Here is a 144,179-nt window from a genome sequence, read left to right on the forward strand (position 1 = left end):
CAACTGGATTTCCTTTTCTAAAACTGTTCTTTTATTTAAAAAAAATAATATTTGCTTTTGCTTTGGGGTTTGAACTAAGTAATATTGCTTTAAAAAAGCAATATGATTTTTGCAAACTAAAATTTCAAGAACATTTATTTCAATATAGGAATGCTAATCAAAAGGACCAAGGATTATAAAGTGGAAGGTACACCATTCATGCTTAAAGGACAGGGCCAGTGCGGCTTCCCATTGGCTGATATGATTTTTAGATTAGTCTACACTTTAGATAAATTCTCAAGACTTCATTTAATCCTACAATTATGTGATACTGAAAATACCATTCAGATATGTCAGGAGAACCTAATGCAATTTCCTCAAGCACAAACCAAAGAAGGGTGCGTGTGCATGTGTGTGTGTGTGTGTGCGCGTGTGCATGTGTGTGTGTTTGTATGCACATGCACGCATGTGTGCATGTATGTGCAAGTGTGTGTTTTAAGCAGTTCAACACTAGATGGCTCTAGTTACAAAACCAATAACTTGTCAGAAGTCTACAGTCCCGGAATATGGCATTTAAAGAACAGATGGGTTCTAATCCACTGAATCAAATTCGACTGTCTTCTAAAGTCTTGCACGCCTTAATAGCATCAGGCTTCTAGGCCTGACATGTTCTAAATCTCTAAAAGAGCAGGCTTAAAATCCTGGAAGACCATGTATTTCATAGATTAAAACAACAAGCTGCACTGACATAACCTCAAGTGTGTAATTTCATCTGCTCTGTAATCATTCTACTCTTCTATTTTCAAATCATTTTCACATATACTTTGACCCTCTCAATAATCAGTGAGGTAGATAAGGGAGGTAGAGGTTTGCCTCGTTAAAGGCAGGGACGCAGGCTCAGACAAGGGGCAGGAACCTGCTCAGGGTCAAGTAGCTCATGAGTGATAGCATCAGGCCTGGATTCCTCAGGCACCAGCTCCATGCTTAAAGCTCTTTCTACATCATAGACAAGAAAAGACAATTAAGCTTGTGCCCTAGGTAATGTGACCAACATGGCTCTTACATTATCTAGAATGCTCCCTTCCAGGGAATTAAGTAACTCCACCAACCTATCAGACATCCAAGATAAATTTTGCATTCCTAAGAAATGGAGAACATTTGTATTAAGGTAGGAGAGGGAAGATTATGAGTGGGACTAAAGCTTCTTACACTTGGTAACCTTTGGCTTTGAAGTGAAGTGAAGTCGCTCAGTCGTGTCCGACTCTTTGCGACCCCATGGACAGTAACCCACCAGGCTCCGCCATCCATGGGATTTTCCAGGCAAGAATACTGGAGTGGGCTGCCATTTCCTTCTCCAGGGGATCTTCCCAACCCAGGGATTGGACCTGGGTTTCCTGCATTGCAGACAGACGCTTTTTACCATCTAAGCCAATTGTATCTTAAATTTTTTAAAACTTTCGTTTTACCTAAGTCAGCAATTATCAGCAAATTTTGCATAAGTATGCCAGCTCTGCTAGGTGGCAAAGTTATCTGATATTAAAGGCAACATTATTTAAAATCCACAAGCCAGAGAGCAAATGATGGATAACAGCTCCTATTTAATAAGCAGTTCTATGGACCTGATGGCTACAGTCCACTTCACAAAGCTTTTACTCTTATTCCATTCTTTCTTGCTTCAGTGCCACTGTCCTAATCTTTACCACCATGAAGTCTATTAGATGCTTTTCCTCCCTCAAATCCAAATGACTAACTCTTATTTAAATACATACATGAATCAAACAATTCTAAGAGAAGCAGATTTTTATTTTAAAAAGGATAAACTAATATAATATCATATATCAGTTATATATGACCTGACTCATTGGAAAAGACTCTAATGCTGGGAGAGATTGAAGGCAAAAGGAGATCACCAACTCACTGGACATGAATTTGAGTAAGCTCTGGCAGATTATGGAGGAGAACAGAGCCTGGCGTGCTGCGGTCCATGGGGTTGCAAAGAATCGGACAGGACTTAACGACTGAACAGCAGGAACATATCAATTATACCTCAATTTTTTTTAATAAAAAAGAGATAGGTAGACAGTATCATCTCATGACAATTTTTTTCTCAACTCTATACCCGAAATATACACAAATAGAGAATGTGATTCATCTTAGAACTCTTCACTGACTTTCCCTTGCTGGAAATCTGTAACACCACATACACGGCCCTTTAGGGGCCACTTTCCCCCACCACCTCCCTCTCACTCCTCACAACTGGCTTTCTACCAGTTATTTGAATGTGCCACCCTCAGGGCATTCAGTTCAGTTCAGTTCAGTTGCTCAGTCGTGTCTGACTCTTTGCAACCCCATGAATCGCAGCACGCCAGGCCTCCCTGTCCATCACCAACTCCCGGAGTTCACCCAGACTCACATCCATCGAGTGAGTGATGCCATCCAGCCATCTCATCTGCTGTCGTCCCCTTCGCCTCCTGCCCCCAATCCCTCCCAGCATGAGAGTCTTTTCCAATGAGTCAACTCTTCGCATGAGGTGGCCAAAGTACTGGTGTTTCAGCTTTAGCATCATTCCTTCCAAAGAAATCCCAGGGCTGATCCCCTTGAGAATGGACTGGTTGGATCTCCTTGAAGTCCAAGGGACTCTCAGGAGTCTTCTCCAACAACACAGTTCAAAAGCATCAATTCTTCGGAGCTCAGCCTTCATCATAGCCCAACTCTCACATCCATACGTGATCACAGGAAAAACCATAGCCTTGACTAGACAGACGTTTGTTGGCAAAATAATGTCTCTGCTTTTGAATATGCTATCTAGGTTGGTCATAACTTTCCTTCCAAGGAGTAAGAGTCTTTTAATTTCATGGCTGCAGTCACCATCTGCAGTGATTTTGGAGCCCAGAAAAATAAAGTCTGACACTGTTTCCACTGTTTCCCCATCTATTTCCCATGAAGTGGTGGGACCGGACGTCATGATCTTCATTTTCTGAATGTTGAGCTTTAAGCCAACTTTTTCACTCTCCTCTTTCACTTTCATCAAGAGGCTTTTTAGTTCCTCTTCACTTTCTGCCATAAGGGTGGTGTCATCTGCATATCTTTGGCTATTGATATTTCTCCCGGCAATCTTTTTTTTTTTTTTTCTTCGGCGCTCAGCCTTCTTCACAGTCCAACTCTCACATCCATACATGACCACTGGAAAAACCATAGCCTTGTCTAGATGGACCTTTGTTGCCAAAGTGATGTCTCTGCTTTTGAATATGCTATCTAGGTTGGTCATAACTTTCCTTCCAAGGAATAAGCGTCTTTTAATTTCATGGCTGCAGTCACCATCTGCAGTGATTTTGGAGCCCCAAAAAATAAAGTCTGACACTCTTTCCACTGTTTCCCCATCTATTTGCCATGAAGTGATGGGACCAGATGCCATGATCTTCGTTTTCTGAGCTTTAAGCCAACTTTTCCACTCTCCTCTTTCTTTTTTTTTTTTTTTTTACTGTAGGGCACAGGTGTTATTCTTTTTTTTTTTTTTTTAGACTGGTTCCAAATAGGTAAAGGAGTATGTCAAGGCTGAATATTGTCACCGTGTTTATTTAACTTCTTTTTTTTTTTTTTTTTGAGTTTCTCTCAGTTTCTTTTTTTTTTTTTTAATTTTTTTTAATTTTTATTTTTTTATGTTAATAAACTTCTGTTTGATTTTGTCCTGCTATTCTGTCATTTCTTACAGAGATCCTCAGCTAAGAACTCAAAAGGGTAAAGGGAAATAAGCCTCTATGTCACCCTAAGTCAGCTTCAATAATTGCCATAGTGAGCAGTCTTTTTTTGGGGGGGGGGATGAAATGTCCTATAGATATCAATTAGGTCTAACTGGTCTATTGTATCGTTTAACGTTTGTGTTTCCTTGTTAATTTTCTGTTTAGTTGATCTATCCATAGGTGTGAGTGGGGTATTAAAGTCTCCCACTATTATTGTGTTATTGTTAATTTCTCCTTTCATACTTGTTAGCATTTGTCTTACATACTGCGGTGCTCCCATGTTGGGTGCATATATATTTATAATTGTTATATCTTCTTCTTGGATTGATCCTTTGATCATTATGTAGTGACCTTCTTTGTCTCTTTTCACAGCCTTTGTTTTAAAGTCTAATTTATCTGATACGAGTATTGTGACTCCTGCTTTCTTTTGGTCCCTATTTGCATGGAAAATCTTCTTCCAGCCCTTCACTTTCAGTCTGTATGTGTCCCCTGTTTTGAGGTGGGTCTCTTGTAGACAACATATGTAGGGGTCTTGTTTTTGTATCCATTCAGCCAGTCTCTGTCTTTTGGTTGGGGCATTCAACCCATTTACGTTTAAGGTAATTACTGATAAGTATGATCCCATTGCCATTTACTTTATTGTTTTGGGTTCGAGTTTATACACCATTTTTGTGTTTCCTGTCTAGAGAATATCCTTTAGTATTTGTTGGAGAGCTGGTTTGGTGGTGCAGAATTCTCTCAGCTTTTGCTTGTCTGAAAAGCTTTTGATTTCTCCTTCATACTTGAATAAGATCCTTGCTGGGTACAATAATCTGGGCTGTAGGTTATTTTCTTTCATCATTTTAAGTATGTCTTGCCATTCCCTCCTGGCTTGAAGAGTTTCTATTGAAAGATCAGCTGTTATCCTTATGGGAATTCCCTTGTGTGTTATTTGTTGTTTTTCCCTTGCTACTTTTAATATTTGTTCTTTGTGTTTGATCTTTGTTAATTTGATTAATATGTGTCTTCGGGTTTTGTGTGTCATCTGCATATCTTTGGCTATTGATATTTCTCCCGGCAATCTTGATTCCAGTTTGTGTTTCTTTCAGTCCAGCGTTTCTCATGATGTACTCTGCATATAAGTTAAATAAGCAGGGGGACAATGTACAGCCTTGATGTACTCCTTTTTCAATTTGGAACCAGTCTGTTGTTCCATGTCCAGTTCTAACTGTTGCTTCCTACCTACATATAGATTTCTCAAGAGGCAGGTCAGGTGCTCTAGTATTCCTATCTCTTTCAGAATTTTCCACAGTTTATTGTGATCCACACAGTCAAAGGCTTTGGCATAGTCAATAAAGCAGAAATAGATGTTTTTCTGGAACTCTCTTGCTTTTGCCATGATCCAGCGGATGTTGGCAATTTGATCTCTGGTTCCTCTGCCTTTTCTAAAACCAGCTTGAACATCAGGAAGTTCACGGTTCACATATTGCTGAAGCCTGGCTTGGAGTATTTTGAGCAATATTTTACCAGCGTGTGAGATGAGTGCAAATGTGTGGTAGTTTGAGCATTCTTTGGCATTGCCTTTCTTTGGGATTGGAATGAAAACCGACCTTTTCCAGTCCTGTGGCCACTGCTGAGTTTTCCAAATTTGCTGGCATATTGAGTGCAGCACTTTCACACCAACATCTTTCAGGATTTGAGATAGCTCAACTGGAATTCCATCACCTCCACTAGCTTTGTTCGTAGTGATGCTTTCTAAGGCCCACTTGACTTCACATTCCAGGATGTCTGGCTCTAGGTCAGTGATTGCACCATCGTGATTATCTGGGTCGTGAAGATCTTTTTTGTACAGTTCTTCTGTGTATTCTTGCCATCTCTTCTTAATATCTTCTGCTTCTGTTAGGTCCATACCATTTCTGTCCTTTATCGAGCCCATCTTTGCATGAAATGTTCCCTTGGTATCTCTATTTTCTTGAAGAGATCCCTAGTCTTTCCCATTCTGTTGTTTTCCTCTATTTCTTTGCATTGATCACTGAAGAAGGCTTTCTTATCTCTTCTTGCTATTCTTTGGAACTCTGTATTCAGATGCTTATATCTTTCCTTTTCTCCTTTGCTTTTCGCTTCTCTTCTTTTCACAGCTATTTGTAAGGCCTCCCCAGACAGCCATTTTCCTTTTTTTGCATTTCTTTTCCACAGGGATGGTCTTGATCCCTGTCTCCTGTACAATGTCACGAACCTCATTCCATAGTTCATCAGGCATAGCACGTGCTATTTCCTTGTACTAGAATGCCCATCCTCCACTCACACATGCCTTGGGTCTCAGTTTAAACAGTTGCTGTTCTGAAAGGCTTTCCTCACTCCCACCCAGTCCCACACTAGGTTAGGTTTCTGTGTTGGTGGTGCTGCTTCTGTTTCTTTTTAAAATGATTATTAACAAGTGATAGCAATGAATATCCATCATCTCATATAGGTACAAAATTGAATGGAAAATTTTCTTGTGATGACAACTCTTAGGGTTCACCCTCTTAACAAATCCATATACAACACACAGTAGTGTTCATTGTATTTATCATGTTGTACATTACATCCCTAGTACTTTTATAACTGAAAGTTTGCACCTTTTGACTGCCTTTATCCCATTTCCTCATGCCCGCCTCTGGTAACCACAAATCTGATCTCTTTTTCTAGGAATGTGTTTGTTTTTTAGGTATCATTGCAGATCCCCGTGTTTTGTTCTGTTTAGCACCCTGTACTTCTTTTTCATGATACTTATGACTCAGTCAGTCACTGGGGGGTAGATTTGCTCAGTGCATATACCCTGTATCTGGTTTGTTAACCACTGAATACCTAAAGACTAACACAGCATTCTGCAAGCTTTTCAAACTGTGCTTCACAATACAAAAAAATAAAATTTATATCAAAAACAACACACACACATATATATAACTGAAACAAAAGTTTCAAGAACACTACATACCCTTTGTAGATGCAATTCACTTTGTATTTTCTATTATATTCTGGCTTGAATATGTTGTATACGACTCAGTATCCTGATTTTACAGTCTACTAATAAATTCAACCCTCATTTTAAAAAATTACTCATCTAATCTACTGGGACTACCTTGGATAAAGTAGAAAAAGACCAACATTCTATGCTTAATATATAAAAAACTACATATATGGATCATAAAAAGTAGAGATGGTATGATATGTCTTAAGAATAATTAGCCTTATCATTATTATCATTAGTATTTTATATTCTACTAAGGCTGGAAGAGAAGTTTATTTTTAAAAATTTACAAGTTTAAATGTAAAAAAATAATAACTCGACACCTTAGTCAATGAATCCTACACTAGCCATGGAAATCAATTAACTAGTATCAGTGTGCTCATACATGCCCTTTTATAGCAGTTTTATGGTATTCTGAAAACTGTACTTGTAATAAAATGTGAGAAACTAAATAAACAAATGTCCATCTATGCTTGGCAAATTGTAGGTCTTTAGGTAATTGAAGAATAAACAAATCAAAAATATTTACCAATCACTATTTATTTTATTTGTTTATTTAATTTTATTTTATTTTTTAACTTTACAACATTGTATTGGTTTTGCCATATAGCAAAATGAATCCGCCACAGGTATACATGTGTTCCCGATCCTGAACCCTCCTCCCTCCTCCCTCCCCATACCATCCCTCTGGGTCGTCCCAGTGCACCAGCCCCAAGCATCCAGTATCGTGCATCGAACCTGGACTGGCGACTCGTTTCATATATGATACTATACATGTTTAAATGCCATTCTCCCAAATCACCCCACCCTCTCCCTCTCCCACAGAGTCCAAAAGACTGTTCTATACATCAGTGTCTCTTTTGCTGTCTCGTATACCAGTCACTATTTAAACCGAATTTGTTTGTTTATATTGTATAACATTTTGATCATTGCTTTATCTCTCCTAGGATAAGGAGGCCCCAGGAAGGCTAACCTAGGTTTATTTTTACATAATGAAAGCAAGCCTTGCCATTCAAGGAACTTCATTCCCCAAGATTAGACAGATGAGATCAAGGTCATCTATTTGATCTCATTCTGATCAGTTGGTTTTTCTTTGTCCCAAGGCCACAGAGAATGCCAGGACCCCTCAAATAGGAAACTGATACATTTTTAAATAATTAGTTAATGTAATGCCTTCTTTTACTGTCATATTTGGTACTCCATGAGATACCTCAAACCTCTGGCTTTCTTTTCATCATCTCCACTCCTCACCATCCAGGCACCAACCATACCAAGCGACCAACAAATCCTCCCAGGCCGACCATCTCACAGTAGTGACAGTTCTCTGCAGCACCAGGTGAATCCAGGGTAAGATTTCCCCACACGTTGGGAAATCATACACACCCAGACTGAGCCTTCACTACGAAAACCAAAAAACCTGCCTGGTGAGGGGCGTCCACTCCCGAGGAGGTTGTGGAGAGATGCAGTACTTAGAGAGCTGTCAGCTGGGAGGGGCCTGATGCCTCCCTCAGGATTCATTCCAATGTCACAATTCCAGGGCAAAGCAACAGTTCCAGGAGTGTTTTTGCTTAACTTTGTCAGGCATTGCTCTGGGAAAAGTCTAGGAATATCTAGACTTCCTTGTGTTTGAGAGCTGAAAACTGTGGGCAGAACTAGCATTCCAACAGTACGCTTTATATTACCAGATGTCATTATGGAATGACTGACTGTAAAATAAAATAAAACACAGAATGAACAAGCACTTCTGTTAGTAGTTGCTTCCTAGAAAAGCAGACTCCTCGTATTAGAACTGAAGCTAAGCATGTCCTCTAATTTCAGTGTTGGGGCCTGTGGTTTATAAACCCTTACAATTTACTCAAAATTAGGAGGGTCTTTATTTTTTTCAGTGGGCTTTATGACTCTTAGAAATTTCCTCCATAGACTGGAGCTCTTATCAGAGAATTGAGAATGTTGAGTTTATATCTTTGGAAATACATTTGCCTGTTCTTTAATAAACACAGTTGCCACTGAGATTGCAAGCAACGAACAGCCTTGGCTCTCAAATTACCTCAGTACATGGCTGATTACATGGCTCTCTTCAAATCTGAATGAGCAGCTTATATAAAAAGAAGCCTGCTTTCCCCAACATGATCTGACACTATTTATTTGGTTATGTAAATACCTTATGTGTTCTATTTTTCTAAGCCTGCATTTATCTGCATACTTGACCTAAAACTCCACACTTTATTCCATGTAATACAATGATATAAGGAGTGTGAAACATTCTCTTAAATTACCATAGGCTTAATATCATTTTGGCATAGCAGAAAACAAGGGACTTAATATAAAAGAAAGCTTAGTTATCCAAATTGCAGTGAGTTCTACTTTTTAAAATATATGTCACTTAAAACACATCAAAATAATATTCACCTCAATGATTTTTAATACAAAATTCATGTTAATATGGTAAAGAAATGACAACAGTAATTTTGTAGATTCTGCTTGGGTTGTAGTGACCCAATTATCTGGTCAAAGGGCTGCATGGATGCAAGAGACAGGGTGAGTTAAAGTTTAACTCCCAGGAATTGTAAACCAAACCTAAAGCCACTGAACCTTTGGAGTTTGATATGATGATTAGAGCATAACCAGAGTGACACGTTGAATTCGCCATAATCAAGGAAACCTTTTCCGGGTGGGAATCTCTGAAATCACTCAGGTATGGTTCATGTGTTTTGATTTTTCTATTTCAACTCTGTGAAACTGTGCCATGTGGATCAGTGGGAATGCAGTGAAACAGCTTTTACGCGCTTCCACAAGAGAGCTGAATTCAGGGATATTTCTAGTTTGCTTTTATACTGATAAAGCCATCTGAAAACAAAAGAAAATATTAGAATGATCATATAATCTCAAAATGAGACAACAGCCCGCTTTTGTTCTTTGAGTTAATCGATTTCTGAGGGTAAAAAAATCATGTAGATTTATCACATCAGGTTCAAGAGTCAGGCTAATGTTTCTGAGAAATGTATTTAGCAATAGCCAGACAGCCGGGAGTGTTGTGGTTGACTGTCTGTTCTGGTCCTCGGATCCGGGGAAGCATAAAAGTGTAATTAACAAGAGAAATGGTATTAACAGCAATGACAGATTCTGCGTTCTCTGTGGGGGTCATAATTTCTACCATATTTTAGATTTCACATATTCATTTATCTCCCTTCCTTTCCTCCTTTATCCTGCACCACCACCAAAAACATAAGAAAACAAAACAAAAGCAGTCATGGAAAATTTTTGGTCTTGAGTGTATTAAATCTCTACCTTCAGATGGCTTAATTATTAGATCTTTTCCTTTCAGGATGGTTTGGGCAGCTGTGCTGCAGTGGATATATTTCACGTGACCATTTTGTTCACTCCGAAAAGATGATTCACAATCAGACTATGATGGTATTCTATCTAAAAAAGGAAATCAATCAGGGCACTTACCAGGAATATCCCATTCCTCCCAGAAATCTCTTAAATATTCTAATTGAAATAGTTTTGTTCTATAATTGTCAGAGTAAGTTCCAGGGAGAATGGTAAAGAAGCGTGTTCCAAGTCAAATACGTTTTTTGGACTGTTCACCTGGGTACTGTGTGTCTTTAAGAAGATGACTAACATAGCATTATTTTGCATTGGGCAGGATTCGTGTTTTGTAAAACATGCATTGGCAAATTTAACTCTTGCTATAATTTAGGAGCATCAAAGATGTGGTAGTCTGGCCTGAAAAATTCTTTATTATATGTGCTGAGATGCATACAACAGAGCATAGGTTAAGAAATAAAAGTGAAATCACTTATTTTAAAGCACTGAAGCATTCCTCTGCTAAATATAGGTAATAAACAAATGACTTACAGGTTCATTTTTAAGGACCATATTTTCTGGAATAGTATGGATACTCTCCATTTGAGAAAATTCTCACATTTTACTGTTTCCGTTTATTATTTATCAAATGTAAGGGAAGGGGAAAGATGGTTGTCCAAAAAAAAAAGAAAGAAAGAAATTAGTTATCATGGACAAACCTAAAGTAACATAGTGGATATGAAAACATCGAATATTTAGTTATTATGCTCACCTGGGCTAATACCAAGTTGGTTTTGTGTCATTTCAAATGTAACCTTCCCTACACTGTATTCAGTGGATGTTAATACATGTGGCTTCCAAAGGGGGACTGTGTTGTTAAGTAAGTTGAGGAAATGGCAATTAGACAATTAAAGCAGGTCTTGTTACTACATGAGTATTTTGAGTAATAATAATGATAACAGACATTTATTAAGCATATGGCCAAGTGCACGTCTAAGTACTTTTCATGCATTTATCTCAAGCTATTCTTAGAATAGCCATATATGTTAGATACTACTATCACATTTTACAACTGAGGCATGAATAAGTTACCAAATGGGCTGAACATCACCCAATTAGGAGGTGGCAGAGCTAAGCGCCCCAATCAGGTGTTCCGACTCCAGAGCCCAAGCATAAAACCATGAGACTGTCCTCACAAGATTTATTCTATGTATAAATAGCTTCCTTGGTGGCTCAATGGTAAAGAACATGCCTACCAATGCAGGAAACGTGGGTTCAATCCCTGGGTTGGAAAGATCCCCTAAAGAAGGAAATGGCAACCCACATCAGTACTCTTGCCTGGGAAATCCCATGGACAGAGGAGCCTGGTGGGCTACCATTCACAGGGTCACACAGAATAGGACATGACTGAACAACTAAACAGCAACAAAAAAATATGTTCATTCATTGTGATTATCTAGGAGAGTAGGCAATGTTTTGTTTCCTAAGCTTAATTTACAAGAGTGCATCTTCTTTTGGTGACATTATCTCAGAAATGGTACTCCTCAGAACACAAATGAAGACAGAACAAATCAATTTTTTAGTCCATGTCCAGCATCCATAGCAACCAGAATTGACTGAAACCATCACTATTTCAATCATCATGATCAAAACTCTAAGGCAATTTAGAGTCTAACCATCTTCCGTCAAACAGGAGCATGTTTATCTTAGAGATTTTTCAAATTAATTATAGATAGAACACTGGACTTTTCTCCTGACAGAGCTAGGCTGGAATGCCTGTTCCCAAATTCCTTAGGTTTGTGACCTTAGGCATGATATTCAACTCTGAATCTCAGATTCTTCAAATGTAAAAGTGAAGTGAAAGTTGCTCAGTCACGTCTGACTCTTTGCGACCCCATGGACAGTCGCCTGCCAGGCCCCTCTGTTGGTGGGATTCTCTAGGCAAGAATACTGGAGTGGGTTGCCATTCCCTTCTCCAGGGATTGAACCCAGGTCTCCCATATTGCAGGCGGATTTTTTTACCATCTGAGCCACCAGGGAAGCCCCTTCAAATATAAAATGGGGGTTAAATCTGTCCTGCAGAATTTAGTAAAGATCACAGGAGGTGACAAAGCAAAACTAATTAAGCATAGTCCTTGGCAATGTGAATTTAAAAATTCAGCAAAACTCTCTTCCCTGTCCATTTCCCTATTGGTATAAACCTCCAATAGTTTCCTAAAACTTTCCAGAGTTTCTTAAAACTTTCCAAACTTCCCCATTAGTTCCTCTTTGTCAAAACAATGCTGCTGCTGCTGCTAAGTCGCTTCAGTCATGTCCGACTCTGTGCGACCCCATAGACGGCAGCCCACCAGGCTCCCCCATCCCTGGGATTCTCCAGGCAAGAACACTGGAGTGGGTTGCCATTTCCTTCTCTAATGCATGAAAGTGAAAAGTGAAAGTGAAGTCGCTCAGTTGTGTCTGACTCTTAGCGACCCCATGGACTGCAGCCCACCAGGCTCCTCCGTCCATGGGATTTTCCAGGCAAGAGCACTGGAGTGGGGTGCCATTGCCTTCGCCCCAAAACAATGCTAATATCATTTAAATCAAACACTGTACATAAACAATGAAGTTTTGATGAGTCACAAAGAGAAATCCTATTTGTTCAGAAAATAAGAGAGTTTATCATTTTCTTTTATTCCAAAAAACAAGCATCATATACCATTTTTATTTTAGAGAATGTTTCTCAAGAAGACTCTTAGTTAAGAATCCAAAGCCTTTTCCACTGAAACCCACAGGACATTTTGTCACAGTGTGTGTTCGTTTCATCATTCAGCCAGTTGATGTTACAAATCTGTTTCAATAACTGTCTTTTAAAATGCTGTCATCCCTCGGGACGCTGGGTACTACGCTGGGTACTATTGCACAATGGTTTTCATTACCTTCTGTGTCTCTAAATGACTCAATAAGTTCAAACAAGATGGTATTGATCCACAGAGGATAAACACCATTTTATCTTATTCATGGAAACAGTAACCAGGCTCCTCTAAAGTGCAGTCCTCACAGTCCAAACTCCCCCCAGGGAAAGCACCTGGAAAAGGAGCAGCAGGACTGCAGTGACCTTCTATACAGAAATCTAAGGCCCATCTGCTTCTTGGCCTGATAAGGTAAAATCCAGGCAGTAATTAACAAATATTTACTGCTGATTCAATCAGCAGTTTTTCATTTTATCCCATTAAACCTTATCCAACTAGGTGGTCAGCTTTAAAAACTATTTTACATTTTTAATTTAATACATTGACATTTTGTGGTGAATAGTTTGGATGGATCCAAATCCAAAATTAAAATATTTCCCTTTATAAAAATGGCTGTCTTGACTAAAATATGCTGGTTTCTTAAGCTCTCTAATTTTATTTTCTTTTAAGGTTGTATAAACTAAGCTTGTTTTTTTTTCCCCCCTTATTCGGATATATATGTGGAATTTTATATTTGTAGGTGTTAACAATCATATGGAAAATATTTTCCAGATTCATCCCTGCTAATATTAAGAGGAAAGTAAGAAGAAGAATTAAGATAACTGCCTCTAGTTTGCAAGAGTATATACAGGGTTCTGCTACAGTCAATAGTATGGCTAAGGAGACGTATGACATATGACAATTTGGCCACATGGAATGACTAAGTGAGCAAACCGGTTTGCAATTCTATAAAAAACATTCCTTCCTTCAATGACATAATAATGTCTTTTATTCCTGGAGCAGTTAAAAAGCCACCAGTTTTTGGAATGCTGAATTGACTTAAGAATATGAGGTTTATTGATACATAGCAGAATTAACAACTATGCTACCTTATTTCTATAGATTATTCTAGCATGGAATACAGAAGAATTTAGATTTTTTAAAGAAACTTTCTTCACAGTCAACTTAGTAATCTTAGTTTCTTCAAGGTTATTGTCATTATTCATCATTGAATGATCTCTCACCTAGAGTCTATAAGCCCAGCTCTGTTTATGTAGCAATAATGCAGACTACGTTGGGAGCCTTCAACTGCTGTCCTGGGCATTTACTGATTTGTCTATGAATGAATTCAGAAGTGTGATGAAACTGTGAAGAGAAGGCATAAGGAACCCCATGGAAGGTGAGGGGAGAATCAGTTCCACGCAGGTCCCAGAAGAAAACAATCCTGGAAAGATTTAAACCAGTGCAGATGCCGCAACTAACATAGTGAAGGAAGCAAAGAAGGGACAAATCTGTAACATCTGAAAAACTGATGGAAAAACTGGCAGGCTATTAGGTATACATGCAACTGATTTTCCTTCCTATTAACTCATCTTTAGTATAATTCTATCCAGCTTGTCTCTTAGGTTTATATTTAGTGCTAAGCTGGGGCCTTCTTCGTGAAGTGAATTGACTTGTTAGCCTAAAACCTCTGCTTACCTGCAGTGGAAGTCAGAAATCAGAATCTGATACCATGGAGGAGAAAACTGTGTTGGCACATACAAATGCTCACTTCATGAATCCTCTTTTCAATCTTCTGTCCTGAAGAACCCTAACACTGTCTCACAGTTTAAGCATTTACTACCAACCATTTGATACCCTATGATAACAAGGATGAGAGCAAGGATATTAATAACAGTTCTTATATCCTGACATAGCTTATGCCATATGCCAAACACACAGATGAACTCATTTAACCCTCTGGAATCCTCTGGAATGGATACCAATGCAATACCCACCTTTCAAACAAGAGGTGAGGTCTCAGAGACGAGGAAAACCTTGCCCAAGATCACCCAGTTAATCAGTGGTAGAAACAGGAGTGAACTCCAGCAGTCTGGCACAGGGATCTTGTAAAAAGAGTAAAAATGGAACACTGAGAAGCCTTGAGTCTTGGAGTGAGAAGAAAACTTTGAGGTCCTTTATTTAACAGAGAAAAAGCTAAGTGAGTGTCCCAAGGATAAAAGACACTTTTTATTAGAGTGAGAACCCATATGCAGGACTCCAGTCCTCAGGCAGGTCCTTTCCGTTGGACCACCACCCACTGGATAGCATTTCTAATTCGGCTGGATTCTCTATACACATTCTTAGAGAAAGAGTAATAAGACTTCCACGATTATGAGAAATATTCCCTCCATTCTGAGTCTTCCTCTCCCCACTCTGCTCAGATTCACAGATGACACAGCAGAGACCCATCTTGTGAATGAAGGGACAGCGAGGCCCAGATCACAGAGGAAATACATGCAGGCACAGGCCAGGAATACAGTGGAGATATCTCTAGAAATATATAGTAATTGTCCTGAAGGACTTGGCTGCCTTACACTAGATTTCTCTTAGTGTCTGAAGAGGACATAGCACCTCGCACCTAGAGGGCACACCCTTCTCCCCAGGGAAAGAATAATTGGGTCTATGAATGCTAAGGGAATCCCATATTTAAACTGACCTAATTTGGAGCTTTAAATGGAGACCCAGATGCACCCAAATAGCAGTTCCACCAGCCTCAAGAGAGTTTTTCATTTAGCTTAAAAAGAATATATTTTCAGAAGTTCCTTTTTAAGATACAAATTAGTTGGGATATAGAGTGAGAGTGATCAGGGCACTTTGAGGTGTTAACATTCAGGAACACTGTAGCCTAAAACCATCAAGCATAGTTACCAGCCTGGTAAAGTGTTAGTCGCTCAGTTGTGTCCAACTCTTTGCAACCCTATGGACTGTAGCCCAACAGGCTCCTCTGTCCATGGGATTCTCCAGGCAAGAATACTGGAGTGAGTAGCCATTCCCTTCTCCAGAAGATCTTCCAGGGATTGAATGTGGGTCTCCTGCATTGGAGGCAGATTCTTTACCTAGTCTGAGCCACCAGGTAAGACTAAAGTCACCTAGCGTGGTCACCAGCCTGGTAAAGTCTTATGGAAAGAGGACTTAGGACAAGTCAGTTTCAATGGTGGGGAAGAGAAGATGTTGAGAAGATATGGCTCAGGGTGGAAGTGTCATGGCTAATCAGAGGACAAGGGATCTGAATGGTATTTGATTTTTGAGAAAGAATTTACTTATTAAACAATTTTGATTTATTATTAAAGTCATTTGAGCATCATGCCTACCACATACTAATTCCTCCATCTCTCCCTCATTTCAAAACAGTTATTTAATACAAGTGCATTTACTTACATTGGAATCAATCAGAGAATGCCATTATGTGGTCCCAGAGGAGAATAAAGATAAGAGAAAGTCTTATAATGTCTACAAACTCTCATTTTTATTTGCCTTTCAAAATAAGCCATAAAATCAAATATTTACTATAATAATAATAACTCAGTTTAATACTTCCAATAATAATAATTCAAGATTTCAAAGTATTCCCACAATTCTGATGAAAACAAGAAAGCTGATTCATGGTGCTGGCATGGCCAAGAGGAAGATGATTCCAATGTTAAAGCAGAGGGCTTCTGGACCCAGAAGGTCTGGGCTCAAATCCTAGCTTCACCACTTACTATCCTTGTGACTTTTAGCAAGGTAATTTCTCTGTGCTTGTTTCCTCTGCTGTAAAATCAGGGTTGCTTTGAGACTGGATCAGAAATTACACATGAAGTTCTCAGAACAATGCCAAGTAAGTGTACACAAACCTCAGCTACTACAGCTGTAATTCTCATCTCATTTCTGTGTTGATTACACAATGCTTTACCAAGATAATGGTTAGGAGAGAGAGAGGCTATGAAGTCAACATGTAGAAAGTGTTTTAGCGTGGAAGTCAGTGACTTAGAAATTATCTATCCCCATGACTGGCTTGCTTTGTAAATGGGGAGCGATTTTCTCCCTGACTCTGTGATATCTTTTCCAAGGCAGAGACGTTCTCTATCACAGGCAGGGCCTCTTAATAAAGTCAGGATAGAGTGATTTAAAGGGACCTGGGTAATTACCAAGGGCAGAAGCCTAAAAATCTGATCTGAAATCACCCCAGAGAACAAACCTCTCAGGTTCTATTATTTTCATAGTTAATACAACAACAATTATCAAAGTATTCAAATGCACTTATAAAGGTTCAGATTGCTGAATGATGGTCATTAGCACAGCAAAAAAGCAAGCATGAGCTAATATAAACTGCCCCCAAATCAGTCCCCTGCACAGGCATGATAACAGACACTTGAAGAGGAAATTGTATGTGGAGGAGCTTTGGGGCATCAGCACTGCCATGGAAGGGATTGGTGTCAGTGTTCATTTTAAGGGAAGTGGCAAGCTGAAAGGGTGCCAGGAAGATTATAATGTTAATGTACCCACTGGGAATTGATTTACTGAGACTTTGTTGAGTTCACCATTCTTTTAGATGTTGCGTTGGATACAAAGATATATTGTACATTTGTCCCTAAAATCAAGGAACCCATGAAGGATTCTCCAGAGCTCCCACAGTAGCTCTGGGATAATTAATCACTCCCTTCTTCAAGGCCTCTTACTTTGTTTGAAATAAGTATTATTTACAAAATTAGGAGTTTCTGAAAGGCAAGAAAAGTATCCTATTTAATTTCCAAACCTAAAAGTGTTATATAGATGCATAACAGCTGCATAATACTGTCTATTGAATAAAACAGCCACCTAATTGGGGAAGAAGGAGAAGAGGTTAGAAGAGGTAAAGGAAAACATTAGTGAGTGCCATGTACCAGGCTGTGCACTCATCCAGTCACTTTGGATCACTATAACAACCCAACAAGGCAGGCATCATCATCCCACATTTTGAAATTAATAAACTGGGACTTGGTTAAATAACTTAAACCAAGTTTGCAAAGTTCTTAAGGGATGAAACTCAACATCTGAACCCAAGTCAGTATGAATTTGTGATCCCATAGTTTTTTGTTCATGACTATGATACCCTTAGACTTATGAACCAATAATGAACAACATAGAGCAAAATATTGTATATTCTAAGATCATGTGGTGAAACTAGAAAGTTAAAGAGCACAATCTGGAGTAGCCAGAGAGGTTATATAAAATTTCCATTCTGTTCAGCGAATATGTATGAAGTGACACTAAGAATGAGGCTAAAGGCTAAGAAGATGAGTGTATATCCTTGGGGAGTTTAGGGCCCTCCTTCTCTTCACGCTACATTTATTCCTCAACTATAGTTCTGCCCCCTTTTCCCCATCTGTCTCTAAACTAGTCTTTCTGCCTTTAAACTATCCTCAAGATAATGCATCAGGCTTCCCTCATGGTTCAGTGGGTAAAGAATCTGCCTGCAATGCAGGAGACACAGTCGATGTGGGTTTGATCCCTGGGTTAGCTTCCCTGGTGGCTCAGAGGTTAAAGCGTCTGCCTGCAATGCAGGAGACCCGGGTTCAATCCCTGGGTCAGGAAGATCCCTTGGAGAAGGAAATGGCAACCCACTCCAGTATTCTTGCCTGGAGAATCCCATGGATGGAGGAGCCTGGTTGGCTACAGTCCACAGGGTCACAAAGAGTTGGACACAACTGAGTGACTTCACTTCACTCACTTAGGAAGATCCCCTAGAGGAGAAAATGGCAACCAACTCCAGTATTCTTGCCTGGAAAATTCCATGGACAGAGGAGCCTGCCAGGCCACAGTCCATGGGGTCACAAAGAGTTGAACACGACTGAGCAACAAGGCATGCATGCATGCAAGAAAACTCAAGAGTTCTCTTTCTAAAGTACACAGGGTCCTAGAATTCTTCCAAGGTGATCTCAGTGGCTTCATAATACAACAAGAACGCTCTATTATGCCAATAGATACATTGATTTAATTCTTGCCTGCCTTACCAGCCTTATCTACTGTCACTCTCATTCTCTTCCCCTATTCTATTTAGGCCCTCAGTTGATTAGATGAGGCATACTCACATTAGGAAGAGCAATCTGCTTTATTCAGTCTATGGATTCAAGCATTCATATCATCCAGAAACATCCTCAAAGACACACCTCAAGAAAACCCTCCCTAAATTGTACTCAACATTCTAATCATACTCAACTTCTCAACCATCCATAACATTTCACTTACATCCTGTCCCCTAGAGTTCCTTTCTCCTCTTCTCCCTTCACCTAACTCCTAGCCATCCTTCAATTGGCCTGAGTGAGGGAAGGTATATGCTGGAAATTAATATGGAGTACAACTTAATATAAAGTATTAGAGATGTTTGATAGGTAACAAAATAGAAAATTTGACATTGATAGTTATACAAGGCCATTGAAATTATGTTAATAGAAGAGTAATATTAAAGAGATATTTAAGAAAATGAACCAGTGTTACACAGATGGCATTAAAGTTAGAAAAACTATGGGTTGAATTGCAACAGTGATCTAGATATTAGATAAGGGTTGCATAAATGAAAATTAATGGCCATGGGAATTCAAAAGAAAGCTAAATATCAGAACGTGATGGCTGATTAGAAATAAGGAGACAACAATTTAATGAGGGAATTTTACACCAATACATGTAAGTTAGAATAAAATCAGAATTTATGTAAGCTGCTTTTTAAAGGGAAACATAAGGTTGTCCTTTACTGCAAGTGTCAGATTGCCTCAGGGTCACTGTAGTACAGAGCTTTAGATAGTTGATTTTGTAAGATTCTCTTCAGGATTGAATGTATCCCATTAGTCAGTGATGGGCAGCTTTGGTAAGAATTGAGTTTTCAACTTATTTTTTCCAAATTGGTCTGAGGATACCAGATGCAGCAAATGAGTTCAAAAGGACAATCTCAACAAAAATAAAAAGACACATGATAACACCAGATCTCACCAGCTAATCAGATTTCTGTAATCTGCCACACCAATAACTGGTCCCAGGACTATTGGGTAAGTATCTGCCTTTAAGCTGAGGGATGTCTACATTGTATGCTGATTACCACTTTACCAATTTCTAAGTCAACTTAGAAATTAAACATACATGCAAGGAAATTCGGGGCTTCCCTGGTAGTTCAGTTGGTAAATAGTTTGCCTGCAATGCAGGAGATCTTGGTCCAATTCCTGGGTGTACGAATTGATGCTTTTGATCTGTGGTGTTGGAGAAGACTCTTGAGGGTCGCTTGGATTGCAAGGAGATCCATCCAGTCAATCCTAAAGGAAATCAGTCAGTCCTGAATATTCATTGGAAGGACTGATGTTGAAGCTGAAGCTCCAATACTTTGGTCACCTGTTGTGAAGATCTGACTCATTGGAAAAGACCCTGGTGCTGGGAAAGATTGAAGGCAGGAGGAGAAGGGGACAACAGAGGATGAGATGGTTGGATGGCATCATCAATTCGATGACTATGAGTTTGAGCAAGCTCCAGAAGTTGGAGATGGACAGGAAAGCTTGGCATGCTGCAGTCCACGGGGTCTCAAAGAGTGACTGACTCTCACAAAGAGTTGGACGTGACTGAGCAACTGAACTAAACTGCAAGGAAATTCTACTCTTGTTAGGTTATGTAATTCTAGAATTTCTAAACTCTGCCAGTTCTCTTTCCCAGGGATCTTTGAGAAAGTCAGGCATAGGATCAGAGTTGAAGATTATTATTGAGTGACGGTAACATGATAGCCATCTGATGATGGCTGATACTCTGATGTTAAATGTACCAGGACAATAACAACACCAAAACCATGTATGTATATGTGTTAACCAGAGTTCTCCAGGGAAACAGAACCAATATTCCAATTGGAATCTTAATTGGCTAATACATGTACATGATTTTAGTGTTGTCAGTGTTCTGGTATCTATAAGATATATATAAATCTGTTTATCTGTCAATAGATAAAGAGATTTATTATGAAGAACTGGCTCATCTCATTGTGGAGACACGTAAGTCCCAAGATCTGCAGCTGGCAATCTGGAGACCCAGGACAGCCAACATGTAATTCCTATCTGGAAGCCAGAGGCCTAGAGACCCAAGAAAAACCAACATTTCAGTTCAACTTTGAATGTAGGAAAAGACTGCTGTCCCAACTCAAGCACTCAGGCTGGGCAGAATTCCCTTTATTTAGCCTTTATTCTATTCAGGTCTTCAGTGGATTAGGTGAGGCCTACCCACATTAGAAGAGCAATCTGCTCTACTCAGTCTACAGATTCAAATATCTGTCTCATCCAGAAACATCCTCAAAGACACACCCAGAATAATGCTTGGCCAAATGTCTGGGTACTGTGTGACCCAGTCAAGTTGACACACAAAATTAACCATCAAAATATAACCTTAAGGGCATAGAAAGTACCTATGCTGTCTGGTCTTAAGAATCTCCATTTCCTCTCTATTACCCACTCCCTCCTTCAATACATGCACAGTTTCTGTCTGTCGTTAAAATATTTCAATGTCTTTTTTGGATTAAAAAACTTAATCATCTTCAGTGGTGTCAAATACAGATCACTTATAAGGATCTCTACTTCAGAGTTTCTGATATTCTTATCCAAGTTAAGCAGAGGCTGGAGGATTTGTAAGGGAATGGTGGTGTCAGAACCAGCTATGAAAGGAAACTTTCTGTGTGATGTTGTGTGGTCAACACTGGTCACCAGGAGTTTATTCACCCTTGTGTATATATACATATTCATAGCCACACATGTGTGCTTGTGCATTCCTATATATGTACAACCACACACAATCTGATGGTACAGGCATAAATTCATCTCAGCCAGGGAAAGTGTGAAAGTGAGGGTGGGGACTCCAGCACATGGAAAATGGGGAACAAGTACAAAGAAACCTAAGAAGTAAGAAGTCGCTGATGTATCTGGGAGACCTGATGGGCTTGAGCACAGAACAGCTCTAGAAAGGCACTGAAAGATAGTCAGCAAAGTAGAGTGAGGGCCAGATCATGGTGGATGTTGGATATCAGGCTAAGGAACTGGACTATTTCTTCATAGTTAGTGATGAGACCAATGAAGAATATTAGAAGGGATATTTTAGGAAGATCGATCTAGCAGTGGTAGACAGTAACTAGGGGTAGGAAGCAGTGAAATTTCTTTCTAGTTTGGCTAAGTCTAGTAATGGAAGACAGGGTGAAGGATGGCAACAGGGGTAAGAAAAACAACAAGTATGGATACATATGTATAGTGAGCAAAAAAAAAAATCAACATCCAGACTCCATGAGGAGCCTATCCTGGAGATTGTTCTGGATGAAGAGGCCTTAAGGACTTCAGCTGTAGGGATTCATAGACCTGCTAAGTTGCTTCACTGTTCTCTTGACGCAGCTACTTTTTACAACTGCTCCTCTCTCTTCGAAAAGCCATCCTGACTTTCTACCCACTATCCGTTCTCTACCTCACAGCTTTTGCTTCCTCTCCATATATAGAGCCATGACCTAGAGTTTTATGCATACAGTGGTAATACGAATACCTTATTGGTTGGTCCTCATGGAAATGGATTTGGATACAAATCACCTATGCCAGACTCTAGGAAGAATGTGGGGGGTTTTGATATTTAAAGGATATTATTTCTAAATGCTGGCAATTATAAAAACATTTACTCATTGAAAGTAATGAGAATGTAGACAGGACAAATATTAAAGACAATTTTGAATTATTTTCTTTCTCCTGTAACCTAGTCTCTGCCTTTCTTTTATAGAATTGTTTAGTAATTTTTTAAAATGTGTATATCCCAACTATTTGGCAGGTGGAATAAATTACTCTCATATTTCATTTTGTTTGACATTTAACAAATATAGACTAGAGTTTAATTCAGAAGTTCTAAACTTGGTTGCATATTATTACCTGAGGAGGCTTCAGACCATACCATTTTAGACTATCCTAAGTTCCATTCCAAACAAGTTGAATCATAATTCTTATAGAGGTGGTAAGGATGATTACCAAATACAGGTGAATATGCCATGAGGCTAGGTAGGGAATCTGTTCTTTCTCTATCAGTTCAGTTCAGTTCAGTCATTCAGTCGTGTCCGACTCTTTGCGACCCCATGAATCGCAGCATGCCAGGCCTCCCTGTCCATCACCAACTCCCGGAGTTCACTCAGACTCACGTCCATCGAGTCAGTGATGCCATCCAGCCATTTCATCTGCTGTCGTCCCCTTTTCCTCCTGCCCCCAATTCCTCCCAGCATCAGAGTCTTTTCCAATGAGTCAACTCTTCGCATGAGGTGGCCAAAGTACTGCAGTTTCAGCTTTAGCATCATTCCTTCCAAAGAAATCCCAGGGCTGATCTCCTTCAGAATGGACTGGTTGGATCTCCTTGTAGTCCAAGGGACTCTCAGGAGTCTTCTCCAACACCACAGTTCAAAAGCATCAATTCTTCAGTGTTCAGCTTTCTTCACAGTCCAACTCTCACATCCATATGTGACCACAGGAAAAACCATAGCCTTGACTAGACGAACCTTTGTTGGCAAAGTAACGTCTATGCTTTTGAATATGCTATCTAGGTTGGTCATAACTTTCCTTCCAAGGAGTAAGCGTCTTTTAATTTCATGGCTGCAGTCATCATCTGCAGTGATTTTGGAGCCCAAAAAATAAAGTCTGACACTGTTTCCACTGTTTCCCCATCTATTTCCCATGAAGTGATGGGACCAGATGCCATGATCTTTGTTTTCTGAATGTTAAGCTATAGTTTCTGCTAAAATGCGGAACATTTGCAGTTAAATCTCAAAGTCCTAATTTGACAAGACACGCATAGGTTAACACTTCCTCTCCTGTCTTTCCTCATGTAATTTATAGTTTCAAGCTAAATTCCAGGGATTTAAAGACTCTTTGTTGATATTTAAAGGGTATTTGAAGCAAATAAATGATGAAATATCTTTTGAAGAAGATAAAATGTACCTCTGTAATACGCACTTAATGAGAATATGCTAAATGGCAGGTGTTTCTACTGGACCATAAATTTTGTGGTTTTAAACAGACTTTTAAAGTGAAGGCTGAGCGCCGAAGAATTGATGCTTTTGAACTGTGGTGTTGGAGAAGACTCTTGAGAGTCCCTTGGACTGCAAGGAGATCCAACCAGTCCATCTAAAGGAGATCAGCCCTGGGATTTCTTTGGAAGGAATGATGCTGAAGCTGAAACTCCAGTACTTTGGCCACCTCATGCGAAGAGTTGACTCATTGGAAAAGACTCTGATGCTGGGAGGAATTGGGGGCAGGAGGAGAAGGGGTTGACAGAGGATGAGATGGCTGGATGGCATCACTGACTCGATGGACGTGAGTCTGAGTGAACTCCGGGAGTTGGTGATGGACAGGGAGGCCTGGCGTGCTTCGATTCATGGGGTCTCAAAGAGTCAGACATGACTGAGCAACTGAACTGAACTGAAAGAGAAAATAAAAATTTTGACTATTTGAAATGACTTTTTCCTCAAACGAAACAAGAAGGATTTCTAGATGTCAGGACTATTTTGCAGTAATAATGATCTGTGGGCCAGATGAATGTGCTTAACTTTCCCAAGAGTCTGGCTAGTCTTATCTTTTCAAAAGAGATTGTGTGTGATTCCTGATTTTTAATTATTAAAACAAAAGTTGAAGATACATGCCTTCTCATCACCCAAATGTTCATAATGCTCTGATTTAGTCCAGGTGTAAGTATATACACAAAGAAATGTACACAAACCGCAATCCAATCATTTGTCTATTATATTTCTGCTGCTGCTTTTTTTTCTGATAAATTCTTAGTTGGTAGCCCCAACAGTATTTTTTCTCTGATACAGTTTTATTTTTCTCCATAGATATTTTTACTGTAGTGCAATTTTCCCGGTATCTTAGGATTTGCTATTTCAAGTTACTCTATTTAGGACTCGGAATGACTCCAAGTAGGATGGTGTATGGATTTAAACATCAACAAACAGTAATCAAAGTATCAGCTGGGCCTATACATCTTTGCAAAAATAGCCGTTTATTTAGAAATGGTGTCTGTCAGCATTGCTTCTCTACAACTGTTAATAACTTGTCTTAAAAATATGGTATACCTTCTAGATGCAATCAGCAACTTCTTTAGCCATTGGTGTCACCAAAGGAGCAGGAGAGAGAATAAAGTACAGGATTAAAGAGTGGAAGACAGCAAGAGAAAGGAAAAGGAAAACAGTAGTTAAATGGATGTTTAAAGGAGGAAGGAAAGGAGGGAGGAGGAGGGAGACAGAAAGAAGAAGAGAGAAGACCCTGTTACCAAAATAGTTGTGTTTGGTGCCTATTAGAAGTACTTGTGGCTTTGGTTACCCACCACTGCACTACTGCATCAGATACTTGGTCCATAGCTGACACCCTCCTCTCTGACTTCCTACAATCCAAAAAAGCTAAAGATCAAATGAGAAACCAATAATGCTTTAATTTAAATATAGGAATAGAAATTAACATGAAATTCCAGTCAGATCCTGTCAAATGATACATGACTTGGTCACATGTGAAGACTCCACACTTTGTCAAAGAGTAATGTTTTAGTGACGTATGACCAAGTACATAACAGAGGGCTGGTGAGGACCATGTGTCCATTCTGGATTATGTCCAGCAGGTGTTAGATTCTAAATGCATCCACCTGAACCATCAGACTGTCCATCCACAGCACTATGTAAAAATTAGAACAATAGCTCATTTCATTCAAGCAAAGAGACTAACTTACCATATTGCTTAAATGACCAATAACATCTGTCCCCGTGGAAGAGAACACAGACTCACAGTATCACCTTCATCAGTTATATCATGGTGTAGTTTTCACACTCTAAGGGAGGCTAGTAGATATAATCTCCCTCTTCTCCCTGTCACAACTTGCCTAATATTTCTGAGATGTTGCTGATGTTTAGTTACTAAATCATGTCTGACTCTGCAACCCCATTGACTGCAGCACTCCAGGCTAGCCTGTCCTTCACTATCTCCTGGAGTTTGCTCAAAATCATGTTCACTGAGCCAATGATGCCATCCAATCATCTCATCCTCTGTCATCCCCTTATCCTCTTGCCCTCAATTTTTCCCAGCATCAGGGTCTTTTCCAATGAGTCAACTCTTCATATCATGTGGCCAAAGTAGGTGAGAAGTCAAATTTAGTCATTAAGAGCACAGATGCTAGGTCCAGGCTACTTAGATTCAAGTCAGAGTTGTGCTTAGTCCCTCAGTCGTGTCTGACTCTTTGCGACCCCATGAACTGTAGCTCGCCAAGCTCCTCTGTCCATGGTGATTCTCCAGGCAAGAATACTGGAGTGGGTTTCCATGCCCTCCTCCAGGGGATCTTCCCAACACAGGGACTAAACTCAGATCTCCCGCATTGTAGGTGAATTCTTTACCATCCAAATCACCAGGGAAGCACAGATTCAGGTCATAGTTCTTCCACTTATTACCAAGTAACCTTGGGCTCATTAACCTTACATGGTTTATTACCTATATCATAGGAATAATACCTACCCCACTGAGTTTTAATATGGATTAAATAAATTATATATTAAACTTTTAGAACATCAGTTCAGTTCAGTCGCTCATTCGTGTCCGACTCTTTGCAACCCCATGAATCGCAGCACACCAGGCCTCCCTGTCCATCACCAACTCCTGGAGTCCACTCAGACTCATGTCCATTGAGTGAGTGATGCAATCCAGCCATCTCAACTTCTGTCGTCCCCTTCTCCTCCTGCCCCCAATCCCTCCCAGCATCAGAGTCTTTTCCAATGAGTCAACTCTTCACATGAGGTGGCCAAAGTACTGGAGTTTCAGCTTTAGCATCAGTCCTTCCAAAGAAATCCCAGGGCTGATCTCCTTCAGAATGGACTGGTTGGATCTCTTTGCAGTCCAAGGGACTCTCAAGAGTCTTCTCCAGCACCACAGTTCAAAAGCATCAATTCGTCGGTTCTCAGCCTTCTTCACAGTCCAACTCTCACATCCATACATGACCACAGGAAAAACCATAGCCTTGACTAGACGAACCTTTGTTGGCAAAGTAATGTCTCTGCTTTTGAATGCTATCTAGGTTGGTCATAACTTTCCTTCCAAGGAGTAAGTGTCTTTTAATTTCATGGCTGCAGTCACCATCTGCAGTGATTTTGGAGCCCAAAAAATAAAGTCTGACACTGTTTCCACTGTTTCCCCATCTATTTCCCATGAAGTGATGGGACTGGATGACATGATCTTTGTTTTCTGAATGTTGAGCTTTAAGCCAACTTTTTCACTCTCCACTTTCACTTTCATCAAGAGGCTTTTTAGTTCCTCTTCTCTTTCTGCCATAAGGGTGGTGTCATCTGCATATCTGAGGCTATTGATATTTCTCCTGGCAATCTTGATTCCAGCTTGTGCTTCTTCCAGTCCAGCGTTTCTCATGATGTACTCTGCATATAAGCTAAATAAGCAGGGTGACAATATACAGCCTTGATGTACTCCTTTTCCTATTTGGAACCAGTCTGTTGTTCTATGTCCAGTTCTAACTGTTGCTTCCTGACCTGCATACAAATTTCTTAAGAGGCAGATCAGGTGGTCTAGTATTCCCATCTCTTTCAGAATTTTCCACAGTTTATTGTGATCCACACAGTCAAAGGCTTTGGCTTAGTCAATAAAGCAGAAGTAGATGCTTTTCTGGAACTCTCTTGCTTTTTCCATGATCCAGCGGATGTTGGCAATTTGATCTCTGGTTCCTCTGCCTTTCCTAAAACCAGCTTGCACATCAGGAAGTTCACGGTTCACATATTGCTGAAGCCTGGCTTGGAGAATTTTGAGCATTACTTTACTAGCGTGTGAGCTGAGTGCAATTGTGTGGTAGTTTGAGCATTCTTTGGCATTGCCTTTCTTTGGGATTGGAATGAAAACTGACCTTTTCCAGTCCTATGGCCACTGCTGAGTTTTCCAAATTTGCTGGCATATTGAGTGCAGCACTTTCACACCATCATCTTTCAGGATTTGAAATAGCTCAACTGGAATTCCATCACCTCCACTAGCTTTGTTCGTAGTGATGCTTTCTAAGGCCCACTTGACTTCACATTCCAGGATGTCTGGCTCTAGGTCAGTGATCACACCATCATGATTATCTGGGCCGTGAAGATCTTTTTTGTACAGTTCTTCTGTGTATTCTTGCCATCTCTTCTTAATATCTTCTGCTTCTGTTACGTCCATACCATTTCTGTCTTTTATCGAGCCCATCTTTGCATGAAATGTTCCCTTGGTATCTCTAATTTTCTTGAAGAGATCTCTAGTCTTTCCCATTCTGTTGTTTTCCTCTATTTCTTTGCATTGATCGCTGAAGAAGGCTTTCTTATGTCTTCTTGCTACTCTTTGGAACTCTGCATTCAGATACTTATATCTTTCCTTTTCTCCTTTGCTTTTTGCTTCTCTTCTTTTCACAGCTATTTGTAAGGCCTCCCCAGACAGTCATTATGCTTTTTTGCATTTCTTTTCCATGGGTATGGTCTTGATCCCTGTCTCCTGTACAATGTCACGAACCTCATTCCATAGTTCATCAGGCACTCTATCTATCAGATCTAGGCCCTTAAATCTATTTCTCACTTCCACTGTATAATCATAAGGGATTTGATTTAGGTCATACCTGAATGGTCTGGTGGTTTTCCCTACTTTCTTCAATTTAAATCTGAATTTGGCAAAAAGGAGTTCATGATCTGAGCCACAGTCAGCTTCCGGTCTTTTTTTTTTTTTTTGCTGATTGTATAGAGCTTCTCCATCTTTGGCTGCAAAGAGTATAATCAATCTGATTTCGGTGTTGACCATCTATAGAGTGATGTCCACATGTAGAGTCTTCTCTTGCGATGTTGGAAGAGGGTGTTTGCTATGACCAGTGCGTTCTCTTGACAAAACTCTACTAGCATTTGCCCTTCTTCATTCTGTATTCCAAGGCCAAATTTGCCAGGTGTTTCTTGACTTCCTACTTTTGCATTCCAGTCCCCTATAATGAAAAGGACATCTTTTTTGGGTGTTAGTTCTAAAAGGTCTTGTAGGTCTTCATAGAACTGTTCAACTCAGCTTCTTCAGTGTTACTGGTTGGGGCATAGGCTTGGATCACCGTGATATTGAATGGTTTTCCTTGGAAACGAACAGAGATCATTCTGTCATTTTTGAGATTGCATCCAAGTACTGCATTTCAGACTCACTTTGTTGACCGTGATGGCTACTCCATTTCTTCTAAGGAGAAGATATAGTAGTAGTATACTATATAGTATAGTAGTAGTAGTAGTACAGTAGCCCACTGTAGTAGATATAATAGTCATCTGAGTTAAATTCACCCATTCCAGTCCATTTTAGTTTGCTTATTCCTAGAATGTAGACGTTCACTCTTGCCATCTCCTGTTTGATCACTTCCAATTTGCCTTGATTCGTGGACCTAATATTCCAGGTTCCTATGCAATATTTCTCTTTACAGCATTGGACCCTGTTTCTATCACCAGTCACATCCACAATGGGTATTGTTTTTGCTTTGGCTCCATCCCTTCATTCTTTCTGGAGTTATTTCTCCACTGACCTCCTCTAGCATGTTGGCCACCTACTGACCTGGGGAGTTTGTCTTTCAGTATCCTATCATTTTGCCTTTTCATACTGCTCATGGGGTTCTCAAGGAAAGAATACTGAAGTGGTTTGCCATTTCCTTCTCCAGTGGACCACATTTTGTCAGACCTCTCCACCGTGAACCATCCGTCTTGGGTGGCCCCACATGGCATGGCTTAGTCTCAGTGAGTTAGACAAGGCTGTGGTCCGTGTGATCAGATTGGCTACTTTTCTGTGATTATAGTTTCAGTGTGTCTGCCCTCTGATGCCCTCTCACAACACCTACTCTCTCACTTGGGTTTCTCTTACCTTGGACGTGGGGTTTCTCTTCACAGCTGCTCCAGCGAAGCACAGCCACTGCTCCTTACCTTGGACGAGGTCACACCTCCTGACCTTGAATGTGGAGTAGCAACTGCTTCTGCCTTGCGAAAGACAGCTTTTTCTATGACACAGCTTCCAGCAAACCAGAGGTCCTGCAGTGGGGTGATGGCATATCTAGGGGACAAGAGGCTGCTTCTCCGGACTTGAGATCAGAGCACCAGAAAGGCAAGAGGAGAAAGAGAAGGAGGGAATAGGGATTTTAAATACTCTTTGTATATTACAGATATGAATTTTCTGTGTATTATGTAAGTAGCAATCATTTTCTTCTAGATTGTGGCTTCTTAACTTTACTTTGCCATTGCATATATTTGTAATTTTTACTTCAGTTCAGTTCAGTCGCTCAGTCGTGTCTGACTCTTTGCGACCCCATGAATCATAGCACACCAGGCCTCCCTGTCCATCACCAACTCCCGGAGTTCACTCAGACTCACGTCTATCAAGTTGGTGATGCCATGCAGCCATCTCATCTGCTGTCGTCCCCTTCTCCTCCTGCCCCCAATCCCTCCCAGCATCAGAGTCTTTTCCAATGAGTCAACTCTTCACATGAGGTGGCCAAAGTACTGGAGTTTCAGCTTTAGCATCAGTCCTTCCAAAGAAATCCCAGGGCTGATCTCCTTCAGAATGGACTGGTTGGATCTCCTTGCAGTCCAAGGGACTCTCAAGAGTCTTCTCCAGCACCACAGTTCAAAAGCATCAATTCTTCGGCACTCAGCCTTCTTCACAGTCCAACTCTCACATCCATACATGAACACTGGAAAAACCATAGCCTTGACTAGATGGACCTTTGTTGGCAAAGTAATGTCTCTGCTTTTGAATATGCTATCTAGGTTGGTCATAACTTTTCTTCCAAGGAGTAAGTGTCTTTTAATTTCATGGCTGCAGTCACCATCGGCAATGATTTTGGAGCCCAAAAAATAAAGTCAGCCACTGTTTCCACTGTTTCCCCATCTATTTCCCATGAAGTGGTGGGACCAAGTGCCATGATCTTCGTTTTCTGAATGTTGAGTTTTAAGCCAACTTTTTCACTCTCCTCCTTCACTTTCATCAAGAGTCTTTTTAGTTCCTCTTCACTTTCTGCCATAAGGGTGGTGTCATCTGCATATCTGAGGTTACTGATAAATTTCCCGGCAATCTTGATTCCAGCTTGTGTTTCTTCCAGCCCAGCGTTTCTCATGATGTACTTTGCATATAAGTTAAATAAGCAGGGTGACAATATACAGCCTTGATGTACTCCTTTTCCTATTTGGAACCAGTCACATCTATTAGTCTTTTCATTTCCGGCTTTCAATATGCTTAGTTAGGAAGACTTTCCACATTGCAAAATTATAAAAATGTTCTCCCATACTTTCTTCTAGCAGTTATACAGTGTTTATAAAGGTTATTTCTTTTCCACTTAGAATCCAGGTATATGCTGTGAGATGGTATGCCAACTTCGTCTTTGTCTCAAATTGTCTATGATCTCCCTATGATTACACCTATTGGCAGTTCCAGTACAAACATAACTATGGGGCTAGATATTTTTTAACATGCCATTGATCTATTTGTTTATTCCTGTGCCTATTTTAATTATTTTTGTTGAAGTATAATTGATCTATAACCCTATGTTAATTCTATGTACATGCTATGCATGCATACTAAGTCACTTCAGTAGTGTCCGACTCTGTGTGATCCCACGGCACACAACATGGTAATTCAATATTTCTGTGCATTAGCAGATGATCACCATTGCCTGTTTTAACTTCTGATTGGGCTATAGCTCCAAGTAACTTTACACTTTCAACACACGCTGTGATATATGTTGTCATTTTTCTTGCCGGGTGAACTTAAAGTCAGTTTGTCAATTTATTGGAATTTAAATTGGTATTGCACTAGTTTAATTTTAGAAGAATTAATCTTTATAATAAGACCTCCATTTACCAAGGCTTTTAGATCCTTCAGTAGAATTTCATATTTTCTTCATATGGATTTTGGATATTTCACATTGTTTATTTTTATTTTAAAATTTTTGTTTATATTTTTAGATACTCATTTGTTTCTTTCTTCCTAAGTATGAAACATTTTTATAACTGTCTTTGTAGTATTCTTTATTAGCTCTAAGTTTTATATAGTTGATTTACTTATTTTTACTGAGAATGAATTATTGCAGTATTTCACTATTTAGTATAATGTTTGCTGAATGTCTCTGATAGATACTCTATTAATTTAAGAATTACTATTCTAAGAGTTTTCTCCTTTTTTTAAACCAATAGTGTGTGTTGAATTTATGTTTACTGGGACGTTCATATTTTTTCTTCTTTAAATCAATGAAATGAATTAAACTAATAGAATCCCTGATGCTGAATAACCTTGTAGTCTTGTAATAAACCCATGTTTATTGTATATTAATCTTTTGATATTTTGCTTCAAATTCATATCTATCTATGCATATCTATGCATATCTATCTTTGCTTCAGTTCATACCTATACTTGTGATATTGGTCTATAGTTTTCTGTTTTGTGATAGATATATTTGGCTTTGTATAAGACATATGCTAAATCTGTCAAAATTTCACACGTTTTCTGTTATTACTCTATGCTTCAAAATCTTTCTATAATAATATATATTTCTTAAATGAGTCTGTAAAACTCATTTAAGAAAATTTAAACTTTATAACAGGTGGCACAGTGGTAAAGAACCCACCTGCCAATGCAGGAGATACAAGAGACACAGGTTTGATCCCTGGGTTGGGAAGATCCCCTGCAGGAGGAAATGGCAACCCACTCCAGTATTCTTGCCTAGGAAATCCCATGAATAGAGGAGCCTGGTGGGCTACAGTCCATGGTGTCACAGAGTCGGACATGAATGAGGATGCACAGACACATTCAAAGTTTATAAAACTTGCCTAATAAAGCCACTTGGATGTGTGTTATTTGGGAAGAATACAATCATTTTTTTCAATACAGTTTACAGTCATTGGTATATTCAAATTTTTAACTTACCCTTGAAGCAGATTTAAAAATTCACAGTTTCCAAGGTAATTGACTACTGCATTTTTCAATTTATTGATAAAACATTCTCTTTAAAAGTCTCTTGCTCTGTGGTTATATTCATTTCTCCCCTTGTTTTTAAAACAGTTTTCTTTATCTTTTCAAGATTGCCAGAGATGTGCTAATTTACCATCTCTTCAATCAGCTCTTACATGTATTTATCTACAAATTTTTTTTTATTAATTTACTTTTATATTTAATTCCTTCCTTAGTCTATGTTGCTCTTTTCCTAGCCTCTTTGGTGAAATGATTATCACTTAGAAAAATGCTGAAAATAAACAGCTTCCTCAGAACAGAATCTTGACCATATCACATAGTTTTTGATGATTTGCTTTTTGATGATTTGCTTACATTGACATTCATTTATTAATATAGTTTAACTTTTTAAAATTAGAGTAAGAGCTGTATGCCATAGATAGCTAAGATAGTTAAATAAGCAAGAATGATGAAATAATTTTTAATTAACCACCCAGATATAATCAGTTAGCCTTTTATAGTCAGTCTGATGATTACAATACAAAAATTAACACAAATGAAATCAGCCTATACAGAGTTTTATAACCTGACAGTTTTTTTACTTTATTATATTTTACAAATATCTGCTTCCGTTCAGTTCAGTCACTCAGTCGTGTCCAACTCTTTGCAACCCCATGAATTGCAGCACGCCAGGCCTCCCTGTCCATCACAAACTGTTCACTCAAACTCACATCCATCGAGTCGGTGATGCCATCCAGCTATTTCATCCTCTGTCGTCCCCTTTTCCTCCTGACCCCAATCCCTCCCAGCATCAGAGTCTTTTCCAATGAGTCAACTCTTCACATGAGGTGGCCAAAGTACTGGAGTTTCAGCTTTAGCATCATTCCTTCCAAAGAAATCCCAGGGCTGATCTCCTTTAGAATGGACTGGTTGGATCTCCTTGCAGTCCAAGGGACTCTCAAGAGTCTTCTCCTTGTCTTGTTCCTGACTTTAGAGGAAATGCTTTCAATTTTTCACCATTGAGGATAATGTTTGCTGTGGGTTTGTCATATATAGCTTTTATTATGTTGAGGTATGTTCCTTCTATTCCTGCTTTCTGGAGAGTTCTTATCATAAATGGATGTTGAATTTTGTCAAAGGCTTTCTCTGCATCTCTTGAGATTATCATATGGTTTTTATTTTTCAATTTGTTAATGTGGTGTATTACATTGATTGATTTTCGGATATTGAAGAATCCTTGCATCCCTGGGATAAAGCCCACTTGGTCATGGTGTATGATCTTTTTAATGTGTTGTTGGATTCTGATTGCTAGAATTTTGTTAAGGATTTTTGCATCTATGTTCATCAGTGATATTGGCCTGTAGTTTTCTTTTTTTGTGGCAACTTTGTCAGGTTTTGGTATTAGGGTGATGGTGGCCTCATAGAATGAGTTTGGAAGTTTACCTTCCTCTGCAATTTTCTGGAAGAGTTTGAGCAGGATAGGTGTTAGCTCTTCTCTAAATTTTTGGTAGAATTCAGCTGTGAAGCCGTCTGGACCTGGGCTTTTGTTTGCTGGAAGATTTTTGATTACAGTTTCAATTTCCATGCTTGTGATGGGTCTGTTAAGATTTTCTATTTCTTCCTGGTCCAGTTTTGGAAAGTTGTACTTTTCTAAGAATTTGTCCATTTCTTCCAAGTTGTCCATTTTATTGGCATATAATTGTTGATAGTCTCTTATGATCCTTTGTATTTCTGTGTTGTCTGTTGTGATCTCTCCATTTTCATTTCTAATTTTATTGATTTGATTTTTCTCCCTTTGTTTCTTGATGAGTCTGGCTAATGGTTTGTCAATTTTATTTATCCTTTCAAAGAACCAGCTTTTGGCTTTGTTGATTTTTGCTATGGTCTCTTTTGTTTCTTTTGCATTTATTTCTGCCCTAATTTTTAAGATTTCTTTCCTTCTACTAACCCTGGAGTTCTTCATTTCTTCCTTTTCTAGTTGCTTTAGGTGTAGGGTTAGGTTATTTATTTGACTTTTTTCTTGTTTCTTGAGGTATGCCTGTATTGCTATGAACTTTCCCCTTAGGACTGCTTTTAAAGTGTCCCACAGGTTTTGGGTTGTTGTGTTTTCATTTTCATTAGTTTCTATGCAAATTTTGATTTCTTTTTTGATTTCTTCTGTGATTTGTTAGTTATTCAGCAGCGTGTTGTTCAGCCTCCATATGTTGGAATTTTTAATAGTTTTTCTCCTGTAATTGAGATCTAATCTTACTGCATTGTGGTCAGAAAAGATGCTTGGAATGACTTCTATTTTTTTGAATTTTCCAAGGCTAGATTTATGGCCCAGGATGTGATCTATCCTGGAGAAGGTTCCATGTGTGCTTGAGAAAAAGGTGAAATTCATTGTTTTGGGATGAAATGTCCTATAGATATCAATTAGGTCTAACTGGTCTATTGTATTGTTTAATGTTTGTGTTTCCTTGTTAATTTTCTGTTTAGTTGATCTATCCATAGGTGTGAGTGGGGTATTAAAGTCTCCCACTATTATTGTGTTATTGTTAATTTCTCCTTTCATACTTGTTAGCATTTGTCTTACATATTGTGCCGCTCCCGTGTTGGGTGCATATATATTTATAATTGTTATATCTTCTTCTTGGATTGATCCTTTGATCATTATGTAGTGACCATCTTTGTCTCTTTTCACAGCCTTTGTTTTAAAGTCTATTTTACCTGATATGAGTATTGCTACTCCTGCTTTCTTTTGGTCCCTATTTGCATGGAAAATCTTTTTCCAGCCCTTCACTTTCAGTCTGTATGTGTCCCCTGTTTTGAGGTGGGTCTCTTGTAGACAACATATGTAGGGGTCTTGTTTTTGTATCCATTCAGCCAGTCTTTGTCTTTTGGTTGGGGCATTCAACCCATTTACGTTTAAGGTAATTCCTGATAAGTATGATCCCATTGCCATTTACTTTATTGTTTTGGGTTCGAGTTTATACACCGTTTTTGTGTTTCCCGTCTAGAGAATATCCTTTAGTATTTGTTGGAGAGCTGGTTTGGTGATGCTGAATTCTCTCAGCTTTTGCTTGTCTGTGAAGCTTTTGATTTCTCCTTCATAATTGAATGAGATCCTTGCTGGGTACAATAATCTGGGCTGTAGGTTATTTTCTTTCATCACTTTAAGTATGTCTTGCCATTCCCTCCTGGCTTGAAGAGTTTATTGAAAGATCAGCTGTTAGCCTTATGGGAATTCCCTTGTGTGTTATTTGTTGTTTTTCCCTTGCTGCTTTTAATATTTGTTCTTTGTGTTTGATCTTTGTTAATTTGATTAATATGCATCTTGGGGTGTTTCGCCTTGGGTTTATCCTGTTTGGGACCCTCTGGGTTTCTTGGACTTGGGTGATTATTTCCTTCCCCATTTTAGGGAAGTTTTCAACTATTATCTCTTCAAGTATTTTCTCATGGTCTTTCTTTTTGTCTTCTTCTTCTGGGACCCCTATGATTCGAATGTTGTAGCGTTTAATATTGTCCTGGAGGTCTCTGAGATTGTCCTCATTTCTTTTAATTTGTTTTTCTTTTATCTTCTCTGATTCATTTATTTCTACCATTCTATCTTCTAATTCACTAATCCTATCTTCTGCCTCTGTTATTCTACTATTTGTTGCCTCCAGAGTGTTTTTAATTTCATTTATTGCATTATTCATTATATATTGAACTCTCTTTTATTTCTTCTAGGTCCTTGTAAAACCTTTCTTGCATCTTCTCAATCTTTGTCTCCAAGCTATTTATCTGTGATTCCATTTTGATTTCAAGATTTTGGATCAATTTCACTATCATTATTCGGAATTCTTTATCAGGTAGATTCCCTATCTCTTCCTCTTTTGTTTGGTTTGGTGGGCATTTATCCTGTTCCTTTATCTGCTGGGTATTCCTCTGTCTCTTCATCTTGTTTACATTGCTGAGTTTGGGGTGTCCTTTCTGTATTCTGGCAGTTTGTGGAGTTCTCTTTATTGTGGCATTTCCTCGCTCTGTGTGGGTTTGTACAGGAGGCTTGTCAAGGTTTCTTGGTTAGGGAAGCTTGTGTCAGTGTTCTGTTGGGTGGAGCTGTATTTCTTCTCTCTGGAGTGCAGTGAAATGTCCAGTAATGAGATATAGGATGTCTATGGTTTTGGGGTGGCTTTGGGCTGCCTGTATCTTGGAGCTCAGGGCTGTGTTCCTTGCTGCTGGAGAATTTGCTTGGTATGTCTTGCCCTGAAACTTGTTTCACCCAGAGAGGTTTACAGCGTTATATGGAGAAGAGAAGAGTGAGGAGGGAGTTAGAGGTGACCCGAATGAGATGAGGTGGAATCAATAGAGGAGAGAGTGGGCTATTCAGTAATCTCTTCCTTATGTGCATTCCACAACTGGCCCGCTCAGAGTTGTTCACAGAGTTATACAGAGAAGAGAAGGAGGAGGAAGGTGGCAGAGGTGGCCAGGAGGATAAATGGGGGGAATGAAAAGGAGGGAGACAGATCCAGCCAGTAATCAGTTCCCTAAGTGTTCTCCACTGTCTGGAACACACAGAAATTCACAGAGTTGGGTAGAGTAGAGAGGGGTTAGGGAGGAGACACAGGCGACCTGGTGGAGAAAAAGGAGAGTCTAAAGGGAGAGAGCACAGTTAAGCCAGTAATCCCGCTCCCTAGTGAAAAATGGGTACTGAAGATTGGGTTCTTAAAGGTACAAAATTGGTAACAAACACATAAAAGCAAAAATTAAAAATCTAGAGTAGAGTTTGGAATTTCAAAAATATGATGTTAAAGAAAAGAAGAAGGAAAAGAAAGAGAGAAAAAACAAACAAACAAAAACAAACAAGGTTGCGAAAATTATAAAGAAAATATAGGTACAAAATTGATAACTAATACCAAAAAGCAAAAGTTAAAAATCTAGAGTAGAGTTTGGAATTTCAAAAATACAATGTTAAAAAAAGAAGAAGAAAAAGAAAGAGAGAGAAAAAAAAAACAAACAAGAACAAAGTCACATAAATTACAAAAAAAAAAAAAAAATACAGGTACAAAATTGAAAACAAATACCAAAAAGCATAAATTAAAAATCTAGAGTAGAGTTTGAAATTTCAGATATACAATGTTATTTAAAAGAAGAAGAGAAACAGAGAAAAAGAAAAATAAAAAATAAAAAAGGTCACAGAAATTATTTAAAAAAAAAAAACTATAGGTACAAAATTGATAACAAATACCAAAAAGCTAAAATTAAAAATCTAGAGTAGAGTTTGGAATTTCAAAAATACAATGTTAAAGAAAAGAAGGGGAAAAAAAAAGGTCAAAAAAAAATATATATATATATATGAAGTTTGCTTTAAAAAGAAATAGGGTCCTCTTTTTTTTTTTTTTTGCAAAGTAATTGGTTATAAAAGTGGAAATAATAGAGGACTTAAAAAATTTTTTTAATAAAAAAAATAATTAAAAAAAAAAAGAAAGAATGATCGTACAAATAGTAAAACTATATCTAGGACTTTCTCCGGTTTTGTTGTGAGTATTGTGGGTTCAGTTCATTTTTGGCTAGTTCCTTGGTCCGACTTATATTTATCAAGATCTATAGGCCCCTTCCTATGTAGTTGGTAGTAACCACAGGGTTTTAATCTATTGCCTGTAGCTTCCAGGGCGTTTCCCTCTGTTATAGCTTCTTCTGTTTGCTGGTCTCTTCAGTGTCTGGTTTCCGCCCTGACACAAAGGGGACCATGGAGGACAGTTTTTTTTTTTTTTTTTTAGGCTCACTTGTTCAGTCGCGCTGAGGGGAGGGAGGGAGGGATGCTGCAAACAAATAACACTGGCGTGTGTTCACAGTGCCTCAGCCACACTGGGCAGACACTGGGTCTGCCCCCGCTCACGGCACGTGTAGCCTCTCTGCCCATGCTGCTCAGGCTCTAGGTTGCTCCGCCGGGAACCATCCATGGCTAGCCCTGGGCTGCCTGTACTTCCCAGGTCCAAGCTGCTCAGGTTCAGGCACTCGGGTAGTCCTCAGAGGCGCAGACTCTCGGTTGGGCCTGCATTTTGTGCCCTTCCCAGGTCCGAGCAGCTCAGGTGATGAGGTGTTTTGCGCGCGCGATTGCTGCGACTTATCACCTCCCCACCGCTCGGTTATCTAGGTGTGCACCGGCACACCTTCTCAGGCAGATGTTGACCGTCCAGATCCCGAAGAAGTTTTAGTTAGCAAAGAAGCCTGCTTACAGTTTTATAGATAATGTCTATCTGGGGCTGCAATTGTCCCCTTCCGGCTCTGGCTGCCTATCACCGGAGGGGGAAGGTCTGCAGCCGGCTATCTCTGTTCAGTCCTTTGTTCCATGCGCGGGCCTGGCGGTGTCTTAGGTTGGGGCTGGCTTTTCGCGTGGTAGATATCCCACAGTCTGGTTTGCTAGCCCAAATTATTTCGCTCAGATAGCGCTCAGGGTATTCGGGCCAGATTCTTACTCTAAGCAATGCAGCCCCCGCCGTGCCTCCCTGCCCAGCCCCTGCTTGCTAATGGCAGATGCAGGCGTCTGCGCTGCTTCTCCGCTGGGGGAGTTACCATAGGGCTCGCAATGTGCGGGTTTTAATTGTTTATTTATTTTTCCTCCCTGTTATGTTGCCCTCTGTGCTTCCAAGGCTCGGCACAGATTCAGCAGTGAGAAGGTTTCCTGGTGTTTGGAAACTTCTCTCTTTTTAAGACTCCCTTCCTGGGACGGAACTCCGTCCCTCCCTCTTTTGTCCCTTTTTTTGTCTTTTATATTTTTTCCTACCTCCTTTTGAAGACTTGGGTTGCTCTCCTGGGTGCCTGATGTCCTCTGCCGGCATTCAGATGTTGTTTTGTTGAATTTACTCGGCATTTAAATGTTCTTTTGATGAATTTGTGGGGGAGAAAGTGTTCTCCTCGTCCTACTCCTCTGCCATCTTAGCTCCTCCTCCGCCACCTCTTCTTAATATCTTCTGCTTCTGTTAGGTGCATACCATTTCTGTCCTTTATCGAGCCCAACTTTGCATGAAATGTTCCCTTGGTATCTCCAATTTTCTTGAAGAGATCCCTGCTGCTGCTGCTAAGTTGCTTCAGTCATGTCTGACTCTGTGTGACCCCATAGACAGGAGCCCACCAGGCTCTGCCATGTCTGGGATTCTCCAGGCAAGAACACTGGAGTGGGTTGCCATGTCCTTCTCCAATGCATGAAAGTGAAAAGTGAAAGTGAAGTCGCTAAGTCGTTCCAACTCTTCGCGACCCCATGGACTGCAGCCTACTAGGCTCGTCCGTCCATGGGATTTTCCAAGCAAGAGTACTGGAGTGAAGAGATCTCTAGTCTTTCCCATTCTGTTGTTTTCCTCTATTTCTTTGCACTGATCCTTGAGGAAGGCTTTCTTATCTCTTCTTGGTATTCTTTGGAACTCTGCATTCAGATGCTTATATCTTTCCTTTTCTCCTTTGCTTTTTGCTTCTCTTCTTTTCACAGCTATTTGTAAGGCCTCCCCAGACAGCCATTTTGCTTTTTTGCATTTCTTTTCCATGGGGATGGTCTTGATCCCTGTCTCCTGTACAGTGTCAAGAACCTCAGTCCATAGTTCATCAGGTACTATATCTATCAGATCTAGGCCCTTAAATCTATTTCTCACTTTCACTGTATAATCATAAGGGATTTGATTTCAGTTATACCTGAATGGTCTAGTGGTTTTCCCTACTTTGTTCAATTTAAGTCTGAATTTGGCAATAAGGAGTTCATGACCTGAGCCACAGTCAGCTCCTGGTCTTGTTTTTGCTGACTTTATAGAGCTTCTCCCTCTTTGGCTGCAATGTGCTCTGTAAGACATCACACATACACACACACACTAGCACACACACACTGAGGACCCTGAAGATTTTTCCTACTGATACATGAAGGCCAGTAAATGAAACAACTAGATTATTAAGAAGAGGAAGTAAGAAAGCAGGAAGAAAGAAGTCAAGATAATATAGTACATTTAAAACTGCACTTCTCTTCCCCTCAGTTTCTAGAAAGGAGAATAACCATTCAGAGAGCCACAGACCATGATGGCTAAAAAGTCAGCCAAACCAGCAGATAAGGAACAAATAAGGAATGCTTATTAAGTGTCTTCTGTATGCCAGGCACATTGTAAGATGCTCTCATATCCATGATCTGATTTATTTAATCCTGTGTTTAAAAAAACAAAGGAAAGAAAAACATGTAAGTACCTATGTTCCTATTCTTTTCTTAAAATAGGAAATAGTGTCTCAGAAGAATGAAAATCATGGTGCAGAACTGAAATTTAAACGCAAACTTGTCTTTCTCTAAAAATGTGCAGGCTGCTCTAAAAGGAGGATTTTGTCAGTATTTACCAGTAAAATTAATATAACTACTATGAACAAGTTTTTATTATTTTATGTTAAGCTTTGCCTAAGCTCAAACTGACCATGCCCAACTAAATGCATAAGTCATTACTAATGCCTGAAAAAAATAGAAGGCATTCTGGTTAATTTGATTTTTTTGTTTATATATGTTGTTTTTAAAAATAAGATGCCAAGTATTAGGACTTTGTGAGATGCTGTTGTGGCTACACTCTGGAATTTTATGTATGCATATTCTGCATTAATTTTGTTACCATTCATGATTCATGGCCAAATAAAGAGCTATCACATTAATTCACTTCCAAAATGAGCTTAAGACTAATTGTAAACACTTTTCCAAAGAGATGTTTAGAGTTAATTTAAATTATTTTATCAAGCAATACAGAGTAATTTTTACTGAATCTCATTAGGCAAATATGTAAACTTTGGTCATAAATCCTTCACAAACCATTTCAGTACAATTTGAAACTCCTGTGTAAGATTCCCAGGGGATACTAGAAGGCTGAAATTCATGATAAAATTATTTGTACAACTTGCATGTTGCCTAAGAGTTATGTCCAACCTGGTGTGTTAGTAGCTCAGTCATGTCAGACTCTTTGTGACCCCATGGACTATAGCCCACCAGGCTCCTCTGTCCGTGAGACTTTCCAGGCAACAATCCTAGAGTGGGTTGTCATTTCCTTCTCCAGTGGATCTTCCCAATCCAGGGGTCGAACCCATGTCTCCCCCATTGCAGGCAGATTCTTTACCATCTGAGCCACAAGACCTACATCATGCAACAATAAGACTTTGGGGGAAGACTGGATTTGGTTTGGAGAGGTCCAGCAGCAAGTGAAGCTCCCGTCAATCTGATGTGCACATGGCACACTGTTAGTATAGGACCCCCTGAATCCTCAGTCACAAAGAACCGCTTAACACTATTCCTATCCATTCTCTTCAGAAAAAAGGCAAAACACAAAACAAATAAGATAGAAATAAATGAACAAAACTACTCCATTTGCTAACTCTAAATCGTCTAGCCCAATGCCTGCAATTATACGTTTGCAACAGATATCAAGTATTTGTCGGCCTCTTGGTTGAAGTTGAGGATAATTACTTCATTTAGTTTTTCACCAAGAAATCTTCTAACTTGAGTTCTGTCTTTGTCCTTCACCTGCTTTTTGTTCCTCTCTGCCTCTCACTCACAGCTACCATTTCAGCTTTTGCTGAGCCATTCTTTCTTCGTCCTGTAAGTGTGCTTTTCCATCATGCACGTCTCTTACCTTTGTCTCATGCCTTGTTCAGTTTACTGTTTTGAGAGACTTTAAAAGCAAACAAACAAAAAACGTATTTTCCCACTTTCTCTGTTTCCCTGGTAGCCACCAGGGCACTAAGATCTTCCCATATTGTTATAACTTCAGGCGAATCTAGATACAAATATCACCTAAATTCCCCTCATATTCTCATATTTTTCCTTCAACAACTAGGTTCTCTATGTGAGCCCAATTTTTATGTTCAACTTTTATGTATGCTTTTCTTTACAGATTAGGGTTCTAATTCAGAAGCAGCATACAAGGAGAAACAAGAGCGTCGTACAGTGTATTTCTGACAGCTCTAGATCTGGAAAAGTCATGATCTTCCCCTCTTACCTGCTTCTTTCTTCCAGCTTATTTCTTATCTCTGCTCCCTGCTGCCTTCCCTGAGTTGGACCCAGTGGCATTCGAGGCCATCAAGGTCAAAGGTCAGGAACAGCAGCTCTGATCTTGTCCAATAGTGAACTCTGGAAATTTCTATCAATCAGTTTCAGCCAAATGATGAGGTGATTGCTCATTCCAATCCACCTGTGACTTTCAGGCAGGCAGAAACCTTGATCCCCCAATAACTTCCAGGTTCACTTTATGTTTTTCAAATAGGCACTAACATTGCAAATATAAAACCAGAAATGCCTGAGAATAAAATTAAATCCAAACATACGCTCTTATTTTTCAATCACTTTGCACTCAAACTTTTTTTTAATATAAATTTATTTATTTTAATTGGAGGCTAATTACTTTACAATATTGTATTGGTTTTGCCATACATCAACATGAATCCGCCACGGGTGTACATGTGTTCCCCATCCTGAACCCCACCTCCCACCTCCCTCCCCGTACCATCCCTCTGGGTCATCCCAGTGCACCACCCCCAAGCATCCTGTATCCTGCATCGAACCTGGACTGGCGATTCGTTTCTTACATGATATTGTACATGTTTTAATGCCATTCTCCCAAATCATCCCACTCTCTCCCTCTCCCACAGAGTCCAAAAGACTGTTCTATATATCTGTGTCTCTTTTGCTGTCTCGCATACAGGATTATTGTTACCATCTTTCTAATTTTATAAAACTGTATTCTCCCAGATATGATGACTCATTCATAAATGCAGAGAAACCTGCAAATCAATTCCTACATAAAGCAAATTCATTCTAGGATAGAACTTTCAGGAAGTGACTGGAACAAGCATAATAATAAGTATTAGGAAATTAGATGCAGACTCATTTTACTTCCGATCAGTGCAAGTCACTACAGTTTATAAAATGTCCATGCAAAGTCCTTCTTTTGTTCCACAGGCATTTACTAAGCACTAAGCATAAAGTCAGGCTAAACCTTCTGGACAAAGATGAATACAACATACTCCTTATGTTCAGGACGTTCACAATTTAGTTAAGTAAGCAAATAATTATAGTACTATCTCCAACAACCGAAGCAGGTACCAGCTTTCATGAGAGAATTAAGAATGTGGAATCTAACATTATCAATAGAGAGGATCAAAGAAATCACCACAGGGCAGACAATATTTCAGTAGTCTGGAAGGATGAACAGGGCAGATGCAGTCAGGTGAAATGCAAGAAGGGAATGGTAGGAAAGAGAAGGGAAGAGAAAGAAAGAGCATTTGAAACAGAGAGCTCAGAAGTATCAATATAAGAAAACAAGGGAATTCCCAGCAGCAGGGTCTCTGAGTGACACTGGAAGGGGAATCTGGGAGCTGGTCCTGAATATACGATGTATCATCCTAAGGACTTGGGACTTTATCCTCCCAGAAAGTGGTTTTGCAACTCTACCCCTTGCAATTAGAGATTAATTATAATCACAATTAAATAATAAAATAGCAAACACTTTCTGGGCAGTTTTTAAATGTCAGTAGCCATTTTAAATATGAATACATTTAAAATACTTAATCCTTAAAAACAACCCTATGAAGTAGGAACTAATACTATCCTAAATTTTAAGTATTAGGAAACTGAGACTCAGTTTCCACTGAATGGAAGAATAAAAGAGGGCAGCATATTTATGTAGCAGGTTTGGTGGTGAGCATACGCTTGAACAAAGTTTTCCTTTGCTAAGAAAAAACAGGATGAGGGGGCTTGAGGGCAGATTAATGAAAGTTGGCAGAGCTGGAACAGACCTCTGGTTTTTCATACTATTAGCCCCTCCTTCACCTCATTTTCATAATGAATAAGGAAGGAGGAGAAGGAAGCGCTGTCATGTTGAGAAAGACCTTTCAGCAATCTCTTTGCTGTTCCCATCCTCTGCTTCTCCCTTCCAACATGAGTAATTAGCAGCGACAGAAAGGCAGGTGGGAGTACCTAGTGTGCTGATCTAATTCAACACTTCATAGATGTTTTCTCATTTCATCTCTACAACAGCAATGTCACAACCTGCCTTTTATCCTGATTCACAAATAAGCAAACTGATGCTGTGGGGAGGGGATCCATGATTCTTTCCCTTATTCTTTCCTAATATTTCCCATATAATCTCTCTCTCTATCCAACTTCCATTTCTTTGCCCCTTTCTTCTCTGTTCTCATCTAGGTAACCAACTGTCCCACGAACCTCTGGAATTTCTTACAATTTCTTAAAATCTCTGAGAAGTTGGGGTGATTGCCTCTTCTTTTTTTTCCTTTTCTATTTTTACTTATCTGTGCCCAACACGAATCCAGCACTTGCTGCATTCCAGGAACTCTTCCGAAGCCCTCCCAAAATCTTTACTCATGTAATACTCACCCAGTGATCCCCAGAGAAAGACCATTGCTCCCTGAGTGGAAGATTCTGAGTGACCAAGAAGTTAAGGAAATTTTCCAGGGCACAGAGTAAGAGGCAGAATGGAATCCAGGAGCTCTAGCTTCAGGATCTGTATCCCTATTCAAGCTTCATCTTAGTTGCTTTCTTGGCACACCTGACCAGGCACTTGATCTCAAAATCCTTTTTGTTTCCTCCTTGGCTTCCAATTCTTCTCTCTCACCTGGTTCACCTTCTACCTGTCTGACTATTTCATCTCATTTCCCTTTGCTGATTCCTCTTTGATCCCTGGCTTCCAAAAGTTGGAGTACCCCAGAGATTAGTCTTTTGACCTGTTTTCTAACACCCGGTCCCTACTGATCTCATACAATTTCACAGCTTAAGCATCATCTCTAGGCAGATTGTAGCCAAATTGGTATCGTCTGTCTATAAATCTCCTATAACATTCTGACTTATATATCTAACTGTGCACTGAACCTCTTCACATGGCTACCTAATGGGCATCTTGAAATCAATGTTGCCTTCAACTGAGTTCCTGCTCTTTTTTCACAAACTCCTTATTTCTCATCTCAGTAAAATGGCAACTCCATTTCTCTAGCTGCCCAGGCCAAAGAACAGTATCATCTTCAATCTCTCGTTTTTCTCTCTCCCAGTGCATACAACTCATCTGTAAGATATATTCCACAATTTGACCACTTTCACCACACCCACTAGCACCATCCTACCACAAGCCACTATTCTCTCTTACCTGGATGTCATAGTGTTTCTAACTGCTCTCCTTGCTTCTCCTCTCAACCTTTCCAACCAGAGCAAGGGAAGCAAGGCCCTGTCTTAAATGCAAAATGTAAGAGGCATCATAAAACTCAGTAGTTAAGACAAATGATAAACTAATGGAATATTTTTTAAAAAATCAAAATCAGTGAAAAGAATTCATGGTGAACAAAATGGCAGATTTTAAATGAAAACAGAACCAGATTGTTTGCTTTGACTCCCTTGCCTCACCCTCACCTAGGCCTGTCTGACTCCCTTCAATGTATTTTCTTACCTTTTTTTTTTATATAATTGGAGTATAATTGCTTTACAATGCTGAGCTAGTTTCTGCTATACAACAAAGTGAATAAGCTATATGAATACATATATCCTTTTCCTCTTGAGCCTCTTTGACAAAGGATTAATCTGCAAAATGTAGAAGCAGTTCATGCAGCTCACTATATACAAAACACCCAATCAAAAACTGGACAGAAGACTTAAATAGACACTTCTCCAAAGAAGATATACAGATGGCAACATTTGATGCTCAACATTGAAAAGATGCTCAGCATTGCTCATTATTAGAGAAATGCAAATCAATGTGTTCTTGATGGTTAGAACTATTCCATTAAACATGAGTCACATCTTCACATCTCGAGACAAGAGCCAAGTTCCTTCCTATGAACTGCAAGATCCTTCACAACCTGGCCCGCCATCATCTCTCTGATACCAGATCCCATTTCTCTAGTAATTCACTCAGCTGCACCCTCTCCACCTAGGCCTCCACTGTTTCATCAACAAGCTCGCACCTCAGGGCCCTCATCCCTGCCAAGCCCTCTTCTTGGAATGCTCTCTCCCAAATACCTCCCTCCCTTCAGCCGGGTCCCTTCCCAGATTCACTATGTCAGGATAACACCATCTAAAATTCCATGCCCTTCCCAACACATATACTTCACATGCCTTTTCCATTCTTTTTTTCTTCTCTGAAATGAACATAATAAGCACAGTGCATATTTTGCCTATTTGTCTTGCCTACTATTGTCTATCACACCCACTATAGAACTTCATGAGATTTGGGGCAGAGAGGGATTTGTTTTGCTCTCTGCTTTATCCCTAGTATCTCAAAAATTCTTGGATGACAGTAGGTACAGAGGAGCCTGATGGGTTATAGCCCACAGGGTCGCAAAGTGTCTGACATGACAGAACCGACTTGGTATGCGTGCATGCACCCAGTATACAACTTTTGAATGAATAAGTGATACATGTTTATGAGTGCTTTTTGTTTAGCTCTGAATGTCTGCTATGTATAGGTTTTGAATTCTATTGCCTCAATAAATTATACTGGAAATTACTCTTTCAAAATTCAGAAGCTCAGATCTGATGTATTTATAAGATATGCTGCCGCTGCTATTAAGTCACTTCAGTCGTGTCCGACTCTATGCATTAGAAAATGTATTGCAAAGCCTTTTTTTCAAATTGACCAAATTTTTTAACAAAAGTTTGACTTGCTTAAGAATATATTTATCTTGGATTTGAGTTCACTGCTTAGCTTAGGTCAGTGTTGAAAGGGGATTGTTTTTGAGGAATAAGCATTGAAGATCAAGGGTCTCTTGTCCAAATTTTGAATTTTATTTTCATGTCCTAATTTCCAAAGACTTGATACTATGTTGAGATATTCTACAGATTTTCTCAATAATATCGGAGTGAACCTGTATGTGATCAAAAGGCCATTCTGATATCAAATGTTTAATCACCTTTACTAATAATTAACCAAAACTAAAGGTAAGTTTTGCAGATAAAACTTGTCATTTCACCACAAATCGTTATTTCCTGATGGAGAAGATGAAGTTTAGCAAAAAGTAAACTTACATCTTGGCTAGAAGACAACAGACTTTGCCTTCTAACATCTGTAACACACACAAGACTAACCTCATCAGACCCCAGTCCATCCATGACCTCTTTGCTCTTAGGGGTTAAATCTAGCACTGTGGGATCATTTGAGAATATCTGGATGAAAAGGCAACTTTAGTAACATTTGGGAAAAGTGAACAAGTTAGAATTAGTCTTAACAACTAGCTTTTTCTTTCTGAATCTTCAAAATCCCTTTTGGGGATTTTTAACATAAGTTTTTGAGATATAGTTGATTTACAATGCTGTATTAGTTTCAGATACACATCATGGTGATCAGTTTTATACACACACACACACACATATAACTGAATATATAGAGAATATATATATTCTTTTCAGATTATTTTCCCTTACAGGTTCTTACAAAATATTGAGTATAGTTCTCTTTGTTATAGAGTAGGTTCTTGTTGGTTATCTATTTTACATACGGTAATGTGTATATGTTAATCCCAAACTTCTCATTTATCCCTCTCCCCTCTTTTCCCCTTTGGTAACCATAAGTTTATTTTCTACGTCTCTGGGTCTATTTCTGTTTTGAATATAAGTTCACTTGTATCATTTTTTTTAGATTCCACATATAAATGATAACATATGATATTTGTCTTTGTCTGGCTTACTTCACTTAGTATAATTTCTAGGTTCATCTGTGTTGCTGCCAAAGGCACAAAATGCCTTTTTTTACATATATAAAATGCCTTTGTAGTTTTATTTTTTGAGATGATTTATATTGTTTCATAGAAACTTCTATAACTATTTCACCAGCAGTTTAGAATTATAAACTAAATATAGGTCTCATTTTATGCCTACTTTGTAGTATGCATAGAAATTATTTACACTATAAATGTATCAGTAAAGCTACAAGTCATTCTGAATTGCTGCATATATATATATATATATATATATATATATATATATATATATATCAAACCACCACTATCAGAAAATACATTCAGTTTGTCTTAGCCAAGATACAAAATTAAAATGGAAACAAACAAAGCTGTTCCTTTTGTAAAGTAACAAACAGAGAAACTTAGTCAACTGTCCATGGAACACAATGCCATAAAGCTGGGCAGAAAATGAAGCTGGCATACAGACAACACTAACTAATTGCTTCTTGAGAGAATGAATGAATGAGCACTGAATTGATCTGGGTCAGAAGCAGGCAAGAATTATGAGAAAATTCTGGGCAAGAATGGCCATGCTTATATACAGAACAAGAAACTGTTCTATCCTTTTAACAGCTAATGAATATTCTCGCTGGAATATTGATTGAGTTTTCTTTCTTTTTTTTTTTAATTTTATTTTTAAACTTTACAATGTTGTATTAGTTTTGCCAAATATCGAAATGAATCCGCCACAGGTATACCTGTGTTCCCCATCCTGAACCCTCCTCCCTCTTCCCTCCCCATACCCTCCCTCTGGGTCGTCCCAGTGCACCAGCCCCAAGCATCCAGTATGGTGCATCGAACCTGGACTGGCGACTCGTTTCATACATGATATTATACATGTTTCAATGCCATTCTCCCAAATCTCCCCACCCTCTCCGTCTCCCACAGAGTCCATAAGACTGATCTATATTACATTCTAGAAAATGTTGGTCTATTAATTGGGGAACATTTTTATTTTATTACTTTTAATAATAGAATACTTAAGCTGCATTTTACTCAAATGATGATCTCAGCTCCACTTTTGGCACCTAATTTTTTACCCATTCCCTGTATTGTTAATGGTACATTTACTCTGAATCTTTAAATGAAAACCAAAGTCGTATAGGAAACCCCAGTGCACAGGACAGAGAAGTTTTTAGAGGGCCTTCAGTGAAATGCATAATATTTGCATGTGATTCAAATCAGTGTGAAACAAGCTTCCTCTGTCCTGGCTGGCAGAGTACATCAGGCAGAATGAAAATCCAGCACAGAAGCTTCACTGAGTCACTCCCGCTCATTCCTTTCTGAACACGAAAACCTCCAGGGCCTCTCACCACTGTGAACTGGGACCTTCACCATGGATGTGTCCTTGCCCTGGGAATCTGTAGATTTGAGCAACCATCAAATTGGGAATGGAGCTCAAATAATGTTCCCAAATAGAAAGTATAGATAATGAAATGCTGAAGTTTCCTATTGGTAGCTACATAGGTCAGCATGTGTGCTCAGTCAGTCGCGCCCGTATCTTCACAATCCTATGGACTGTAGCCCACCAAGCTCCTCTGTCCATGGGACTCCCCAGGCTGGAATACTGGAGTGGGCTGCCATGTCCTTCTCCGAGGAATCTTCCCGACCCAGAGATCGAACCCGTGTCTCTTGCACCGGCAGGCAAGTTCTTTACCACTGAGCCAGGGAAGCCCACATAGATCAACACTGACATATGCAAATTTCTGTAATTTCTTAGATTTTACAAGGGCTCACATCCTTTCCTGAGTGGTCCATGTCGTATGTGATCCAGGTGTCAGTAGGCATTTCCAGCACCACTCAAAAGGATCCATTGTCCTTGCTCTGCTAAACCCCACGTGACACTTTTATTACAGAGTAGTTTGCGTGGCTTTTCTATATCTGGTACCAGCACACTCTGGTCTAGAAATTTATCTTTGAAGAATAAGTTGGTAAATGTCCTAGGTAACAGAACAGATAAATGAAATTGACACTTTCAGGCTCTTCATACCATATTCTAGTTGCTTTGACTTGGTAACAGTGCTCTTTCCCCACATTTGCAAGGACCACTCGACATATTCTTTTAATTGGTAAGAACGAATTTGTTTTTGAGCATTTGGTGACATTCTGGGATAATTGGATTGAGAAATACTGGTCTGTCGTCTAAGTGTAAAAAAAAGATATTATTCAATTTTTACTTCTAAATTTCAACTAAAATTGAACATTTTTAAAAAACTCTTTTTTAACGAGGACATTTAACTGGTCTGGTTTGTGGGTGACTATTAGTTACTCTATCCTTAGTGACGCATTTATAGAGAATGTTTCCTGAAGATGTCCTTCATGAAAGGGACACGTTTGGACTAGGTAATAGTAATTTACTTAATTTATCTTAAATTTGGTTTCAGTGAGCAACCCTAATTAACCTGATTTTTTGCTGATAATCACTCTCAATGGAATCAAATCACAAATCCGGGGATGGATTGAGCGGAACCCAGAAGGAAGCAGCTCTTCGCGCACTGGTCCAGCGCACAGGATATAGCTTGGTCCAGGTAGGAATTTCTCGTGCCATCTGCTGAGGCTCACCACTGAACTCAGAGTGGTGGGAATATCAGTGATCCTAGCATGTAAAATGTGACTGGTCAGTTGTGTAACTCTTAAGGTGGACATTCCTTTCCTGGGGCAGAGGAAGTTGGATCCTTTTGGTCTTGCAGGGGACCTTACAAGTGATATTCTCTCTACTCTGGGTTATCAACTCAATTTTGCCTTGTCATTTGGAGGCTGAACTAGTGTTCACAGTCATGAAGACTATCACAGTTCTGAAAGGCCAATTTAGAATAAGAAAAGGCATCTGGAATTCACCACCGAGAGCAGTCAGTGAAGTAGAACCAAGTTGGTGTTTCAAGAAATCAGCAGAAAACAAACTATCCAGAGACTTGCTTTGATTTCCAGAGAGATTTCTGACTATGGATGTATGACAACTTGTAGATGAAGGATCTAAGAACTGATCATTTGGTCAGCATAGCTATTCCGGGATGTTTTCTCAAAACAACTACTCAAGCCGTTTAGGATGTATAATAATTTCTCTCCATGTCCAGCATTTTTGTAAAAGAAAGGAGAAAAAATATCCTAAAGCTAACTATTCATAGTCACTAGTTGTTCAGAATTATCTGCATATTATTGTCCTTATGATAACCTCTGTTAGAGAGTTTATGATACATTGAAAAGCAAACTAGTATTATACATATAAATTATCTTATCTGAAGAAATAATGTGCTCTTTTTTAATGTTGCTCTTTTTACAGTAAAACAAAGTGTTAATATTTTAATTCTCAGCTGTTATCTTTTTCCTACATACTTCCCTGACTTAACCAAAACTTTGTGCTATTATGAAAATGAAAGTCATAAGTGGATAACAATAAAATATATAGTAGTGTCCTTTATTGCAAGTTCCTTTGTCAGATCAGTTGAAAACTAAATGTAGCACACTTTGTAATAACCTTATGAGTCGTGGTACACTTTGTTAGAGATAATGCTCAAAGTTATTTTTAATTTTTCATCCTAACGAAGAGTATTTATTTAGTCTTTTTTAAGATTTCAGAAAGTATTATGTCACAGAAGACTCCTAAAAGTTTAAGACAAGGGGGGATACTAATGCATTATTAGTTTTTAATACTTAATAAAAGTCTATTTTAGGATCATTAATAATCTAAATGCCTTTATCTCCAAATTTAATGTGCTTCAAAATTAATGTCTGACTGAAATTTTTTATGCAGTCTTTTCCTACATAAAGGGGTTTTCATAAGCCACAGAAAAAATTCAATAGCATTTACAGTCTATAAACCAGAAATATTTAGAATAATTTTTTACATTTGCTTAGGTATGGTTAGCTGAAAAAAAACGTTCTTTTTCTTTTGTAAACAGCAGTCTCATAAATGTTATAAAATCAATAATTTTTAAATCAGTTTATCTTTTTAACTTCTTTGTATCTGAAACACTCATATAAGAACAGTGATAGTGAAAAGCACTTAAACCCTTGTCAATATTCATACATAAGGGTATTCTCCTTGTGGAAACAAACCTCTAATGATCTGAAATATAATGATGAAAATATATATAAACATTTCTAGTGTGACACTATTTCTAATATCAACGTCTTAACTGTGAATATATAATTACCCTCAACAAGCAGAAGTTTATGAAAATTACCTTAAAACAATATAAATTGTCCATTTAAGTTTATTCTGGGCACTGATTCTTTCATTTCCCCTAGATGAAATTCAGGGCAAGTCTCATGACTTTTCTGGTAACTTTCAGCTAATAAAAGATCAGCCGCTAAATAATGAATATGTCTAGTCCAGTAGAATAAAAACTTAACTTCATTCAAAGTGAAAGCTATTTCCCTTTCCCACGCATATCAGGGTAGAAGGCAATTTCTATTTTTTTTCTCTTTATGCTCTCAGAAGCATAGTTCCCTACACCAGTTTACTAACTAGAATTCCTGACTCAACGGAAACAGAAGAAAGGGATGAAAGTAAAGGAGAGGGGCAGGAAAGTTTTCGCTTGCCTGCTTTTGGCATTGCTCTCTGGGCCTGGCAGCTGTGTAAAGCTCCTAGGGTACTCTCTACAGTCATCAGAGACACCCTGAATTCCACTGCCAGGGGTCCCTCTAGCTAGAGGCTACTTCCCTGAGACCCAGTCTCCTTCGACAGAGCTCTTTTTAACACTCCTAGCATCCCTCTTGGAGGAGATGGAACTTCAACCCTAATTCCTACATGTGGCCAAACTCTAGACCCCTGGAAACTCACATTCTAACCCAGTAAAATCTGCAAGTGCAGGTGAGATGAAGCAACCAGTTCTTCTCACCAACATCAAAGCAAATGGCCAGCCTATTGCTCACCGTGAGATACTCCAGGGGTGAGTTAGACCTACCATCCTTGGGTGTTCCCAACTGCAGGGAGTACATAGCAAGCTCCATGAGCTTTTTCCTTACTCCCCGCCTCTGCTTTAGGTGAGCTGAGAAGCACCTCGAAATTCCTCCCACTTAGGGGGCACTAGGATTCACAACATACCAGCAATGGGCTCCAGAGATCTTTGAATCAATTCCAAAAATTCCTCTTCAACTCTTCAATATTTTTTCTAAACTCACAGATGGGGAGGGGTAGGAGAAGTTGTTAAACAGTGTCTCCCTATCTCTTTTTCCTGCTTGCTGGTCCAGTAAGTTTCATATCCACATCAGAGGCCAGAAGAATTCCATTCCTTCTTTAACTCCTGTTACAAATGAAACGTAAAATGTCACTAAGTAATCATTTAGAAAACTCCACAGAATAGAACATTTTAGCATATTAAAGCAATATAAAAAGCTTGCAAATAACAGTACATTTTTAAAAGGCTCAAATAGCAATGGAGACCTTTTCATAAACCTAATAATTTAAGAACATTTTCATTAAAAAGGAAAAAATAATAGGGCTATTTTACCCTTATTATATAAAATGTTTTCAAGTAAAATACACCTAAAAATATATGGCCTATTTGCCTATCACTTTGGTCTTACATAATCAATTACATTCAGAAAATATTAATAATAAGGATTTAGATCACAAGTTAATAGCAATTACAAAATAGTAAACAGTTATTGGGCACTTATATTCCAAATGCTTTATGCCTATTAATTCATTTAGTCCTAACCACAACACTGTAAAGTAGTTACTATGATCATCTCCAATTTCCAGATAAGGAAAACAAAGCTCAAGGAGTTCGATAGTTTGCCCAAGATTTATGAGCCATAATTCCACTGTAATTGGCTAAAATTTCCAGCAAGATTTACAGAACTAAGTGCTATTATAATGTTATCTTTAAGATTGCTCTTTGAGAGATTAGTATGCCAGAGCATGCTAAAAGCACTTTGTTGAGCTTAAACTTTGTAACATGATTTGCTTGAAGTAATCATTTATTAGCAGAATGATTACTGGATCAGAAATTTTCTAGTGATGTAGAAACCTAAAGTTCTGAAACCTTTGCTATGTAGATCGAAAGCCTCTAATCAAGATGTAAATATGCACATGATTCAGTTCAATCATTTTGAATGATTTGGAAAATCCTTTCTGATTTTGAATGCAAAGTGTAGAAAGTCACCCAAGACTTCAAATCAGAGACCTGTTATTTAACCCAGTCTCTACCACACACAAGAATAATCATTTTTTTCTCTTTTAGTTCCTTTTTTAAATTGAAGTATAGTTGCTTTACAATGTTGTATTACTTTCAGGTATACAGCAAAGTGATTAAGATTTATATATAAAAATATATGTAAGTATATATATTTGTAGGTTGCTACAATATATTGAGTATAGCTCCCTGTGCTATGTAATAGGTTGTTTACCTATTTTATGTATACTAGTGTGTATATGTTAACCCCAAACTCAAGTCCCTTAACAGCTCACGGCCTTAACTTACCAGAAGATTGGCTAGGACCTACTCCACTCTTAGTCAAGGTTTTGTTATTCTAGCATATGCTCAATCTAGTTATTGGTCAGCAAACCTGTTTAATTGGAAAAGGAAACCAGCATGTACTGAAACATAGCTTCAAACTCTGCAGTTGAGGGAAAATCCTTCAGCCTTCTCTGTATTTCAGTCTTCCTACTCTGGATTACAGAAAACATTAGCATCATCATCAAATAAGAGAACATCAGATGTACTTTTTAAAAAGTCTCTGTACAAAAGCGCAGACATTAATAAGTATATTAATACAATTCAGGGAGTTGTACCTATATAATGATATTTTTAAATATTACAGTATTCACTAAGTTCGGGTTTGAAGGATTTGCTTCAGCTGTACCTTTGCAGTCTCTGATATTGAATGCTGAATACTTGCAAAACAAGAATTCCAAAAAGACAGTGTGACTAATCTGTGCTCTCTTATCACTAGCAAGACAAATACAGCTGCCAGAAATAGAATTTTGCAGGTTACTTAATAACATGAGTCAGTCTCTTATATCCACACTGATGCAATAAAACGTGCTCATGAGGATCTGAAAATAAGCCTTGTAATATTCTTTTTAAATAATAATTGGATATCTTTAGAATGGATAACTAAAATTTTTATCAAATTTCTTTAAATGATAAAAGAATTTTAATAAATAGAGGTTCAATAAATATTGCTATAAAAATTGTGTAATGTTGACAAGCTAAACTTTCAACTTAGTCTCATTATGCCACATAGAGAGATTTCAGATGTGTGCTGAAATGTTAACTTGTAAATAAAATTTGTCTCTAGGCAATGGAATTAGATACGGAGTTTTTTTCACTTTTCCACTCTTAACTGTACTTCCCAGATCTTCCAAAACTACCATATATTTGACACACACACAGGGGAAAAAAAATAACATTACGATGATGCTTTCCTCCAGAATGTATTACTAGTGTGGGTCATCAACTCTGTGACATCTGACGCGCCTTTTTTCCAGAATTTTCTCCTTAAAACTAGAAAAATACATTTTCATAGACGATTATTTTCAGACAACTTTCTACCCAATGTGGGGTCAGTTTACACCAGTTCTGCTACAGGGAAGTCTAAATATATAGTTAATAAAGATCACTCGTAAGTAGTCTGAATATATTTTAAAGAAGACCCGATGGTTATATAGTATTTTTAAGTGATTTAAAATATGGTGTGTGTTAATATTTTGTCCAATTACCCTATAGATCATCTATTTTCTAAAAATTATTACAACACAAATGTTTATGTGGTATGTCCGTCCTACTGTTGTCTAATGAGTGGTTGTTTTTAACAAAATTTCCTTTGCTTTTTCCCCCTAATCCTTATTATGAAACACAATGTGTTAGTATTAGTCCTTGAGATTACAGAAGTATAAATTATAGCAGCTGGCCTCAAATGCATATCAACTAATTGCAATGAAAATTAATTTATCTAGAATTTAAAAGGACAACATAAGACTGCATTAAATGGATATCACATTTCTGTTTAGAGCCTTAAAATTGACCATAGTCTTTGATCTAAGGAATAAGGACTAATATTTAGACATAAGGATGTTCATCATAGTGGAATTTAAAATGTTTAAAAATATGGGACATATCATCATAAATGTCCAATAAAATATTACTGGTCATATAAAATATGTCACTCTTATATTTCCAAATTATATGGTCATATAAAACTGTGATTTCAAAGAAAGACATGGGAAAATGTCCAAATTTAAAAATTTAGTTAAAAATAACAAAGCAAACCTGTATGTATCAGCTTACAGATCATATTTTAAGAAATTATTCACACACAAATATTAGAAGATAATAAAAGGTAATCTCTGATAAGGAAAGCTTTTTCTTTCTTGTGCTCTTCTTTATTTTCCAAACTCTTTATAATGAATATGGATTATTTTTATTTCGAGGAAAAAATCTCATAAAGTAGAAAGTATTTCTATAAGCATTCAGTTAGGAATAGAAAACCTGGGAAAATTTAATGAAGAAAACTTCATTATTGAAGCTGGATGATAGATGCTTGGGTTCACTAGGCGATTCTAATTCTTTATATGTTTGCTGTATGCATATTTAATACTGATATAATCCAACACTTCCATTTCACTGTTGGAAAACAAGGTCCAGAGTTATACAGTTGAGTACAGACATAAGCCAGAGGTCAGCAAACTGATCTGTGACTCAAATGTGGCCACAGCCTGTTTTTGCAGTAATTTAAGGACATGAGTGGTTCTCACAATTTTAGAAGGTTGTTTTTTTTTAAATCCTAAAATATCAACTATATGGCCTTTTACAGAAAAAGTTTGCTGACTCCCAACTCTTATCCTTCATTTAGTACTCTATAAGTGAATCCATAGGTTTTTAAAATATTGAAGTACAGTTGATTTACAGTGCCTTGTTAATTTCTGATGTACAGCAAAGTGATTCAGTTATACGTGTGTGTGTGTGTGTGCGTGTGTGTGTGTACCTATATATACTCTTTTTTCATATACTTTTCCATTATGGTTTATACAGGATATTGGATATAGTTCCCTGTGCTATACTATAGGACCTTGCTTATCCACTGCATATATATATATATATATATATATATAGTTTACATCTGCTAACCCAAAACTCCCAATCCAATCCTCCCCTGCTCCCCCTCCCCCTTGGCAACCACAAGTCCGCTCTCTAATTCACAGTTCTTAAAGAAAATGCCCTATAACACAGATGAGGGTTTAAAATTCCTTAAAGGAAGTAGGAGCATCCCTCCTTGTCCTACCCACCAATTCAAGCCTAAACCCTCATTCCTTCACTTATTTATTTACTCCACAAATAGAGACATGGTGCCTACCTTCATGAAAATTACTCAGAGGAAGACAGAAAATAAGCAAGAAATAAAATAATAGCATAGAATGTTAAATGCTGCTGCTGCTACTGCTGCTGAGTCGCTTCAGTCCTGTCTGACTCTGTGCGACCCCATAGACGGCAGCCCACCAGGCTCCCCGTCTCTGGGATTTTCCAGGCAAGAACACTGGAGTGGGTTGCCATTTCCTTCTCTAATGCATGAAAGTGAAAAGTGAAAATGAAGTTGCTCAGTCGTGTCCGATCCTTAGTGACCCCATGGACTGCAGCCTACCAGGCTCCTCCATCCATGGGATTTTCCAGGCAAGAGTACTGGAGTGGGGTGCCATTGCCTTCTCCTCTTAAATGCTATGAATATCATAAATCAGGTCAAGTGACAGAATGGTAGAAGGCCTTCCTCAGACAAGATGACATTGAAGTTGAGACATAAAGGATGAGAGCAAACAAACATGGCCAGGAGCCAAAAACAAAGCAGCATCTTTAGCAGAGGGGACCACCTGGGGGGCACTGATTAACCAAAATATTTGTAAAATGCACAATGACTTGTAAGCAGTGAAGACAATAGAGTGCCTCAATTTCAGTAAGATTACAGCAGATAAATAAGAAATCAGTGCGCTCCATCTTTCTCTTCCTTTTTCAATAGTCATCAGTCTGCTCCTAGGAGCAATTTCCTCAAACTAGGGACAAAATACAGACTTTAATTCTCAAACTTTAATTTCTCAAACTTTCCTTTCCATGCGTGTTCTCTTATTTGGAGTTTCACTGCAACTATATATTTTAATTTTCTAATTTGTTCAATTCCTAAGTAAATATCTACAAGCCAAAAGGTACAAAAGATGGCATTAGATCAACATTAATCTGATTAGAAGGCCATTCTCTGCTTATGTGCCTCAAATTAACTCCCCTATCTCTTTGGTTTGGTATAATGTGCTTTAGTAACTTTCCTTGGGTACTTTTTTTTTTTTTTAAACTTTACATAATTGTATTAGTTTTGCCAAATATCAAAATGAATCCGCCACGGGTATACATGTGTTCCCCATCCTGAACCCTCCTCCCTCCTCCCTCCCCATACCATCCCTCTGGATCGTCCCAGTGCACTAGCCCCAAGCATCCAGTATCGTGCATCGAACCTGGCCTTGGGTACTTTTGAAGTGGCAATTTTTCCTACAAACAGTGCCATAAAAATAAATAACTTAGGATCCCAGAGTTTACAACTGGCTTCAACTAGACTAGATCAGCAAGAAGCAGATGGAAAAACTCTATGGTATTGACATTTTTTTCCAACCACCACACAAAAATCCTAGGGACAGAAATAAGTTTGACTCCATGACAAAATATAGCTCTTGGGTCCTCCTTTTTCTTTTGTTGCCTGTTCTTACCACCTGCTCCGGTCCCCATTATTCAGGGACTTATGTCATTTGTCAAGTGCATGAATGCTAATTCCTTAAATAGGTGGCACTAAACACGAGAATAGGGTGGTACCATTAGATCATCACAGGCATGATTCCTTAAGGTCACCACTCCAGCCACCCATAAGCTAACTTCATTTTCAAGCTCCTAAGAAGCTTTGCTTTTATTGGCCAGCAATGACATAGCCTGGTGTGGAAGACTCCAGATGAAGGAGCAGCTCTGTGAATCCTTTTGCAGAGAGTGCATGTACCTGACATGAGATGGGAACTTCAGCATCCCAAGGAATAGAAACACATTCCAGGAGCTATTTTCAAACAGCAATGAATTTCTTCTCCACTCGCCTAATAGGGAGTGGGTTACATATGAGGTCTTCCATATAAGGTTCAAAATATTTGCAAAATATGAACTATAGTGCTTTCCCTTAAAATAGAAGGACATGACGGTTTCTGTTTTGTTGGCTTAAAAAATGGTGTAAATTTCATGACTCACACAGAAGCATTGATGGCAGTTTTGAACTTTAGACCTTGTTTGCAGGTAACTTCAGGACTTTTAAAACTGTTACCTGTTGGTTTAATATCAGTCAGCAACAAAAAAATAAGTAGCTCTTAATCTTCACCTAAAATCTTATTATGACATGCAAAGAGAACTCTCTAACATAAGCTAAAGAGAAAAAAGTGAGATCACAAAAGCATACAATCATGAAGCTGGGTGGGATTTCAGTAGCTGTGATCCTTTTTTAAAACATTGTTTCAGAGATGCAGGGCAGAGAGCTGAAGTGATGTTGAGCAATACATTGACAGAGCATTCGATAACCTTGAATTTCATCATGAGAGAATTATTCCACTTTCAATTCTCTTTTAAGTTTTCTGATGAGGAAAGTTTTTAGAGGTACCTCTTAAACACCTCTCCTTCCCCTGCTAATCTTTTAAAACAGAGAACAGGACTAGGGATCAGTTTTTAGTAGATAACAATGTCTGGCTAGAATTTAATCACAGTTTCCTTCTTTTGTATTGTTTAAATAATGACCTTCCATTTGTGGGGAATTATACTCCACGTAAGAAAATGATACTTTCTTTTTTGCATAAGTTTAAGACAGTGAATCAATGAAAAGAAAGTCATTAAGTCTTGAATAATTAATGGACGAAGTGTCAAGTGGATATGCAATTGGATTTTTTAAATCCCTATATTTCCTTTAAGGATCCTATTAATTAACTCAAAACACATTCTATGAATATGTTTCCACGCTTAAATATGGCAAAAATCAGACTCCATTTCACAAGCATCCTAACACCCTCCCAAGACCTCTGCAATCACCTCATTAATCTTTTTCCCTTTTAAATGAAGAATTTCCTGAGGAAAGATTTAGTGCCTTGCTGAGTCCCTTAGCTTGTCAAAAATTCTTCTGGGTGTGGTAAAGAGAACAATTGCTGTATAAGATTTCTCACATGCTCAAAGAACAAGTGCATTTGGAATTCTCCTTGGCATAAGTTGAACTAGAAAAGGATAGAACAATTAACCCAAAACAAATGCTTTTTATCTACATCAGGTCAAATCTGCATGTGAATATCTTTATGCCATTTAACCAGATCTTCGGCTACTATCAGTCAGTCAATGCAAAAGGGCAAATTGTATCTATAATAAAACGTTGGATGGGCCTATTGAATAAATTACACATTCCAAAATGATAAAAGCCCCAAACAGATAAAGGAATCACCAAAGCTTTCATCTAGCTATTTCTTAGATATAATTTATAGGTTCTTGCAGGTTGGAGCAGTGAGACAAGACACATACCCAGAGCCAGAAACGAACATGAACGCAGTAAATCCTGGTCTCAAGATAATACATGCTTTGCAGTCCACACCAGTGAACCTCAGGCAAATGTAAACAGAGTGTCTTAGAAGTGAACTGGCATTTCACTTGTTCTCTTATGCAGAAACACACATACACACTCCAAAATATGTATTTTTTGATTTCTAAATTTGTATAAGGATATTCTTGAATTTCATATTCCCATGAATTAGCCAAAAATGTCTAGGAAGCTTTACAAAACACAAGTTATTTTTAAAAACCTGTTTGCTTGTAAATACTTCCACTACTGAGATACTGAAATCCTAAAGGGTGGTTGTCACACATACACCTTAAAAATAAAGGGGAAATATTAGAAGATATCATTAAAGTCATCATTTGATAACAAATTAGTTCTGCCTTCATAAGACAATTAACAACTTGAAATCAGAACTCTTCCTAGGTGATAGGATTTCAACAGTCACTCTTCCAAAATGATACATCAAGAACATGATTCATAATTTGCTAACAGTCGTTTCTATGGACAAACCATACATTTTTTAAAGATCAAATATAAGAGCCCTTTGAACACTGAAACAAATAGATAAATTTTCAAAAGCCAAAATCTATTTGCATCTGTGTGATTTTTGCCATAAATGCATACCACCAACAATAGCATTTAGAAATTTATTTAAAAATTTGAACAGAAATACTGTTTAGTTTTAAAAGTAGACTTTTTCTAATTTATGTAAATGGGAAAAGTCTTACATTCCTAATGTGCAATAAAATAAATGCATAACTATTAAAATAAAACATTGACTATAAACTACCTAATATCACCTCACATATGATATTTTGAGAAACTCTGGGCTGTATGATAATAAACTAAATTTATATTCATGTATTATAGTCATGCCCTGGCTTTGCCTGTTTGTTACTAACTATGGTACCATGTTTCTACAAATTCCAACATCCCACTTATTCAGTTTTATACTACAATTGTTATTTTTCTATTTTAAGAAAAATATCTGGCATTCATATTGTGTATGCCTTGCAAAGATTGTAAAAAAAATAAAATACCTAACAAGGGTAATGCCAACTTCCAGCATATATAAGTTAGATAAATTCTGCCTTGGAAAAATTCTCAGCCTAAAGTAGATTTTACCAATTTGAAGTCACTGATCTTAAAATGTGTGGGGAAACAAATAATACACAAAACAGACTGTTATCTTTCAGACAGAATTAACAAAATAAACATTCCTTATAGCACTGTCTGTTGTCCTCCACAACAATAACAGCATTAGCAGATCAAAGGTAAAACCACAGCTAAGGAGATTCTTTCGGTGCTTCTTATTTAAGGCCCCTAAGATTTGCCTTGAACTGTCACATGTTGAGGTATAGGTGTTTTACAGGTGGAAGGTAATAATGATAAGGTCTAGTTAAGACCTTTATTCAATTTCACAAATCAGCAACTAGGAAAACACAGTAGTAATGTATGAACTCCAACAGAGACAGTCTATAGAGCTGTTCTCCAGGTGTAGGCATCAACCATGAGGACAGACCACAGGAGTTTAGTCATAGAACCATGGTTCTCGGTATGACACTGGTGACTGGCATGCTTGTGAAGGCTAGAAACGCCACAAACTCGGGGAGATTTTCCAGCACTTAAGAGAACGGAAATAGAAATAGATACATACATAGTCAATTGGAAAATGGGTTGGAGAACATCTGAAAGCAGTTTAGTAAGGAAATATACACAGTTTCTTCCCTCTTGGCAAGAAAAAACAAAGGACCAAAGGGAACCACAAAGATGATTACAGATTTGGAATATAAAATTTCCAAAGAACCAGTTAAAGGAGTTGAAATTACTACTCAGGAAAATAGACTGAATGAGGGTTCATTAATTAATGTCCTTCTAGTTTATGAATGGGCTCATTTATCAAGACAACCAACCATCTGGTATCCATGTTTGATGAGGCTGAACAAGAAAGCGAGTGTGGCACACAACTTGCAAAATTGTGAGATGCTAAGCCTGAGAAGAAAGGTCATCACGAACTTTGAACAGTACATATGCCACATTCACCAAATTGAGAACCAGAGAACTTTTAGTCTATCTTTTCTGCAATAAATTAAACCAATGCAACCTTATGGAAGTCACATAATATCTCTGGATTCAGCTTCCTCCTCTGTAAAATGAGCATATTAAGTTAATATTTTTAAAAAAGAAAAATAACACTAAAACTACAAGTATGGACTCAGGATTCAAATGTTGTCTTTGTCACTTACTGTTTGTATGTCTTTGGACACATTCTGCACCTTGAATTTCTTACCCACAAAATGAAAGTAATAATAATATCCTCACATGTTTGTTGAGAAGGTTAAATTAATTAATACATGGAAAGCATTTGCACAGATCCTGACTCAGGGTTAGCTGTTGTTTTTTCAGTTGCTGTTACTATTATGGACAAGTATTAGAGGTAAACTCTGGCTGATTAAGCAGAAAAGCAGTTTATTAAAAGGGTATTGGTTTCTAGAAATTTTGGATTTAGAGAACTAGATTCAAGAGTAAAAAAGATGTAAGCTTTTACGAAAATATATATATAAATATATATACACGTATAATGGAATCACTTTGCTATACACCTGAAACTATTAATAACACAACATCAGAAATCAACTGTTTCAATTTAAAAAATAAATACTAATATTAAAATAATTTCAAAAAGGGTAAACTCTTAGAAATGAAACCAGAACCATGCACAAATCTGGAATGGTAATAAGACATATCTACCGTCAATGCTAATGTCAGCACCGTGACTGTTTCTGCACCAGAACCCAACTTAACTTTATTATAACTAGAACTATCCCAGCTACAAGGGACACTAGGAAAGCAAGTATGTGGGCATTTTTGACTCTTACAGGAAAAAGGCAGTTTTGCCCAGATTTCTCATATGTAGTCAAAGATCAGATGCCAGGTGGCCCAAATTAACCTGGTCTGCTTGTCCTTCAAGCTAAGATGTATTGCTCAGAATCATGTATTAAAGGTTGGGTGGTTTTAACCAAGGTGAAGAAGACAGTATATAAAATTTCTTAAAGACTCTGTGGTTCCTTCATGAAAAGGCTTAAAATATCTGTGGCAGAAAGGACTTCCAAATACTCTTAACATATAACTGAGTTATGGGTAAGCTCAGTATTCAGTATCTAAATTAAAACCACTGGATTTATGGTTAGAATTAGGTCTTTAATTTTGAAATTTATATAGTTGAAGATTTTCACCTATTTATATGTGACATTCACATCTTTGAATGGAAAAATAAAAGATCCCAGAGTTTAATGAACATTCTCTCATAGAAAACAAAAACCTGTATTTTTTATCTCTAGCTATTTATACATGTATGCTGCTGGAAGAATGCACCCCATAAGAAGGACATCAGCCAGGAGAGGGAGGAGCAGCTCTAATTGTGCTTTATCTATTTTAAATTCCTCAACTATAAACATGGTGCCTAAAATACCAGCAATTCAGCTTCCAACTGTCCAAGTAGTGGACAGCTATTCTAACCCCATGACTAACGCCCAGAGCCTGTCTTAAACTGGCCTGGACCCCCATTAACTGGTGCATTCTGAGCCCAGTGGGTTGTTCACAGGACAAATCTCCCCCAGTGTCTGAACTTCATGGCATCTCTGCATCAGTCAGATTCTTGGTGATTCCCCAAAATACTCTTGGTGTTACAGAAACAACAGAATTAATAATCTCTCCTAATCAATCATTTTGGCTCATAATCACATGAGTTCTAAATATATGATATGCACAAAACAGTTTGGTGACATTTTTAGTAATAGCAAGAAACTTCAGGAGGAAATTCTAAAGGTCAATCTGCTGGTTGCCTATTTATTTTCAAGCTATCAAAACTTGTCAAATGAGAAATTCTGGAATAGCCACTTCACTATTATGCAATGAAACTTTGTTTCCTTAGGTCGAAGATACAAATATTCCCAAGTTTATATTAAATTTATTCCAATAATCCATTGGGAAGTATATCTCCAGATACTTACGATAAATAGAAATGGCCGCAGAGGGATCTGCATCAATTCAATGGTAACAGTCAGTCCTAGGAGGTGGACTATAGAATGGGCAATAGAAATATTTCTCTCTGTAAGAAGTAGGTGTGAGATATGTTCTTTCCAAAATTTGTGTAGTAAAATGATTGGAAGTTGGAATGATTTTAAAAGCAACAGAGAGCCTGCAATTTAATGGCATGACAATTTTTTTCATAAATAAGTAACTGAATGTATGAATCTGTTATAAGTGACTAGGTTTTCATATAACAACACAAAACACAGTAGAAATTAAGCTGATGGACTCTGACACCAGACTGCCTGGCTTTAAATTCTGACTTCCCCACTTCCCAACCACAGAATCTTGGCAAATTATTTAATCTTTTGTGGGCTTCTGTAAAATGTCTTCTGTAAAATCAGGATAGGCATAGTTCATAACCTATAATACTATTTGAGAATTAGAAGAGAGACTTGTATGTAGTAAGCACTATATAGATATTTGTTAAATAAATAAAATCTTAAATGTCTCCAAAAATATCAAATTCATTTTTTAGGAAATTCTTGGTTGAGACATAGCTCATTGAATTCTTAAGTTTTTTCCTATAAGTATAATACATTTCATTTCTCAGATTTCTCAGTGAAAGCTTTTTTAATGAATAATCCTAAAAGAATATAGGGGAAGGAAAAAAAATAGAAGAACTCTTGAGGCAAATATTTCCATGTTTAGTAAAAGGAGAGGCACCTACTTGTTTGAAGCAAAAAGTAATCAAGGCAAGGTAGAACACCCACATGACATCTTTTTAATTTAAAGCAACATGATTAAATTATTAGGGATTTTAAACATGATTACAATTAAAGACACTATTTAGATACCGTAATCCAAAAAGCTTTTATATTATCAATTATAAAATAACTGAGAAAGTCTCAAGTTAGTATTCACAAAGATTTAACAGTGAAACTAGAAACTGCTTTACTTTGATTTTTAACAAACAACTACTATGTAAAACAAGTCCTTAAATAACTAAAATGTGCCTTTTAGAAATATACATAGAAAAGTATTTGGAAAGGCAGGCAAACTTAACAACTGCTTCTACAAATAGGGTGACACATTGAGAAATTTTTCTGTTTTACTTTATACATTACCATGTTTCTTCCAACATCATGTATCATTTTATGGTATAAAAAAGTTTTAAGTAATCATGGTAGAAGTTAGTAATGAATATGGACATTGGGTTCCTTACATTTTCCTTTTTCCAAAAATCACAATCAAGTATAATAACAAAGAGCTCTGGCTATGCCTAAGTGAAAAGTAAATTTATCCCTCTCTAGCAAATGAACTGTCAGCTCAGTAGTGGCGGATTAGGCCTATCTTTCACTTTGGGGCCCCTGAAGTTATTTTTGGGTCATTAACTTTCAGAAAAATAAAGACAGCACTGGCAGAAAACCCTGCACTACTCCTCCCTGAAAAGAACATTATAGAGCTGATTAACACTGCTGTATAGCAGGAACTAACACAACTTTGTAAGGCAATTATATTCCAATTAAAAATAAAAAAGGACACTGAATTTACCAAAGGTCTTTTTATGACAAAGGAAAAAATCAAAGCTAATTATATTTGGGCTGAGAACAGCATTGGCTCCCCACAAAGACCCAACATTAGTGAACACCTCTCATCGGTCTTGTCAACTTCAAAGACAGATTTAAGTCCCTCGCTGGGGACCCCCCAAATTAGCCAGTTCCAATGCTAACCTTCATGATGTTTCTAATTAGGGGTTCACATTGCCTTGCTCATGAAACCACCTCAATCTAAGCAGGCAAGAAGAGGGTTAGTAACTATTGAATATATATCACATGCCAAGACCTGTGCCATGCACATTTGATGCATTATCTCCTTTAATCAAAAGCTGATTATGTCTCCACTTTGTAGATGAAAAACACTCAGGATCTGAGAAGTCAAGACATTTGTCCAAAGTCCCACAGCTAGTGGATTCCAGGGCCAAAGAGTCCAGCTCCAGAACCCTCATAGACTTCAACATTAAATCAAAACCCCAGATTCAAATTAGGGTCAGATTCTTTGATGATCAGGCATTGGTGAGTTTGAATGGCAATCAAAAAATAATAATGACCCCTTATTTTTGTCCAGCACTTTATAAGTTTTCACTGTGCTTATCTGGAGCAAGTCCCTGAAGCAAAGAACATGGTGCTAAAATCCACATTGAAGAGACTTCAATTTTTATCTGACCAGTCTACTATTACTTGTCAATAAGCATCTTCCTTATTAAGAAATGATTTTGAAAATGCTCGAGGAACTCAAACTAAAGATTGTATTGCTTTTTCCTCCCTCCTATACTCCATATGGAATTCGCAGGAAAATGGACAAAGAAAATACGGTGGTCCCCCACCTGGTTGGGATGCTGCACCCCCAGAAAGGGGCTGTGAAATTTTTATTGGAAAACTCCCCCGAGACCTTTTTGAAGATGAGCTTATCCCACTATGTGAAAAAGTGAGTCTGAAGATGATTTTTTTTTTTAATCTTTTAATGAAAAAGATACTATTCTCTTCACCTCGCTTTCACCCTCATTTTTCTTGGTCAGTGACGGTTTCTCTTCCAATTGCCACTCCTCAATCATGGACAAAGTTAAAACCTTCCTAGCTATTAGTGATTTGCCTCTAATTATCAATGCCTTGAATTCTCTCTTCTCTATTACTCACAGCTGAAACTACCATTGCTGATGACTTTTAAATCTGTATTTCAATCCCCCCATCTCCACTGGCAAAGCCATCTTACTGCAAACTCAACGTATTTGTCAGTCTAGAATAACACTACAACAACCTGTCTAAAATAAGATATTGCTTCAACTTAAATGTTACTATGGTTTTATAAAGTGTAAGACTGTAAAATTTTTAAAAAATGCGTATGTTTGTCATGGCTCAACAATGTACCTGTATATATTGATACAGAAAGAAAAAATTTCCTTCTAAAAAATTTTGCAAAAATTTGAATGTGATAAGCAAGATTAATAACATGGTTTTTCAAGGTTATTACATAATTGAGGAATAAATTTCCTCAGTTTTAACTCTAAATTGTATTTTGCTACTGAACCCAAAGTGATGCAAAATTGACATTCTTGATAATTTACCAAGTAGGTGTTTAAAACAATCACATTCCTAGAAAATTTAGTGAAAATGAGAGTTTGGCTATTTCTTTTCCTAATGCCAAGATCATCTATGTGTTTGTATGTGTGTAATTCAGCCTGTTTCAGAACTACTTTTAATTTTATACAAACATTAATTGGCACATGCACAAATTATGAGGACTTCATCCTGTAAGAATCTCATATACTGAATGTGAAAATAAGTGCCAAAGCCCCCTGAAATGCAGAGATGAACCATGCTTGAATTTTTTTCTAATGAGCGCAGGAGAAACAGGTGTCCATCACTGAATACCTGGGGTGGCATGGGGTGAGGCTGAGCTGAGGGGAAGCCACCACTGCAATAATAGCATTTGCTGAATAATGCCTCTTCTCGCACGTGTCCCTCACATCTATGTCAACCATCCTTCTTACAGCAGCCAGCAATGATGAGCTACTGTATCTGGATTATGAAGAATAGTTGGGGAAGCAGGAGAGAGTAGTTTAGAGGCAACACAGGAGCTGCACCGAGGGACAGAGGGAGCACCCTGTGGCCATGGAGGTCTGGCCCCAGATCAGTTGCATTAACACTAGTATTTGCCTTCCGCCTACAGATGGAGAAAACAGGGCTTCCCAGACCATCCTCTGAAATACACCTGCTCTGTTCACCTTTGTATCATGGTGGGGGGAAAGATAGCAAATAAGTCAGTTTTGCAATGTTCCAAATGAGTGTTCCTAGTTTTGGTTTTCAAACACTAAGGGTAGATAGAGAACAACCAAGTAAAGATAAAACTATAGAGACTTCAGAGGTCAATGTAGAGAATAAGGACAAATCTATCAAAAAATTGTACTTCTGACGACAAATGTGTTTTCTGGTCCCTAAAGTGGTGTATAAATCCCCAGATAATTGTGTGATGAACGGTCACTTGCTCTATCAAAAAAATATATATCCTGGCAACTCAGGCTGAAATGCCACTTGCACACGTTTTCTTTATTATCTTGACTTTGCTGATGAGTCAGAAGACAAATTTGAAGCCAGCATGAAAACATGTGAACCATTAATTTATATGAGATGCAAATACCAAATGTGGTAGAGGCAGACTTCAAACCATTGTGTGTATGTGTATGTGTGTTTAAATATGAATTCTCTCTTTTCATTACTTGTAGATTGGTAAAATTTATGAAATGAGAATGATGATGGATTTTAATGGCAACAATAGAGGCTATGCATTTGTAACATTCTCAAATAAACAGGAAGCCAAGAATGCAATCAAGCAACTTAATAATTATGAAATCAGGTAAGATCTATCTCTTCTAGATTAAAAGTGAATCAATGTACTTTTATCTATTCTTCTATCAAGTTTATCTATATTTTAGTATATGCAAAAGATAGCCAAAATCAGGGGGAAAAATATGTTAGTTCTTTTCCTTGGAAATCAATTTAATGAAACATTTATTTAGCCAACACTATATAAGGTGCCAGACTAAGTTCTGTAAACTATTCAAAGAAACAAAATTCATTCATTTATCCATTTCATAAATACGTGCTGGCCACTGTTCAAACCATTAGAAGTATCAAGGAACACTTTCCTCCAGTCATACTAAGCAATTGGATGTATTCAAAAGAGTTTGAAAAAATAAAACCAGGAAATGGGATAAAGCTGTGTGAAGAGGTTGCTGTTCTAATGTGATGTATTTATGAAAATACTCTTCTGGGAAGCAAAATTTGATCTGAGATTGAATGAAAAGAATCCACCACGATAGTCAGACCTAGAGGAAGATCATTGCAGAGAAAGAAAGAACAACAAGCGGAAAAGGTCTCAAAATGACAGTAAGCGTGATGTTTTAGAGAACAGAAAAAAAAGCCAATGTTCAGAACAGAGTGACGAGAGGAGGGTTGAGGGCAATACAGTTCGTTGGAGACTCACATTTCATCTTTAAGAATCTGGATTTTAGTCTAATAAAAGGGGAAATCACAGAGTTTAACTAGAGTCATACTTTTTAAAAATATTCCTCCAGCTATTAAGTGCCCAGGGTAAGGACTAAAAGAGGGAAAAGCAATTCCAAGGCTGCCACTGTGTCTAGAACTAGGCAGGAGATGGCGGTGGTTAGACAAAGGGGTTGGTTGGTGGTGTAGGTGATAAAAAGTCAGATGTGGGAGATATTTTGGAGGTTGAATAGACAAGACTGGCTAAGTATTGGATTTAGAAGAAAATTGGATTTTGGTTCAAGTCTCTGCGGAGGTGATAGTGTCACTGAGATGGAACAGGCTGGGAGAACAGCAGGAAAACGTGAAGTGCTATGTCGGGGACAGGCAACACCTGAGATGAACATTACATGCCCCAGGGGAGATACTGAGGCGATGACTGTGTGACACCAGAGTCAGGAGAATGGTCACTATTGCAGTATAAACTGGGGGTCAGCCAAATAAAGGTAATATTTGAAGCCATGAAATTAGCAGAAGGTTCCAGGACACACCTGACCCTATACAATCAATAAATTGGCAATAGGACTAAACTTCATGAAAATGTTTGAGTTCCAAAACGTAAACTAGAGGGAAGTGCCATAAACCCTTTCTTAAGGAAGCCCAGGGTCACCAAGAGCAAAGATTAGTGTACTAAGTGAAAAAGGAATAGCTTGGGGTCAGACGGGTTTCAGGTGAGTGTCAAAAAGTGACTTGACCTCTCTGAGCCTCAATCTCCTCATCTACAAAGTGGGAAGAATAATAATACTATTTCATAGATTTATTATGGGGATGTTATCAAGATTTTTAAATGTTTAGCTCAGTGTTCAGAACATAGTAACAGGTCAATAAATGATAGAAGTCACATATTAGCAACATTAATTCTGAGATGCTGTTTTTCACAGGAAGGAAGACATTCCTTCCTGTAACAGAGTCACACCTTAAAAGTGATGGAATCTGAAATTTGATGAGTACAAAGACAGCAGATTTCCCACCATTATTTTTCTCTCACTTCTTATAGGCCCGAAATAAGTGCCACATTATCCCCGTAATTCCGTAAGTCAGTCAACTACTGGATCATTTTTCTTAAGCCCCTTAGCCACAGTGAGATTTACTGGACTTGGCAACTGCTAGTAGTCTAGCCATTCCATCTCAGGATTGGATTCTAGAACAGAGGCTTAGGAAAAACATAAAGGAGGCTCCCCCAACATATGGCTCCATGGATCCAAAAGAGTTCTGCTATGTGCAGAATTTTGGGAGATGAGAATCAGGAGATCTGAGGTCTAGTCCAGATTCTTTGGAACAAATCCTTTGACCTCTTTCAGCATCATTGTTATACTATCATATGATCACACCGACTTATTCTGGGCATCCATCATATGAAATAATACATACCAAATTGTTTCAGAAAGGGCTATAAAAAGCTATATCCTAGTATAGCTTTTAATATTAGTTATATGTTCTCAGGAATTAGAGGATTCTCCATTCCTTGATCTCTCATGGTATCTGGATATCTTGGCAGTAAGGATTATTGCCAAAAGAGCTTTTAAGTTGAGATGGGTGTAGAATTGGCTGTCTAGGGAATCAATAGAGTTTGCTGGGCCTTCTTAGCATACTGTTACATACTGGAGCCTGTCAATCCTTTTTGAAAACAGGGTATGAACATTAAACACAATCCACTGAAAAATAACACTCTCCTCTGTGAATTTCAATGTCTTCATCTTTAAAATAGAAATAAAAGTATCTGTACCTCATGGGGGGCGTAATGAAAAAAAAAAAGAGAGATGGTCTATGTCTGCTGATGGTTATGGCGATGACAGGAGGAGGGTGAGAAGGAAGAGGAGAAATATGACAAAGTATTTGGAAAGAGAAAAGTGGTGGCCAAAATTCCAAAGTTCAGGTTGGATGCCAGAAGCAAGGTGAAGGCATACAGTGACTTTAAATTTTAATGAGTAGGATAAAGGCCACTATCTCTCAGGAGGTAGATAAAGTTCTTATCTGGAAAAGACTCACAATTGTCATGTCAGCCTCCTCCTCATCAAATATCCACTGAGTATCTTCTAAATGCCTGGCTTCTGGCGACATTAAAGTCATGCCCTCAGCTTTTGAGACATAGTTTTTCATCTCCAAGCAATTCTTGGAAAAGTGAAAGTGTTAGTCGCTCAGTCATGCTGGACTCTTTGTGACCCCATGGACTGCAGCCCACCAGGCTCCTCTGTTCATGGGATTTTCCAGGCAAGAATACTGGAGTGGTTTGCCTGACAAATCACACAGCTCTGAAAACAGGATATGGAGACTCCAAGCTCCCCCTACCGGTAATTGATAAGACCAGCTCCTTAATGATCAATAATGTATTTTCTAAATAAATAATATCTTGAAGCAAAAGGTTTGTTTTTTTAAAGAAAAAAACAAAGTTCATTTTATCAACCCTTTCACCCCTCATGAAAAACCACATTCCTAGGACAATGTTCACCAAATAGAGACAGACCCGTCACAGGTCTGATATGCAGTTATTGATTCTTCAGCAAAGCATAGACCCTGGTCAAACATCTGCCACACAACTGAGAACCACCAGAAGCAAGAATTAGGAGCAATCTCCTCCTTAAGCACTTTTTATTCCTAATGAATGAGTGGTTTCTGTTAAGGGAAATTTACCCATTTTTAATAACTTTGCGTTATTACAAAAGTCACATAGCCTACACACAACACACAAAAACAGCCAAAAAAAAAAAAAAGAAGTAATAAAAGTTCAAACCATTCTTCATTGCCCTATGTTGAATTTTTATAGTCTTTCTAGACTTTCTATACAGTTTTAATCAAAGTGGCTTTCTCATATACTCATTTTATAGTCTTTTTTTTTTTTTTTAACCCAACAGCACAGGCTGAACTGATGTTTTCAACTATCACAGCCTCTCCTATGTTACTATGTTTATTGGCTACAGAGCATTCTATGTCACGAATGCTCGTCTTTTATTTCCCAGGGCATCTCAGCCAGGAGCAGTATTGTCTACCCTAAGGGACATGAGAGGTGACGAGGCTGTCTTGGATGACCTAATAGGTGGCTCCCGGCATTTAGTGGGTGAGAAAGAGGGAGGACAAACACACCACAGAATACAATAAGGAAATACCCAGCCCTAGAATCAACGTCATCTCCGCTGAGATACAGTAAACCAGCTCTCTATGATGGAATATTTTGCTCATTTCCAATTTGGGAGAGATTTTAAATAGTAGCAGTGAATAACTTTACACAAAATTCTAGTGCTCATCTCTATTTCTGAGGATACTCACCACAGAGGGCCATCATATGGCCAAAGGTTTCCCACAGTGAAGACTTTTTTATGCATTTTGCCAAATTCTCCTGGAAAAGTTGAACCGATCTCATCTTGGCAAACGTACCCATCATCTTGCCAAAAAGCAACATGTACGGTGTGAGAAAGGGAGATTGAATTGAGTCCAGAGGCCAATTTTATATCTTAAAACCTGCAACATTGTTAGCAAGTCATTTCATTTCTTGGAGTCTCAAGTTCTTCAACTGAAAAATGGAAACAATATTGATTTTGTCCATCTCACATTCTCCTTGTGTCGGTCAAATAAGATAATATGTGAAAATCAGTTCTGTATATGGCCTATCTTGAATAGTGATGTCAGAATAGCTTCTATTTGGTTGGAAAAGAAAGGGAGCACCAGGGGTTGCAACCTCAGATACCTTCAGGGCAGCCAGGCAAGTTACATGTGTAGGTTAGGCCTGGTGTAAAGGCCTCAGGATTGGTGATATATTAATACTTGGGAGGTTTGAGGATTGGTAATAGCTAGTGAATTTACAGTGAGTCTAAAGACGGCAGATACTACTCAGCTTCAATTTTTTTTCTTTTTTAAGATAGCAATGGGAAGCTGCTATATAGCACAGGGATCTCAACTCCGGGCTCCGTGATGACCTAGAGGGGTGGCATGGAAGGGTGTGTGGAAGGCTCAGGAAGGAGGGGATATGTGTATACATATAGTTAATTTGATTTGTTGTATAGCAGAAACTAACACAATATTGTAAAACAATTGTACTCCAATTTAAAAAAAAAATTTTTTTTAAGCAGAATTTCCCCAAAGCAGTTCCCTTCCAAAAGCAATCTAAACCCTAAAGGTAGCCAAACGTCACACATCCACAGACCTTAATAAAAGTTCCAAGGCCAGACATGTTCAACTTCTGTCTTAAACCTTAACCACACAAGGATTCTCACCAATCAAAACACCTGCTCTTTTGGCAGAAATGGGCGTCTCTTAGGGGTCTGTGCCAGTGTGGACAACTGCCGATTGTTTGTCGGGGGAATTCCAAAGACCAAAAAGAGAGAAGAAATCTTATCAGAGATGAAAAAGGTCACCGAAGGAGTCGTGGATGTCATCGTCTATCCAAGTGCTGCAGATAAAACCAAAAACCGCGGCTTTGCCTTCGTGGAATATGAGAATCACCGGGCAGCTGCCATGGCCCGGAGGAAGCTTCTCCCAGGTTAGGACCATCCTCAGAGAGGAGGCGTCACTCCCTCCTGCCTGCTTCAGGCTGCTGCGCTTCTTAGCAAAGGAAGCAAAACCCTGTAGTCCGTTCGTTTGCTCTTTATCTCTCATTACGCAACATTTTAAACTCTCCATCTTTCTTTTCTCACAGTTAATTCTGTTCCCTAGAGTTTTCACAGATTAGGTTCTGAAAACTATTCACTGTGCATTAAATCCAATACACATGCATAGGAGAAATCTAGAAGCTCGAGCTATAGCAACGCTGTACTGAATCTTTAAACTGAAGAATCTCCGTGAATTTATCAATCAACAGTTATCTTTATGTATCATTTTCATTATCAGACTTATTAGAAATAAGGTATATTATCCATCATAATGAAGAAATAATAGATATGCAAGTGAAACATTATCCCAATGACAATTAAGTGGCATACTTTTATTATAACCCCCTAGTAGCATCACCGACTCAATGGGCATGAGTTTGAGTGAACTCCTGGAGTTGGTGATGGACAGGGAGGCCTGGCGTGCTGCAGTCCATGCGGTCGCAAAGAGTTGGACACAACTGAGCAGCTGAACTGAACTGTCTAATAATTTGTAATTTCAGAAATTAGAAATAATAGCTTTCCATAAAAGGACACCTTAGTTCGGTGCTATAAATACAAGGCAGGTCCTGTCTGGGCAACGACCATAAATTCCTAGGTTTAGAAAGTTCCACCAAGACACTGTCTCAGTCAGATCAACTTAGGAAGAATTATTGAAAGTCTGTGCTTATTTTAAAATATCTGCCAAAACTTACACAAAGTAAGGTATTGAAATGAATTAACATTAAAATGATAAGGATTTCAAGAATAACTAATTGAACACACTGGAATCAATGTTTCTCTTAAGCACTATGGAAGACCACCTTAATTTGAAACAAAGCAAAACAGCAACAATAGATGTATGCTGCCCTATAAACATTCTTAAAAAATACTAACAGGATTAGCCCTCTAAAATTTTTCAAAATTGAAATATGGCTTCTGAGCTTGAGGAATATTTTTTAATACTATGAAGGCAGCTTAAAGTGAAAAATATGAGCCGACCCCCAAAATTGCTGAATCTATTGAGGTGGATATTTTTATATCTAAAGTAATATTCATAAATTTTGTACATGTAGTCTATGGGATTCCAAAGAGTTGGACACAGCTGGGTGACTGAACAACATTAGTATTAGAAAACATAGGAAAGGGAAATTTTACAAAGATTAGGGAAGATGAAATCAATATTTAAAATTTAACAATAAAAATGTTTTGTCCTGAGAGGTGGATAGGTTCAACATGGAAACGTCCATTAAAAAGTGAATAGTCAAAATAAAAAAGAAATGAACATAAATTCACTACCCAGTGGTCAAGGTGCCTGACCAAGGGGCATAGAATCACTAAAACTCCTCACACTTCTTACCTAGCCTCTCAGTGACAAGAACTTAATATTTTACTGTCCTCTTCAACACCAACAATTCTGGTATCGAAAAGCCCCTCATTTCCATCATGTTCTTGGGCCATCATTGTAGGCTTAACACATATATGCCCAACCTTGGATAATTTTTTTTTTTTAACAAGGCCTCCTAATTATTCTCTCAGCTCTGCTTTCTCTTCAATGGATCTCACCTTCAACTGACTCCATCCTGAACTTTCCCCCCAGAGTAGTGTTCCTAAAATATGCCATCATCCTTTCTACAAGTTCTTTTACATAGCAGAAATTCAGCCTCTTTGTTAAGAGGCTGAATGTTGTCACTCACTCAGTGAAAAAATTAGTTAAAAATACTATTAGTTAAAAATTATTAAAAAATATTACTTGAACTCTCTTGCTGCATATATGAGATAAACCATAAGCCTCTGAGCCTGTCATTCAAGGCCTTTCACTCAGGGTTCCAGTTCTTTTTAAACATACATTGTACATTCTGTTTTCTGATAAAAACCCCTCCTTTCTCTCAGGACAAACTCAACGTCCTAGACAACGCCTTGCTCATTTTGTGTCCTTTATTCCCAGTGCTGTATCCCCTACTAGAATGAGTTACCCTTTCCCCTCTCCTGACTCACTGATTCTAAGGCCCAGCGTAGCCATCATTTTGTGAAGAAACCAGCCTTACACTGTTTCAGCCCACACTAATTATTTTCCTCTTTTATTACCTGTACAGATATATACAACATTTGGGAGGGGTAGCGGGAGAATGACAGTGAAAGATAATCCAAAATAGGAGAAAGGGTTTTCAGAAGTCAACCAGTGTTCCTGGGGCATTAAAACTTCCCATCAGCTTCCTTTCTTCAAAGAAAACAGCACACTGAGTCACAGAAAAAGCCTCTGTCTTTACCTGAGTTGAGCCGACTTGTTGGGTCAGGGCTGAGCACTCAGGCTGCAAGAATTCTCTATGTTAAGCTTCCACCCACCATCCTGACTCTTCCCCATGATTCTCTGGCCAGGATGCAGCAACACAGAGGCAGCCCCACTCTCCCCAGGTGCTCCTCATTTCCTCATTATCTGAGGCTTCCCTTTCCTTGCCTGACCCTTTAATTGGCCTCAGCTATTGGAGTTTCAGTCAGATTGGATTTAAATCAGAGTGCCTCAGCAGCAGACTAACAAGATGCAGCAAATAAGCCAGTCAGAGCAAACTGTTTTATTTCTACAAAAGCCTGAGAGTAAAATCTATTACCCATTTGGACCTCACCAGTTAAATGACAAAACAGGATTTCAGTAATGGGCAATCCTCAGGAGAGCCTGGTTTGAAAGGATAAGGAGATCTTTCAGAAACATAAGCAAGGACCACAAGAAGCGTTTCCTTCTTAATTGATCCAGACTTGAGACAGAGAGAAAACTGTGGTCTAAAGTGGTGTATTGACTCTCCCTCTCCCCCACCTACCTTATCAACAGTAGCAACTCTCTCCTGACACTGCATCTTTGCTGAGGCATATATGGAGTAAAGAAGATGCATTGAGCAGAGTTTATCAAAGCATTCTGAGGATGCTCTGAAAAAGACTTCCAAGACTGCTTTTTCCATTTTAGTCTCCATCAGAGTCACTTGGAGGGCTTATTAAAGGGCAGTGCTGGAGGCCCCACCACCAGAGCTCCTGATTCAGTAGGTCTGATGTGGTTTGTTTTGTTGTTTTTTAGTTGCTGAGTTGTGTCAGACTCTCTGTGACCCCAGGTTTGGTGTGGGGTCTGATCGTTTGCATTTATAACAGGTTGCCAGAATGCAACTGCCCCTGAGACCTCAAGCTTGAGATTTGGTCATTTAAATCAAGGATTGTCCATGGTGGGCTACAAATGTGAATCACCTAAGAAGGCGTTAAGATTTATGTGTTTTATTGATGGCTGTGCTGGGTTTTCACTGCTGCATGAGGGCCTTCTCCAGTTGTGGCGAGCGGGGTCTACTCTCTAATTGCGATGCCCAGGTTTCTCACTGCGGTAGTTTCTCTTATTGCAGGGGATGGGCTCCAGGTATGTAGGCTTCGGTAGTTGCAGAACACAGGCTTCTGAGTGCTGGGTCAGTCAGTAGCTGTGGCACACAGGGTTAGTTGTTCTGTGGCATGCGGGAATCTTCCTGGACCGGGAATCAAACCCGTGTCCCTGCTTTGGCTGGTGAATTCTTTACCGCTGAGTCACCAGGGAAATCCCTTGAGGTTTTTAAACAATGTCAGTATCCAAATCAATCGCTAATCAGAGATTCTCTGGAAGCAGAGAGTAGCCTTGAGGCACTGATATTTTTAAGTTTTCAAGGTAATTCTACTGTGGCACCAAATTTTGTGATCCACTGCTATATCCATCAACTAATGATATTAGCCATTTAATTGCATGGGAGATATGGGAAAACCTGGGGAATGACTCAGGATAGAAACGTTTATTAAGCGTCTACAATGTACACTGTTTTCTTCTAAAGGACAAGGGAGGTTCTAAAAAAAAAAAATCATTTCTAATTTGACACTATTTACATTAGACTCAAAGAACGCATATTCTTTATAAACTATACATCTCCAAAATCCACCAAAAAGTATCAAGAGGAAAGTACATTATTGAATTATCATTTAAAAGTGAAAATTCTCCCTTCCATGCATCATCTTCTTTGTCTTCACAACAACCTTAATGAGTAGATATTTTTATTATCCCAATTTTACAGATGAGGAAGGTGAAGCTAGAAGGGTTGTTTCCTAGCCAAGATCACTGATCTGATTATGGAACCTGTCTGACTTCAAAGTTCATATTCAGAAATCACTTTCCAGTACTGACTTTCACAGGGATGTTAATGGAAATCGCTGTTTCCTGCATCCCCTCTCACTTCTATCCATTTTAACCTTTTCCACATCTTCAGGCTTATGAATGACTTAATGTGGCCTCAGTCTTGGTAGGCAAAAGTCAATGAGCTAGAATAGTGTTCTCAATTTTGGATGAATTAACTGAGATGCTTTTCAAAATCCTGAAGACTAGGCCACTTAGATCAGAGTTTGGAAGAAGGATCCTGGGATCAGAGATGAGGCAATTCCCAGGGGAAAATCAAAAGCCTCTGTTGTAGCATTTTGGGATTTCCTTAGTGTTAACACTCCCACTGCGGCTCATTTCAAGCTACCAAGGTGACATCAGTTGACTCAAAAAATTCTGAAAATTGAAGAGTCTATCCCTTCAGGTAGAAAGGAGCTGAGTCCAGCAGATTCAGTAGAACCCATGTTTTTTTAAGCTCTTCTACTGTGGGGTCAAGACTAAGAACCACTGAGCTACAGAAAACAGAGTCACTTGGGAACCTTAGGGATCTTGGGGTAAGACCTTTAGCAAAGTCTATGTAAAGCATAGAAAAGGAAGGGAATGGTATAAAAAGGGAGGGAGGTACAGAAGGGGATTGGAAGGGAGGGGGGAAAGAGAGTGATGGACGAAACTATCCTCTAGGATGCAAGGACGGACTGGAAGAGTAGGAAACAGCCTCCCCAGGACTGGCTGACTCATTGGGCTGCCTCTATCTTTTGTTTGGGTTTTAGAATGTCAATGCCACAGATGCTTTCACTGACTGCTTTTTAAAGGATAAAAAGATACATTTTCATTGACAATAACTGCCTTAAACATGTAATACTTAAACAACTAAACTCTTACCAGTACTGAGGATTTCTGATTTTATTTTCTCACACTTTTTATTGCTTCCAGGATTAACTTGTTCCAAAACTAATAAAAAATAAACATATTTCCAATCAAACATAGAAACTGAGTTGACCCTCACTCTCCGCTTATCACTTCACTGTATAGGGTACAAGATTGAGTAATAAAAAGCAAAAGGGAGCATGGAGAAGTACAGTGGATCTGGGCAACCTATCCTCTCAAAAGTTCATTTCCTTTTCTGTAAAACTGAGAAAGTCATACCCCTCCCCACAGAGTTACTGTGAGACGTCACTTTGAGACAGAATATGGGAAACATATAGTAGAGTGCAAGACACTCAATTGATTACAATTATAGAAATACAAAAATCTATGTAGGATAACAGCTACCTTTTTAAGAGGAGTTCAGTTTCCCATCAGACTCTACCATTGCTCTTTATCCTAATTTGGAAACATAATAACTTTTTCTATGTTCTGGCAAAGAACTAGGAGAGAATCCTGTTGATCAGAGCTCTGAGTGTAAGGGACAGAGAATGTACCTGAGCCCTACACGCCTTTCACATGAGCCATTTTTTTGGACAGTTCTGTGGTGGTACTGGATCACAAAGATTCTAGTGACCTTTCTAATGCTTCATGAAGCCAGACTCTATGTCTGAGCCCCAAATTCATTCTTTCCCTTTCTCCCCTTTTTGCTGTCTTCGGTGACTACCTCCACCCTGTGAGAACTGTTCTAAGATCCGAACATGGCACCTGCTGCCTCCTTTCTGTTCCACTTCACATCATGGTCTAGTTCCCTTTATACCCAACCACTACAATAAGCCACTTGTCATTCAGAACTCATTTCTGTGTGTGTGTGCTCAGTTGCTAAGTTGTGTCCGACTCTTTGTGACCCTCTGGACTGTAACCTGCCAGGCTCCCCTGACCCTGGGATTTTTTCAGGCAAGAATATGGGAGTGGCTTGCCATTTCCTCCTCCAGGGTATCTTCTTGACCCAGGGACTGAACCCACATCTCATGTCTCCTGCACTGGTAGGTGGGTTTCTTTACCACTAGCGCCACCTGGGAAGCCCGGAACTCGCTTCTAGCTAGCTCTTATTTGAAATACCTTTAAAGATCAACCATCACCTCTTTTAATATTAGTGTTCTTGCTCAATCAACATCTCAAGGTTCAATTTAAAAGGCCATTTTAGTATGAACTGCAGTGATGTCCTAATTTCTATGTAATTAATCATATATGATCTTTCTCAACAGGAAGAATTCAGTTATGGGGACATCCTATTGCAGTAGACTGGGCAGAACCAGAAGTAGAAGTTGATGAAGACACAATGTCCTCAGTGAAAATCCTGTACGTTAGAAACCTAATGCTGTCTACCTCAGAAGAGATGATTGAGAAAGAATTCAATAATATTAAACCAGGTAGGACACGCCAGACAAGATCACTTTTTCAAAATATATTTAAAACACTTATGCTGATGGACAGGGAGGCCTGGCGTGCTGCGATTCATGGGGTCGCAAAGAGTTGGACACAACTGAGCGACTGATCTGATCTGATGCTTGAGCTGACTTCCCTTAACTTTAAATAAGATAGCTTTCACTTATCATTCTCATAATCACATACAGAATATTAAAACTATATTTCTACCTTTGGATTAGAAAATGTGGATGTAAGGTTCTATAACATTTATCAATATTATAATTTTACATGTTTCTGTGTGATTACTTAATACATATTTCCTTCACTGAACTATAAATTCCATGAGCTCTTTTTCTGTTGTCTCCTCAGCTCCTATTTCTGTGCCTGGGACTTAGTTGATGCTCAATAAATTTTTACTGTGGTAATGAATGCATGGCCGTAACTAAAGATCTGATGCAGGTTTCTAAACCTCAATATCTGTGACATTTTTGGCCAATAATTCTTGGCTGTGGGAGTCTGTCCTGTGCATTCCAGAATGTAATGTTTTGTAATTTTCATAACCAAAAATGTCTCTAGAATTTTTTTGTGCCTGGGAGAGCAAATTGCCCCCAGTTGAGAACCCCTGGTCTAATGGAATATGATTATGACTTTAGATACATAAGAAAGGAAGTAACAGTTTGTTCTAGAAAACTGATTTGAGGGAATAGAAAAGAAAAAGGATGGTGGAGGAGAATTTATTACTCTTCATTTTGTCAATATTTTTCATTGTCAGTTTTAAGCCATGAGATTGACTCCCTATCTCTTTTTCCTCATATAGGAACTGCAACACTGAGAAGGTAAAGCATTTTAAGAAACTATGTCCAAACAAGTATTTCTCAAAGCCAGTTCTGCAGAACATTCATTCTATAAACTATCAATACGTGTTACTCTTAAAAGGGATCCATAGTCAAATAAGTTTGTTAACACCAAATTCAGTGAAATTAAAAATTTGTTTGTCTGTGGGACTTATCATAGTTCTTAACCTTCTAATTTGCTTTGAAAGTCTCCAAAAGAGGAGCTGTAGAATGACTCACTTCCCAATTTGAGGGCCATGGATCCCATTTTTTTGGAAGACCATCTTGTGGGATTTGCATGCCTCAGAGCATGTTAGTCTAAGTTTATCACTATGGTGACATCTTTCCATAAATGAGAATTTCCTAGGTTGTTGATAAGCATGGGCCATGATACCATCACCTTAAAACTGCCTGAGAATATTCACATCACATAGTGATGTTGCCTGTTTTCAACTCTGACTGCTCTGTCAAGTGGAATAGCATAAATTGATGATTTATTCTAAAGGTAATTAGTAAGGCTCTTTTTTCTCCCTTTTTAGAGATTCACTAGAGACTTGTCTTTTTCCACACTTCAGGAACTCTGCCTTCCTTGCTACATGAGTATAATGGTATATTCAACAACTCTGTGACGTAGGGTACCTTACTACTTCCATTATTTTCCAGGACCCAGAGCAGATAAGTTGCTTGTCCAGGGTCATACAACCAGAAAGTGGCAGGGTCTGGACTTAAATCCAGGTCTGGTTAAGAGCTTGTTCTTAACAACTCAAGGACCCCCATGACCTACACATATTCCATTCACCCACTCATTCACTCACCTGTCATTTCTTCAGTAGCTCCTAGGTGCCAGGCACGGTGGGAAGAACTAACAGGTAGGATGTGTGTGTGTGGAAGGAGTTTAACAGCAATGGCAACCTAACTCCTGGGGTTAGATTGTTTAGGAGAAGTGACACAAAATTGGAGATCTGGAAGTTGATGCAACTGTGAGCATAGAAACTGATACATGCATGTATAAACATCGTTTCACCATGACTTAGCACTGACTTTCTTCCTTCCCATAGTGAATAATACTTATTTTGTGTAATTAAAACATTACTCTTTGGGATGGAGTGGAGGCAGAAAGGCTGGAATGAGAAACTACTAAAAGGCTGCTTCCTTTCATAGTCACTGGCTATCAGCTTTCTAGTCTATATGTTGAAGAGAGACAAGTGTCTAGGCCCTTTTAATTATAGTGAAAATAGTAAATACCAGGTCTGTTTCTCTCTCTGAGGCTGGTGGCACAACTCTTAGGACTCCATAATGATATGTGCATTGTGCTGCTTCTTGGCACTCTGCAAAAAAAAAAAAAAAAAAAACGAATTGCAGAGGATTGTCGACTAGCAGACATCTGCTGTATTGGGGAAAAAAAGAGCTAACCAGTTTCTTTTACAGTAGAAATGATGTTTATACTTACCTAGAAAAACTTGAGAAACAAAAAAATAACTTTTAAAAAATTCTATTGAAAGTTGGATCCCTCAAAGGACCCTGAATATTCTTGCAAATAATTATCAATATATTATTTTAACCCTTATTAAACTGAAAATATTATATTGCTATTCAGAGAAATAATGATAATTAAAACAAAAACTAGAGCCAGAAAATGTATGTTCTTCCTCAGTGTAGCCTAAGAGTATCTGCTGAAATTCCAATTATAATCATTTCATAAAATCTGATTTTCTTAAAACAGTTTACCTTCAGAATCACTTGAAGGGCTTGTTAAAAGATTACTGGCCCCGCCCACCTGAATTTCATATTCAGTAGCATCACTGCCTCAGTGGATATAAACCTGAGCAAACTCCAGGAGACAGTGAAGGCCAGGGAAGCCTGGCATGCTGCAGTCCACGGGGTTGCAAAGAGTAGGACATAACTGAGAGACTGAACAACAATAGGTCTGGGATGGGTCCCAAGCATTTGCATTTCCATTAAGTTCTGGGGAAGGTGATACTGCTGGTCTGAGGACCATACTTTGGGAAACATGACCTTCTGAAAGTCTCACCTTGGGACTGCAGATGTGTTTGTTTGTCTTCAGGTAATTCAACTGCTGCTGACAAACTGATAATGAACACAGTCGTTGTTTTCCAATTCCCTGTATTAGAGTCTTATGGATGACCACTGATATTTTATTGCCTCACCCTTTGCAAAATGATGATTGATCAATAAACAAGAAGAAACATATTAAAATAAGCCATATGGTAAACACCATTGTAGAGAAAACCAGCTTTGATGATTTAAAAAACTCTCACTTTCTAATCTGTCTGCATTTTTAATGAGGTTACACTTTCACATACCATGATTTCTAAAAGCATGTGTGGCTAAGCATTATTGTTCAAAAAACACAAGCTGATTTCAATATCTGCAAGTAGAATTTGAGTACACCAAAATCTATTATCATCTGAAATGCCACCTAACTAATGTGAATGATAACAGAATATGAATTGACTAAAATATTTGCTCATTCCAGGAATATTCATTGAATAGCTGCATTCCATGGGGTTGCTAACAGTCGGGCACGACTGAGCAACTTCCCTTTCACTTTTCATTTTCATGCATTGGAGAAGGAAATGGCAACCCACTCCAGTGTTCTTGCCTGGAGAATCCCAGGGACAGGGGAGCCTGGTGGGCTGCCGTCTATGGGGTCACGCAGAGTCGGACACTACTGAAGCGACTCAGCAGCAGCAGCAGCAGCCCCTGTGCACAAAATACTATGCAGGAACTGCTGCTAAGTCACGTCAGTCATGTCCGACTCTGTGTGACCCCATAGACAGCAGCCCACCAGGCTTTCCCATCCCTGGGATTCTCCAGGCTAGAACACTGGAGTGGGTTGCCATTTCCTTCTCCAATGCGTGAAAGTGAAGTCACTCAGTCGTGTTCAACTCAGCAATCCCACGGACTGCAGCCTACCAGGCTCCTCCATCCATGGAAGTTTCCAGGCAAGAGTACTGGAGTGGGTCGCCAGTGCCTTCTCCAAATGCAGGAACTAGATAAGGACAATACCAAGATGCCTCTGGGAGCCAATAGACTAGCTGGAGGATGGCACTGCAGAGTGAATGGGGCAAAGACCGGGAAGGTAGAGATCCTCACTAGCCCATCTTTTACCTGTTAATATCCAAGAAAAGCATGAGGTTAAGTCACAATAATTACTCCAACCTGAAACTGAAGGAATAAAGAGACCACGTTTGCAATGCAGTTAATTACATGTCTGCATGGTTCATGGTCTCAAATACCTTTATTTTCTCAACTTAGCCATATAACTTTGTTCTGTACAACCACTGTAATAAGAAGTAAAGAATCAAATACTGAGGGGGAAAAAGAAGCATCACAATGTTTTAAAATTATTTGTACTTTAGCACCCTATCATTATTCCAAAGGAAGACAGGTTATAGCCATTGAAACATGTAGCAGAGTAGAAACTCAAATTGTCTTCATGACTTTGAATCTAAGAGGGTAGATAATTGAACTTTGACAGTGAGAGGGAAAAAGGAGAAGACATATCCTTTTCTGATCCTCCCTGGCATAGGGTCCCATCCTCGGTTGTCCGTGGAAACTAAGGATGGAAGAAAACCTGAGTGCTCAAAATATACCCAAGTGACTAACTGAAAAAGGATAATTTGCATGGTAAACTAACAAATTAATATTAAACAAGTTTCTATCTTTAGGCAAAAGTTCTATTTTTAAAATTGAGTAAGCAAGGACATTTTAATAATAAAATGTAAAATCTAAAGTTCAACCATCTTGGTAGAACTTTATTTTTACACGTCCATCAACATGTACAGCAGTCCCTCTACATAATAATAGGTTAGGTTGATTTGTTATTTTTTTATTACACAAAGAATATATATCATATTGCAAATATTTGTAAAAACACCAAAGAATGAAAATTAAAATTTGAAAGTCCCCTTTATCCTCCCCAACTTTTTTCCCCATTCCTGTTGTTGGTCAGTCACTAAATTGTGTCTGATTCTTTGCAATCCCATGGACTGCAGCACTCCAGGCCTTTCTGTCCCTCACTATCTCCTGCAGTTTGTCCAAGTTCATGTCCATTGAGTTGGTGATGCTTTCCAACCATTTCATTCTCTGCTGCCCTCTTCTCCTTTTGCCTTCAATCTTTCCCAGCATCAGGATCTTCTCCTGAACTAACCCCTATTAACAATTCAATCTTGATCATTTCAGTTCTCTTTCTGTGTGTATATTCATATTTATGTGCAACATATATGTGGGTTGGGATTTTATAAATATAAATGCTATAATATTACACTTACTATATTGTAACTTTTTAGATTTAACAACAGGTTCTGAAGGTTTCCATGTAAGTATACACAAGCCTATTTGTTCTCTTTAAAGACTTCTTAGTATTATTTAATACAAATGTACCAGATTTAATCACTCTCATGAAAATGGACATTAAGTTGTTTTATTTTGCTATTTCATCTGACTAGTGTTATTAATATTCTTACGCATGATCCTTTTGCACATGTGTGAATACTTCTATTAAAGAGATTCCTCTAGTAGGATTAGTGGATATGTACATTGTTTCCAACCTTTGATATTTTAAACCAGCATGGTAAGAAACTATCTTGGTTCTCAGATGTACTTTCAGAATTTTTATTTGTTTGTTTTGATCAAATGAGATAAGCAGATGAGAGATCTGAGTTCTAGTTCCTAGCAATGTGAGTTCATAAATTTCACTTACTTTGTCAGAGATTTAGATTCAGAATCTTTAAGTTGAAAACAAATAAAGGTAAGACGAATTAAAAATTAAATTATTGCTAAGTCTCTTCTAACTCTAAAATTTTATTGTACAAATCAAAGGAGTCAAGATGTCTTTCTGAGGAAAGAGCCGTAAAATTTAAAAAGGTAATTACCTAAATATATAAGATGACCAATAATTGAGTTCAACTCAACAAATATTTTACCATGTATAAATTACTATCCTTTATATAATATACTGAAAAAGATACCCTTCTATCCTCAAAGATAAAGATCTAGGAAATGGAAAAACAAATCCATAAATAAATATATACATAATAAGGCAGAACATAAGTGTTATTAAAAAATTACAAACAAAATCTTTTGCTGAATATGCAGAATTTTAAACCTGAACACAGGAAATATTCTCAATGGGCTCTTTAAATACTGAATCTCCAAAAAAAAAAGATTCTTGCAAGCTGAATGTTTAAGTGTATCATGTTCAGCGCTGTCTCAGGTTTGCTAAGAGAGCTACCTTCACTCTGCTTCCAGGTGCTGTGGAAAGGGTGAAGAAAATCCGAGACTATGCGTTTGTGCACTTCACTAACCGAGAAGATGCAGTGGAGGCTATGAAAGCTTTAAATGGGAAGGTAATGAAGCACAAAGAAAAACTATGTACCGATTCCACCGAAGTGTGTTGTGGAGGTTTCATTCAGGAGAACAGACCTACAAGTCCATCCCGCTCAGGCTTCCTCCGTCTCTGACACGGCTGCCTTAATCCATCTAAGATGAACAAAAGGGTGATGGAAAATTCAATGAGAGGCAGCTTATATGTCCAATTCTATCTCTAATTTTGGCTGATCTGGACAAGTCACTGGCCCTCAATTTTTTTAGAAAGAGAGAGTTGGAATGGAGTATCCCAAGGTGATTTTCCCAGTTTCAGTTTTCTCTCATTATTTCAAAGAAATTATAACCTTTATAGTATAGTATTTTGGAGACTGATGATCTGACAAGATGTCAAAGTTATCATTCTGCTCTTATAGTTTGATATTCCAAGTCTGGAAAGCTTGGAATCTCTTCACCTTGCCAAGAGTAAGCTCTGGGGAAAAAGTAATATTATATTCTAACTTATGATTTATATATAGAAACCAGTATAACATTAACTTATTAATCCCATAATATTGAAAATCTTCTGTAAACCATTTATCATGCTAAATATTGTTTGGAATACTTAAAGGATCAAACCAAAGATGCTTATCAAAGGGCTAAAAGTCAATTGAGGATTAAGATAAGTACTCAAATACCTTTGCAAAGTCCAGTCAGATAAATTGTGTTTAAAGAAAAAATGCTTAAGTGGTGACAATGTTCAAAGAGGAGTGGGTTATAAAGAATCAGAAAATCTTCATAGATGCGAAAAGATAATATTTAAGAGAAGCCATGACACTTGGGAAGAATTCCAAAAGGAAAAAATAACAAAACATGGCAAAGGAGAGGTAATCTCAGACAGAGGCATAGAATTTGTAAAGAGCAAAGTATAATTGGAGAACAGTAAAGATGGATTGCCTTGCTATGAATAGAATGATCACAGGGCTGTTTCACCTGCCAGGCCTTGCACTGGTAAATCCTAATAGGAGACAGTTGGCAAAGGGACTAACTATAAGGATATGAGCCTGGGGCAGGAGAATTAAGAGAGACTGTGCAGGAGCCTGGGGCTCGTGCACTCCTGGAGCCAAGGAGACAAAGGACTAGAGAAGTAACAGGAAACCTAAAGGAGAGAGGATTGTAAAGAGCAGATCTTATTGAGAGAAGTAATGAACTTTGGCCAGTGGACATATTCAGGCCAAGGTCACCTCACAGAGAAGGAGCCAAGAGAAGAAATAGCTCACACTTGCTGCTCTCTCTCCCACCAACCTCTGGCCAGGCCTCCCCGTTGACCAAATTCAATCATAATCTGCAAGGCCCAGGAGCCCTGAAGGGGAGCCGTGCAGAACTCCCTGTGGGGGCTTGGAGGTTGGCAGCCAATGGGGAGTGGATCTACAGGGCAAATAGAGAGTCTCCGCACAAGGCCTTCAGACATAGTGGGGCCTGGGCTTCTGAGCTATTCCTGGTCTACAGAACTGTGTGAATCCTGCTGTGGGGGGAGGGTGGTGTGGGGGCTGCATAGTAGGGGAGACTGCTGCTGCTGCTGCTAAGTCGCTTCAGTCGTGTCCGACTCTGTGCGACCCCATAGACGGCAGCCCACCAGGATCCCCTGTCCCTGGGATTCTCCAGGCAGGAACACTGGAGTGGGTTGTCATTTCCTTCTCCAATGCATGAAAGTGAAAAGTGAAAGTGAAGTCGCTCAGTCGTGTCCGACTCTTTGCAACCCCATGGACTGCAGCCCACCAGGCTCCTCCGTCCATGGGATTCTCTTGCCATTGCCTTCTCCAGTAGGGGAAACTACTGACTCCAAAACACAAAAAGAAAACTTGAAAGCAAAATATTAATGCATATTTAAATATATGTCTAGGAAGCAAAATATTATTTCTTCTTCATTGATAATTACATTTAGTGTCATAATAATATTTCTTTGAAAAAATGTGATAGATTAGTTTCTCACTTTGAAAACATTTCTGAGGATACATGATGCTTGCAAAGAAGGGACCATGGTAAATTAAATGCTAAATAATTGCATTGGAATCATCATAGTGGAAAAGTATTCAAACTGTTTCCAATTTTTGCAGCTGGCATATTTATGGTGGTTTAGTCACTAAATTGTGTCTGACTCTTGCTACCCCATGGACTGTAGCCTGCCAGGCTTCTCTGTCCATAGGGCTTTCCAGGCAAGAATACTGGAGTGGGTTGACATTTCCTTCTCTAGGGGATCTTCTTGATCCAGGATCGAACCTGGGTCTCCTGCACTGCAGGCAGATTCTTTACCGACTGAGCTATCAGGGAAACCTATGGCTGGATATTTTTATAACAATGTATACATGTATTATATAGTTAAATTCACATTCAATGTTATTATTAAATATATATATTAAATATTATAATAATACTTAACTGTAATGTGATATGGGAAAAGCAAAAGTAAGTTTGCCTAGAACTATGAAAGTTTTTAAGTATCCATATGGATATTTATATTTAATCCATTAGACAAGGTGAGGCTTTGAAGTTTTTTGTTCAGTGAAGTAATGATCCCATTAACAATTTAGGGAAATCAACCTATTAAGAATTGAAGTTTCATAGAATAGGGAGAGAGATGTAATTGGAACTAGTTAAATAACTATTAAAGTCACTCAAATGGGAAGAAATAAGGGCTTGAATGAGGGTGAGAATGGAATGTAGGAGAAAGCTCTACACAGAACTATGCAGGGTGAATTCAAAGGATCCAGGAACTGATTGGATAGAGCGGTGGGAAAGAAGGATGAGTCATTTTAGGTTTTCAATACAGAGAACCAGGATAATGATGTTAGGGAAGTCAGGCAGGGAAACCTATTTGGACAGAAAGGTGATGAACTGAGCTTTGCACGTGATGATTCATTTATTCTACAAATACCTGTGAATGTCTACAATGAGGAAGAAATCTCGCTGGGCTTGGGGCTATACAGGTTAATATGGTATTGTTCTAGACCTTGAAACACCTAAATAAAATAAGTAAAATACAATACTTGGTTTAGAACACTGTAAAGGAGCAGAGGCATGCAGGACAAAGTCTACTACAGTAAGAAATCTGACTTTTCAGTAAAGAATCATGTCACTAAAAACATCTCTTGATATAGAAGTGCCTGTAAGTACAGACCTATTTAGGTATCTTATCTTTCTTAAGACAGGAACAAAGACAAAGAATTACATTCAAGGTATTTCTTTAATACTCCAAGTCTGTTTCTTCTAATTACATCAACATCAATATAATATGGTAGAATATGAGCTGAATTCTCTGTGTGTGTGTGTTTGACCTAAGATATTTGATACTGATTCCTGCTACTAAAAAGTAGGGTCTGATCAGATCAGTCACTTAGTCGTGTCCGACTCTTACAACCCCCTGAATCATAGCACGCCAGGCCTCCCTGTGCATCACCAACTCCCGAAGTTCACTGAAACTCATGTCCATCGAATCAGTGATGCCATCCACCCATCTCATCCTCTGTCGTCCCCTTCTCCTCTTGCCCCCAATCCCTCCAAGCATCAGAGTCTTTTCCAATGAGTCAACTCTTCACATGAGGTGGCCAAAGTACTGGAGTTTCAGCTTTAGCATCATTCCTTCCAAAGAAATCCCAGGGCTGATCTCCTTCACAATGGACTGGTTGGATCTCCTTGCAGTCCAAGGGACTCTCAAGAGTCTTCTCCAACACCACAGTTCAAAAGCATCAATTCCTCGGTGCTCAGCCTTCTTCACAGTCCAACTCTCACATCCATACATGACCACAGGAAAAACCATAGCCTTGACTAGACGAACCTTTGTTGGCAAAGTAATGTCTCTGCTTTTGAATATGCTATCTAGGTTGGTCATAACTTTCCTTCCAAGGAGTAAGCGTCTTTTAATTTCATGGCTGCAGTCACCATCTGCAGTGATTTTGGAGCCCAGAAAAATAAAGTCTGACACTGTTTCCACTGTTTCCCCATCTATTTCCATGAAGTGATGGGACGGGATGCCATGTTCTTCGTTTTCTGAATGTTGAACTTTAATCCAACTTTTTCACTCTCCACTTTCACTTTCACAGTCTTTTTAGTTCCTCTTCACTTTCTGCCATAAGAGCGGTGTCATCTGCATATCTGAGGTTATTGATATTTCTCCCGGCAATCTTGATTCCAGCTTGTGTTTCTTCCAATCCAGCATTTCTCATGATGTGCTCTGCATACAAGTTAAATAAACAGGGTGACAATATGCAGCCTTGACGTACTCCTTTTCCTATTTGGAACCAGTCTGTTGTTCCATGTCCAGTTCTAACTGTTGCTTCCTGACCTGCATACAAATTTCTCAGGAGGCAGATCAGGTGTTCTGGTATTCCCATCTCTTTCAGAATTTTTCACAGTTTATTGTGATCCACACAGTCAAAGGCTTTGGCATAGTCAATAAAGCAGAAATAGATGAAATAGATGTTTTTCTGGAACTCTCTTGCTTTTTCCATGATCCAGCGGATGTTGGCAATTTGATCTCTGGTTCCTCTGCCTTTTCTAAAACCAGCTTGAACATCAGGAAGTTCACAGTTCACATATTGCTGAAGGCTGGCTTGGAGAATTTTGAGCATTACTTTATTAGCGTGTGAGATGAGTGCAATTGTGCGGTAGTTTGAGCATTCTTTGGCATTGCCTTTCTTTGGGATTGGAATGAAAACTAACCTTTTCCAGTCCTGTGGCCACTGCTGAGTTTTCCAAATTTGCTGGCATATTGAGTGCAGCACTTTCACAGCATCATCTTTCAGGATTTGGAATAGCTCAACTGGAATTCCATCACCTCCACTAGCTTTGTTCGTAGTGATGCTTTCTAAGGCCCACTTGACTTCACATTCCAGGATGTCTGGCTCTAGCTCAGTGATCACACCATTGTGATTATCTGGGTCGTGAAGATCTTTTTTGTATAGTTCTTCTGCATATTCTTGCCATCTCTTCTTAATATCTTCTGCTGCTGTTAGGTCCATACTATTTCTGTCCTTTATCGAGCCCATCTTTGCATGAAATGTTCCTTTGGTATCCCTAGTTTTCTTAAAGAGATATCTAGTCTTTCCCATTCTGTTGTTTTCCTCTATTTCTTTGCATTGATCACTGAAGAAGGCTTTCTTATCTCTTCTTTGGAACTATTATTTGCTATACTTTGGAACTCTGCATTCAGATGCTTATATCTTTCCTTTTCTCCTTTGCTTTTCACTTCTCTTCTTTTCACAGCTATTTGTAAGGCCTCCTCAGATAGCCATTTTGCTTTTTTGCATTTCTTTTCCATGGCGATGGTCTTGATCCCTGTCTCCTGTACAATGTCATGAACCTCATTCCATAGTTCATCAGGCACTCTATCTATCAGATCTAGGCCCTTAAATCTATTTCTCACTTCCACTGTATAATCATAAGGGATTTGGTTTAGGTCATATCTGAATGGTCTGGTGGTTTTCCCTACTTTCTTCAATTTAAGTCTGAATTTAGCAATAAGGAGTTCATGGTCTGAGCCACAGTCAGCTCCTCGTCTTGTTTTTGCTGACTGTATAGAGCTGCTCCATCTTTGGCTGCAAAGAATATAATCAATCTGATTTTGGTGTTGACCATCTGGTGATGTCCATGTGTAGAGTCTTCTCTTGTGTTCTTGGAAGAAGGTGTTTGTTATGACCAGTGCATTTTCTTGGCAAAACTCTATTAGTCTTTGCCCTGCTTCATTCCATATTCCAAGGCCAAATTTGCCTGTTACTCCAGGTGTTTCTTGACTTCCTACTTTTGCATTCCAGTCCCCTATAATGAAAAGGACATCTTTTTGGGGTGTTAGTTCTAAAAGGTCTTGTAGGTCTTCATAGAACCGTTCAACTTCATCTTCTTCAGCATTACTGGTTGGGGCATAGACTTGGATTACTGTGATATTGAATGGTTTGCCTTGGAAACGAACAGAGATCATTCTGTCATTTTTGAGATTGCATCCAAGTACTGCATTTCAGACTCTTTTGTTGACCATGATGGCTACTCCATTTCTTCTGAGGGATTCCTGCCCGCATTAGTCATCTGAGTTAAATTCACCCATTCCAGTCCATTTCATTTCGCTGATTCCTAGAATGTCTACATTCACTCTTGCCATCTCTTGTTTGACCACTTCCAATTTGCCTTGATTCACGGACCTGACATTCCAGGTTCCTATGCAGTATTGCTCTTTACAGCATCGGACCTTGCTTCTATCACCAGTCACATCCACAGCTGGTTATTCTCTTTGCTTTGGCTCTACCCCTTCATTCTTTCTGGAGTTATTTCTCCACTGATCTCCAGTAGCATATTGGGCACCTACTGACCTGGGGAGTTTCTCTTTCAGTATCCTATCATTTTGCCTTTTCATACTGTTCATGGGGTTCTCAAGGCAAGAACACTGAAGTGGTTTGCCATTCCCTTCTCCAGTGGGCCACATTCTGTCAGATCTCTCCACCATGACCCGCCCATCTTGGGTTGCTCCACGGGCATGACTTAGTTTCATTGAGTTAGACAAGGCTGTGGTCCTAGTGTGATTAGATTGACTAGTTTTCTGTGAGTATGGTTTCAGTGTGTCTGCCCTCTGATGCCCTCTTGCAACAACCACCATCTTACTTGGGTTTCTCTTACCTTGGGTGTGGGGTATCTCTTCACGGCTGCTCCAGCAAAGTGCAGCCATTGCTCCACACCTTGGACGAGGGGTATCTCCTACATGTAACTAGGAACAAGAGGCTGATCCCAAATGATCAGGGTGATCATAAAGCATGAACTTTGTCCAGCAGACATCAGTGATCCAGGAACCACTGAATCACCCATGAAACCATCAGCTGCTGTGAAAGGGAATATTTGCAAGAACACTTAATAATTCTTTTCTTTATTAAAAAAAAATAATATTCTTATTTGAAAGAAGCTACAAATGCCTCCTCAAAACACCTTGTCTCTTTGATAGTAAATATATCAATGTATCAAGTAATTGTTGAGAGCCATCTTTGTCTCTTATGTATGCAAACAACACATAAAAAAGCAGATCACACTTGTAGATCTACACATGGCCATTATTTTCAACATCCAGATCTGTTTGCAAAATGTAAAAAAAAATTGTATCAGAAAAGAACCACTTCAAAAATTTTTGAAGACAAGTTTTAAGTAGCACCTGACTTGAGAAACTTTAGTACTGACCTGCTATTCCTGTTTGTTTAGCAGATCAAAAGTTTGCTTCTTAAGTAAATCTCTATAGAGGACAAATGCAGTACTCAGTGATTTCACTTCCTTAAGTAGGGTCCTACTTTTAAGCCTCTCTTCTTTTCCAGTACAAACTCAGCTATTATGTAGCTCCAAAGAGTAAGACACTTAGCTGGCTGGCAACTGGAAAGGCCTGACTAGGCTCCCCATAACAAAGTGTGAACAGTTGATAAGATATTTTATTGATCTCCTTTCATCTTCATTGCACTGTGCTAGGTACTGGAGATTATATTCCACCCATAATTAACCTAAAATTTCTTAGAATTATGTAATTATATACGTATGTATTTTAAAATACATCCCATAAAAATATTACATAATTCTGTCTCAGTGACTGTATTCAGTTAATAGATTTGTAACTAATATGTCAATAGGCAGTGGCCAATTATTGGCCTGTTGACAGATTATATGCAATTTACCAACAAACCATTCAGGGAAAACTCAACTGGCACACAAAACAAGAACCTATGAAAAGATGATGCATATGTTGACTGGAAAAATAACACAACCTACAAGTTGAGAACTGTTTCATTTTGAGGATATTCTGAGGACTTGCAGCCTGGGAGACAGCCTCTCAATAGTTACAAAGGACTACTCTGAAGAGGTAAGAGAGGAGCCATATATATAGAAGTTTTGCAACAAAGACCAGGTAGTTAGAACAACAAAAGATACCTGGTAAAGAAAACCTGATATCTCAAGTTAAGGAATTTAGCACTTTTCAGTGTATGGAAAGATGCAAGAGTCTGGGCTCATTGAAATCATTCCTTTGATATGCACCTCAGCGATCTAGAGCCAGTGTCCTGTTCTTTCCCATCCTGAGTTCCTTCGAGGTCACCACTGGGGGCAGCTATAACGTGATGGCTGCAACATCCTTTGTTTACTGACATGACAGGCAACATTTTCCATTCAAACAGATAAGTGAAAGAGTACACATAGCAGCAAATAGACTAACCCTTAGAAGATGTGTTACTAGGACTCAGCCACACCTGGTTGTCTTCATATCTTCTCACATGCTTTTTCCTTACTGTCTACAACAGGTGCTGGACGGGTCCCCCATTGAAGTGACCCTAGCCAAACCAGTGGACAAGGACAGTTACGTTAGGTACACCCGAGGAACGGGTGGAAGGGGCGCCATGTTGCAGGGAGAGTATACCTACTCTTTGGGCCATGTTTATGATCCCACCACCACCTACCTTGGAGCGCCTGTCTTCTATGCCCCCCAGGCCTACACAGCGATTCCCAGCCTTCATTTCCCAACCACCAAAGGACATCTTGGCAACAGGGCCATTATCCGGGCCCCTTCTGTTAGAGGTAACATTAATCAGCTCTTGTCTTAGATGAAGCTCTGCAATTTCAAATTATGTGTATTGCAATAGACTTGTGTCTAAGTTATGTCTAATTGGATGAGTCTACTGGGAGAAAAGAACTGGAAAATTGCTTATTGAAAATCAAATATTACATTAATATTTTTCCTTTCCTAGGAATCTTTTTTCACATTACAACTGGTTATTGAAAAACTTGGTCAGAATACAGTGTAAATGAATTTAAGGTATGCATTTGATCACTGCATAGGCCCATAAAATACGCACACACTAAAATTCAAATCTACAATTATTGGTTTCTTCCTTGTCATTGTACTACCATATTACAAACATATGTGACTCATTACAAAACTTTCACATGGGAGCAGTATTGTTCAGTGGAAACCAACCACCTCACATCTCAAGACATAGGATTGGATGGTGACTCAGTGCCATCGTGTCCACATATAAATCCCAAATTATCATAAATATATTCTAACAGATACATGAGATGCTGTCCTCTGACCTCCCCTGAGAAATATGTACAATGCCTTCCAAAAAGCCACATTACTAGGGAAATCAACTTGTTTCTCCAGGATATGGGGAACTAAATAGTAAAAGTCCAGATAGAAAAAATAAATAAATAAACAACTCTCAAACTCATTGCCAAACAAATCTTTCCTACTGAATCCTATGAGAATTCCAAATGTTCAAGCAGTTCTCTGAGCTCAGTTATTTCACAAAAATATCAAAGATAAGGAAAGCATTTTTTCAAGAAACTGTCTTGATTTTGCCTAATGGGATCCTTCAGAATGGTTCTGCTAGGAATCAATGCCAACAGAATCTCAATTCTGTCTTCCAAACATGACAACAGTCTGGGCAATTCAACAACAAACTGTGTACTTAAATCTATTCTTGGGTTTGACTAGAATCAAAGGGGCATATCCAGATTACTGTGGAAACAATTATCTTACTGTGTTTTACTATTTTTCAGGAGAACTGAATTGGCCATCCTAGGAGTTCTAGTCTTCAACTGCCTTGAAAGTTCCATACTCATAATACAATCACTTCACCCAAAGTTGTAATATAAAAGAAACCTTTAGGAACCTTTTCCTGAAGGAAATCCATTCAGGACAAACTTTTTATATGTTTGATGACAAATTATGTCATTAAACCATTGTACATTTATCATCTAAAATCACATCATCAAACAATCCCTACATTAAGTATAAGTTGTCAACCAGTTGTAATGTAGGAAAAAAACAAACTGTACTCCAAGGGGAAAAATACCTGTCTTATAACAAGAAAGAAATCAATGAATGATATTCATGGATGAAGGGTAATCAACTTTTTATCTCTTTACAACACTAATAGGAAATCAAAGTAGCAATGTGGCAAAACAAAAAATCAAAAGTAATCTATTAATGAAACTCAACGGAAATTTAAGCCTCACATTAATAGAATATAAGAAAATGGTGTATTTTAAAACACATTTTCTAAACATTGGTTTTCCAACAAGTCATCAGGAATGTAACATTAGGGAAACTAGAATTCATTTCTAATTTACTGGTCAAAGACACAAAGGCAAGACTTATTTTAATACATGTGGTCATATTACACTGTGAAATGTGAAAATATATACCTCCCAACATTTATTAGTCTACAAAAAAATGTCAACACAAAATTAACTGAAGACAGAAATTGCAAAAATATTCTCTATACCCAAGTTTTAAAGTGGCATGTGTACTTATCCATAGCTTTGATAGTATTGCTTTCTTTTATATAGTTTAAAAAAAAAAAAAAGATGCCTATGGTAAATGCTGTATTATGTTGAGTTTCATTACATTAGAATCCTGGAGTTTTCTATCCATCTTCAGGGCAATAATCAATGTGACTTGGGCTAACTTTTCCATTACAGTAAGATTCAGGGTGATTTTCTGGTGGTTTGATTCAGTTTAATGCCTTCTTACATTCCTAGAAATTTACATGAATGTACCTGTAGGGGCTGCGGGAGTGAGAGGCCTGGGCGGCCGTGGCTATTTGGCTTACACAGGCCTGGGCCGGGGATACCAGGTCAAAGGAGACAAGAGAGAAGACAAACTCTATGACCTTTTACCTGGGATGGAGCTCACCCCGATGAATCCTGTCACTTTAAAGCCTCAAGGAATTAAACTTGCTCCCCAGGTATGTAGTGTTATTCCAGAGGCAGCTTGGATAGTTTGAATAACTTGGGTCAAAGACGATCATTCACCATTCATCAATGGGTTTGACTTGATTCCTACCTGGGGCTGTTGTCTTGTTTTCTTCTGTTTTATTACATGGATAAAGTGACCAATCAACATAACATATTGTGAGACTACAGTGGGCACTGAATACCACTGGTCTACTTCAGACTCTTTCTGGTTTTTCTTAATTATAAAATTTGACATCTTAAATAATCATCCACTGAAATGCAAAAATCCTAAGTACTACTAAGAATTATCGACCAGTACTTTAAAAGAAAACAAATTAAAGCAAGGTTGGTTAGCAAATGAAGAGCACTCACAACAGGGAATGAATAGATTCATTAGAACATCTTTTCTTGGAAACACTGTTAAAGTGAAAACACCGTGCAATCTATGGTGTATCATTACTCATATTAACTATGATATGCCATCAGTCATATCAAATCAAGTCTTCTACAGTGATTATATTTGGGCAGTGGCTTTATGGTAAATTTTTTTGCTTTCATTTCACAGTTTTAAGTTTCCATAGTCCTGCATGAGGGTATGATTTTTATTATTGGAAAATTTAAAGCTATAAAAGTTGTTCCAGTATGGAAACTGACTCGCAGGGTTAAAAATAAAACAAAACGGTATCTGTGTTAACTCTCAGACTGTTCCCTCTGGATGTGCATTATGTGTTGGGCTCTGCAAGATACTTTGGCTGAATAATCAATATCGAGTTGACAGTTTGCACATCCTAAAGGAAACTTTCTGACTCCCACCCCAAAGGTATAAGCCCCAAATTTATGGAAGTAGCCTTATGATTACAATCAAGTAGAAAACTTGATTTTCTAAAAGCTCATCTTGAATGGTTTCTTTTTTTTTTTTTTGGTTGATTATTTTTGGTAGGATTAATAGCTTTCTTATACATATAAAGGAGCTCATCTATAGTTTCTGCAACCCTCCCCAGGTAATTTTTTTTTTTTAAGGATGCCCATTAGAGTAGTAAACAATATTAATGTGTCTGTTTAAAACCATTTGAGGGGCCAGCATTATGCACCAAATATTATGCTAGGAGCTAAAGATGGAAAAGCAAATATAACATAATTCTTGCCATCAAAAATCATATGGCAATCCAGTGAGAGGATCCTGACACATAAATAACTCCAATAAAATCTAGTTAAGTACAATGATGGAGCTTTGTTGAGAAAACACAAGAGCTAGTCATCCAATATATCTTGGGTTAAAACCTAAAATAAGCAATCTAATTAAAGTACTGGGGTATCCAGAAACATTTTACGGAAAAAAAAGAATCATTGCCATGTGCATGCTGCATGCTAAGTCACTTCAGCCATGTCCGACTTTTTGTGACACCATGGATGGTAGCCCTCTTAGCTCCTCTGTTCATGGGATTCTCAGGCACGAATACTAGAATGTGTTGCCATGCCCTCCTTCAGGGGATCTTCCTGACCCAGAAACTGAACCCATGTCTCATATGAAGCCCCATCATTGTCATAAATTCTATGTAATAGTTCTAAGAGCTACTATAGAGTGTGTAATGATCTCCGCTTTTATATTAACCCAGGTGAGAAATTGGTCATGCTTTATAGTACCATCAGTAACCATCTCTATGAACTAATGAAAGCTTTAAAAATTAATCTCTCTGAATTTCTGCAACTATGGCTTAGAAATTAAGGCTCATGCCACCACCAACCAGCCTAGATGGAGCCTTGACAAATTCTTGGAGGGGTTATGAACTTCCAACAAGAAGAGCAGAGGTACTAGGGCTGCCCTGCAAGTCAGGGGTTAGAGTTAAAATCCTTTACACGTGTCTGCACAATGGGCATAAACAAGCAGGCGAAATATCTACTAGCTCAAGTAACTGGCTATTGCCCTGGAACCTTAGAGAACACTTTGTAGATGAAAAAAGATGCTACAAAGCTAAGAGTACTAAAAAGCAAAAGTTAGTAGAGGAAACAGAAACAACCTAAAAGTTTAATAAACAAGAAAATGTGCCATTGCTGCTGGACGAGTGTTTGAGCGAATGAGATAAGATCCATGGACTCAGTCTAGGGAACAGTTCTACCCTGGGAGTTATTTTTTCAGATTTATGCCTTATGTTGCACAGTTTACTGAATCTGCTGCCCAGTGGGAGCATCAGGGCTTGTGGGCCAACAAAAAAATGGTTTCAGGATGAAGAAAATATGTGCCGTTAGGAAAGATTTGGTTTGGAGTAACGACAGAAGGCAGCTTCTAAAAATCAGATCATTGTAAAAATAGCCAGAAGTGGTGTTTTGCCAAACAAAAACATGGCAACTATCAACACCCATCTATGCATGTCCATCAAGAAATACCCATCAAACTTTTTAACTCTATTTTTGTGAAAATGTAAAGTTAAAACCCTATGACAAATGCCATGAAATAGGAATAAATCCTTAGGTTATTTTCTCTGCTGCTGCTGCTGCTAAGTCGCTTCATTCATGTCTGACTCTGTGCGACCCCATAGACGGCAGCCCACCAGGCTTCCCCGTCCCTGGGATTCTCCAGGCAGGAACACTGGAGTGGGTTGCCATTTCCTTCTCCAACACATGAAAGTGAAAAGTGAAAGTGAAGTCACTCAGTCGTGTCCGACTCTAGCGACCCCATGGACTGCAGCCTACCAGGCTCCTCTGTCCATGGGATTTTCTAGGCAAGAGTACTGGAGTGGGGTGCCATTGCCTTCTCCTAACCCATTATAAAAAGAAGGATTCACAGTAATAATGAGTAAATCCAGCTACACAGTGCTGGAATATCAATTTAAAAAAAAAAAGAATATATCAAATCGTAAAAGTAAAGTATTGGTAAAAAGTTAGAGCTAATGGACTAAACTAAAAGCATATTAGAATAAATGGTGTGAAAATAATTTTTATGAATTAATAGATATAACATTTTAAATGGAGTTCAAATTGAGTTCATCTTAAATTTTATGAGTCATTAAACCACGTGGCATTTTATATCTTCTTATATTTGCTTAAACTCTGAAGATTCAATTTAAAAACCTGAAAGCTGGAGAAATAATGCAAATGTGACATTTGAAAGAAAAGTCACTTTTTTCCCCCACTCTTGTAGATATTGGAAGAAATTTGTCAGAAAAATAACTGGGGACAACCTGTGTATCAACTTCACTCTGCCATTGGACAAGATCAAAGACAACTCTTCTTATACAAAATAACCATTCCTGCCCTGGCCAGCCAGAATCCTGCCATGTGGGTAACTTCTCATCATTTAGATTTTAGAATAAGAGTCTCTTGTAAATGTAGTGTATATGTATCCCTATCTAAAGAAGATAAATATTCAAGCTTACTACCGACTCATTTTATTCAAAGCATATGTTGAGATGTATATTTGGGATATGTGTGCCAGCTATGAGACTAGCATCTCAAAGCCCCTAAATTTCAGGGATAGTGAAGACTGGGTAGTCTCATCAACCAATGGAAAACTGAGGATACTAAGTGGAATAGAAATGAAAACTATAGCCCATGTTTTTTTGTTTTGTTTTGTTTTCCATGTTTTTATCTGTGTAGTATTTGGGTTGAACTATATGAAATTACCATTTTATACCTATAACACCATCCTCTGCCATTTAAACCTTGGACGAAAGACATAACCTGTTAGTGGTTATTACCTTCAGAATTTTACCTTGAGCCTGCATTTCTACACGTTTTAGGAACCATCATGTTTCACATATATGTTAGAAAAGGTTTATAATGAGTTGCGAGTATGTTCCAGGAGTATCATCCTCCCCATGTTCTAAATAAGCTCACAAATAGTCCGACATGCAGAGATACTTAAAACGTTTAAAAGCAAAAAGAAAGATAAGTACCCACACAAATTTCCATTATCCGATTATCTTAAAAAGCATACAGCGCCTTAGCTTTTCATCTGTCTCAGCAGCACACATTTATTAATAAAATGTGCACCCTGACTGACTCTGCTTTCCAGCCATCCTTTCACACCTCCGAAGCTAAGTGCCTATGTGGATGAAGCAAAGACATACGCGGCCGAGTACACCCTGCAGGCCCTGGGCATCCCCACTGATGGAGCCGACGCCCAGACCGCAGCTGCTGCCGCCGCTTCTGCTACTGCGTTTCCAGGTTTGGAAAAAAATAGCGCCAGAAATGACACCCTACAGAGAGTGTTTGGGAGAGCCTCTTGGGTACCACGGACTCACAGAGTTGTCAGTGATGTACTCTAAATCTGATTAGTGAGCCATTAATGTATAGGCGAGAGAATAGAGCTGGGCGGCGGGGGTGGGGGCACCTAGTCTTAGCTCAGCTATCAGCATCTGTGTGATTGAGAATGAAGCAGTCACTCTGCCTCTGGTTTGTTTTGGTTTTTACTTTTAGTAAGAGAGTTTAGAACTGCCTATGAATAGCTGATATTTATTTGAACTCTAACTATGTGCCAGGCACTCACCTATCTCAGCAATGCTCACAACACCACAAGAGACAGACTCTACCATCATGCCCATTGTACAGATGAAGAAACCAAGTACTGGAAAGATTAGCCCTTGGCCAAGGTCCATCAGCTTTGAAGCAATCCTTGGACTCCCTCCCCAGTTCTAATCTTCAGTTCTACTCAGTCCTACTTTTATTACTTTGCTTTCTGAAAGAAATGTGTAGAGCAGATTTTTTTTTATTATTTGAAGTAAATTCTGTATGTGAGAGAGAGGGAGAGAAAAGAGAGAGACCCTTTCAATAAGGGGATAATCAGGCTATTTTATCTGTTGTATAATTTAGGTCTGGGGCATATGCTGATCACCTTAAGCCTATCTGTAGCTCAACATGCCTTCAGGATCACATTTAAAAGACTTTCCCCCATTTATTATGTACCCACAACAAATGCTAATAATTAAAATGAATCCTCTAGAGATTAAAGAGGACCAGACAAGAAATGTCTTTTGGAAATTTTCCTTCAGCAGTTAGTCTGAGCAACTCCACTCTTAATAATAAAAGTTTGTATCTTTCAAAGAAAGATATCATTCTGACTTGTCGCTGTTGGCATACTTCCCATAAGCCCAAATCAGACTAGACCTAGAAATAGGACATTCCTATCAATTGATTAATTTATATACTGATCCCATGTGGGTACGAGAACTGCTATATGCCTCACATCCATAACACCTGAGCCTGCTCTCATTTCCTTTTATTTCTCAAAACTTGCCAATATGTCTTCCATTCTGGCAAGTAAAGCTAAAACTAATCACACTTCACACACAAGTATGATCTCAATTCCAGCTTTGTTCTGTAGAATGTGGAGAAGATGTGTGATGCATGTCTTCAAGATTACCAAGCCAACGGCAACCACTGCCAAGGGCCAGGTCTCTCTTGGGCTGTGCTGGGGCCATAAGCTTTGTGCTCGCTTTCCACACAACAGGGTGTTGGCTCATCCATCTTCTGGGGACTCGTGTCAGGCTTCTCAGTACCTGCAGCAAGTTAAAGCCCTGCCTTACAGAGAGCTGTACCCCAAAGACATCTAATTCATGTACTGTAAAAATAAATGAGTCACTGCCAGAAGAATTTTAAAGTTTGCTTTCACACTGGAAAGGATTTGCTTTTTACTCAAAAACGTTTTCTCTTATCCTCACTTTTATTTGCCCCTACAAGAAATAAAAAATTATTTAGAGCAGGAGAATCATCTTGGGAATGCCGAAGAACTTGAGATGATATTTTATAACTCACTATGAAGTCAAGCAAAGAATAACAGGCTCCAAGGGAAGACTCTGTTTGGAACACAAATACTCTTGCACTTTAGAAATTAGCCAAATTGAAAAAGAAAACTCAAAATCCCTAAAGATAAAATCTATGCCCCATGCGCGCGCGCACACACACACACACACACACACATTTTACTTACTTACTTACTTTAGAAATACTGTTTCCAAAGTTATGAAAGTAATTCTTAACACATTTCTCATATCCGTGGAAAATGTACCAAACTCCACTCGTGCATTAGTCAGCATTACTGCCCCAAGGCCACGAGCCAGGCAGAGGATTCAATTTTTTAAAAACGAGTCCAGCCAGCTTCCTGCCACCACTTCCTGAGAAGCCACCAGAAAGAAATCAATGTGTCTGGGGTTGGGCAGACTTCCACAACACAGAAACCAATGGGCTTTTTAAAAAGTAAAAAAAAATCAGGTTCCTATTTGTTGCTTAAGCACACTTTTCCCTTTTTCTTGTTATCTTTCACAATTTGGGGAATCGTCTCAGAAAGAACCAGGTTTTGATCTAAAACATTAACAGGGAAATATTGCTTATAGATAACAGCTATTATGCTCTTTTCTTCAAAAGGGAATACTGATCAGCTAGAAAAGCAGTAATAGGAAAGTACATGATTATGTCCTTATTACTCAACTCCCTTGGTTCTCTGACAGGATGAGCATCAAGGCCTCCACATATACCAAAGACAGACTGATGGCGGGGTTAGGTATTTTTGGCCCTGTCCAGTTAGGTCAAAATATGGCCACACTAGGTATTTGCTTTTATGCTGCTACATAGAAATGTGCTAAAATGTTAAATATTTATCCTACTGGTCTACGCAGTCCTTACAATCCTGAGTACAGCAATGGCTTTTAATATTCTGTTTAGGTGAGGTGGGGGTGCAGCAGAACCAGACCCACAGAGCCCACCCCTCATGCCTTGCCAACCCTCCTTTATAAGTTTTGAGACCCTCTGAAAAAGTTCTGAACCTCAAGCTTTTCTCATCTCAGCATCCTGTGAAGTATCTGTTTCTTGGGATCTATCCACAATGTTTCTAGTTTTCTAAAAGTGAAATGATTCTGACATAGGTGGTTGACCCTACTCTGAGAAACACTGTTCCCTAATGAATGAGTCCAGATATTATGTCTTCAGAGGGCACCTTTTAAAATGTACATATTAATTTTGGGCTTTAAGCAACCATGCTAAATTGTCATCTTTCAAAAAGAATACAACAAGCCAAAAGGAAGCAAATCTAAACCCCCTTCATGAAGTTTTCTCTGCCTCCTCCTCCAGGCTACGCTGTCCCCAGCCCAACTGCATCTGTGTCTGCAGCCCAGCTCAAGCAAGCGGTGACCCTGGGACAAGACTTGGCAGCATATGCAGCGTATGAGGTCTACCCCACTTTTGCAGTGACTGCCCGAGGGGATGGATATGGAACCTTCTGAAGACATCTTGTCTTAAGAATAAAACACACAAACTCAGTCCAGAAGAAATAAACCTCTAACTCAGTCCCCCACTCATCACAATACTTGTCCCAAGTGATGCCTGTCCTGAGACTGTACAGCTTATACTAATTGTAAAATTATGCTAAGAGAACTTTATTCCTAACTAAATGCAATGTTAAGGAGCCATTTATCTAACAGATAGCTAAAGAGTTATTGTCCCCAAAAGTTTTTCTTTCAGGGTTCCTGAGGGTTTGGGGGGCATGTTTACAAACCTTGACAAAGTAGAGAGAGACCTTTTAGCCAGCAAGAATTCAGGAGCTAAACAGACTTGGGCAACCAGTACCAACCAAGGGAGCCAAGTAGTTCCAGAGTGTTAGCCCCTGGCTTACAGCTTTAATACACAGTCACAAAAGACAGAGGGAAGGTAGGAGATGCGTTTCCAAGTCCATTTCCCATTGCCCACTGCATGGGGCATGTTCACAGCCTGGAGCTTGTGAGAGATTGTCCAAGGTTTAAGGGAATCAGCATCATGTCAGTCTGAAAATTCCATCCAGTCATTTGGTTATGGGTCAGGATCTTCTCATCCCCTGGGGACTTGGTAACTGATGTGATCTGTTACAGCTATTGTTAAAACAAATCCAGGCCCATTGTTTGTTAACTCATTAGCCCACACCTCTTTTTCCCTAGAACTCCTACCAATCCCAAGGATCCCCAGAAGATAATTGTCATACCAACATGAAATGACTTTTTCTCATTTTAAACATCCTTACTTGTTCATATTGATTTATTTTCCTCTCAGTCTCATTTTGCTCATCTCCAATATTGTAAAAATTAAATCAAATCTACAGAATACCATTTATGATACTTTTCCCTATTCAAATTGGCTGAAAAGTCACTTCAAACTAAGAGAGGAGTGAAGATTTACTCATATTTCTTTGATGTTTTTGCAGCACCTAGCCCACCATCCAGCATTCAGAGACAGTTATATCATCTTACGTTCAGCCATGGACTCTCTAACCCACTTGTACTAAATCTGCTGAGAAATCCACTGCCTTTTCTTCCTTTTACTTTCAGTAAGTATCAGACTGCTTTACCATATCTGAGTCCTTTGGTCTTGAAAATTATCACAGGAGAACCTCATGTCCATCCCTGACTATTAGAAGCTGAGTCTTCAGATTTTCAGCAAAGGTGCTATTTATCAAAATCTCCAGAGTTTGGGGCCTCTTCTCTAGAACATCTGATGTGAGAGTGCTAAAGAAACCGGGATGGAGATGGGAGTAGAAGGCGCTGCTTTCTTTTTGTACTTGTAAAGGATGGCTTTTTGTTCAAAACAGAAATAAGCAAAGTCCAAACACAGAATACCTATTATGAACCACTGCAGTCTCATTGGTGGTGAAAGACATTCAGTACTCAATTTCCATTTCAAAAATCCCTTGGCCTTTGTAAAATTCTGCAAGACTAAAGGGCAAACATAAACACCAAAGCATAGAAAAGTTTATTAACTCTTGAATGGAATTCTATGATCCAAATCATCAGTCCAGATTCCAGTCAAAATCAGGTAAATTCCAACAACAGTTACGAGTCCCTGTAACCTTCCAGTTCTGTTAACTCCGATCAGGTATCGAAGGCTTCCAGGCTACAGCTGAAACACTGAAAGGCCTCGTGCTTTCAATGTTATGTTTTACTTTTCCTATTTCCAAGGACAGTGTTTCCCAGACTTGACTGCACATTAGAAACACCTGGAGAGCTTTTCAACCCACCAAAGCCAAGGTCACACCTCATACCAATTACATCAGAATGTCTTGGGGTCGGAGCCTGACATCAGTAGGTTGTTGTTTTTTTTTTTTTTTAAGATCCTTAGGTGATTCAAGTATGCAGCTAAATTTGGGAACTGTTGTATTCTTTGTATTTCCACTCTGTTTAAAAAAAATTTTTTTTTTAATTTCACTTTCATTAAGTAGAAAGATGCAAGGAAAAAAATGTCTAATAAATGAAAACAAATAGCCAGATCTTATTTTTACATATATTCATCTCATGAGAAGTATAGATGTGACTATAATTCATACTAGCTTCAAACTAACTCTTGGGCCAAAGCAATTCTAAATAGAAGAAAGTGAAAAATATTTCCTTAAGCAATTCTTAGGTTTAAATTTATACTCCCCCATGGATCTGCTTTCATAGTCGTGGAGAGTAATTACAGTGAAGGCAGGCAAGTTTCTACTCAGTCCAAAGAAGCATTTCAAATTCCAAGGACAAAAGTTTTAATGCTCTTTAAAATCTTTGAAAATAAATGGAAAAAGTCACTCTGCATGGCTAGTATATGTACAATAGAAGGTCCCATCCAGAGTAGTTTAAAATGGAATAAAAAAGAACAGTTAGTTAATACAAGAATCTCTTTATGAGAAAAAAAATTATTATTCCAAATTAAATCATAATCGCTTTTTTAAAGGTTAAGAGCAGAAACATAAATATACAATAATACCAAAGTATAAAGAAAATTTCCACTGGAATATCAGCTCATTCTTGCTCAAGGGAAAACAAGCATTCATGACACTTACTTCCTGAGTAATAGTTTTATTCAAGTGAGTAGATATAGTTTTATTTTTTTGCTAAAACTTTATGCTAGTAAAATTTAGGGAATCCCATTTAGAACATAAATCATGAAAGTTTCAGTGTGTTCACCATACCATATGTTTTCATTTCCTTTGCCCAAATTAAATAATGTAGAATAAGTCCCACTATGATGAATTTGAAACTTTAAAACTTGAGATTTTTTTTTAAAAAAGCAAATGTAGAACCAAAGTTTCTTTTTGCATGTTCTTGTTTTTGGACTTCAGAAATTAGCACTTATCTAATACCTATCATTCTTTGTGTATTGATATTTTCCTATTTCTTAATTTATTGCTTAGTAGAAAAAAAAGTCTTCACAGAAAAATTTAAAATCAACCTACCAAGTGATAATAACAAAATACCCAAGCCAATTATCTAGAAACATCTAGTACGTTAGAATTGGGTTTCTAAATTTGGGTATTAATAGCTTAGTGAGAATTAAAATCAGTCTTATAGTTCTTAGGAGGAAATGAAATAGCAGTGAAATTAGATGTAAATTCTTCTCTGTAAAAATGCCCATCTTCTTAAATTGTTGAATTTCTCTCCCACCCCATTAATATAGCTAGAACTGCCCTTAACTGCCACAAAATATAATTTTCCTAGATGACTATCCACACCCAGCCAACCCTGCCCAAACCTAGTATCATGCCAAACCACACTGTATTTGGGTGACAGCACCCAAAATGCTGCTAGGAAGCTACCTCATGGTAAGAAAACATCAACTTCAAAAAATATCTAACAAATGAGAACATATTTCCAAACCACAGATATTTAACTTTTTAATGGTGGATGGAAATTAAATTATAGTTATGTATTGATAACAGATATGCAGGAAATCACTTTGTCTTACTTAAAAGTTTTTTCAAAAAATAAAAATATTCTTCCAATCATATAGATTAGCTTTTCAGAAATATTACCTTGATGTTAATTTTTAACTTGTGTTCTTTTTCACTGTATTTTTAAATGACTATTTTATAGTTCTTTCTCGGGCAACTGGGTCACAATTTGAATTCATGGGGATAGGGAGATTTTCCAGGGTGCCTTGGCAGAATAAGGGTCAATAAAGAAAGCTAGGATTTTTCAGTAAATCGTCTTGTATTCAAAGCTACAAAGTTTGATAAAGTTTGTTATTATTGTGCAACTCCAGCCCTATCCCAGATTTCCCAAAAGTAACTTACAACTAAAAGGGAACAATGTAAGTCCATAGTCACGTATCCCCGTCACCCTTGAACTCATATAGAAGTTTCCAGGAGGTGAAAACATAGCTACAGTTTAAACTAGAGAATCCATACTTTTTATATTTTGTAGATACGTTTTTATATATTGTAAAGACATCTATTAAAGATAAACTAAGTTTCAAATATGATACCATAAGTGAACTTTGTGATAAACACTTTTAAGAGAAAATATTAATAGCACAACTTAAGAATTTTAATATACTTATTGAAAGAGAAACAAGGCAATAGACATTCCTACCTGACAAGCAACAGTTGTCTACTGGTTTTGTTAATTTGTCAAATCTGATGGTGATATTTCACTTCATTCTAGCAATATCTTAAAAATACTCTCAGTTAAATGAGGACATAGTCATAACACATGTCAAGTATTCACCAGGCTATATATTTGTATTTGCCAACATTAGAACAAAGCCAAACATATCCTGCTATAATGAGTGAAACTACTAGGAAAATAAGATTTTTTTCCTGACTCCCCCCATACCTATCTCTTTACTTATGGGGTAAAACATTAAAATTTTTTTTTACTCAATAAAAAAATGGGTATAGAATATTCTATTGCCCCTCAAATGCCAACATTTTAAAAGCCAGCTCTTTCTTGCAATGTTATGCAGAATATAGAATGAACAGGTATATAGGGACAGCAATGTATACCTTGGACACAGAGACTCATTTATGGGAGATAGCAGGCTTTACACATCCCCCGTTGTCCTCAGTTTTCTAGGAAAGATAAAACAATACCTTATACTTTAGCTAGTAGTGAAGAGAAGTTCATAACCAATCTTGAAGTAAAAAACAATATGAAACCAGAAGGCTTCATTCATTCAAAAATGCCTGGAATAAAATATAGAACACTTCTGCATCTACCTCTCTCGTATGGACATCTCTCCTATTTTGAGGGAGAAATCAAGAAAAGAAGATGCCCCCACTCTCTCTTCACATATGTTACTTTGCCTAAGGGGAGGAGAAATAGCAAGAAACAGCTCTTTAAAGAAAGTAAGCTGCCAGCAGGAATTTCTTAGAGACCAAAGAGCATCCATGCCACTCATTGTTTAATAGCATCTCTCTGGAGTGACTGTACCTCCTGGTTTGCCAGGACAGTGTAGGCTTACATCTGTTGTCCCATTATAAATATTAACTATCAACAATTAAAATAAACAATTGTCCCCCTTACTCTCAAATGTGTCTCAGTTTAGACAACAAATTATACAGTGACTCCATCTTTATGGCTCTTTTTGTTTTCTTGATGTTGTCAATGTGGCTTTCTTGTCTCTAGAGCACATACAGCTTAAACTAAAAGACCTGACCACTTCTTTCTGACTGCGGTAGGAGCATGGTGAACATAAGAACGCATCATCTTCTCCTCCAGGGTTACCCTCGATCCACTGTCTGTCTAGCTGAGTCTCTATGACCCCATTCTGGCCCTTGCTTGCTTCCCACTGCCCCTGGGTGCTGGGTCCTGAGTCCTGCCTTTCATTCACTGAACTCACAGCCACTTGGCCAAAGAGTGCAGCAGAAAAGATGAAAAATAGCCCTTAGAGGCATGTGCTTGGTCTGTCAAAATCCAGAGGGCATTAGCAAGGTCTTAGAGCACTTGCTGGTTTCTTTCTTTCTTGAACCAAGTTACCTGCACCTCAAAACAGAAAGGATTTCCTATATGAAGCTTCACATTAAGAGGAATGTTGCCTTTTCCCCTCCTTCTGTGTCTTACAGATTTGCTCAAACACTAACTCCCTTGCATTTAATTCACCATTATGGTTATTCATCAACTACTCTTCACCCCCAATCCTCATATAATCCCATATAAAGATCTTATTATTTGTAATGGAAAATAGTATTAATAGATAGAAATTCCTATTAAAAAGGAAAGTCGTTCACACTTCCTTTATTCTCTTTACTAATATTGAGTGTTATTAGTCTCAATTGCTATTAGCCCACAAAAATATTTATAGAATGTATGATGAGTCTGTTTTTACTATGCACTTACTCTTATGCCAGAAACTGTGAATACAAATTTTTTAAAAAGTTTTTTCCCTCAGTGGAGTACACAGCCTAATGATCCATTATGCAGTTTTAAAAAATGAATATAATTGCACATATTTAAGTGCATCAGCTGGTAGGTTTTGTCATTTAGTCAGAATCCCCAAAATAAATCAACTCTGCTCTAAACTTTGTTTCCGGCCAAACACTAGGTTGGTACAGTAGGCCTTTTTAAAGACAAATTTAACTCGATCTGTTGTTATTTCTACTTAAGTAAAAATGAGTTTTCAAATATTTTCCCCAGGAGAAACATAACAGACTATCCAAAAATTTTCAAAGAAGAAAAAAATGTAGTTAGAGTTCCAGAGGAGCTTTAAAACATGGAGTTGACAAATTCACATTTTGACTTATGATCTTAATGAGCAGGGATCCATGCTTTTTATTTACTTGAGAACATTTTGGTTATTAACTATTTCTATTTTCTAAATATACCTGTGTTTATAAAATTTAACAATGTTTAACAAGCCTTGTCTATACCTTTATTTCTTTCCAGTAGATGATTTACAATGAAGTATACATACTTTTTCCAAACGTAAATTTTGAAACTTTGCATTTTCTGTAATAATTCATAAATGATATTTGAGCTCCTAGGCTGAAGATCAGTCTGTTTAAATCAATTTGTTATTATCAGTGGTTTAAAGATGTGATGTAATTATTGGCATTTTATCCCTATTTCTTCATGAGTTCTTTTTTTTTTCCTACTTTTCTGACTACAATATAGCCAGATATTATCTCTTCTCTTGATAAAAAGCATGATGTCTGCAAAATGCATCTCTAGTTTCTAGATGTTAAGCAATTTCTTGCTTCTTTTCCTTCTTGTTATTATTGACATTATTTATGTGAAGTTAGTTAGCTGAGGTACCAAAGAAACGAAAACAGTATTAAAGAGTGTGCATAAGGCACTTATTTTTGTACTTTGTGTACAATGTTTTATAAAAATCTGTGATCTAAATATACTGAGTAAAATTACAACATTCATTCATCGGGAAAGTAATCATTGGTTTGGAAGATATAATGTGCACTACAGAAGCATGAATCTCATAAGATAATCAATAATGTGATATTGTAATGATTATGTAATTCCAGGATGGTAAAATGATTTTAATTAAATTTTCAAGTACCATTATAAAGTTTGGTGTTGCTGATTCATTTTGTGTTGAATTCATTCATTCATTCATGTTGAATTCATTCATTTTGTGTTGAATTCATTCACATGTTGAATTCATTCATTCAACATGTGTTGCTGATTCGTTTTCCTTTCCTGAAAATTAAAAATTTCCCCCTTTGAGTAAATACCTAAATATTAATGATCCATAGCTGCAATGTCCCTTTGGTGACTTCTTTGCATTCACATCTTTTATAAAAGTTTCTTCTGGTGCAACTTCTGGGAGTAAATGTAACTTTAATGATTGAATGCATTATTTTCCAATCAATAAAGAAAACAAGAATACTCAGAAACAAAAACTAATGAGAAAACATGGCTCCAGAAGGTAAGTGGAGCCTGGGGTTCCTACTGTTCCCTTAAAAGACAAGAGCAGAGAGGTCAGCACACCGTCCCTGGAGGCCAAATCCAGCTGCCTGTGTTTTGTTGGGCCTTGAGCTGTGGATGGTTCCTGTTGTTTAAAGGACTGAACTATTTTTACATTTTAAACATTTGTTTTGAAAAAAGAAAGGGAGAATTTGTGACAAAGACCATAGATGGCCCACACAGACTAAAGACTTTACTATCTGGCCCTTTACAAAAAGTTTGCCAACCCTGTGCTAAACCAAAACCAGACATTTTGACAGTACTCAAAAATAGCAGTTTAAATAAGATAGCAATTTACTGTCCCTCCTCTAAAGTCCCAAAAGGCAATACAATGCTGATATTGTGCTTCCCAATGCCATAAACCGGAGAAGGCAATGGCACCCCACTCCAGTACTCTTGCCTGGAAGATCCCATGGACGGAGGAGCCTGGTTGGCTGCAGTCCATGGGGTCGCAAAGAGTCAGACTCGACTGAGCGACTTCACTTTCACTTTTCACTTTCGTGCATTGGAGAAGGAAATGGCCACCCACTCCAGTGTTCTTGCCTGGAGAATCCCAGGGACGGGGAGCCTGGTGGGCTGCCATCTATGAGGTCGCACAGAGTCGGACACGACTGAAGTGACTTAGCAGCAGCAATCTCATAAACAGAAGGTCTCTCTTCTAGTTGTTTTACCTGCAAGGTGTCAATCTCATGACCTAAAATTATGGCATTGCTGCTGCTAAGTCGCTTCAGTCATGTCCGACTCTGTGCGACCCCATGGACAGCAGCCCACCAGGCTCCCCGTCCCTGGGATTCTCCAGGCAAGAACACTGGAGTGGGTTGCCATTTCCTTCTCCAGTGCATGAAAGAGAAAACTGAAAGTGAAGTCACTCAGTCATGTCTGACTCTTGGTGACCCCATGGACTGCAGCCCACCAGGCTCCTCCGTCCATGGGATTTTCCAGGCAAGAGTACTTTAGACATTCCAAATAGGAGGGTAGAGGAAGGACAAATAAGAGGAAAGGATACCTACTAGCTGTCCCAAAATGGGTTTATTGGAAGCTGCCACACAACACTACAGCTTCCAACCCATCAACTGGAACTTAGGCCCGTGGCCATCCCTAGCTGCAGAAAATGAGTGGGAAATGTAGTCTTCACCTGGGCAACCATCAGAAATTTTGCAGTCCATGGGGTTGCAAAGAGTTAGACATGATTTAGCGAGGGAACAACAACAGGAAAGAATGGAAGAATGAATATTGAGGGAAAGCCTCAATACATCTGCCACAAATATATCACAGGAAAGATGTGGGAGTGAAATAAGTAAGGCACATAAGATCATTCAACACTGGGCTTGACACAAGGTAGATGCATATAAATCTTGGCTCCTTCCCCTTCACCAAACAAAAAGGAACTGCCAATTGACCTCAATTTCTTGAGATATTGGCCTCCATTCAAAGTATAGTTATGGTAGGGATGGTTCCACTGGTCTCACCTCCTGGTATTTACACCATTAGATAATCTCTTCTCCTTGAGCGCAAGTTGGACCAAGTGGCTCACTTCTAATGAAGAGAATATAGAATAGCACTTTTGAGATAAGGTTATAAAAGATTACAATTTCCACTCACTGGCATCTTGCTAGTTTATCTCATTTGCTCATTCTGGTGATGCCAACTGCCATGTTGTGATCTGTGCTATAGAAAGGGCCATATGGCAAGGGACAGCCTGTGAGGAACTGAATCAGGCAAAGAACCACATGACTGGACTCTGAAGCAGATTCTTCCCCAGCAGAGCCTTGACAGAACCGTAGCCCAGGCTAACACGGTTAATGGCAGATCATGAGAGATTCTGAAGCAGAGGACCCAGCTAAACTGCAACTGGATCCCTGGATCCCTTATAGGAGATAATAAGTCTTTTCTGAGTTGCTAAGCTCCAGGATAATTCATTGGGAAGAAATAGATAATAATAAAACAGTGAAAAGTTATCAAGTTAGAATGAATGTAAATTGTGCTTATTATCTGAGAGTCACTGAAGCTGTTAGAAAAATCAGAGAACCCAACTCCGTTTTTGGATTTGTGAATCACTCTGCTGTTGTCCATATGCAGGAGCATTTGCCCACTACTGCAGAGGATTAAAGCTAAGGAGGTTGGCTGTACCCGACAGGAGGTGCTCAGAATTGCTGGTTGAATAGAAAGAAGAAAGGAAGGGAGGGATGGATGGAGGGAGAGAGTGAAAGATGGAGGAAAGGGAGAAAGGGAAAGAGGGGAAAAAAAGGAAAAGAAGGGATGACATTAACTCACTTCTGCTCTCACTGTATTGTCCGCCTTTCTCAGCAGGTCCATTTGTCTACATTGCTTCAGTAAAGGTATCTGGCCAAACATTGGAGATTCAATTCAAGGATATCTGACTGTGTTTTTCCAGAATTTACAGGAAGTGAAAGAGTAGGAGACAGTGATTCATAGTACAGACAGACTATCATAGAGAAGAGAGAGGATGGGGATGGGGAGAGAGAGAACAATGAGATCTGAAAAGCCAAGAATATAGGGAATTTGGCTTCTGCATCCAAGCAGCACCCACCAGATGGTAATAAGATCTTAGAGAAGAATGGCTGCAAAGCAAGTTCAGGCAGGCTTGAATAGACACCCATGCCCCCAACCTCAGCAGGGACTTCTCAAAGGAAAAAGGCTGTAACAGCAGAAACATTGATGGCCAGTTCTACCACTTCTATTCAGCAGTGTGGTGGAGGTTCTTGCCAGCTCAATAAGAAAAGGAAATTTTTAAAATCTAGATTGAAAAGGAAGAAGTAACACTGTCTTTATTCAGAGACAACATGATAGTCTATACCGAAAACCTGAAGGACTCTGAAAAAAGCTACTACAACTAATAATTTAGTTAGCAAGGTTGCAGGATAAAAGATCAGTACAAAAATCAATTATATTTCTATGTACTATCAACAAAGAATCCAAAGTTGAAATTTAAGAAGAAATACAATTTGCAACATCATCAAAAAAATGTGAAATACAAAGACTTAAATTTGACAAAAGATGTGAGGCCTATACAGTGAAAACTACAGAACACTTCTGAGATTAAACCAAGTAAAAAAAGTTAAAGGAAGTCTAAATGAGTGGATAGATCCACCATGTTCATGGGTCAGAAGACTCAATGTTGCTAAAAATGTCAATTCTCCCCAAACTGATCTATAGTTTCAATACAGTCCCAATCAAAATCTCAATCCCAGAAGATACTTTAGATATTGATAAGATGATTTCAAAATTTATATAGAATGCAAATAGAATATGCTGGCACATCTTTGAAAACAATGAAGCTTGAGGTCTTACACTACCTGACTTCTAGACTTATTATAAAGCTAAAGTAACCCAGATCTTGTGGTATTGGCATCAGAATAGTGAAATAGATCAATGGAGTGAAACAGTTTAAATATATACGCACGCACAACTGATTTTTGACAGAAGTTCAAAGTCAAGTCAGTGAAAAAAGTCTACTCTTTTCAACACCCTGTGATGGAACAATTGGACGTTTATATGTAAAACAGCAAATTTTGATCCTTACCTCACACTGTACATAACTACTAACTCAAATTGAATGATAGAATAAAAATTAAAACCTAAAATAAAACTTAAAGAATAAAAAAATAAAAGAAAAATTTGTGACCCTCAAAGATTATTTAGATATATCAAAAGCATTGTCCATACAAAGACAAACTGATAAATTGACCTTCATCAAAATTTAGAACTTCTGGCATTCAATAGAGACTGAAATAAGGCACAGATAATGAGAAAATCTTTGCAAAGCATGTATCTTCTAAAGGACATGTATCCAGGCTGTAAGTTCAGTTGCTCAGTCGTGTCTGACTCTTTGTGAACCCATGGACTGCAGCACACCAGGCCTCCCTGTCCACCACCAACTCCTGGAGTTTACTCAAACTCATGTCCATTGAATCAGTGTGTCATTCAACCATCTCATCCTCTGTCATCCCCTTCTCCTCCTGCCTTCAATCTTTCCCAGCATCAGGGAATTTTCAAATGAGTTAGTTCTTTGCATCAGGTGACCAAAATATTAGCGTTTCAGCTTCAGCTTCAGTCCTTCCAATGAATATTCAGGACTGATTTCCTTTAGGATGGACTGGTTGGATCTCCTTGCAGTCCAAGGGACTCTCAAGAGTCTTCTTCAATACCACAGTCTATGTAAAGAACTCTCAAAACTTAACACTAAGAAAACAAACAGCCTAATAAAAAAATGGGCAAAAGATGTGGCTGGACACTTTAGTGAAGTGGCAAATAAATACATAAAAAGATGTTCAACATTATTAGTCCTAAGGGAAATGCAAATTAACACCAAAGGAAATGTCCCTATACATTTATTAGAGTAACCAAAACTTAAAGAGATAGACCTACCAATCAATCATCGGCAAGAATGTAGAAGAACCAGAACTCTTACACACTACATTTGGAAGGTAAAATGATTCAATCACTCTGGAAAACTCCACCTTAGAAAGTTAAATGTACATGCACTATATGATCCAGCCCAAGAAAAATTTAAGAATTTCACTGTTCAGTCACTAAGTCATGTCTGAGTCTTTGTGACCCCATGGACTGCAGTACACCAGGCTCCTCTGTCTTCCACAATCTCTCAGAGTTTGCTCAAATTCATGTCAAGTCAGTCAGTGATGCTCTGTAATCTTCTCATCCTCTGTGGCCCCATTCTCCCTTTGCCTTCAATCTTTCCCAGCATCAGGGTCTTTTCCAATGAGTTGTGGCCAAAGTATTAGCTTATACATGACTGTTCCTACCAGCTTTATCTGTAATAAACAAAAATACATCCATATAATATAATATTACTCTTTAAGAAAAGGAAATGAAGTATTGATATTCTGCAGCATGGACGACTTCTAAAATAACTAGGCTGGGTGAAAGAAAATAAACGTCAAATAACTCATACTGTATGACTACATTTTCTAAAAGTCTAGAAAACACAAGCTAACCTATACTAAGAAAAAACAGTGGTTGCCTAAGCTTGAGGCTGAGAAGGGCAGAGTGACAGTTAAGGATCCTGAGGAAACATTTCTGATGAATATGTTTACTAGTATGAATATGATAATGTTTTCACAGGTGTATAAATGTGTCATAACATCAAATTGTGTAATTTAAATATGTACTGTGTGTTATAGAGCAAATGTAATTCAGTTAAGCTTCATCTAAAAAAATACATACCTATTCTATTATCTAGCCATTCTTTTACTGAGTCTTGATCCAATCAAAAGTATCAGTTCAGTTCAGTCACTCAGTCAAAAGTATAGATGCATGCAAAGACCAGGGCTTCCCAGGTGGCGCTGGTGGCAAAGAACCTGCCTGCCAATGCAGGAGACTTAAGAGATGTGGGTTCAATCCCTGGATCGGGAAGATTCCCTGGAGTAGGGCATGGTAACCCATTCCAGTATTCTTGCCTGGACAGAGGAGCCTGGCAGGCTACAGTCAATAGGGTTTCACAGAGTCGGACATGACTGAAGCAACTGAGCACACAGGCAGGCATGCACATACAAAGACCTGTACGTGAACATTCACAGAAGCTTTATTTGCAACAACAATTGGAAAAAGTCTAGAGGTCCATCAGCAGATGAATGTTCAGTTCAGTCGCTCAGTCGTGTCCAACTCTTTGCGACTCCATGAACCACAGCACTCCAGGCCTCCCTGTCCATCACCAACTCCTGGAGTCCATCCAAACCCATGTCCATCAAGTCGGTGATGCCATCCAACCATCTCATCCTGTCATCCCCTTCTCCTCCCGCCTTCAATCTTTCCCAGCATCAGGGTCTTTTCAAATGAGTCAGCCCTTCGCATCAGGTGGCCAAAGTATTGGAGTTTCAGCTTCAAAATCAGTGCTTCCAATGAACACCCAGGACTGATCTCCTTTAGGATGGACTGGTTGGATCTCCTTACAGCTCAAGGGACTCTCAAGAGTCTTCTCCAGCACCACAGTTCAAAAGCATCAGTTCTTTGGTGCTCAGCTTTCTTTATAGTCCAACTCTCACATCCATACATGGCCACGGGAAAAACCATAGCCTTGACTAGATGGACCTTTGTTGACAAAGTAATGTCTGTTGCTCAGCAATAAACAGAATGAACAACTGATACACCCTACAACACGACTGAAGCTCAAAGTAAGTATGCTAAGTGAAAGAACTCAGACAAAAGAAATTCATTTATATAAAATTCTAGAATATGCACACTCTTCTATAGTGAGAGAAAACATGTCAGTGTTTGCCTGGGGTGGGAGGTGGGGAGAGAAGGAAGGATGGATTACCAGGCAGCAGTCAGAAACTTTTGGAGTGTGATGAATATGTTCATCATCCAGACAGCAATGATTACTTAGTGAGTATATATATGTCATGCATGCGTGCTCAGTCATGCCTGACTCTTTGTGACCCTATGAACTGTAGCCTACCACTCTTCTCTGTCCATGGGATTCTCCAGGCAAGAAGACTGGAGTAAGTTGCCAAATTGTATAGTTTTATTTTGTATAGTTTATTATGTATATTTGTATAGGTTTTATGTCCATAAGACCTCAATATTTATAAATGAGTATGGAATAGTACAAGCATCAGGGTAATTTGAGAAATCAAGAGATGAGAATTCTGATGATATGAGTACAAGAAAGTATTGACAAAAGGAAAAAGAAAGGAAAAAAGTATTGGCTCGGCTAAATCACTGTGGAACCCAGGGCCTCTGTCTCCTCTGGACCTATTTTTGGTTGTACAATGTGAAAATGGTTAGACTTCATGCTCTTTAACATTTGTTCCTCTTTTAACAGACTGCGCTACAATTTCTGATCACTGACATAAGAGTTATTCAAATTAGACTTTAAAGAGACTGCCAGCAAGCTCCCTTTTAGAACCTTCAAAATCCTTATCAACTAAAGGGAAAGGCTTGCTTCACTCTCCACACTCCTGGCTGCCAGGGAAGGGATCACAGCCTTCCCAAAATGTGCAGAATATCCCAACAAGTGCTCTAAGCCAGTGATTCTCAACCTTTTTGGCACTGGGGACTGGTTTCATGGAAGACCATTTTTCCATGGGCCAGGGGATGGCAGGAGGATGGTGTCAGGATGATTCAAGTACATTACACTTGTTGTGCACTTTATTTCTGTTATTATTACATCAGTTCCACCTCAGATCGCCAGGCACTAGATCCCAGAGGCTGGGGACCCCTGACCTAGGCAGTAAAATGTTCTCAATGGAAGCCTGATTTACTCTTGTTAATTCCTATAGGCCTACGATTCAGCTGACCCTGTCCCAGAAAGAACCTTCTTCTATTCTAAAGAGAACACAACCAGGGAAATCTAAATTTGCAAGATAATTACCCTCCCTGATCTGGTTTTTCCAAACGTGGTGGGTAGAGTGTGAGCAATGTTAGTGTTTATCCTCTGTCTGGTAGTTATTGAAAATTTAAACTCCTGTGTAGTTGTGCACGGTTACATTATAACTTATTAATCCTCAGAGTGAGCTCTCTTGGCATGTTTTTTCTGATAAGAGTCAGTATAAATCATGACCCTTGGCTTGTCTTACTGATTTCCTGTTAGAGAGACTTTATTGTTAGCCTAATGTCTCTCTGCTAAGTGCTTTGGGAAACATGTTCCAATGTCCAAGCACCGTCCCAACCCCCCAGCCAAGTTCATGAGATAAAACATTCATGAGATAAAACTGCCCATCTAGTGCTGCGGTGAAAGTCAAAATATTCTGAGGCTTGTGGCTGAACAGAAGCTTAGGAGAGAGCGTCAGATAATGAGCCCTCTCAGCTGCTTTTGTACAGTGGAAAGTTTCTAAAGGTGCATAATCTTGATGGAATCTAGGATACCTGGCTAAACATCAGGGACCAATCAGGAAGGCAAGCGGCCTGATTTACCACCAATTCAACCCATGTCCTCGGTCAAACCATGTAAGGTGTCTGGGTGGTCAGTCTCCTCCTCTGTAAAATGAGATCAGGTGCTCTACACCCCATTGCCTTGAGGAACCAGGTGGGTAACCCAGATGAATCAAAGGCCCAGGTAGGGCTCTACAGATTAGAACAAGGCACCCTCTGCCTGAGTGCATCTATGTTCCATTAAAACTTCACAAAATGAAACACATGCAAAGCAAATTTCAGTTTTCAAACTCTGATTCTAAGATCACTAAGGTCCACTTTTTCCTGGCTGTCAGACAAACTCCACTTGAGCTCTAAAAGCCCAAGACTGTCCAGAGCCAGAGTGCACTGGACAAGGTAGGTAGAGTAGCTTAGATCAAGTGTGACATCCAGTGGCCTATTTGGCTAATGACACTTAGAGACTTTCAATAGCTTGGGGAATTCTCATCTTTCAGGCACTCAACTTTGCTGAAAAGATTCCAGTGGAAGAAGGGGAACTGGAACTAACAAGTATTCTCCCCTGGGTTGTAGGCACTGTGAGAACTTTCCGCATTTAGCCTACCCACACTCCACAGTGAAAACAGTGTTATCATCCACCAAAATGGAAAAGGGAACAGAAGGAAGCATAGAGATGAGCTAACTTATCCAAGTAACTTGTCAAGCTAGCATGGAAGAAATTGTAAATACAGGGCTGGGATGCAGTGGGGGCTGGGAGGGAAGCTCAAGAGGGAGGAGACACATGTATACTTATGGCTGATTCACATTGTTGATGGCAGAAACCAACATGACATTGTAAAGCAATTACCCACCAATTAAAAAAAAAATGCAGGGGGAAAAAGGAAAAAAGAAATTGCAAATACTGTCTGACTCCTGAGTCCCTGCTGCATCCATCATTATGGGACTATAGAGTACATGTCTTCAAATTTCTATTTTTAATGTAGAAATTAGTCTGAAGAAGGTTAAGTGATGCCAAACAGTTAATAGCAACTAGGGAAAAGGCTGAGGCTAAAACTCAAGTCTTACAGAAGACCCACCAATTAATATTTTCATTATAAACTGCATTAAACAGAACATCTTTTATCTCCACCAGGGCCCCTGAAATACAAAGACCCTTTGCTTTATATCAGAGAAAAGTTCCCACTCTGACCACTGGAAGGTTAGAAATGAACTTCTGCTTCATACCAAGCATTGGCAGCAGGAAGGAGAGAAAGGAACAAGCAATAATTTAAAAAAAAAACTTTAATGTGATGGTAATACCATGAATACAGAGGCAAGAAGTCTGACACAGTCTAAGTTCCAAAGGTCTCACTCTGTACAACCTGGCATAATAATTAATGTCCATAATGATGACGCCTGAGTCATTAAAGCAATTAAATTATTCTTAGAGTTCTATGTTTAATCAAGTAAGGAAATATGTAATCTAATTGAGAAAGATTTAACATCCAAAGTAATGAGTGAACATTTTCTCTGCAGTTAAATAGCTTATCTCAAAGACTGGCTTTAGTTTGCCACATTCTAGACCCTTGAGAGCAGTCTGCAGGCGTAGTCAGATGACATCCATCGTCTGGCCAGAAATTCTTCTGCCATTAGTCTTTGGTTTAGGCTACAAATATGGGGGCACCATTCCCATTTAAGGAACTATTTTTTAATACCCTTTGCCTATTTTTCCCAGATAAAATCTAGTCTCTTTCAATTCAGTCTCAGATTCACATTCAAGAAACAATTTATAAGGAACTTTACTCTTTATATTTCCCAAGTGACTCCGAAGGGCATTCAAGTTAAAAATCTGCAGTGAACTTGGTAAAAGTTGTCACCTGTCCTCTTTACTTTTCTAACATATTGTGTCTTCTCTGGGACCTCTCCCTTCAAAATCCCCAGGACAAGCTTTCCCTGCTTCTTTACCAGCCATGTCTTGTCTTATGCCTAGAATTTCTTCCCTCATAACCATCCCCCTTCTAGTCTTCTTTATCAGTTTAGTCACTCCCACTTGTAATGAGTTAACTCCCACGTTAGAGTTTGACTCAAATACAGTAAAATTTCCCCTTCACAGAACTCCCTGTGCCTCTCCCTAAGAGGGAATTCCTTATTCTACTGTATCACAGCTTCAAATTTAGTTCATACTTGTTCATTCTTTCAATGAGGCCTGATGTTCTCTATCTTCCTGTTAGAATCTGAGTTCCTTGAGAAAAGTGACTCTATATCTTGATGTTTTGCATATAGTAACCAAAAAATAAATACTAATGAATTTTTGAATACTTCTAAGTTGCTGATTAAACAGAACATATCAGAGAAACTCAGAGAAATCTCCAGTTAAGTATTTTACTTGCAACATCTTTCACTGAAAAGCTTGGTAAAATAAGTTTGTCTCCTTTTCTGACTTACAGCATCACTGAACTCCTAATAAAGAATGCTCTTTCTTAGGAAACAAACTTATGATTGCTGGGGGGAAGGGATAGTTAGGGAGTTTGGGATTGTCATGTACATACTGATGTATTTAAAATGGATAACCAACAAGGATCTATTGTATAACATATGGAACTCTGCTCAACTTGATATGGCAGCCTGGACTGGAGAGGGGTTTGAGGAGATTGGATACATATATATGTATGGCTGACTCTCTTCACATTCACCCAAAACTATCACAACATTATTAATCAGCCATACAACAATACAAAGTAGAAAGTTCAAAAAAGAAAGAAGCTCCTTAAGGATTTCTGGGTCCTTATTCATTCAACTGGAGAAGGCAATGGCACCCCACTCCAGCACTCTTGCCTGGAAAATCCCATGGATGGAGGAGCCTGGTAGGCTGCAGTCCCTGGGGTCACTAAGTCGGACACGACTGAGCGACTTCACTTTCACTTTTTCACTTTCATGCATTGGAGAAGGAAATGGCAACCCACTCCAGTGTTCTTGCCTGGAGAATCCCAGGGGCAGGAGAGCCTGGTGGGCTGACGTCTATGGGGTCACACAGAGTCGGACACGACTGAAGTGACTTAGCAGCAGCAGCAGCAGCAGCAGCATTCATTCAACAGATATTTATTGAGTGCCTACAATGTGCCAGGTAATTCTAAGTGTTAAAGATTCCATGGTAAACAAAAATTCTCTTTTACTCTCTCCCTTTCTTTCTCTTTCTCCCTCTCTCCCTTTCTCTTTCTCTTGGTAATTATACAAGTTTAGAATGCATGAAGTTGGGTTTGAAGTTTATAAACTTAATATTTATACCATATACCAGCTTTTCTTCTGTGAAATGCAGATGAAAGGATGTGTCTGATGGAGTTTTCTGGAAAGCTAGTTTCTAGTTGGCCAAGCCTTTGGCATGTGTGTTATCAAACGGAACAGAGCTAGCACTTCTGGAGCATCTTTTTACTTGGATTATTTACTAAATGAGTTTACTTAAACTATTTCATTTACATATTACAATGCTCTGTGTTGTTGAGTAGCTAAGTCATGTCCTACTCTCTATGACCCCATGGACTGCAGCACACCAGGCTTCCCTGTCCTTCACCATCCCCCAGAGTTTGCACAAACTCACACCCATTGAGTTGGGGAGGTAATCCAACCATCTTGTCCTCGTTGTACCCTTCTCCTCCTGCTTTCAATTTTTCCCAGCATCAGGGTCTTTTCCAGTGGGTTGGTTCTTCAGGTTCCACAGGCAATCCAGACCATGATCAGTATAAAACTGTTTCTTTCCTGAAAACTGCTGCCTCTCAAATTCAAAATCTCCAATAGAAAAATCTTTGGAAGTAAAATTTATTTCTGTTAAACAAGGAGGCCATTGGACTGAGGTGGCTCTAATGCTATGAGGGCCTATATAAGGAAATCTAACTCTCACCCTGTAAATGTCTAGATATGGAATAGAAATCTATAGATAACTGATCATAGCCAAGTGGTAGTTGATCAAATAATTTGCTTTGGCACTTTCTATATATGTCTTTCTCTTGGTTCCTGTGGACCCAGAGCCCACTTCCAATCTGGTGCTGCCCAATTCCAATTGATTTTTGCTCAAAAAAAATCTGAAAAGTTTTAATATGCTTCAATCTATCTTTTAACATCTCTAATTTAAGTCAAGAAAAATCTGGTCATCTAGGAGAATGAAAATAATCCCACATGAATTCAGTAATTTTGCTCAGAGTCCTGTCCTCATGTGTTCCTTTCTCCAAAGAAATGTATATTCTAGGGACTTCCCTAGTGGACTAGTGGTTAGGACTTGGTGTTATCACTGCCAAGGATGTGGGTTCAACCCCTGGTTTCTTGCAAGCCCTACTGTGTGGCCAAAAAGGAAAAAATTACATCCACCTAAAATTTCCTCTGATGGGAAGAAATGCCCCACCCAGGCCACTTTATAGTTTAATTGAAGGATTGCCCTGTGTTGGGCCAGTTGTGAAAAGAGTATTTCTAGCACAAAACTCAGTTCTTTCCAGGGATTTTATTATTCATCTATTGGAGTAACAATATCAAAAGTGCTGCTCCATGTCGGCTTTGGATGTAAGACTGCTCTTATTCATTTCCTGTTAACTTTAACTAGGGATTCTTGCTCCACCTCTGCAAAAGTGATAGCAGGTTGCTATTGTAGTTAGTCACTAAGTCGTATCTGACTCTTTTGCAATCCCATGGACTATAGCCCTCCAAGCTCCTCTGCCCATGGGATTTCCCAGCAAGAATACTGGAATGGGTTGCCATTTGCTTCTCCAGGGGATCTTCCTGACCCAGGGATTGGAACCCAAGTCTCCTGCATTAGCAGGCACATTCTTTACTGCTGAGCCACTTAGGAAGCCCAATAGCATGTTGACTAGCTAATACTTTAGAGCTAAAATGGTGCTCAAGGAACCACTGTAGGTATCACCAACAAACATGGAAAGCATGTATTACTTGTATTGCTAAATCACATTACATACATATATACACAGGGCCCTAAACTCTTATCAGAGTCACTTTGCATACTCGTAAGCCACAGTATCCCCAGCACTATTCCTAAGATACTATCTGCTAAAGGGCTTTGGAAGAAATATATGAAGAAGAATGTGATATTGCTATAAAGTCTTCTGAGATGCTTGAACTGCAGTCAGGCAAAATCTCCTGACAGTCTTTACATATGATTCTGGATTTCTCCCCATTGCCATCTTTTTCTTGAAGTCTCCTGGGAATCATTTCACTATATCTTTTTGTCTTTTTCATGGCTTTTCTTCTAATGGGGCTTTTCACATTAAATTCAGAGTAGTGTCCTTATCTATCTTTGCCTGGAGACTAGAGTTTCTGAGTATTTCAATCATCTTACTAATATTTCATCTTCATGCCTGACCACTGACTACACTCAATAAACATTTGAGGAATGGAATTTCCCTGATGGCCCACTGGCTAAGACTCTGAACTTCCAATGCATGGGGCCTGGGTTCAATCCCTCGTCATGGAACTAGATCTTGCATGCTGCAACGAAGAGGTCACATGCTGCAACTAAAGACTGAAGACCTGGCACAGCCAAAGAAAGAAAGAATGAAATAAAATATATGTGAACTAATTTGGTATTGCACAGTATGAGGAGATAGGAACAGCTTTAAACTTCAAATTCCTAGGAAAAACTACCTGAGATGCTGATGTGCACAAATGAGATTTTTGTCTACCATATAAACGCCACAGGAGGAAAGAATCTAGGTAAGAACGAGAAAGGGACCTGTGTGGTAGCCCCACAGTTCAAGTTTATGAGGATTTCCGAGAATTCACTCCTGAGCCGCACAAATCCTAAAATAGTACTACAAGAGTCAGCAACATTCTATACTGTGCCTAGGATACTTTTAGTATTTGTAAAATAACTAAAGAAGAATAGAGTGGACACCCTACAATATTCACAAGAGCAATAAGTAGACTCAAAGAAGAGAATAGGTTCCAGAGTCACCAATTCTATTTTGTCTACTATCATTGATTATTTCATGTGAAAATCTGTGTTCTATGCATTTCATATGCATTTCATATGTGAGGTTTACTATAAACCTCACAACCTTAGATGTGATAACTAGGGCTTAGAGAAATGAATAACCAAACAGCAAATAAATGGCACAAATTTCAAACCCTGAGCACTGTCAAGGCCATGGAAGGCCACCACTCAGACCTTCTTTAAGAGAACAGGAAGCATGGTTGGATCTACCATGTCATTCATGACAAGGCTACACTTACCCGAGGCTGCTCCCAGACAATGAGCACAGCAGAGATATTAGAACTGGGCCATCATTGCCCAGCACAGGATTCCTCTATCAATCAGACTTTGCTCAGAGATTCCCTATCAGCCTAACCAAGACTTTCCCAGGACTGCATCGTGGTCTGGAGAGTTTCCTAAGCAATCATTCCTTCCCTTCTTCTCTCCTTTTACAAATGCCAGGTCTGCACCACAGCCTATAGGTTTTCTAACCTGCTTCTGCTCCCTTCCCGAAATGGGTATTTTCCCCAATACATCTCTTGGATGTCTAACCTCATCTTGGTATCTGCATCCTGGATGACACAGGTGATGCCAGAAGTGATCCAAGACAACAGGCGGTATTACAAAGTGTCGGGACTGGCGCGCCCACTAACCGAATGTCAGGGATGACTCCATTCTGAAGAGACTGCAGGTCGCCCACTAACCGAATGTCAGGGATGACTCCATTCTGAAGAGACTGCAGGTCGCTCACTAACCGAATGTCAGGGATGACTCCATTCTGAAGAGACTGCAGGGCACTCACTAACCGAATGTCAGGGATGACTCCATTCTGAAGAGACTGCAGGTAGCACTCACTAACCGAATGTCAGGGATGACTCCATTCTGAAGAGACTGCAGGTCGCTCACTAACCGAATGTCAGGGATGACTCCATTCTGAAGAGACTGCAGGTCGCTCACTAACCGAATGTCAGGGATGACTCCATTCTGAAGAGACTGTAGGGCACAGACAGTCCCTGGCACAGAGTCCAGTCCAGCTGCTGAAGATTTCACTCGTGCTGATCTGGAAAATGCTCTGTGGGAAGGAAATGCTCTTGGCCGTACAATGACTCAGGTAGTTGAAAGATATTGGGGAACAGTTCCTACAAAGACAAGAGAATTAGTCTCTCGAGTTAGTTACCAAGTTGTTCTAATGCGCCACACTAGGTAATGCGAAACAGGTGTGGCGGTTGCTGGCTGACTGAGAGCAGCAGAGGGCCTCTTTGGTAGCTTATTTCTTGCAGGGGAAAAGCAGACAAAGCTGAAGAGCATGTTTAGAAGTTAACAGTGTTGCAGAACTCCAGAGATATTCCAGTAAGAAACAAAACATCATTGGTGGCTCTAGCGCCTGTTCTCATCTTTTACTCGAGTCCACATATTCCTCTCGGAAGTATCGGAGGGTGTCCACTCTATTCCTCTTTATTTCATTAATACTGATTGTCTACTGTGCACAGTATATAACTTGTCTGACTCTTGCAGTGCTGCCCTTGGATTTATACAGTTACTCACATTTCAAGACTCAGCCAAAATATGTCAGTTAAGCTAAGCCAGGGCTCTGGTTGGGAAAACACGGGACCCTAGAAATGTGGGATGGAGACATCTGAGTGGATTCCCTCAAGGGTTTCACTCCATAGACCTTCCCCCAAGAGTTTCCAGAGGTCCCATCCACAATAAGAACTACTACTTCTCCTGTGTGAGAAGACACTACCAAAGCTTCTCCTTCCTACTCCAACAGGTAACTCCCAAAGTGATGCTCCCACCTCCTCTCCTAACTGCCAGGATGATAGGGTTAAATCCAGCATAATTCAGCTTGGACCATGCTGGGCTCAATAAGAGAGAAAAGAAATTATATCCCCAGAAGGGATAGCAAGAATCACCTCGTAGGTATGAGCACGTCCTCCAGAGACCCTGGGGTTAGACTGCGAGTGTGCTTGACCCGGGGCAAAAGTGTGAGGCTGGATAAGAAAGAATTAACTGAGGACTTCCTGAGGGTCCAGTGGCTAACACTCCATGTCCCCAAGGCAGGGGGCCCCAGGTTTCATCCCTGGTCAGGGAACTAGATCCTACATGCTACAACCAAGCATTTGCAAACCGCAACTAAGACCCAGCACAGCCAAATACATATTTTTTATAAAAGAAAGAACTGATTCAAAAGCATTTTTGAAACATAAAATGTAACATTTTGGGAAAAATCCCTAGAGAAGGGCCAAGCTCAGGATATCGGTTTAGTTTCCTAGCGCTTCTATAATTTAATAGCTTAAAACAAACTCAAATTCAGTATTTTACCAGTATAATCAGATGTTCAAGATGGATCTCACCAGCTAAAATCAAGGTGTTGGCAAGACTGTATTTCTTCCGGAAACCAAAGGGAAATGTGTTTGCTTATCTTCTCCAGCTTCTAGAAGCTGCCAGCATTCTTTGGCTCAAGGCTTTCCTCCATCTTAAAAATCAGTGGTAAAGCATCTTCAAATCTCTCTGACCATCCTGCCTCCATCTTTCACTAATAAGAACTAATAAGAATCAGCTCTGGGCTTATTACTGGGCTCTTGTAAAGGCAAAATACCCAGCAGCTGCTGCTCATCTACTCCAAACTAATGCAACCACTCTGTTAGATTAAATCTTGCGTTACAGCTCCCCTCCTCCAAGGACAAAGAGTTGTTCTGCAGGAAGCTAGGCCAGAAGCCAAGCTGAGGACCCCCACACCCTGAGACATTCCTTAACCCCTCCCTTGCAGCTGCTCTCATCTCTCCAGGAAGAAGATGCACAGCAACCCCCTAACAGACTGAACTCCTTCCCCATCAAGTGCAGGCTATGATGTTTAAATGATTTCCCCGGAACCAAGAGTAGTTTTGCAGATGAGCTGAGCTGCGAGGGTCGATTTTCTCTCACCACAGGCACCTGGATTTCTCAGGCAACTAGACCTGTGTCAGGTTTGATCTTGAATCTCTGGAGTTTTAAACACATTGCCATTTTGTTGCTTGTTTTCTGGTTGTTTTTACAGTTCTTGTTGTTCTTCTCTTACTCCTTTCCCTTAGGATTTGATGACTATCTTTAGTGTTGTGTTTGGATCCCTTTCTCTTTTTCATTTGTGCATCTATTATGGGTTTTTGGTTTGTGGTTACCATGAGGTCCATATGTAACAACCTACATATAACTATTTTAAACTGGTCTAATTCATATGCACTCTAGCTACCCTGCGTTTTAACTCCTCCCTCCACCACATTTTCTATTACATATTTTGCATACTTTTGTTTTGTATATCCATTAACTACTTATTATAGAGACAGATGATTTTGCTACTTGTGTCTTTTTAACCCCCTCCTATCTTCATAAGTGGTTGATCCACTATCTTCAATGTATGTTTGCTTTACCAGTGAGATTTTTCCTTTCATAATTCTCATATTTCTAGCTGTGACCTTTTCTTTTCCACTTAGAGAAGTCATGTTAGCATTTCTTGTAAAGCTTGTTTAGTGGTTCTGAACTCTTTTAGCTTTTGCTTGTCTGAACACTTGTCTCTGAATGATAGTCTTGCTAAATATTCTTGATTATAGGTTTTTCTCATTTCATCACTTTGAATATATCATGCCACTCCCTTTGGCCTGCAGTGTTTCTGCTGAAAAGTCAGCAAGAGTCTGGCAGGCTTAAGTCCACAGGATTGCAAAGAGTCACACATGACTTATGGGACTTCCCTTGTGTGTAACTAGTTGCTTTCCTCTTGCTGCTTTTAAGATTCTCTGTTTATCTCTAACTTTGCCATTTTATACAGAGTGAAGTAAGTCAGAAAGAGAAAGACAAATACTGTATATTATTGCATATATATGGAATTTTAAAAGACAGTACTGACAATTTTACATGTAAGGCAGCAAAGGAGACACAGATGTAAAGAACAGACTTTTGGACTCAGTGGGAGAAGCCGAGGGTGGGATGATTTGAGAGAATAACATTGAAATATGTACATTACCATATATAAAATAGATGACCAGTGCAAATTCAATGCATAAAGCAGGGCACCCAAAGCTGGTGCTCTGGGACAACCTAGAGAGATAGGGCGGGGAGGGAGGTCGGAGGTTTCAGGATGGGGGGACACATGTATACCATGGCCGATTTATGTTGATGTATGGACTGCAAAGAGATCCAACCAGTCCATCCTAAGGGAGATCAGTCCTGGGTGTTCATTCGTAGGACTGATGGTGAAGCTGAAACTCCAATACTTTGGCCACCTGATGCAAAGAGCTGGCTCATTTGAAAAGACCCTGATGCTGGGAAAGATTGAGGGCAGGAGAAGAAGGGGACAACAGAGGATGAGATGGTTGGATGGCATCACTGACTCAATGGACATGGGTTTGGGTGGACTCCGGGAGTTAGTGATGGACAGGGAGGCCTGGCGTGCTGCGGTTCATGGGGTCACAAAGAGTCGGACATGACTGAGAGACTGAACTGAACTGAACTGATGGCAAAAACCATCACAATATTATAAAGTAATTATACTCCAATTAAAATAAATTACTTAATTTTTAAAATTATAATGTGTCTTGATGTGGACTTCTTTGGCTTCATCTTGTTTGGGACTGTCTGTATTCCTGGACCTGGATGTCTATTTCTTTTCCCAGTTTAGGGAAAATTTCCACTATTATTTCTTCAAGTAAGAAGAAATAGCACTTACTCTCTTCTCTTTCTGGGATTCCTAAAATGCCAATGTTAGTACACTCATTGTTGTCCAAGAGGTCTCAGACTATACTAATTTTTAAAAATTCTTTTTTTCTTTTCAGCTTGGATGATTTCCCCAACTCTGTCTTCCAGTTCACTGATTCATGCCTCTTTATCATCTAATCTATTGTTGATTCCTTCTATTGTAATTTTTATTTCAGTCATTATATTCTTCTGCTCTGTTTAGTGTTAGTCACTCAGTCATGTGTGAGTCTTTGTGACTCCATGGACTTAAGCCCGCCAGACTCTTCTGTGCTTGGAATTCTCCAGGCAAAAATACTGGAGTGGGTACCCATTCCCTTCTCCAGGGAATCTTCCCAACTCAGAGACTGAACCTGATTGCAGGTAGATTCTTTACCATCTGAGGCACCAGGGAACCCTCTACTTTGTTTGGTTCTTTATAACATCTCCTTGTTGACATTCTCAATGTTCATCCATTTTTCTGCTGCATCAGTTAGCATCTTTATGATCAAAACCTTTAACTCTTTATTGGATAGAATAGCTCTACTTTTTAGTTCTTTGTCTGAGATTAAGTCTTATTCCTTTATCAGAAATATATTTCTCTATGTCCTCATTTTGCCCAATTCTGTGTCTCTGTGTTAGGTAGTTGCTGCTGCTCCTAAGTCGCTTCAGTCCGACTCTGTGCAACCCCATAGAGGGCAGCCCACCAGGCTCTCCTGTCCCTGGGATTCTCCAGACAAGAACACTGGAGTGGGTTGCCATTTCCTTCTCCAATGCATGAAAGTGAAAAGTGAAAGTGAAGTCGCTCAGTCATGTCTGACTCTTAGCAACCCCATGGACTGCAGCCTACCAGGCTCCTCGGTCCATGGGATTTTCCAGGCAAGAGTACTGGAGTGGGGTGCCATTGCTAGTAGGTTGGTTATATTTCCCAATTTTGGACAAGCAGCCTCATATAGATGTCCTCTATGGCTCAATAGCTTTGTCCGCTATGGTCACCAGAGCTGCATGCTCTAGGTGTGCCCTCTACGTGGGCTGCACGTGCCTTTCTGTTGTAGTGGGCTGATTCCTCTGGGTGGCTAGGCAAGGATGGACTCCAGTCTGGCTGGTTGTAAGGCTGAGCCTTGAGCAGTGGCTGCAGGACTGCTGGAGATAAAGGTAGGTTTCCTGCATGGTTGGCTGTATGACCCGGGCATGGGGGGACATGGAGCTGACGTCAGTCTTCTGGAAGGTGGGACTGGACTTCTAAGGTTAATAGTCTAAAGAAATGGAGAACTAAACTACTGTCATTCATTGCTTCCAGTCAATGATCTCTCAGAGTACTGCTTGCCAGAAGAATGTATGGCTAATGCTAGCCTCAAACAGTTATGCCTGCCACTAGTATCACCATCCCCAGGGGCAGTCCCTGTTGCCTCCTGGATCAGCAAGTGGGTCTGACCCAGGTTTCTGTCAATCTACCATCTCTCTACCTGGACTTCAAGAGTGCGAGGTTTTGCTTGTACCCTCTAAGGGCAGAGTCTATTTCCTATAACTCTCTGGCTCTCCCGAACATAAGCCCTGATGTTTGTTTCAAATCCAGACATTCTGGGAACTTGTCTTCCCAGTGCGGGACTCCTGGGGTGCGGAGTCTGATGGGGGACTTGGCCCCCTTATTCCTTGAGGAGGAGGACTTCCACAATGGTCATACTCCTCCTGTTTGTGGGGCAGCAACCCCGGGGAGTGTGTCCTGACTATACCGTGTCTCCATCCCTCCTACCTGTCTCATTGTGATTCCATTCTGTGTGTCTAGTTGTGGAAAAATCTTTTCTGCTAGTCTTCAGGTCATTCTCATAGATGGCTGCTCAGCAAGTAGTTGTAATTTTGGTGTACCCATGGGAGGAGACGAGTTCAGGGTCTCCCTATTCCACCATCTTGGCTGCCTCTCTCCAGATCAAACTGTTAAAATTAACTTTCCTTTTAATCTACCATTTGAAGAGGTGAGGGAATCCAAAATAGTTTCTACATCATGGGTCAGACATGCAAGTTTCCTTCGCCATATTAATCAGTTCAGTTCAGTCGCTCAGTCGTATCCAACTCTTTGTGACCCCATGAATCGCAGCACTCCAGGCCTCCCTGTCCATCACCAACTCCCGGAGTTCACTCAGACTCACGTCCATCGAGTTGGTGATGCCATCCAGCTATCTCATCTGCTGTCATCCCCTTCTCCTTCTGCCCCCAATCCCTCCCAGCATCAGAGTCTTTTCCAATGAGTCAACTCTTCGCGTGAGGTAGCCAAAGTACTGGAGTTTCAGCTTTAGCATCATTCCTTCCAAAGAAATCCCAGGGCTGATCTCTTTCAGAATGGACTGGTTGGATCTCCTCAACCTTGTCAATTGTCCACATTATCTTTGCTGGATTTTATAGACTTATAACAACTTGGAGTGGGAGAATGTAGATCTTCAGGATCTCATTTGGTACTGAATTCAGCCTCAAGTACTAGGTACATTCACTTCCTTTCAATACCTGAGGAAACCGAGACTCTCAGAATTACACAGAAAGCAAGTGTTTCAGCCGGGTTTTAAAGAGCCCATCTTTTCCTGTCCTCTGTCCTAAAGGCCCGCTCTCATCCAATTTTCCTACAGAAAGTACCCAAAATAGTATCCCTAAAAATAGCTTCTTGACAAGTGACCTTCTGAAGTTATCTGTTCTTTAATAGCTGTTCTTCACTAGTAAGGTACAAAAGCTGTGATCTCTTCAGGGAAGTGACTTTGAAAACTGAATCTCAGAGAATTAGACTATAAACTCTGCTTTCATGGCTAACAAAACTAATGCCTAGTTCAGACCTGGAAAGAGACTGGAGGCAAAACATCTCATGCAAATTAAGAGTGCCCTAGGGACACTGTTTCTCGCCAGGTATTCTCCAAAACAAGGGCGGCTGTGGAAGTAGGTGGTCAAGGTTCTGAGGAGTAACACCCAAAGGCCAGCTGGCTCAGCAGGCCAGGATTTCTTACCTCCTGGGGAAGAGAACCAGCTGCTTCTACAATAGCAGGCTTTGCAAGTGTCTCTACCCCAGGGAAAAGCCAACTAAAAGCAGGGCTCTTGTGACTCCCACCCCCTTGTCAAGCAGAAGATTCTGTCCTCAGCTATTTGGTACCTGAAAGGCCTTGCTGAGAGATCCTGTGATACAGTTAGAAACAGCAGCTTCTGAGGAAGCAGGCAGGCCTGGGTTTTAGATCTAACACTGCCACATTCTGATCATACGCTCCACAAAGGTTTCAACCATTTCAACAATTTAGAATCAAACGGCTGTAAGGAGCATAAATCAGTTAACATATGTGAAGCACCCAGCACCGTGTCTGGCATACGAAAGACCAATATTTGAAATCGTTGCCATCTAGTTACTAAGTCATGTCAGACTCTTGTGACCCCGTGGACTGTAGCCTCCCAAGCTCCTCTGTCGATGAGATTTCCCAGGCAAGAACTCCAGGGGATCTTCCCAACCTGGGATTGAACCCAAGTCTCCTGCATTGGCAGGAGGATTCTTTACGACTGAGCCCCTAGTGAAGCCTAATATTTGAAATGCTTCAACTAATTTTAGAAAGCACTGAATTAGACAGGTTAAATAAATTTTTGGCCTTCAGAGTGTCTGAAAGCCTCTATGATTATAATGTACATTGTGAATCTGTGAGCTTGGGGTTGAGCATACAGTAGTTCCCAAATTTACTGGATCATGAAACTGTTTTCATGACACTAGTATAAACAGTTTGGCCAATACTAATTTGGAGCAAAACCTAATAGACTCAAACCTTACTGTGGCTACGAGGACATTAGAAATATACTTTGGGGTTTTGAGTTTTTAATCTTCAACTCTATGATTTTAAAAACTAATTTAAAAAAAGGAAACAGGTGATTCAACATGTATCAACAACATACTAATGATTGTTTACATGGATTTAAAAACGCTGTGAGTTTTTCAAAAGTGTTCTCATATCAAAATATGATAATGAAATTGCAGCTAAATTATGAGATTAAAATATATGGTCTTAAATGAAAAGCAGATTTCCTTTCATTGTCGTCTGCAATGCTTTTTTGTTGCTCAGTTGCCCAGGCATGTCTGACTCTTTGCAGTCCCATGGACTGCAGCACGCCAGGTATCCCTGTCCCTCACCATCTCCCTAAGTTTGCCCAATTTCACGTCAATTGCATCGGTGATGCCATCCAGCCATCCTATCCTTTGACTGTAAAATGCGTTTACAGTCTTTGTATTATTTCCTACCTGATTCAGTAGATGGCACTGTAGATTTAACACAGAAAAAAATCCCACAGAGTAAACGTAGATTCACCCTTCCTCTCTCTAGGAGAGGCTATTATCTATCAGTGGTGTATTTTGCTGGATAGGAAGAAGGTTGAAGTTGGATAAGAAATGTTTTTCTTCCCCTTCTGGAAACTATATATATATACATATATATATATATATATATATATATATATATATATATATGTATACATACACACACACACACACACACACACACGTTCTCCCCGAAAAGGTTCATTTATAGAATTCTGTAGATCAGGAAGAGCAAAGACCATTATTTGATCACTAATCTAGACCCCGGGGCTTCCTAGGTGCCACTAGTAGTACTCTTGCCTGGAGAATCCTAAGGACAGAGGAGCCTGGCGGGCGACAGTCCATGGTGTCGCAGAGAGTCAAACATGACTGAACACAAGCACACACAATCTAGTCCCTACACATGTTAGACAGTGCAAATCAATGGGATCACAATTTCCCACTGGACCCATACACCACCTCTCAATTCTCTTCTGTACACTTCTCCAAGTAGCTACTATCGCTCTATAAGGGCACTAAAGATGAAATCTACTTATAATACCAGCCATAGAGTTCAGAGACTTCAAGGACCAAATGCTTGGTGAGACACAAAGAAACTTATCCGAAACTTACCAGCTGGTTTATGATAGGACCAGGACAGGGATCCAGGCCTTCTGACTCTCACTGAAGAGTTTTCATTCCACCCAGTCTTCATCTCCTCCTGCTAAGAGCCAGGCTATTTAAGTGTAAGTCCTAAGAACCAAGTCCAGATAATTTAAGTATTAGGGGTCTAGTCAAGGCTATGGTTTTTCCTGTGGTCATGTATGGATGTGAGAGTTGGACTGTGAAGAAGGCTGAGTGCCGAAGAATTGGTGCTTTTGAACTGTGGTGTTGGAGAAGACTCTTGAGAGTCCCTTGGACTGCAAGGAGATCCAACCTGTCCATTCTCAGGGAGATCAGCCCTGGGATTTCTTTGGAAGGAATGATGCTAAAGCTCAAAGTCCAGTACTTTGCCCACTTCATGTGAAGGGTTGACTCATTGGAAAAGACTCTGATGCTGGGAGGGATTAGGGGCAGGAGAAGGGGATGACAGAGGATAAGATGGCTGGATGGCATCACCGACTTGATGGAGGTGAGTCTGAGTGAACTCCGGGAGTTGGTGATGGACAGGGAGGCCTGGCGTGCTGCGATTCATGGGGTCACAAAGAGTCGGACACGACTGAGCGACTGAACTGAACTGAACTGAGGGGTCTTTCTGTTCTCACATGAACCAATTACCCACTTGGAGAGAGCGAGGTGGGCAAAAATAGGGAGAAGTTAAACCCAAAAGCTGCCTGTGGGACCTAGTATTATTTGTGCAACCAGCCTGGCAGGCCAATTTTATCTTGATCCAACAAAATCCTGTTCTGTTTCCTTCTAGTCACTCCTTCCCCAGAGTTCACCACCTCCATACGCCAAGGCTTTTAATCCCTTGCACTTAAGGTGATCAGGTATTAATTTTGAGCCAAATAGCAGGTCCCTTCATCAATACTGCTTTTCAGGAACTTTCCACAGTTTTCAACTTCTAATTGTGTTGCTCTGAAAGCACATCAGGAAAAGCTGAGTGTGAAGCCCTTAAATGACATCCTGATACTTTTCTTCTCAAAACTGATGGTATCAGAATGAACATTTCCAGGAGGTCTGGGGGCATTTCTAGATGAAATGCAGCCTGAATTTTAAGCATTATACATCCCAAAGTGCTGCTGTCATCCTGTTTCCTTCCTGATTTCCATTTAGCAATGGCAACTTAGAGGCATTGCTATTCTGCAGTCCCCCAGATTTGAAATCTCAATATTTTCAACTCCCACTTTTTTTCACCCCATTCTTTTTTTTTTTTTTTTTTAGATTTATCTATTTATTTATTTTTGGCTGTGCTGGCTTTTTGTTGCTGCCACACGAGCTTTCTCTAGTTACAGAGAGCAGGGGTACTCTCTAGTTGCGGTGCGCAGGCTTCTCTTGCTACTGAGCGCAGACGGGCTCCAGGCACGCGCACTTCAGTAGTTGAGGCTTGCGGGCTCTAGAGCACTGGCTCAGTAGTCGTGGCACATGGGCTTAGTTGATCCGTGGCATGTGGTATCTTCCTGGAGCAGGGACTGAACCTGTGTCCTCTGTCTAGGCAGGCGAATTCTTAGCCACTGGACCACCAGGGAAGCCCCCTCACCCCTTTCTCATCAATTACATTCATTCCTGTCTGTTCCGCATCTATGGTGTTTTCAAAATTATCAATGCAGTGTTTTAAGCATATAGAAAAAATAAAAAGAATAACATAATGGACACCCATGTATCCACCTTTAAGCTCTATCAAATATTTGTGTTTTGCTATTATTCCTTACTTTTTTTTAAGAAAGAAAAGTACTATTTATAGTTGAAGACCTTGTAAATTCATTCCTGACTTCATTTCCCTCCCCTTTACCCACTGTTCTAGTCAACAAAAATTTTTCAAGCACTACTAAATGCCAGGCACTGGTCTAGGAATGAAAGTACATCAGTAAATGAAACAAAACCCTCTGCTTCCATGGAGCTTACACGCAGAAGTACCATTCCAATTTTTTTCTCATGTCTTTTCTCATTTATCACATTGTATATATCCAAAACAGTATACACTGTTCTTTTGCACATTTTAGAACTATTTAAATGGTATTCTACTAACATGTACTACATATGATCTGCAACTTACCGTATTTTTCCTCATATTTTGATAAATTATCTTGAGACAGGCCACCCTGGTTCACACATGTTAACTTTTTTATAGCATCTCCCTGTATGGAATACCATAGTTTAGTAATCCATTTCTTCTGTTGGAAGACAGGTTATTTTGCAATTTTTCAAAATTAAAAACTATACTGTAATCGATAGGCTTTCTCCCCAGTATCATATTCACGTGGCTTTTTTCCTAATCTCCACACTTGGTACAATGCCTTGGTCCTAGGAGCTCAGCCAATATGTGCTCTCTTAAATTCTCCAGAGTTTTCTAAGTTCTATCAGAAATTCATTAGTGGACTCCTCTAGCTTCTAGGGGGAGTTCCAGATCCCCTAGATAGCTTCAGAAGAGAACTGACACACTCCAAGGATAAAATTAAAATTGTGCCCCATTACTAAAAGATGGGATTGTATTGGAAGAAGTGTAAATAAGGTGAATTGCAAGATATCACTTGTTACCATTGACACAAACTCCCTTGAGTCCATCACTCCTTTATTCTTCTTATAATGTAGTAATAATATCTCCTCTGTCCATGGGATTTTCCAGACAAGAGTACTGGAGTGGGTTGCCATTGCCTTCTCCGAATATCTTTAACAGTGCATCTCAATTCTGGCTACCCATTCAAAGTACCTAGGAGATTTTAAGATTTATTTATTTAATTTATTTGGTGGCACTGGGTCTTCATACAGGATCTTTAGCTGTGGCATGTGGGATCTAGTTTCCTGACCAGAGATGAAACCCAGGCCCCCTCCATTGGGAGCACAGAGTCTTAGCCAATAGACCACCAGGAAAGTCCCCTATTTAGGATATTTAAAAGCCCATTGACTCTGGGACTCTTATCCCAGCAAAAAAAGGAAAATGTCAACAGTAGGTTCAAGGCATCAGTATATTTTGAAAGTATTCCTTGGGTATTTCTGATGTACGGAAAATGTTAAGAACCTCAAAGCAATGGTGAGAACCACAGGGCTGAGAACCACTGAGGGCAGTGGTGAGCCTCAAACTGTGGGCCATGGTGCACTGCTGTGCTGAACTCTCTGCCAATGTGCTCAATGTGCACAGTGGTTTGGGCTCCAGCTAAACATACATATTATTTTTATACTCTAACTGATCACCCTGAGCAGTCTGTTGTTATCTGTGTAGAAACATTTACTGCCCTGACTGTGTGCTTCAGTTCAGTTCAGTCCCTCAGTCGTATCCGACTCTGCAACCCCATGGACTGCAGCACACCAGGCTTCCCTGTCCATCACCAACTCCCAGAGCTTGCTCAAATTCATGTCCATCAAGTCAGTGATGCCATCCAACCATCTCATCCTCTATCGTCCCCTTCTCCTCCTGCCTTCAATCTTTTCCAGGATCAGGGTCTTTTCCAAGAACTCAGTTCTTTGCATCATGTGGCCAAAGTATTGAAGCTTCAGCATCCATCCTTCCAATGAATATTCAGGGCTGATCTCCTTCAGTATGGACTGGTTGGATCTCCTTGCAGTCCAAGGGACTCTCAAGAGTCTTCTCCAACACCACAGTTCAAAAACATCAATTCTTCGGTGCTCAGCTTTCTTTATGATCCAACTCTCACATCCATACATGACTACTGGAAAAACCATAGCTTTGACTAGACGGATCCTTGTCGGCAAAGTAATATTCCTGCTTTTTAATATGCTGTCTAGGTTGGTCATAGCTTTTCTTCCAAGGAGTAAGCGTCTTTTAATTTCATGGCTGCAGTCACCATCTGCAGTGATTTTGGAGCCCAAGAAAATGACTGTGTGCTTATACAACCCCAAAGCTAAGTCCTTCCAGATTCTACTGTCGATGTATTTCTTTCAAGTTAGCTGAATGTTGTGAATACCTCTTACCTGCAGAAAGTTAAATGCCCTTTACTGCTCTACAACGTGTCACACAAATCCTCACTCAACTCAATGTTCTACCCAACAAGTGTTATTATTATGGCTTATATTCTCGTCAGTAGTAAAAAATAAATTGCACCCATTTATCAAACTATGAAGTATTGTCTAATCTCAGGTTCTGGAATAAATACAAGAACCTGTATTTTTTTTTCACCCTGAAATTTGCTCTTTATCTATACCAGTGATTACTTTTTAATCACTTCAAATGTATTACTTTTAGTATTCTAAATATACTGTGAGCCTTGAAAGATGAGAAGCCACAATCCAAAAAGCTCTTATTAGGCTGTAGGAAGAAAAATGAGTCAAATGGCTATTTTGTCTGCTTTTACTATAGGTCAGTATTTTTCAAACTGAGGTCTTTCCAGGAGTTCAATAATTACCTTTAAGAATTCTATATTTTACATTTTGATGCCAAGCAAAATCTTACAAAATTTACACGAGCCTCAAAGGACTATATTGAGTGCTTGCTACATGGGAGGCACTCTGTTAAGTGTTTAACATACATACCTCATTCATCCTCACAACAGCCATGGGATAGAGTATTCACTCTTATTAGAGATGAAGAAAAAGCATAAAACACTTACTAACTTGCCCCCATATGCACAGCTGATACCTAATGACATTGAGATTAAAACCCAAACCCTGTAGCTCCCAGGTTCACCTTATAATCCATAGTTTATGCTACTCCTTGGAATATTACTACAATGGCATTACTTTGTCATCAAATACCATCGTGAAGTCACTCAGTCGTGTTCGACTCTTTATGACCCCATGGACTGTAGCCCACCAGGCTCCTCCATCCATGGAATTTTCTAGACAAGAGTACTGGAGTGGGTTGCCATTTCCTTCTGCAACTAAGAGAAGATGATGAGCTTAAATGTGATTGGTGCTTTGTGCCATGTGAAGACCAACTGATGCCATAGCATTTACTCAGATACAAACTCTGCAACAGAACAAGCAGAGAAGAGTGATGATTAGAAGTGAGTCATCATTGTTCAGGAGAAGGCGATGGCGCCCCACTCCAGTACTCTTGCTTGGAAAATCCCATGGACGGAGGAGCCTGGTGGGCTGCAGTCCATGGGGTCGCTGAGAGTCGGATACGACTGAAGTGACTTAGCAGCAGCAGCAACACCATTGTTCGCTATAGCAGAGACAGAAAGGCTCAAGAGAGTCCATACAAACCAGCCAGAACCATAACCACATTACAAGTGGCATTCAATTTCAGCACAACAGTACCAGGCAATAACATTTAATAGCTGTTGTTATTTGATTCTTACTAGTTTGTGGTTTTTCAGTACATTCAAAATTTTTTGATGTATTTAGCTTTTAGATTGGTGAATAAAACAAGAGAGAGGAAATAAAGGGAAACTCAGTCACTCAGTCATGTCTGACTCTTCATGGCCCCATGAAATGTAACCCAAAAGGCTCCTCTGTCCATGGAATTTTCCAGGCAAGAACACTGGAGTGAGTTGCCATTTCCTACTCCAGGTGATCTTCCAGACCCAGGGATTGAACTCATGTCTCTGGCATCACCTGCATTGGTTGGTGGGTTCTTTATCACTAAGGCCTCCTCGGAAGTCCCATAAATAGAACAAATGTATGCCTAGTTTTGCTTCAGCATATTTAAACAATATTTTATTAAGAGGTTTTAAGTAAAATTATGGTATCCATAATAAATTTGTTTTTCCTTTTAACTGCAATTAATTTATGACTCAAGTTTGATAAACACTGATGTAGACTTATCAGGAAATATGTACTAGAGTTCCTACACTTCACATCTGTCCTGTCTTAGTCTCTAGGCTTTAGGACCCAAAGCCCCAGTGTTACCTTGACTAACCTTGTTCTCTCTGCCTAGATGAACATAAACAAATTATCTGGGGCAGCTAAGTGAGCATCCAGGTTTGCCAGGATCTTGACTGCTTTCTGCCATTTTCTCTCCTACCTAGCTTGTCCACAGAGTTATCCACAGTCCCAGGTGACTACACTTTGAAATGAATACCCTTGTATTTGGAAAGAACTTTAATTTCAAAGATACACCAGTTCAGTTCAGTCGCTCAGTCGTGTCTGACTCTTTGTGACCTCCTGGACTACAGCACACCAGGCCTCCCTGTCCATCACCACCTCTCGGAGTTTACTTAAACTCATGTCCATCGAGTCAGTGATGCCATCCAACCATCTCATCCTCTGTCATCCCCTTCTCCTCCTGACTTCAATCTTTCCCAGCATCAGGGTATTTTCAAATGAGTCAGCTCTTCATATCAAGTGGCCAAAGTATTGGAGTTTCAGCTTCAACATCAGTCCTTCCAATGAACATTCAGGACTGATTTCCTTTAGGATGAACTGGTTGGATCTCCTTGCAGTCCAAGGGACTCTCAAGAGTCTTTTCCAACACCACAGTTCAAAAGCATCAATTCTTCGGTGCTCAGCTTTCTTTATAGTCCAACTCTCACATCCATACATGACTACTGGAGAAACCACAGCCTTGACTAAATGGACCTTTTTTGGCAAAGTAATGTCTCTGTTTTTTAATATGCTGTCTGGATTGGTCATAACTTTTCTTCCAAGGAGTAAGTGTCTTTTAATTTCATGGCTGCAGTCACCATCTGCAGTGAGTACCCTTGTATTCAGAAAGAACTTTAATTTCAAAGATACATCAAGGCCTAATCAAAAGACTGACCTTCCCCTTCTAGAGCAGATTAAGGAGCTATATAATTTCTTCCTGGTGAGAAAGGCACCAAAAATAGGACAGAAATTGTAGTATTCTTCTCTTCTAAAACTTGTATCTATCTCTGGGCACATAAAAGATGCATTCACTCTTTCATTTACTCATTCATTTAAGAAAAGTTATTAATCAGGCCATCTTCTAGGTACTGAGACCACAACAGTAAACAAGACAAACAATTCCATACGCCAATTTCATAAGGTGACAATTGCTGGGAAGGAAATAATACAGACAAGAGAAAAAGGGGGAGGGAGCTATGTTAGATAGGGTGATCAAGGAGGGTGCCTCTGATAAGGGGAAATTCAATTACATGGTAAGAGTGAAAGAAAGTGAAAGTCGCTCAGTTGTGTCCAACTCTTTGCGACCCCATGGACTATACAGTCCCTGGAATTCTCTAGGCCAGAATACTGGAGTGGGTAGCTGTTCCCTTCTCCAGGGGATCTTCCCAACCCAAGGAATGGACCCAGGTCTCCCACATTGCAGGTGGATTCTTTACCAGCTGAGCTACCAGGGGAGCCAAGATAAGAGAGAGAAGTACAAATATGAGAAAGCACATGAAAAACACATTGGAAAACCAAAGGGAAATTTTGAAATATCATGAGAGACTGTTTTGTACAATGCTATCAAATAAATATAACAGAAAAAATTGATAACTCCCTAGGAAATTAGTTGAAAGTTTAAATAGACCTATCTCCACAGAAGTAATAATGTCAAAGAGCTTCCCATAAATTTTAAAAAATAAAATAAAAATAAAGCCATCAGGCCTAGATGTTTCCACAAAAGCATTATATAAAACATTAAACGATTATGTAATCCTTGAAACATTTTTAATGGCCTAAAGTACAAAAAGGGAAAAATAGCTTCAAATTTTCAAAATCTTTATATAAATTCAGTATAACATTGTTACTAAAAACCAGGAAAATACTGAAAACATACACACAAAACAAATCAATTTCATTTATAAATATTGTTGCAGAAATCTTAAATATTTTGAGGACATAATGCTACAATGTATTAAAAAGCACATCATTACAAAATTATTATTTCAAAAATGCAAAAGTGCTCAATATTAGAAGCTCTATGAATATGGAATATCATATTAATAGAGTTAAACAGAAAAATCATGCAATCACTCCATAGATGTCAGAAAGACACTTGACCAAAAAAATTAAAAAAGAATGCCAAGGCTAAGGCCAGATTGGTTAATTAAAACACAAAAAGACCAGGGTTTCAGTGAGCTCTACAAAGTCTTATCTAAGGGGCACAAATTGTGAGTGCCCTGGAAGATGAGGGGCATTGTTCTATCGTAAGGACCACTGAGAAAGTCATATCTGGAATTTACATCTACTTATGACTCTGTGGGTAATTATCT

General features: G+C 39.0%; 1 protein-coding gene across 4 annotated transcripts; it reads left to right on the forward strand.

Annotated features, from left to right (window-relative positions):
• The first annotated feature begins 9,305 nt into the window (after nucleotides 1-9,305).
• A1CF (APOBEC1 complementation factor) lies at nucleotides 9,306-112,242 on the forward strand. 4 transcript variants are annotated; one of them, XM_061402670.1, is made up of 13 exons: nucleotides 9,316-9,403; nucleotides 50,797-50,940; nucleotides 67,346-67,480; nucleotides 69,276-69,406; nucleotides 74,331-74,569; nucleotides 80,937-81,101; nucleotides 87,207-87,304; nucleotides 95,573-95,846; nucleotides 97,815-98,020; nucleotides 101,149-101,285; nucleotides 102,022-102,173; nucleotides 104,453-104,505; nucleotides 105,072-105,155. In XM_061402670.1, exons 2-12 carry the CDS (start codon nucleotides 50,842-50,844, stop codon nucleotides 104,455-104,457), a joined length of 1,641 nt encoding a protein of 546 aa, XP_061258654.1. In that variant the 5' UTR covers nucleotides 9,316-9,403; nucleotides 50,797-50,841; the 3' UTR covers nucleotides 104,458-104,505; nucleotides 105,072-105,155. The 4 variants fall into 4 exon arrangements, with proteins under 4 accessions (XP_061258653.1, XP_061258652.1, XP_061258654.1 ...); XM_061402669.1 differs by lacking the exon at nucleotides 104,453-104,505 and having other exon boundaries at nucleotides 9,306-9,403; nucleotides 97,839-98,020; nucleotides 105,072-112,242; XM_061402668.1 differs by lacking the exon at nucleotides 104,453-104,505 and having other exon boundaries at nucleotides 9,315-9,403; nucleotides 105,072-112,242.
• Nucleotides 112,243-144,179: the final 31,937 nt, after the last annotated feature.

This window comes from Bos javanicus, chromosome 26 (assembly GCF_032452875.1).
Source record: "Bos javanicus breed banteng chromosome 26, ARS-OSU_banteng_1.0, whole genome shotgun sequence".
In the NCBI taxonomy this organism is placed as follows: domain Eukaryota; kingdom Metazoa; phylum Chordata; class Mammalia; order Artiodactyla; family Bovidae; genus Bos; species Bos javanicus.

Coding starts and splice junctions, on each gene's coding strand:
- A1CF (XM_061402668.1), top strand. CDS start 50,842: ATGGAATCAAATCACAAATCCGGGGATGGATTGAGCGGAACCCAGAAG. Junction 69,407..74,330: donor CTTAATAATTATGAAATCAG/GTAAGATCTATC, acceptor CTCTTTTGGCAG/AAATGGGCGTCTCTTAGGGG. Junction 102,174..105,071: donor TTCTGCTACTGCGTTTCCAG/GTTTGGAAAAAA, acceptor CTCCTCCTCCAG/GCTACGCTGTCCCCAGCCCA.